Below are 133,692 nucleotides of genomic sequence, written 5' to 3' on the forward strand. Positions count from 1 at the left end.
GACAGTTGCAACGCTCAACATATTTTTGTACTCTGTCAAATCCGTATTTCATTTTGCAATGAAACTTTGGGTTATTGTAAATAAAGGATCGTTTTATTAAACTGAGGGTGCGTAATGACTCATTTGTATACAGGGTCGTCAAAAAAATATCATAAACTTGCCACTAAAAAAATAAAAAATTTCAAGTTTTTTTTAGTGGCAAGTTTATGATTTTTTTTGACGACCCTGTATACAAATAAAAGTAGAATATAAAAAATTAATAGGGTCACTCTTCTAGTAATTAAACATTTCCATATACTGCCAATGTGTAAACTTCATTACCTGACTGAATGGTATAATTAAAGTAAACAATAGATGCAAGACTTACAGATACAAGGCTCATATTAACTGAGGAAAAGAACAGGAGCTAAATTACAAAAATATCTTGTTTTTGGGGCTTTAGTAAAAATTGGTCAAATACTGGTTGTTGATCAATTTACTGGCTAAGTGACCCTACTTAAACCAAGATCTACAGAAAAAATCATTATTCAAGAACAAGTGTCTTGGTTTACCACGTTAATTCTGAAAGTGCTTAAAACAATTTGAAATTTTCTCTTTTTGTTTTTCCTTCCTAAACGATTTTGGACTAAGCACCACACCATGATCTGACCATTATGTTATTTAAGTTAGGCGAAGTAAACCAAGTTTCTCAACATAAAAAGTGGTCAGAGCTCTTATAATAAATCAAATTGGCAGTTTGTGATTGTTTAAGAAAAAGCCACATTTTTGACAAATCACAGACAAACAAACTAAACAAACTAAGCAGTCAATTAGCAAAATTCAAGAAACTAAAGGCCAATGCAAGATCCTTGCAAAAGTTTCCTTGATCCTGTTTTTCGGGTTACATCCATCAATCTCATAATAATAATAATAAATATCTTTATTTCAAAATTATGCAATTGTAAACATAAAGCGAAATAACGTTAAATTTCTGAAGGGCTGAAGGAGAAGACAAGAAAAGAAAGCAACTACACATTTACATACATTTCACTTAACTTACTTAATAAAGAAATATGATCACAAATTACACAGCAATATACTTACAACATACATCGTTTTATGTTGGAGCAAGATTCAGATAATCAGACACTGTTTAAGACTCTGTTTTCACCAAGAATGTATGGAGGAGTTTCCTGAACTGGTTGGTATGGCTTATTTGTTTAATACTCGGTGGTAATTTGTTAAAAAATCTTATACAATTATAATATGCTCCATGCTCATAGTATTGACCGTGTATTTTTTGGAGCATGTTCTTGAAATAAATGTTTGTGTGTAATAAAGAATAATATGCACTCCTGTATATACACTGCATGTACAGTAAGCAATCCGACCTCTCTGAATCTTCCTCGACATGACTCTCTTGGGTTTAATCCCAACATAATTCTTATTGCTCGCTTTTGACAAATAAAGACTTTGTTGATGTCAGAACATTGACCAAAAAACATAATTCCGTATCTAAGCTGGGATTCTAAATTTGCATAGTACATCATTTTCATAGTTGGCATCTTCACATATTTTGATACAATTCGAAAACTATAACATACTTTATGTAATTTTGTCACAACATAATCTACATGAGCATCCCATGACAATGTGTTATCCAGTATCATTCCAAGAAACTTAGTCGATTGTGTAATTTGAATTTTAACATTGTTAAGATTTATTGCCAGTGGAATGTCTAGATTTGACAAATTTGTCTGAAAAATTGTGACAGTTGTTTTATCAATCTCATGCCTGAAGAAGCTAACTAGCTGAAATACGTGAAGACTAGCTAATACTGTTTTACAATTTTTTGCTGAACACTGCGGACAACGTTCTGGAAGCTCCAAGTTTGGTCATTTTGTTGTTCAGTTCCAGACACTGCAAAATAATTTGTTTTTTTGTAGTCGAGTCGTATAAAGTACTTTGGACAACCATACGTTTTACTAACAAATGAAATCAAACAGATATTCATTCAATTTGACGGCGCTAACATTCCTTTTGAAAACCCCTATCGTTTTGTTTCAACGACTCACTCTACCAGAAAGATGACACAAAATCAGATTTGCCCCGTTACCATGGGAAACGGGGTGATTTTTTATTCGTAAGATTTACAACTCGACGAACGCCCTAATCAATAATAACAATTTTGTGGCCGGTAGTGCACAACAGGGGGCGCACCCTCGTTATGCATTCTTGACAGGGCGACCGTCTTGTCCAATTTGGCCCTGCAACAAAGATCAAGATCCACCTGATACGTCTTTTGTCTCGTTGTCAACGACTGTTTGACTTTTTTTTGGTTTTTGGTTAACTCTCAATTGAGTTGACCTGATTTGCTGAAGGCGGATCTGGAAAAATCGGATGCCCTAGTGCTTGTAAATGCTCCATAAAACTTATGTCCAGCTATCCCTTTCCTCCTAGGAATGTGTCCTTGTACTCTTTATACCTGTGGTCTGTTTAGCCGCGATCCCGTAGCGACATCAGTCCACTTTTTGTCGCCCGAATTCCTAATTAATTTGCTGTAATTTGCACCGCCGAAAAAGATTTTGACTCGGTTATTACCTGGCCGGAATTCATAATTTTTCCCGGGAATTTCGAACATGGCCGACCCAGTCGGGATCGCTCGTCTGGAATTCAGTGGGTCATGTCACCACCATTAGGTGGATGGACAAACTATGCAAACTAGAGAGGGTTGAACAACTCTCGCTTTTAACATTTCCAAATAAAAACCACCACTTTCACTGAAATGCAAGCCAAAACACTCCAGGCCATAATTAATAGAGACAACTCAAATTTATTTGTTGGGATATCAAAAAGAGTGATAATAAATGTCACGATTAAATGATTTAAGTGTGACTGCCGTTTCCCGTTTAATTGCCAATCTGGTGTTGAAAGACGGTGTCGTATATCAGTCTTGCATGGTTTTTTACTAAGAAATGAGCACTTGAGTATCTTGTTTTGGCTAATAAATATTAGAAGTACGTATGGCTAAATGTCATGTAGGCTTGTTGGTAGCAACAGAATGGTATGTTGCTTTTTTTTTTGTTAATAAAACTTTAGTTTATGATTTGCCTAACGAGCAGCGTTTGTGTAAATCTCAGCACAGTGGGTAGTTTGTGATTGGTTAAGAAAAAAGCAGTTTTGAACGTTTTTTTGAATCAACTAGACACCTGTGTTACCTTCCTAAAAGCTTCAGTACTTACGTACTTTTGCAGCTGTTTGACGCACCCCATTAACAAAAAACCCAATAAATATAGCATTCAGAATGTATTCAAGCATAAAGTATATAACATTTAGCATAAAATTTGCATAGTGCAATGGAAAATGCAAAATTCACGGAAGCAGTGTGGGCCCATCCGCGTATCAGGAAAGTACCCGCATAATTTCCTGGATTTGCATAGAATAGCGAACCGTTAAAATGTATGTCAAACGTACTATATAATCGGTTAGGTCGGGGTGAACAAATATACAGTTGCTTGTTCACAACAGAAAATTTCAAAAAATAGTTTAACTGAGAGGAGGTTCCTGCTGAATCCTGTAAACTAGAAAAAAGCCAATCAACAGTTTTGGACGACATAAAACTAGAAATCCCGACCACAATTACCGTAAAATTCTTTTTTTTTAGAGGAGATATATTGATGATGTTTTCACAATATATCCATTCGGTAATGATCATCTCAAACAATTTCTAACTCACATAAACTCAATAGAACCCACAATCAGATTTACAACAGAAACTGAACAAAATAACGAACTTCCATTCTTAGACATTCTAATCAAAAAAGACATAAACAAATTTGAAACAAAAGTATACAGAAAACCAACCCACACAAATAGATATTTAAACTACAAATCCAATCATCCAATAATGGTAAAAAAAGGTATTGTAAAAAGTTTATTTGATAGAGCCAAAATTATTTGCAATAATGAACAATTTAATAAAGAAAAATTATTCATTAAAAATGTTCTAAAAGAAACTGACTATCCTGAAACATTTATTCATAAATGTTTTAGGGATTTAGAACATCCAAAACAATCTGGAAATCAAAATCAAATTTTACCTTTTACTAACCTTTTTATTCCTTACATTCCAGGTATTTCTGACAAAATCAAACGAATAGCTAAAAAATATAACATCAGAAAAATATTTAGAACTCAAAAAACATTAAGATCACACGTAACTAAAACAAAACCTCACAATGAAAATGAATCTACAAGAAACGTGATATATAAAATTCCTTGCGAATGCAATCAATTTTATATTGGTGAAACCTCCAGACCTTTAAAAAAACGTATTAAAGAACACCAAAATTATTTAAGAACTGGAGACTTTCACAAATCTAACATATGCCAACACGCGTTTGATAATGATCATAGAGTCAAATGGAATGAATGTAGTATCATAGACAAAGAAACTTTTTCAAAAAGACTGAAAATAAAAGAAAGTGCATATATTAGATTAAACCATGACTTCTGTGTTGCTACATCCTCTATTAATATTGACCAAACTTGGTTAAATATTCTAGAGGAGGAGATAACACCTGGTCATATCAAACGAAACTGAAATTTCTTGTAATTTTGTTTTCATTATAAAACCCACCTTTCCTTTCACTACAACAATAGATAACCTTTCCTATTGGAATGACAAAAGTCAAAATTTATGTCAATTTTTATTGACCAAACCCTTCTCAGAGTTCCAAATTGAACATTATCAGGTTTTATATTTATTAAGTTGTTGTTTTCTGTGTTCTGCCGTTGTGTTCTTTCTTTTTTATATTCTCTGAAGACGGTGGTAGATTTTCCACCGAAACGTCAGCGTTTTTAGGTAACAAGACCGAGCCTAAGTCAGTGGTCTTGTGTTGGGACGACTAGGTTAATGTTATTTTCAACTTAGTTGAAAATAGTGCGAAATTCCATTTTCCCAACAAACCTTTTTTGTGTGAGACAAAAGACCCAATAAACAAAGAAAAAATGAGTAACTCGTCTCAACAAACATATAGAACATATCACCGTAAAATTCAAAAGGAAAAAGAGTTTACAGAGATTTTGAAACCCGGGACTTTCAAAGATGACACAGAAGCCAATAAAACATGAGTAAGTACAATTTTGAAAGTTTTGTTCTTCATCAGATTGTTGAATATATAATGTAGAACAAAAGATCGAACAAGTGAAACCGCCCGGATACCCCTATCTTTCTAGTACCGACAGATGCAAATGTCAGTTCGGTTCGTAACAAATCGAGAAGGAATGATTACCAGAAATAATAAATGATGATTATACTTTGGTAGATAAGAAAACGACGAGGTGAACCGCCGTCTGTCCGTGGCTGCGGCCGCGTCGGTACCTTTAGAACCCGAGGAATTCTTGTCTCACGCTACTTCGCACGTTGACGGAAGAGGTACTGTTCTGTCCTTCAACTATCGCCACTGATGAGAAATACAAATCACCGCGTCATGACGATTCAATTAGAGGCAGTACGTATTTTGTCGTTCCCAGGATTGTTTGATTGTATTGATGATGCCTCGGTGACGTCTCGTAATCAGCAATAATTAACGGACGAATTACACAAGCACAGGTGCCTTAATGTCTCCACTTTTTAACCGAAATAGAGTCAACACTATTTACTCAACAAACCAAAGTAATCCTAGTGAATCAAGGCAGAACGACATCCTAAAAATGTTAAGTGTGCAACGTTAAATGTTAAAGATTGTTTGTTTGCTCGCGGACTCTAGGAGCATTCCGAGTCTTTTATGTGTGTGACAGATTTATGTCAGGTTAATTTTAGGACTATTTGATTGCTATTTCTGGGACTAAAATTATGGTTGTAGTGGAGTAATTAATGAGCCATAAAAACGCCGATTCAGAAAATTACCAACAGCCTAAATGTTCTTCCAATCAGTGGCGTATTAAGTCACTATTGCACCACGGAAGCCTGACCAAAGACCTACTTTACCTACCTACAAGTACATGTAAAAAGATTAATATTTACGTAAAATAATAAGTTCTAGTAACATATTCTTTTATTATTTTAGAGAGAATTGCTAAAACTTGAAAGAAGCACACTCAACTATCAAAAGTCAATTAAAGTTTTGGTGCCTATACTATCAATCTGCCGCAAGAATTCAGATCTCCTTCTTCTTCTTCATAAACCGTAGTTTCTTCACTGCTGGAGATAGGTCTCTTCCAGGCATCTCTAGCCTGCGCTTTTTGTGTCCAGTTTCTGCCCACTGCGGCTTTAATATCGTCAGCCCATCACTTCATTGGCCTACCCAATTTTCGTTTATTTTCCCAGGGTCTCCATTTCAATACTCTAGATGTCCATCTACTGCTATCCATGCTGGCTATTCTCTCGGTTATATCCGTTATTCTGGTTCTTCTTCTAATCTCTTTGTTCCTCATATGATCTCTCAAACTGATTTACGCTGTTTTTTGTGAGGCTCATTGTTTCCAGCCCGTAAGTGTTTACTGGAAGTATGCAGCTATCGTACAGTTTCCTATTCAGGTTCATAGGGACATCCCTGTTCTTGAGCATAAACCCTAGTTTTAAGCCCAACTTTCATGGTATTTCTGATTTTTAAATTTCTTGAGAGGCATGGTGTAGTTGTTTAATCATAGTCTTCACGTGCATTGGGTCCTCCCTTATTAAAACCACGTCGTCCGCAAAACGCAGGTGGAATACTTCTTTTCACTGGAAATTATTAAGTTTACTAACCTGAAAAGTGTTCAGTAGTTATAAATACGCAGTTTAATTTACTTTACATAGCTAAAGATCTGCTGCAAAACCTTCTTCAAAATGCGTTTGATTTTACGGTCCTTCTGATACTTAATAAAGAAACAAAATATGTACTTTTATATGAAAAATTGTTTAAACTTTTTGACACTGCAGCTGGTTTTAGAGGCTCAGGATGACAACTTTAAGTTTTTTAAACTGCTTATCAGTGTGTCTATTTTGATTCTTGATCTACTCCAGAGTGATAATCCTCAATGCTTCAGTGCATCTTTGCTAAATTATAGTGATTGATTAGTAAATCTGCTTCAAACAATGTTTTGCTACTATATGTGGTTCTGAATCAAATCAATTGATCAAAATCTTCAAAGCTCTTAAAGTATCGTTTTTGTGCCTTGATCAACTTTTATAAGGTTTCAACTTTCAGATTATTGCGGGATTTCTACCAAAATGTGAAACATTTGATCTTCAAAAGGGTTTGTTTTTAATATCAATTTTAAACCTTTTCTAATTAATTTTTCTACTACTCTATACTATAGTCGAAGCAAAATTTGATCGTGAATTGACAACTTAAAGGCTAATTTTCAATTAGAAAAACTACTCATAATTTTTACGTTGCCCCGCCTTAGAATTGAGTATTTAATCATACTTATTATATCTTGCAACACTGTCAATTAGAGCAAATGATATGCTCTAACTGGCGTGCACAAAATTAGAGCCACTCGTGACAGATAATTGTTTTTATAGAGATGGGCTTACAGTATCGATATCTAACAACAATGACACTCCATAACATCGCAGGCAAGTGATATGTCACTTCATCCATTGCGAGTGCTCCTACATTAGTGTCGACAAGAAAATCGATACCAAAGTGCATCTCTACCAGTTATTAAGCCGGACACCATAAATTTATGGAGGGCCGTGGCAGCATTCGGAAAATGCAAAGTCACGTGATCGAAAACATCAGTCAATATAGTGGCCGGGAAGGAGGGGGTACAGTCAGAGTTTCATATGCCAATAAAACCGCATTATCCGTTTCGACAATGGTACAATAGCGCGCCCCCTGACTGTACCTACACACAACCATCGGCCCCGGTGTATAATGCCGGAGGAATAAAAGGGGCGTTACCATGGTAACTGGACTCCGCCAATCAGCGGTTTCATTACTTGGGCACACACAACGACCCAGGACGCCCGGAATAAAAATATGAGCTGCAGGCGATTCAGGGTGTATATTATGCTGGACAACTTTGGTCTCCTGAGTATATTTTGTTAAATGTTTGATAATTTTTCGTAACATTAGAAATTGGAATAAATTACGTGGCAGAATACAAAAAAATACATTGCTTGAATAATAAATTGTTTTCTAAACATGCAACTTCCTTGTTAAACGGTGTTAGATCCAGTAATTAAAAAATGTATGGACTAGAAGTGGAGAAATCAGTCACACAGTCTTAGATCTGACAATAGGAACGGCTAACGCACCAACAAAATGTCACAGCTGAGAAGTCTTTTTCATCCTGATTAATACATAATTTTCGAAGTTATGATGGTCAATTTTTTTAATAAGTACAGAATTTAGACCAATGAATAATTTTTTTTAATCAAAAGTGCTGCAAAATTATTATAAAATGCATAAACAAATTATAAATCTGTCAAAAATATTTGTGTCTACCTAATCTTGTTAAAGATCCATGCAGATAATAGTAATAATAATAATATACTATTTATTTAGCATAAAAAGCTACATGGAAAAAACATTAAAAATAAAAACAATTAAATCACACAAAGTTAAAATAGATAAAAATAAAATACAAACAGTAATTAATAATTCGACAAATAACCTATCCTAAAACATGTTTTCTAATTAGACCCTTAAAAACTTCCATACTATCACACTCTTTAATCACATTGGGTAACTTGTTGTATTCCTGTAATCCACCATACAAAATAGAATTGAACATTTAGCTGCTGTTACACTTATCACTCAATATAAAATCAAAACAGTTTCTCGTATTGTATTGGTGTACTTCTTTAAAAACTTTTATTCTATCGCAAATGTATGGCGGTATCATTGCATTTTTAATCTTAAATATAAAAACATAAACATCAAACATAATCCCTTGTTTAACAGATAAAATGTTCAAGACGTTGAGCATCGTCGATACAGGGTGTATCTGTTACACTTTAATATACCCCTCATAGCACGATTCTGCACGATTTGAATTTCGTCGGTTATAATAACAGTTTGGTGTGTAACGATAGTTGATTACCAATTCTTGCAATAAATCCAACTTTTTCAGATGTCTTGTCAACACAAAGTAATAGATCTTGTGGCTTGATGAAAGTCGAACTAACTATTCATATTACATTAGTTGTAAAAATCATGTAAAATTTTTCAGAAATGAATGAAATATCATTTTTCAGAATTTTGTTAAGTATCGTCCAACGATCGAGTGCATCAAATAGATGGATTCATAAAACCGCGTAATTTGCAATGCAATCACGCAAAATATTTATAGTTGTGCAGATATAGAGAGTTAAACGAAAAAAATCCGTCTTGACGACCATCTAAATCGGCAAAACCTGATTTTGAACGGCAACAATCTATACCAAGTACCTCAACCAAACCAAATATGGCGCAACATCTTTATGGTCTTTATTAAAAATCTGGTCGGTGCTCAGCACACACATAGCCTAAAATTAATTCAAAATGGCGTCTAATGGCGTTCAAAAGAGATCTTTGCTTCGCCCGACTCGTTGCAATTACACGAATGATTTGAGTTCTTGTGCCCCTTTTACAAACTTAACGCGTGTTTTTTTCTTATATAGGATGAAGTATAATGAGTTTTGCGTAACGCTTTGTTAGTTACAGAAAATGTTGATTAAACGGATGTGTGATCTGAACGCTGATGTTACTAGGATACTTTTTCTGGTTTTTGAATACCATGTGGGTTAGTAAGTTCAATTATTTTGTCTTTAATTAGTATGTGAAACAGGAGACAAAGACAAAAGGGGGGAATTTGGTTGAACAAAGTACAGTAAGATGTTTCAAGTTAGTTAATATGCAGGGCGTTTACCTTCACTTAGAAGTTAAAAGGAAAAAGCGAGAATCGAATTAGCAACTCGAGAAAATGTCTGTGCAAATTAGCAAGTGGTGGAGGCATTAGAATGTAATTATAAAGTCTGAAAACATATTTCTTTGAAATTCTTGATTGTACTTTTAAATTGCTAACATGCATACATGTTCAGGCAAATTCTTTAGCACGAAGGCGTCTCACCTTAAAAAAATGCTGTATAAGTCATTAAGAAAAATACAACAACAAAAACATCAAATTAAAGTGGCTTTTACAATTTGCTCTCTCATTTAACTCTAATTTATTGTACCCCTAGTTAAACATTCACTTTTCAATTTTAATTCTTCACTGATTCAGACCCTAATAACACAATCCCTATATTGAGCAGACCCTATAAAAGTATCAGCATAATCTTTTTATCGAATTTACGGCCCTTAGTAAAACGAATCGCATTCAGCATTCATTCTCTGGATATCAGCTCCTATAATACAAGTGCAGCTTGCAAACTGGGGGATGACTGACCCGTTTATTTGCAGACACCTGCTTTATTTGATTTTTAATTATGTGTGAAGTGAACGGACCAGGACGTTTTAATTGAAACAAGTGAACCCTCATGCTTTCTGTTCCTGCCATCCTCTCAACCCCCATCGTAAGTTAATATCCTATGATTTATACTCTTATTATACAAAAAAGCCTTACCCATACAGTTGTGCTGTTTTCACCACATCAAAATTTCTGGATAACCATTAACTTTATCAAGTAGTGATAGGAAAGACGTCCTCCAAGACATCTCACTTCAAGAATCCTTCCGCTTGTTTGACCAACCTGTACACATTCATAGAACTTACTTTTTCTACAAACACATTAAAAATACAACTTTTAACCCGCTACTGAACTATTAAAAATAGCGTTTTGATTACAAAAAGCACAAGTGTACGACTTGTCTAATTTTGAGTTTTGACAGCATTAGGTACTGATCTCAGACAAATTAGAGGCTTCGCTTCGTTCAGCCACCAAACTTTGTCATCGATCAGTGAAGCTTACTTACTGTTCTTGATGCTGAATATACTATTTAAAGCACTAGTGTTAAAGGTAATCGAATAACTAAATGCTATTTCGTACTATTGTTGAGATTCTATGGTAGTAGGTCTAACATGGCATTTCTTGCAGTCTCATCAATTTGCTCCATGGTACTTTCTTCTTCATTTTATGCTACAAAGTTGATATTAACACGTATTAAAAAGTATATTCACAAAAATCTTTTAAATTGGATGACAGCCTTCAAACAAATTTATCTTTGAGGGCAACAATAATCGTTAGGGAGTTATTGACAAATGGAACTGGTTTGACTGTTCACAGAAAATTTTCAAATATAATCATTGAAATTTTTAATGCTTTTCTAGAAGAAATATTGTATGGTATTCGTGTTAAAAGTGCTTTCTAAACTTTCACATGCATGTCTAAAAATGCACTTTTATCACTCATATCTTAAATAGCTATTATTGAATACACTGAATAGATTCACTTGCAAATATGCTTTTTAAATCCAACTTAACAATTTAGATAACTCTGGATAAGTGTTGTTTAGACTATGATACTTTGCATCTACTTGTAACATTCAAATCATCATCAACGAACCAACAGAACCAGATCAGAACCAAACGAAACCAAAAGCTCTGTTGAATTTTCAGTTTTGCTGGTCTCAAACAGAAACAAAGGGTTGAAAGCCCCAAAAATCACCTGCTCACCGCTAACGATCCCAGTTTTAGCTCCCGGAATGCTAGACACTTCTTTAAAAGCGACTAGTGTCAGGTATTTTAGGAATTGTTTTTAACAAGGCCACCCAGCTAGCCGGTTTGCTCTCTATCATCGGACCCTTATCTTTATTGCTGGTACCGAAGCTCCTAAAACCGATAAACTTAATATAGTGGATACTCTTTCAGGTTTAATTTGGTACCGTTCGGGATGCCGGCTTTTATGGGACACGGATCGACACAATTTTTAAATCAGGGTTCCACTTTTTTTTGGTTGGTTTGAGGACTAGCCAGTATATGATGGGGTCTTTCACTCAAAGAACAATATATAATGGGATAAGGTACAGTTCAATAACTAGTTGCCTGTTGTTTGTTTTTGTTAAGGCATAAGTAAATTAATGCAACAATAGCAATAAATTATCCGGTTTTACACAAAGCAGATACAAATCGACCTCCTGAAATTCTGGCGCCATTCGCAAACGGTTTGTTGGCAAAATTCTCTCTCGTATTTTAATTAAATAAGATTCCTCATTCGAACACACTGAAAAAGAGATAGCACGCACAGAATGCCACTTAAAATGTACAAAATTAGCAAGAAAATTGTTATAAACGATCGATTCAATTTTAAAATCACTTAAAAGGCAATCGTTTATATTATACGGATTCGCTCTGTGTGGCATCCGAAAAACTTTGCCACATAAAATATCGGATTTTTATTGATGTTTTGACGAAGTTAATATCTTTTTTAGAGGTTATTCCCGTTATCAAATCCAGATAATTCCCGTCGCTAATCGACTAAGTAAGTGAATCCGCCTGTTGGTCGTTTTATGGTAATCTGAAAATGAACGTTTTAAGCCAGATATGGGCACTAGCTGGGTTTATGATCGGCTTTGTGTTCACCCGCCCCGTGTAATATTGGCCAAAGTAATTATGCATTTTATAGAGGTATTAATATTTAAAGAGCCTCATACCTGCTGGGACGATAAAATGGGAAAACTTTCTTTTAATCATAATAAATTCCACTTATTACATTTTTTATGGATCAGTACTCATGTACCCAAGTTTGTTTGGTACAAACTACCGAATTGCATCTTTTTACTAGTGGATAAATTTAACAGAGAGTATATCTAAAGTTCGATCAGAATCGCTTTATATCAAAGCAGTCGGTTCCTTTACCTATAAAGGGTAATTAAGAGAAGTTTACTGCTTGGGAAACGACCGCCATAGTTATATGTGAGAACCAGGGTCGTACCAGCGTTTCGCCCAACTATTTTACGTACTTTATAGGATCGTAAAACTATACCTTATAAATGCATTACCCATTATTGCTTTAATAGCCATCAAACAACCAGTAAAAATTATTTCAGCTACTTCATATCAGATTTGTATTTAAGAGCATGCATAATTTTGTTCTTCCATTACCAAGTTATTAAGGGACAAAGGGTTTTAGTAAAAAGGTGAAGAATTATAGTTCTAGTTGAAATTTGGCAAAATTTCAAGAATTTTGTAAAAAAGTAAAGTAAAGTAACGTAAAAAAGCTTTCTATTAAAAATAGTGTGGCGTTGCCAAAATGTTACTATGTCAAGAAACTATAGGAAAACATTTGTGAATCCCTGTATTTGAGTCAAAATCCTTGATCATTCCAATAAATATGGATTTTTTTACATTTGAGAGTCACGTTGGTGGAACCAGTTTTAGTTAAGAAATTAGGATGTTTAGGAAGGAAAAATACAAACTTACTGTTTATGATTAATAGTAATTAGTAATTGAATCACTATGTACATTTATTGATTTTATTTTCAGGAACAATTTACACAAGGTTTTAGAGAACTGCCCATAGAGCCTCAAATCATCAGTCAATCATTACGTAGACCATTTTAAGAGCCCCAAGAGGACGTTGAAAAGTTTGAAGCTGACAAGTTTAGCTGTATATTTGGAAATGCTTTTGAAGGTGGATGCAGGCCAGAGCGATGAGAAAAGCTGGTAAAATAATTATACACTGTGCCCTAAATTTAAAAAAATAGTTGGTAATTTAGGCTGTAAATTTGTATAGGGAAGCAGGAAGAGATAATTTAAGTGATCGAGTATAAAAAACTCTTGTTCCAATATATTCTGGAGTATTTGTGTTCATGTTTTCAGTCCTAAAGAGGACCAATTTCATACTTTCTTAGAAAATACCGATAACATGTTTTTCGCTGAGCCGTAGAAAAAATTGTGCTGTCTTCTACGTGTACGATTTCCTTCTGTCATCTGTATTGGAATAAAAACTATAAGAACTATCTGTATATAAACTTATGATAATTTAGTGGTATTTTAATGTAATGAATAAACCACAGACCAACTTCAGCCTGATGAATAATAATTCACCGTCACAGATAAATAAATACATATTTATGTCCAGGAAAAAAATGGAATTTTCTTGATCGTCGATCGATTTCTTTAAAAATATGTGTGTGTGTGTCGACCTCGCAATCATGTTGTCAAATTGTAGGCAATGTTTGGGTGACAGGCTATCAGGCGGCGTTGAAATATTCACTGTTTAAAATTCAGTTTCGGCACAAAAGGGAGCCCAAAACGTCGGCAAATTCCCGTTTGGCGAATACGTAATGCGATTCCGTCGGTACTTGTTAGCTTTTTTCCGAGACAAAAGAAGAAAAGACGACCGCACCGCCATATAATTGAGTTCTTGAAATTGCAACAATCAGCCCTCGAAAAAATCCCGCTCGAACTTTGATTGTATATAAGATCGATGGACGTGCGCCGGTGGAAATTTGACAGATGACCTATTATACATAAATATGCTCGTATGATAGGAATTTTAATCAATTACCAACCTTTTATTTAATTATGTACCACTATCATATTTCAATATTATTTTTTTTCTTTCCTCAGTTAGTCAAGAGGATGCTTTAACCATTCTTTAACTAATTAGCAAAGCAAATGAGAAAAACTTTCTAGCATCCTACGAAAAAAAGCATCAGTTATCTTAAAATAGTGACCAATTACGCTAAAAGCTTATTGGAGTTGGGAAAAAACACATTCTTGCTAAACTTGACAACCGAAATACAGTAATTTAGGTAGCATCACATTCTCCTGCTGGCAATTCGAAAATTGCAAAGTCGAAAAAACCGCCCGGTTAGTAATTACAAACAAGAGCGGTAAAGTATATATGGTCGGATTCAATACGAATGGTTCCTTTTTCATTCAGGGCGCATCATTTTATTAAAACGATTACTCGGAACTTGAAGGAAAAAAGCTCAATTTCGCCACGGGCTTTGATAAAAATCTCGAAGAGGCCTCTCTTGCCGCTAGTAATGAGCTCTCTCTGGTTATATGATATACCGGCGGTCGCAAAAACGACCAACGAAACTCGAATAAAATTCTTGCACATAGAAAAAGAGACGGTACTGGCCGATGAGATGCTCATCGGTCATCAGTCTTGGTTTTATTATCAACATTTTAGAGATTTTCAAATTTATTGAGGCTTTTCAATCTTTCGGTGAAAGTGATTTGTGGGTTATTCTACAAAAAGAGTGAGGAATAAGTTATTGAAATTAGTTTCACCAAGTCATGACAAGAAGGTTTTAAGTAATTTTCTGCTTCACTCTGTTGGTGGAAAAACTCAAACTTTTCCAAGAACTATGCTGTGATTTGTGTGTTTGTTGTTATCAAACAGTCCAAGATGATTTTAAGTCTGAAAATGACAAAGAAACAGCAACACTTGGAGAGGAAAGGGAAAACGAATGATACAACTGATGGAAAGGTAAAAAGTGTCTTAAATGTCTTAAGATACAATGATAAAATAACTAAACATCATTGTTCACACAGTGTAATGATAAACTGTTTTTTTTTTTAAATTTAAAGAGAAACACTTGTTCGAATTTCATCCACACAAAAACAAAAAACTTTGAAGTACTAAAGCCGATTAACTAGCCCACTAGCCGAGCGTCAAAGGGCGAAGGGGCCTCAAAAAGGGTCGCAAAACTAATAACAAACATCTATTTGTCAAACATATTAGTTCTCGGGTGATGGCACTGTCAAGGGTTTCTGCATTATCTGGTGCTCCACCCTAATCCGATATAAATTGCAATGATAACCCTCCAAGCAATTTGATGTCCTAGTGGACTGCCATGGATCGCCTGCACCATGGATCTCTGTTAGGAACGTAAATTAAATGAAATTAACACCAAAAGACAACTCTAATGTCTGGTTAATAAAATTAAAGATAAAATAATACATTTTTTTATGGTAGACAGCTGAAAAAACCATCTCAATATTACTGAGAAAACTTTTGACTGTGTGTTGGTGCAGCTCAACTATAACAATATTCATCACCCATTTGAAATTCAAAGCATATTGAAAATCAAATGGGCGTGTAATATTCGAGAACTCTTATTGAAATAAACCCCCACGATTTTTGGAGTTCTAATATTACATTAAAAGAAAAGGGCGAGGGCGAGGGCGAACCAAGTACACGATTATTACCTACTAAGAGCGGTGATAAAATCGCCTCATTCAGAGAGAACATCTCCAACACTATAGAATATAAAGGAGATCAAGCCAAGAAGCTTGCATATATGTAAATATAATGGGTTTTCACTTCTCGAGGGGGCCTCCAAAAAAATAAAGAGCACCCGCGATAATGTCCCCATACATCTTTGGGGATGATTAAACAAGATTCAGCGCGAAACGTCGAGTAGGTAAATAGGAACATTCGGACTTTTTTTTTTAAATTTGTGTTTGTCAGATCTCACCTTATAAATTATTCAGCATTGTATCGCCGCGCTGGTAATAAATATCTGTTAACTTCTGTAATTTACGCTTGCCAAAAGAAAAATAAACAATGCTAAATGGGTGATTCTCGGTGCAAATGGTCAATGAAAACTTTTATTATTGTTAAAAATTTAATAGAACGTCCTTTCTTAATCAGACGAACGAAATTCCATTAATCGTTATCAATTGTGGTTTTATACTAGGTGCTGGTTGTTTTGAAGATCCAATGATTGTTTGATAATGTTAGCAGTATGTTGATAACATTACTGCTTGTTTGACTTCATGTGACCCACTGTCATTAAACATAAGCTCTCTATAATTACATTCTATTATACATGTGAGTTTTTCTTCTTCTTGTTCAAGAAGAAGTCCATGTCCAGCTCTCCAAGCCATATAGTAACACCTACCAAATGTAACACTTTATGTATCTCATTTTCATTCCGTATTTGTGAAGATGTGTTTGAATTTCATGAAAGCGTTGCGAGCGCTCTCTATACGACATCTTCTTTCCAGGTCAGATGTCCACTCTTCAGTGAGCCAAGGTATTTAAATTTGTTCACTCGCTCAATTGATAATCCGTCCTATGTTAGTCCCACATTTCTTAATATATCTGGTTGACGTGTAACAATCATGTATTTTGTTTTTTTGGCGTTTATTTTTAGGCCCATTCTCTTTATTACGTTGACAAGACACTGGAGGTCGCACATATTGTCAGCATTCAATACCGTGTCATCCGCGTAGCGAATGTTATTAATCCATGTTCCATTGACTTTAATACCCCCTCAACATTCGCAAGTGCTTCCTGTGAGTAGAAACCACAAATTTCTATTAACTTGTTTCTGAAATAGTGGTTTTCCAATGTTCTTAACAATAGTCTATTTTCTGAGAACTTACCAAACAGCGGGTTGAGCCAACTAACGTAATTTACGTTTTCGCGAAAGGCAAATAAAGAAGGCATAAATATACGCGATACGGTGGAGTCTTTTGTAAGGTACGATGTGAGCGGCACATTAGGTGCATATTAATATCCTGTTGGACATGGAAGGCTCCTGCAGGCGTGACTTATGGCCTTCTCAGCAGGATACGTACAGTGCGGCTGCTGTCGAAGTCAAAGCTGAGTGCCCTTTAGTAGTAATCAAGTTATCGCGACTTTAATGTTCTCTACTCGACCACTTATCTACCACTTTATGGAGTTTCTAAGAGAATTACTGCTAAATTTGGTTATATGATGCCTTTAAGTCGTTAATAAAAGAAGTAGTGATGGTTTTAAGGCTTTCAACTTTTTGACCAACTACTTTTTCAACACAAGAGTTTTGATCAGACTGCGACTACTACGCCCCCATTACAGCGGTAAAAGCAAAAGACATTAATTCCGTCTGACATATATTAAAATTCCTCGCCACCCTTACATGGGGTTTAATCATGGGCAAGTGGTCACCCCAACTAATAAATGTTCAAACAGTTTAATATGCTGTTGGGGAAGCCGCCGACTCTAGAATAAGAGGGGTCGATCATTCTTTGTGCTCTATACCCGAGATGACTTTTAATATTATCCTCCGAGGGTTATATATGCACGTAGTTCACCTTTATTGTTTTATTTGTTCGGCCGGATATTGATATGGGGATTAGAAGGCCCCGACGGAGAGAAATACCCCATAAATATACGTTGTCTCAATGTATATGGGTGCGAGCACATTTGTGTCACAAAAACATCACTTTAAATTGCTCGCTGTTATCTCTTTCAATATATTTTACAAGCTACGCCCATGTACAAGAGCCAAAGCTAAATCTGTGCTGCATAGTAAAGCTTTGTCGGCCCCAGAAGAAGAGAGCGGCGTTCCTTAAGCATTCCTGACAATCTTGGGAGTTTTTTTTGACTACCGTAAGAATTTCATTTCGATCATAGACAGTTTTAAGTCGGATATGTGAATGGAGGGGAGTTCTAACCTGGACTTATACCCATCATTGCTTTGGCATACATTATTGGAATCCTTATTGGATGTTCCGAAATTCCTAGTCTCGATTTAAGTGGGCTTTAAAGGATGTAGGTCACAAATGTTATGTTGTGATTAGTTTTCTCACTTTTGATTACTTAATTAGGATTTGCAACGCAACGGCATATTGAATACATATACTTCAGATTGAAAGTAGTAAAGGTATTTATTTACAGAAGAAGTTTTTGCAGAAGGCTCTCCAAACCAAAGCACAATACACAATAAACCCTACTGATTAAAAGACTGACTTAAGATACTTATGTATGACTACAAATTTATGAAAAAACAATATGTAGAACACCAGGAAAGCTTACAGTTAGGCTAGAAGTTTATAATTAGCAAACTCTTTAAACGAAGAAGAATACTCCTACAACAAGAGTGTGATAGTAGTAGTAACCGCTTTCGCCTAGGCGTCAAGAATATAAGAGTTATTGCAAATGTAAATATTTTTAAATTCAAATTTTTTTTTTACCAAGTGAATTACATAATTAATTTGATCCGTAGCAATGTAATGTGTTTATTAGTTTACGAGTAGGCAATTTGTTCATAAATCATATAAACATTAATTTACTCAATTTAAGTGAGTTTAAACGCACAGCATGTACTTTTTTTATAAAATTTTACTGTTATACATTCTAAACCAAATTTTAGATAAAAGTTGTAGCAATCAATCCACATACTTAATAAATACCTGTCTAGGTACAGTAGAGTAGTCAAGTCAGTAACTAAATCTTGAACGACAACATGTGGCGCTGCCTCTTTCTTACTGCAATGCTAGACAAAGATAGACATACTCCCAGACAACTATGACAGAATACCAACTGGAAAACGTCAAAACTTTGCGTCAATCACTGACATTATTTAAATTCTAACCTCAATCCTCAATTTATTAAATAAAAACAGAACAAATAAAAACACTTTAACTAAAGCCAATTAAGAACGTTTTTTTTTTGTTGCCCTTTAACACCATAAATAGTGGCACGTTTAGTTGGAAAGTTCCAATATTGTGGTGAGTCAAATTAGCCGTTGCCTTATGTGCCATAATTCGGGTGGTGTTGGGGTGAAATATGGAAGCAGGAGATTGGCGCCATACAATAATAACAGCACTACGGACCCGAAACAGGACAGAAACCGGTTGTTTCCAGGAATTAATAGCTCAGCGTAAGTGCTTACCAATTTAGTGCCTAAATAATTGTAACCAACTAGATTCATTTAGATAAGACAGTAGGAACTTCAGTTTCTGATAAGGGTGTTTTTTCCAGATAATAAAACCTTTGAAAGTGCGAACGCTTTACGGCATGAGAACCTCCAAATCTCCATACAAATTGAGAAACTCAAGGAGGAAAACACCACAACAAAACCAAGCAGTGCCAGAGGTAACTGTTCTTCACCCCCCTTTTGAAATTGATTATGGTTTAGTAATGAAATTCAGTTGTATAATCCATAACTAAAAATAATTTCATGTGATACAGTAATTTGGGGACATTCAATGTAAAGTTGACTTTATTAACCCAATATTTGTTTGTAGAAAACAAACTTTGCTAGACAATAATAATTTATCACATCAGTCATTATTTACAGTGTAAATTAAAAGCCCAATGTTCAATTAAATATTAAATGAGGATATTTCAGTTTTATATTGTAATATTGCGGTCATTAAGAAAGATTTAAATAAATATGTCCTCACTCAGAGTGGCAACTACAGTAATGTTACTAAAACATTTAGTTGAGTTTTACTTACTGGTTTAAAGAAATTTTTTTAACAGAATAATGCAACATGTGCATCATTTGCATATATTTCAGCATACTGGGTAATTTGTGATTGGTCAAAAAAAGCAGCAATCACAAACTACAAGCAATGCTGTGATTTACACAAATACTGCCTATGTGGACTTACCACTAGAATAAGAAACTTACTGTTGGTGTTTTCTACATTAAACCATATTACATTAATATTCACAAATCTTGAAACACAATTATAAAAACCACTTTGTACCTATATTTTCAAACTTACAAATTACAGAATCCAGACTGCAAGAAGACCTTCAAAATTTAAAACAAAAACTCTTAGTCCAAGCAGAAGAACTAACAGAATTGCACAGAAGAAAAGGTGAAAATGCTCAACAAATTATTGAACTCACCTCAAAATTGCAGGAGCGCGATAAGTTGATCGCGACCAAAGATTTCCAGTAAGTCAAGTTACAGGGGCGTTATGTCAGTTAATTAATGGGAATTAATAGTTTGGCAGAGTGTAATTCCAAAATTATCAGTTTGCAAGCAGAAATTGCCATGCTGACCCAGGCTAACAAAGAACTGAAATACCTGAATGATACTTTAAGGGATGAGTATAATACATCACAGTTAACTTGCAGTTCACTAGAGGAAAAGTTACGAAAAGTACAGGTAATGTGTTAAAACATGAGGTGTGTTTATTAAGACTGTTCTGAAGTATCAATTTTATTATTACAGGACGAAAACAGGCAATTGGTCGAACGACTCATAAAATACAAAGCGAAAGATGCGGATCGAATGAACGAAGAAAATGACAATTTTCTCAAGTGAGTTAACCCTTTGATTGCTGAAATGATGAATGTTCTTGAAAGGTTATACAGTATTGATTTTACAGAAAAAGATATGCAAAAATGCAAAAAGACCTGGAAGAAGCATGTCGAGATACAAAAGGGCTCTGCGGTGAGGAGTTGCAGGAAGGTTACGGCCCTTTGACGCAATCTTCTATGCCGGCGGGCGTTTTTGTGTCTTTCGTAAGTTTTTTTTCTTTTATCAAACCTTTGCACACCATAAAGTTTGGGATTAATTGATTGTTTACTTAGGACGCACACGAAGGTGAAGTAAACGCAGTAAAATGGAGTCCAGTTGATCGATTACTTGCTACTGGCGGTGCTGATCGTAAAGTTAAACTTTGGGACTTGTCAAAAGGTCAGTCTCATCCTGCATGAATTGTTTTTCTCTATTAATTTAAATCATTTTCACATATCTACTAACAAAAGAACAATTTACACCAATCAATAAAGGAATTTGTATAAAAATTGATTGCTTAAAAGTTAATCCTTGATGAGTCCTGTACTAATATAAACGAGTTTTAAAAGTGTTTGTCCCAAAAAGTGTATAATAGTACACTTGGAAGGACAACGGTAACTCTTTAAGCACCCAAGATCTTAAATTTGTATTTTTTACTGTTGTGTTAGTTCAGTGTTTGTTGTGGTTTTCTTGCAAAATTGATATCATTTGTTCAAAGGTTTGGTGTTTTTTATACTCAGGTTTGTTGAGTATATTTTAGAGTGTATGCTGATTTTTTATGTTTATTTTTTTCCGTTTGTACTTAACAGTATAGAGTGTTCTACTTATATTTTACAATGTCTGGAATAGTTTTTAATTTGTTTTAGGTGCATTCTAAATAAATCTGTTGTAAGTTTTGGTCTGTTTTAGTTAATCCAAATTTCTTTATCTCCATGTTAGTGTATTTTCTATTTATTCAAAGTGAAATAAGTGGCATGTGGAACTAATAAATTCGTATTGTTTGTCACACTGACGAATGTGTCAGTCAGTGTCTTCACTAGCCCTTTATCTCAAATTGTCTGTTGGCAAACATGTGAAGGAAAAGGTTTGTTTCTTAATTTCACATGACTCTACACAGCACCTAACATTTTTTTGAAAAATTGTATTCTTCGTTTTGAGCTATAATTATATCAAAATAGAATAAACACCAATCCTCACTATTAAATATGTGACGAATTTTAGGTGCTTACGAAAATAAAGGAATACTGGTGGGCAGCAATGCCGGTGTAATGGCTGTGGACTTTGACACTTCAGGTTCTTTGGTATTGGGTGCTTCCAACGATTACGCCACTCGGGTTTGGACAGTGGTGGACCAGAGATTAAGGGTAAGTAAAACTCACATTTTATAGAAAGAATAGTTATATTAATTTAGCAGTTTCAATTCGGTTACAAAAATTATGACATCATCACTTAAAAATTACGAGGGAGGGGATATAAGACATTTCCTACTATTTCGTTATTAATTTAAGTGTTAAGATACTTCAGAGACGACTAGCCTACGGGTAACTAGAACTGTCTAGAGACCTCTTGTAATCTAATTATTATAAAACAAAGCGTTACTAAAAACGCTTCGGATTACTTTCGGCTAGTTCCGTTCGGGTTCAAGGACAAGCTGACTTTTTAATTAAAATGACACATTACTAAAATCAAACACACATAACACATGCACACTATAGATCGTCCTTGGATCCTACACAGAAAGTCGTACTGAAGATCTGCCTTATTTACTAGTACGTTTAAGGCCCTAACTATTCACTTCTAGTTAACAAGAAAATTTAATTACCTTGTTAACTCGAGTAAAGACTTGAAGCCTAAATAAACAATTATTATTGTTTAAAGGTGTCATAATCACCTTGATGTAAATGTATCTAAACGTAAATATTGCATCGTTGTTTAAACTCAGATAAATATATAAAAATAGATTAAAATATGGTCGCGTCGAGACTGTTGGTTTGCAAAAATCGCACCTGAACGGCCATATTTGCAAACGTTAAGCAAGTCTATCGCGCAAGCTTTAAATCACATAAAAAACTACGCGTAAGGTAATTATGGAAAAAAATATTATTTGGTCCAATGTTACAGTTCTTTTCGAAATTATGATAAGCAGGGTTATGAATTTTAAAGCCAATAGCATTTGTTTAATATTGATGCTAGATTTGACTTTGATTTATATCTAAAATAAACGGTCACGTCGAGACTATTATTGTTTGCAAATGCACAGAGTGGTCACAAAGAGCGATTGACTTTAGAAACACACTCTGTTGTATACGTTATACAAAGTCTATCGCGCAAGCGTACAGTTATTCTACAAAACTACCTACTTAATGATAATAAATAAATGGTTATTCTAGTCGAATAAAAGATTGACCTTGTGGGTTTTGGTTAAAATGGCATAATCCAAGTTTTTGCTTGTTTATAAATGTGGACAAAGGTCACGTTATTTATCTATTTCTAGATTAATCTATATTGGTCGCGTCGAGACTTCCAAGTTGCAAAAATCGCACAAATTTAAAAAAAGACAGGAAGTCAATCGCGCAAGCACAACTTAATCTTACTGAGTACCGCCGTAAATTGGCGGCCATGTTTTAATTCTATAACCAAAGTTTATCATGTTTGGAATATAAGGGCATTTATTAGCGTGAAGTATATGCAGATGTTTTTTTGTTGTTTTTGTTTATGAACTCTCACTTGACAGTCTAGTTTTTTTCTTGGTATTAGAGATTTTTAGCTTTTATTAAAGAAGGCCCTCATATTCCACAAGTACCCAAAGAACTGTTTACACTGGACCGTCAAAAAGCCAACGGACACTTAAAGATAATTGTTAATTTTCAATCTAAAGTTAGCGATTGATTCGGTCGGGAGTCAATCGAGTGGCAGGTAAGAAGATTGGCGCGTTATTTAAGCATTAAACCGTTTTACATACACACATACAGGCGACATTCGTGGCCTTGCTACTCTAAAACCTACGCGATGGCGGATACCCGCTTTCGTACAATTTGCAAAGACTATCGGCATGGCTCACCCCGATTTGTGACGGAATGCTGATCGTGTCCTGGCATAATTTACTATTTTTTCGTCGTTGACAGGTGAAAGTCCAGGCGGCCACGAAAGCCATCTGGACGGCAAAGAACAAAATCCCAGCCACCATTAAACCGGCCATGTTAAGACATAAACCGTTTTCGCTGTCATCGTTTATGTAAACCGATTGGTTTTCCAATGTACTTCTGTTACCGTCTCTTTCGAATCCGAATTTGTCTGTAATCTGGATGGATTGTACTAGAAGAAGATCGTCTTTCAGTTGATCGGTGGATCGTCGTCTCCTTCTTCGTCCGTAAGACACTACAGAACGTAGTTCACCGTTTACTTCCTCTTTGTCACATTGAACAGGTTCGCACGTTGGCATGCATGGTGTTACTAGTGCCCTAAATTGCACTACTTCAGATGATGGGAACTTGAAAGCGTCGAAATGAGACAACAACACCTGAAAAAAAAAATGCAAATTGTAATGTATTTGTCAGTAAAAACATTCAAGACTATGGTGATAACTATTCTGTGGTCATGAGAATAACGTCTACTTACTTTTCCTGATTGGGCACTCTTGTAAATCGGTCCCATGATAAAATGATCGGTAGGACACCCATCCGAATCAATCAACACAATTTCACTCGAATCCACACCGTCCATAGCAACCAATTCCCTTACAAAGATTTCATAAGGACTGTTCTTGTCCAAAATTTCGAATTTGAGCGCCAAAGGATCACCAACTTCCGCTGATTGCATCATATCTTCACCATTACGGTTGGTAATCTTCATGGCCACGTTGGGTGAATCGACTACCACTTCCTCTGATAAAGCTGCAACCAAACCCCATTTATGTTAACACCTTTTTGTGTAACTCACAGTTGGTAATTGGTCAAAAAAAGTTGCTTTTATTGACGAATCACAAACTACCCACTATGCTAAGAAGCATAAAACTGTTTACCTGGAGTTATGTCGCCCTGAACACCCAAGTCAACTTCGTTAGTGACACTCTTGTTGGTCAAGTCGTATTGGCAAGTCACGGCCAATCCAAGATCGCTGCTAGTGACAATTTTGTCATGATGTTGGATAACCACGTCATTGACATATCTATTCAAAAACACGGTGAAAACTGTTGCTAATTTCCAACCAATGTGTGTTAATACCTCCCCAATCCGTTTTTCCTAACATTACACTCCAGATTATCATAAGCCATGCTGAGTTCGAAAGTCAAACTGTTGTTCACGTCCTTCACACACGAGTTTGGACTGCCCTTGGCGTAGATTTTACCATCAAACAATTTACTGGTTTGGATTCTGGCTATCATATCTCCTGATCTACAATCGATGCTGACGTTGTAACAAGAACTCAATTCGTAGGTGGCTGCTTCGGGAACGTCCAAATAAGGATCCTACAATCCAAATTTGTTTTTGGGGACAAAGTTATAAGGTTAGAAAGCTCCGTACTTGAATATCAGACAGAGTAGACCTAGAGTGGTGACTGAGCCTGCACACCATTTCACCTGTATCACCATAATCGTAGGAATGGCATCTGTAGGGTGAGTTCAGGCAAAGCTCTCTGCATTCGTCTACTGAACCCACATCCTGATATACTGAATCGACCTGAAATAACAATTTTTCTAGCAAAGTTATTTTTGAAACTAGAACAAACGTACGGTTTTTAGTATTCTGCCATTTAATTTCTTAAACTCGCACAATTTGGTTGGTTCTTCGATACAGTTATTTTCCATGTAGTCGAATCCGTCAGTTGGTAGGAAAGAGGTACTGCCAGCTAGAGTTAGACGATCCATGGTGGACAGTTCGCAATCACCCGTAGAATTGTTGTAGTTTGCAGATCTGTGAAAACCAATAAAATGTTAAATTTAAACATGAAAATCAATTACCAAGATACCCATCATATTTTCTGGAATGGTGAGAAAGGTCAAATGTTTACACTCCATAAACTTTTATGGAATTGCTTCTAACTTAAAAACACGTGTATCGGCAGAATGTTTAACCGGTTAACGATGACATTTTCATGTAATGATTAGTCAATAGAACGGCTAAAATACCGACCCTAACGATTATGGGTTTCGTTATTTACCGAAGAAATAAGGAAGGCGTTCCTACACAGTTTCCACTTTCAAGTTATTGAGCATTAAATATTCCTAGAATGTACCAGCCAATCCATAATTTGAATTCACTCACCGTAAGTATTATATTATAGCTTGCGACCAATAACTCGTTGATGTTATATGATTTCTATAAGGTATTTTATGAAAAAAGCACAGCTCAATTAAGCAATTCATTACACTGTAAGGAGTATAAGGTGGGATTTTCTCACACCTGAAGATTTATCTTTAATTCCTTGAGTGCCAAGTTAGGTGTTGAGAATTATGACCGGAGGAAATTGAAGTATAAATTAATTTCAGTACGCCCATTTCGACTCCTATGGTATGATCAAATTACTGGAAATGCTCACTTAAAAATGTATACTCATTCGGAGTTAAATTAATTAACTTTGACTTAAAATAACCCGGCTATATAAAACAAACTGAATTTTATCGACTAGTTTGACGAACAGTATGACGAGGAGAATTAGTTAATTATCGGCTCCGATACGTAAATGTAATTTGTTAATGGAATCCGAGTTCCATCTGCCTCGTTATTAAACAGTAAAAAACAAATTTTAATGAGAATCCAAGTTGAAAATCACTATAAAACCTCAAAGACGAAGCTCGACTGCAACGGAAGTCTTAATTAAAATAGCGTTTATAAGACATTCATGTCTATCTATAGAATCATGCCTGTAGTGCCAAGGCCATTTGCAATCGTTCTTTTTAACGTTTTAAGTTCCATCCTCGTCCTTCCAGTTAGTGACTTCCAATTACATTGAGGGTAATTACGGTCTTTTCTATTATTAATATGTTTTATGCCGTTTCGGCATCATGAAAACGTCCACTACTGTAATCTATTGCCACGTGAATCGCTTACGTTGTTTGTTCTACGATTATTTTCACATTCTACAACATTTCTTACATTAATCTATGTCGTTTTGTATACGAAGAAAACTCCTACCATTATGAATGTAACCACTAATGTTTGATTTTGTTTCTTAATTCAGGGGGGTTTAAAATTCATTTACAAGTGTGATATACATTGTTTGTTGGAAAAAATCAAGAAAACTTAGATGCGTTGATCGAGGTGTCCAGTGTAGACTTTGACGTGAAAATGGAATAGAAATTTCAGATATTGGGGTGTCAATGAGGACAAGGTTCAACTGTAACAAATCTTCTCCTCTTTAGCTGATCACCCCAAACTACAGTTTTCTTCTATGGTTGAAGAGAATTTTAGCGAGCTTTAAGTCTAGGCAACCAGATAGGTGAGCTACACCTTAACTATTCAAATTGAAATAAATTCAAACTGGAAACATGTTTTGACACTATCTACGTTTAGTTACACACTCAAGATGTAATAGTCTATATTGATCTTGTAAATTGACCAGTCTAATGAGATTTCCTAAGCGGGGTGCCGTTATGTATCGTCGTGCATCTGACCGTATTGGCAACGGCCGTTTCTGTCGCTCCCAGTCCGAAAACAAAGCGATAATGGGAATTTTTGTGTCGGGAATTTGTCGATAGCAATAGTTGGAATGAACAGCACCCGATGTTCGCGCATTGCATCTCATATGTTAGCGTTGGCCGAAAAAGGGAAACGGCACGCAATGAGACATACCCATATTTATGGACAGTTTTAAAGAGTACTTTGCCGTTCCGCGGGCATGTTGTTTGCACCTACAGACTCTAGAAATTTAAGAGGTCTTACAGTGAACTAGATTATAATTCTTGCAATCACCCTTATTAGGAACTTACGCGCCTATTTCACTCGCCTTAGTATTGCTATCTGGCTAATCCGTGGGATGTATACGCATTAACTTTCTATATAGCGGAAAAGCCGACCGTGGATTTTTCTTTCGCCCTAATTAGCCTTTTGTCTTTTTCATATCTCATTGTATATCACGTGACTAATTTTGTCGTTACTATTAGCTTTTTTTGTTTGTTTCAGGTGAGTTAACATTTCAACAGGAATTCGCGCAGTCATCTTTGCAATAAGCCGTTGGTTTCTTACATCCATCCTTTTGGTATGAAACATTCCAATTTTTTTAAAAACATTTTATTTGTCGTTAAAATAATTCTTACCTGCATGGGAATTCGGTCTCTCCTAAGCACAGTTCCAGACATTCCTGCCTGGATCCGACGATTTGGTGACTTTTCACGTAGTTGGTGAGACGGTAGTTCTGGACCCTGTCTATGCACCAGGCTCTTTCGCAAGGTTTCACTCCCAGACAGCTTTTTTGGGCGTAGATAGTGAAAACGGGGAATTGAGACTTGGTCAATGCACCTAGACAACAGACACATTTGTAGGTTAGAATATACCATATTTATGGTAAGTCAACATGTGCAGTATTTGCGTAGATCGCAGCACAGTGGGTAGTTTGTGATTTATTGACCAATCACAAACTACCAACAGTGTTCTAACCAGAGTCTGCCCATGTAGACTGGCCCTTACGTCGTTAAATCAAATTTATATTAATTGTGAGTGAGATAATTTCTATCTTTACTCTTCTCTCCGCTTAATTTTCTTGGTTTGATCTAACTATACTCTTAAAACACCATCAAATTTGTATATTACACTCAATTTTTCGATAAAATTAATCAAATGTAGTAGCCTGGCAATTAAAAAAAAATTTGAACTAGGTTAGTGGACCTTATTCATGTTGAATTAGTAATTTATAAGTATCTTAGTTCCTGGTTATTGCAGTAGTCAAGGTTATTAATCTGATTTAGGTGATACGAAGGGTGCTTTGCATAATCCGGTAATGATTACCCGTCGTCTTTTTTATATGGACAGTTAATAAGTTAACACTTATAAAATTACTCTTGGTAACCAAGACTTAATTAAATTTATATAAATAATTGAAGATCACCTAGGGTGTTCGACTTAATTAAAATGGTGAGACGAAATAAGTAGTTTAGGAAAACGGTAGGTAGCGCTCTACGGTCTTAGTATCCAATCAGATCAAGTGATTGGAGGTATTCGAGCGTACAAGTCATCTGTCCGGTAAATAAAAACAATGATCGCGGGAATAACAAATCGCCTATATTATACGCACTTAACTAGCGGCCAGTTTTAGTATTTGACATTCCGAGTGGATGCCAGAACGCGGTAGTCCCTGCAGAGAACTCGCTCGGCTAATTGCCTCTTGTCAAAGCTCCTTGTTATTATTAGAATAGCTTTGGTTGTTTAGAGGCTGCCTCGGTCACATTCTCTAATATGTTAACCGATAACGACCGTTTTGCTCTTGTTTTAGCAGTTTTAAATGTTTTCAGTCACTTTGCGTACTTGTCGTGACATTTAGTCGTGTACTGCTCCAAGTTACATCTCTATAACTGCTGAATGCAAAAGCATGTCAACTGTTGAAAATGACTGCTTCCAGAGAGCTGCTTTTTGTTATAATCATAAATAATTATAATATTTAACACTTTACTACAGCATATGATGGCTTGTTTATGTTTTAAATTTACTGGGTAGGTCTCACTTTACCGTTCTTCTTTAATGTTTGCGTTTATAAGGTGATAATTACGATGCTGGATGAGTTGGGGCGATGATCTCTCTGTTAGGATCAAGTGTTCAAGGTTTCATTTAATTGCCCTGATCGTTAGAGTTTGTGAATAATAACAGGAAAAAGGAAAGGTTTTCTTAAATCCAATTGACAGAATAGTTATAATCTAGCACCACAGGAAGATAATAATTTATTTAAACCAGGATTTCCTATCGGAACTAATATTAATCCTACTGAAAAGGAAACTGCAAGGAAAAGTGTTAACTAAGATTTTATATACATTGTTACTACTTCAGCCCTTTCTTGAGCCGACAAATCCGTTTATTTCATGGTCGAGACGATAAATATCTTCCTATTTATCGCTTCCATCGCACTTGTCTCGGCTTTACGTTAAAGCAAATAAAAAGGAAATTAGATTTAATTTAAAACGATTTACCTCCGATACTGATCAAATTATCGCGATGGATGACATTCCACATTAACTACTTTGTTGATCTCTTAACGTTTCAACGATTTCAGGTTGAATGTCAAAAATCGAATTTTTGATCCTGTTTCCATTAAAACCTGTAATCGAATCGTAAACCGTAAACTCGATTATCTGCGTAGGTTCTATTCTAGTTATTCGCGGAATTATTTCAAAGTATTCGATTGTAATTGAAAAATAAATCTATGTCCGACCACAAACTACTATGCTTATCATTAGAAAATGCTAGGTTGTGTTTGCGGTTACCGTAACAAATGTATACTCCTCTAGAATGTATGCACGCATTCTGTTTCTGCCTGTATTACTCAGGTTTTCCGCAGATACTGTATCTAGTCGTACCAAAAATTCAGCCTACTGACTTACCAGGTAAAACATCGGCGTTGGAGCCGAACAGCACACAAAGTCCAGTTTCATAGTTGACAGATTGACAGCTTTCGTTGCCTTGACAGGTTTCGAGGCAGTCGGTCAACATTAACGTTCCTGGTATCGAGTCTATGACGTTTCCGGGCGACGAAAATACGTATCCGGTTATTAATTCAAATCTGAAAAAGTCGTATACTGAATTATGATAATCAGTATACAAAGTTGTTTTTGGGACAGTAAAGAAAAGAGAAATATTTACAAAATCAATGAGCTACCTGTCATAACTGAGATGTGTCACTCTGCCGAAGCGGATATGACTTAATTAGACAAATAGTCTTAAAATACCAATCAGACGTCAATTTAGTACATGACTGGTAATCAAGACTGGAAACTGAATAAATCTATATTGATTTTTGGACTTTTTGTTAATAAAATGATGATTTGGTGTTGATGTATCATCTGATTGAGGCAAGGAGAAGACTCGGCAGGAAGCGGATGTCATGGCTTCACAACGTCAGACAGTGGACGGGAGTGAGGACAATAGAAGAACTAATCCATACAATACGGAAGAGGGAAGAGTGGACAAATGTGATCACGAATATCCATTAATGGATTGCAGCAGAAGAAGAAGTATGACCTGAGAAACATGAGTATAGTTTTGTTCTATTACTTAGACGTTTTCTGATTTTGTATTGATCGAAACTCACCCAATCATTTCAGGATCGCAATCGTCTAATGGTGAAGGTGGTGGTATCACCGATGGGAAAGTTTCTGGAACGTTTACGGGATGGGCATCGTTATTTTGCCTTCCCATGTTTTTTCCTTGAGATAATGTCAGCGACAAAACCAGCATCAGCAATAATGATTCCTTGTAGCTGCCCATGTTTCTTATAGTTTCTGGAAATATAATTTAATGTCAAAATTGAGTTCTTTGAACTTGCAGCCAAAAAGTTTTTTTCTGTGCAAGGAACTAACCAATCAATATCAAACTAGCCGATGATAATAATTATGACGCCGCAGACAATCTAATTTAGCGGAAATCAATAATACTAGTCTGGCATATTCTCGTCTATTAAATCCATCAACGAGCCTCATGAAACTCCTACCTTTGTTGTTGAGAACCGCTGCCGCAATCACTGAACAGATTTCCTTGATCGGTTAATAATACATTTCATTTTTTACTTTCATTATCTGAGTTTATTATTATCATTTAACGTACGCGGGAATTTTGATAAAGCAACAACGCATCTAATTGGTCCCACTCTGCAATTCGAGAAATGTTATTAGCCAATTAATAGAAGTAATTTAGTGCTTGTTAGATGTATGTGCGAAAATGTATGTGAAAAAAGGAGAAGCATTTAAAACCTTCAAAGGAATTTGTAAATTTTATATTCGATCCATTAAACTAAATTATCTCAGAATGTATAATTGCCTCTTGGTTTCCTCGTACGCAAGTAATTATCCTAGTTAATGATCATGCTTTAATTCTAACGCCGTAAACAGTTTCGGGGAAAATAAGCTATAAAATCATAAATTTCTACTCGACCGGTAGTTGAGTTTCATTAGACGACCACCTTATATGTCTGCCATTAAAATGACCAAAGTTGTCAAATGGGATCTGGTCTGACTGCACCATCTTCTACGCGGAAACCGTTCGTTGATCTGGATTTTCTTAAAAACACATTTTTGTTCGTTTTGTTATTGAGTCACCCGGTATTTCACTGTTGCTTACCGGTCGTAAGCAACAGCGTTGCATGCCATAGTCTCATTAATTATGCTAGGCCCGTAATAGGTCGAGGGATACTTGAAACGACATAATCTCGATTATGCCGGATTACGTACGGTCATGTACGAGGCATTTGTGTTAGAATTGAATGCGCATTGTAGTCACGATAGTGAGAACGGTATCAGCTTATAATTATTTATTAAGACCAGTACAATAAAGTCCCCTCGCAAGACGGAAGGCCAATTAGTTTAAGATTCACTTTGGTCGATTAGAAGTCCGTGGTAATCGGACTTAGTATTTTAATGATGGTCTAATGATCAAGAAATGTGTGACTTTCAAAGAGTTTCAACGAAAAAATCAATCTAGATTTGACGTTTTCTGTCCTGGTTTTTGACCGATCACAAACTACCTACTGTGCTGTGATTTACGTAAATACTACACATGAAACTAATTTGAATATAACATCAATGATACAGTGTTGTTTGTGTCTTGTAATCGATGGAAGAGAGCAAAAGAAATAGGTGGAAATACCGAGATAAATTAGGCGCCACAAAGTCCTGTCGTACAATGGCAACCCCAGGTTACAAACTACGATGAAAAGCAAAGAGATTTATACGAGCTGACTTCTTTAAATGTCAAAAGAATCATTAGTAGGCATTCTTACCGGTCAGTTGCATTCTGTTGTAAAAGTAAAAGTGCTAGTGAGTTATGCCGGTGTCGTCTGGCGCTATGCTTCGTTTATTGCTGCTTAGTGAACCGGGTAGGATATTTCCTTGTAACTTTTTTATAATTGCCGTAACCTTTAAACCGAGTAAATGCCCTAAATTAACGAAACATTTTCCAGCTAATTTGTCACATTTTTTTACTCGGTTACCACGATAAATTTCGTTAACTTTTACACTCTGAGACGTTTCCTGCCTAGTAAACATTCCGACAAGGCGCGTTACATCGCACAGAAAGGGAAACGATGAACCGATTATAACCTGCAGCGTTGATCATCCTCATTTCTTCATGTTTCATTTATATCGCCGCTCGGTCAACCAATGGATGACCTTTTACTGGCAAAGAAGCGCCATAGATCGCGAAAGAAAACCCATAGTTCAAACGTTATCCCGCTGTGAGGCAAATCACTTAAAAATAATTCATACCAACTTGAGTACCGATTCCGAACCGCGTTGACTATATCATTGGAACATTATTGTCGGCCAACCGTGGACAATAATGTCGTATCGTTTGTCTTTTGTTTCAATCTGATGTTGATCGAATCAAATCTAGGCAAAAACTTTTAATTTACGGAGCGTGTTTATCAATTTAGTGTCGGCTGTAGGCTAAAAGCACAATCAACAGTTACGGTCGGGATATTACCGACAGATAAAACAGTTCAAATCCGTAATAAAGGCCAAAATCAGCTCGAAGCCATCCGGAAAAGCGACACCAACTACTCTCTCTTTAAATGGAGAAACCGCGGAGATACTCGGACCGATTATACAATAAAGATCGGGACCGATTACCCCAACTTAGTAACTACCTTATAAACTATGCATGGCAATGGCCATCTGCCTATCAGCGATGGCGCCTTAGTTCACAGACCCGCCTAACTGTAATAATATTCAAAATAGGAGAAATTCAAGTTTTTTTTTAGGTCCATCCCGAGAATTTAGAATCTCACACAAATCTCTTGTGTAAATGTGACCGTTAGAAAGAATTTCATCGGTTTCATCTAACAGTCGTTTATTTGGTCCATAATATTACAGAACTACACCATTTACACATGTAGTTTAGAAAGCGTCAGTTGAATTTTAGAAACCATAAGATGGATTTAAAAAATATCACTTGTATTTCAGAAAAGGTACTTTCAATTTTAGAATAATAACTTTGATTTTTGAAATTGCACTTTGTATTTCAGATTAGTCACTTGTATTATAGAAAAGAGCAGTTGGATTTTAGACATGGTCATTTGTAATTTGGAAAATTAAAGTTGAGCAAAAAAAGTAAATAGTTTAAGGAATATTTTTAATAACATTGTGGTTTAGGCAGTTCAATGAAAAATCGATTTATCTCGAAAACCATTTATTTTATCGAAATAAAGGAAGACTACAATTTTTCGATAAAAATGTCAAGAGTATCCATTAATGGCGTTTACAGCTGAAAATAATGACAGCTATCAAAGTTTAAGCAAATTGTGTCTTAGGTCCAGTTAGTTTCTGCTTTTCAAAGACGAGATACCTGGTTTTCATGTCAAATAGAAGGTCTCTTTCGATAAAACATTAAACCCAATAATCATTACAATATACAAAGTCTTTCAAAAGTTACGGCCAAAAACGTTAATTGGAAGGCAGTTCTTTGGGGCTCAATATTTCCCTTAAGAATGACTTTAAAAAAAAATTATATGAACAAACCGTATTATTTTGACCTCCCCTGCATGCCCCCGAGAGATTGTCATATAGTTATGGGACACCCTGTATATTTTATATAAATTAATTCTCCCGATGGGCGGGTTTTTTTTTGCTTAAAGTGATATTAAAAAAAAACAATAAACTAATAACCACATAGAAACACAAAAAAATCTGAAATTGAAATAACGCGTTCTAAAATACAAGTGACGAATCTGAAATACAACTTACGTTTTCTAAAACCAAATTTACAATAATGAAATACTATAGTTATAGATTCTGAAATCCAACTTATATTTTTAAAATCCAAGTGATATTTTCTAAACTACATGTGTAAAAGTTAACCTAACCTCTGATCTCTACAATACATAAATACAATTTGGTCAAAAATTAGTTATTTGAACTCCAATCGGATGAGAGCTTGAAAAATACCACAAACGACATCTAAAAATTAGGACAACCCTAAATAAATTGCTACTTAATGATAATTCTGTGCACGGGCATAAGCAATTTTATTTTAACTGTAATTTTCTACTCTATACACATCTAATAACCTCCATCTGTTAGCTAGGAATGTATGGTACATCACGTAGACTGTCAAAACGAAATTAAAAGTGATTGAATAATCTTAGTAGTGTGTGCAGATGGAAACAGGAATTTAAATCGTTTTCTGATCGTTGTTGCAAAGGTAAAACGAATATTTTATTTTAATTTATTCTAGTTAATTATAATTTTCATATTTATTGGGATGGTTAGTTCCCACTTACAATTGCAGTTAGAATAATGGTGGAGGCCTGAATCAAAAAGCTTTAAGGTAACTTTACAGTTTTCGTAACGGGAGTGGTGCATTACCATTTTCATTTCAAAGGCGGAAGTCAGAACTGTTTCCCTTTTAAATCGGCACATATATGTATATGTTGGACAAGATTTATTGGTTTATAAACTGCCTAAGCTAATTCCGGGCATAACCCACTATTTGCTAGTCGCTGTTGTACGTTGCCCGCCAGATAAGTTTATTTATAGTGCGGCCGTTATTCTATTTTTCCACTTTTTGATCGCGCTGTAAAGTGCTTAAAATGGGCGCGGAATCTATCGTACCACTATCGATTTGATCGGCAACAAGTTGAAAAAAAAGTGCAAAACGCACGCATAATAATATTGTGCCTTGCTAACTCGCCTCACTACCTTGTGTTTGTAGCATGTCGTATAAATTCAATTGATCTGGTTAACCGCAGTTAGTCTAGATTCCCATTAATTGAAGTAACTAGGTATGTGGTTAATCAGTTTTATAGCTTGTTTCGGTAAAATTTATTTCCTAACGGTCTTCAAAAAAAAGTAACTGAAAATGTTGTTTTACGCACGCAACACGAGTATCTGGTTGTTTGTTACTGGTTAAACATAGAAATTATTTATTCACGTACAAAAGTGGAACAATTGTTTAGTTCTTTTTATTGCATAAAAAACACTCACTCTAACTTTCATAACTTCACCAAAAGTCAAGAGTTCTCTAGATCTGCTCCATTTCAATCCAATTAATCTAAAACCATGTATTGTGGTCTTTTTCTACAAAAATGTCGTTTAACCGTAATCAAGATCATTCAACAACATATTTTATTTAAGCTTAATAATAATTGCTGATAGCACAGAAACCTGATTTTATTTAACGAGTGTACACTATATTTTGCGTGTCCGGCTTGTATTTTTTTAAAATTTTATAGTAGGTAAATTACCCAGGCTGTTATTACGACCATAAGATTTTAATCAGACTAGTTGGCCGTAACATTGTCTTAAGTAAATTCGGTTTAATGAGGAGTTTCAGATCCATCAGGAAGTTATCATCAGACTTCGTACTGATCGGATCGATTCAGTTTTGAAAACATATCGATATTTTAATGGCGATCCGATCATTCCAGTAACTTTCCGATAATAAGATGATTGCATAGCCAGTCCAGCTCCAAACCATTCTCATGTCGTTCTTCCGTGTTCACCAGATAAGCTGTAATTTTGAAAGCACTTTTTGTGATGATTATACGATTTGCTGGCAAAAAATAAACATTTTCCACTCGGACCATTAGACGGACGCGTTTGTTTTGACAAACAGTTTTCGATGCTTCAGTTGGAAGTAGAAAGGCAAACAATGGGCTGGACACTAAAAGGTCGAAACCCTCTAGTCAAGTTGGTTCAGTTTGTTTATACTTTTTTACCAACAGCCACCAGGTCCTTGACAACCTAAGTATGTGTGTACTTCATTACTTGGAACTAGTTTGCAGGTTGACCAGCAGTTTCTCTATCAAAAATTATGAAAATTTTGTGTTTGATTAACTTTGTCTCAGGACGAAAACTTTGTTGTATTAATTGGGTCTTTGTAAAAGATCGTTAACATTATTTTTTTAGCTCTATTTTAGGAGTGTTTTCAAAATAGTCTAAAACTGAATGTAGACATTATAACTGATCTTTTTACTATTTGGGCTTAAGTCCATTTTATTATACTTTAGATGGTATGAACTGAGGAATGATGACCAAATTCGACAGGAAGTCGCGGTCAACATTTTTCTTCACTTCATCGAGGCACGCTCGACGTATAACTGAAGTCTTATACCAACAGACCGGTTGAATCAACAGAAATACGAGAAAATACTGTTCAGCAATGTCAGCAATTCAAATTTAATTACAACTAATTAATACTACGGCAGACTTGGTTGGATAAACGTTGCCCCGCACCGTTATGCAGACGGTTCATAAGTGGCTAATTAAGAGGCTTGCAGTATGGCCGATTTATCAGTTTCACTAATCCATGATATATTATTTGCAAAGATAAACGATTTAGAACCTTCCAATTAATAGTTGTATTAGGGCGTCAATTAGAAAAATGTTTTTCAAATAGTTTACTGCATTAAATCAGGATCAGAATTTATTAATTGAAATGAGTTTAATTGACTCAGGTAATTTTGCTGTTCAATCAGTCCAAAGTAGCCAGTGCTGAGGAAATTGTTCATGTGTGTCTATTGTAAATTAAAATGTTAGGAAAATGTATTAGATCTGTTTTTTTTTTTGAGGAAAAACGCTTTTACTCAGCGTCTAGTGTGTACCAAATCTGGTGTTTTGGAGAAAAAAAAATTCTCTACCATTTTAAAAATTAAATATCTCAACAATGAAACCTAAATTTGACTCTAAAATGAACTAAAATAAAACGCTATTAAAAATGCTGTAACACATTCACGGAACACCCTATATATGTTCATCTTGTTTTTATACAGGGTGTCCCGCGAGGTAAGGGACAAAATTTCACTATATTGATTTTGTACCAAAAACTACAATGGATCTCATCCACATTATTAAAAGGGCTAGACTATGCTTACAATGGGAAAATGGGCACTTTGAACAATTATTATAAATAGTTATTTTCCAAGAGGTATTAATTTTTTTTGTAAAAAAATATTTTTGTGAGGTTATTGTACTTTTCAACACAATAAAACTATAAAACTTAAAAAAATCATATCTTGGTAAGGAAGCATTTGCGGACCCATGTTCATAGAACATTTTCGACTCGAATTTACCTAAAGAACACGTAGTGAAATTTTGTCCCTTACCTCGCGGGACACGCTGTATATTATCAAACATACAGGGTGGTCCAGTTTTAAGTGTCAATAATTCACCATTTGATCCAATCAAAAAATAAGTTAACTTGCATTGTGTCATTTTTCTGAAAAACGTTTCCTAAGGAAGATACAGTCCTCCAAATTTCAATTTAAAAAATCGTTTTATAGTTTAAAACTGAACAAACAAGACTTGTGAAAGTCCAAATTTGTACTGAATAGTCTAAAAACTTTTTTGCTACTAGGAATGGTCTTATAATTCGCTTTCTCAGACTGCCATCCTGGTTGAGTGTCTGAAACTGGCATTCAAGAACTAAAAAAAGCCCGGAAATCAAGACAAAGATTGTATTGTGCATGAAACTCATTTTTTACTACTAAAAATAATATAAAAGTTGACTTTTAATGCTAGAACTGACTTTACTAGGACTAAAGAGAGTCCAAAAGTATATTTTCAAGACTTTAATTAGTGTACAACTCAATTTTCTGGACTGGACAACAAGTCTAGAAGTAAATGAAATTTTCGGACTATTTTATTTCTAAAAATTAGTTCTCAAGACTATTATATATTAGACTATTTTATTACTGAAAAAACTTGACTTTTGGAAATAGTCTTAAACTCGATTTTTCAGTCATAAAAAGCACTAAAAACAGTCTGAATTTCTTAGAGATGCTACAATTTATTGCACCTATGAGTGTAGAAGTCAATTTAATAGTGAAGAAGCTTGAAATAACATTTTCAAGACTATGGTCAGTGGACAAACTAGCTTTTAGGCCTGATAAGTCAAAAACTTTGTAAAGATAGTCTTGAAACTCGATTTGAGGCACTGAAAACAGCCTTAAAACACTAAAAACAGTCTAGTTTATTAAGAAATACCCGAATTTTTAGCACTGAGGTGTCTAGAAGTCGATTTAATAGTGACAAAGTTTAGAATGCCATTTTAAGTCTATGAAGAATGTAAAAATTGTTTTTTAAGTTTGCTATGTCTTGAAACTCGGTTTTCGAAGCACTAAAAATAGTCCAGAATTCGAAGAAAATGAAAAGCAAAGTAAAAAGCACGAAAAGTTCGTTTTCAAGACAATTTTCATAAATGTAATGTCAATGTCCTGCATCTAAGACTATTTTCAAGACTAAAATATTGAAATTTGTCTTCAAATTATGAAAACTTACTTCAAATGCAAATTTTAAGCTTCTGATGTCACTTTTCATTAATTCAGACACATTTTGGGGTTCAAGTCAATTTTTAAGGTTTACATGTATGAATTTGTAGTAACAAATTCTTGAAAAAGTAGTTTTTATGTCTACAAGTCAATTTTTAGTATTAAAGTCTCTCGATTTGCATGAAAACTGGTTACAAACACAATTTTTAAGCTTCTGAAATTTTTATCTTTTCTAATTCAATTTTCAAAACTAAAGTTTTTTTTAGTTTGTCTGAAAACTATGAAAACTGGCATTGTTAACACAGGATACATACTAATCCATTTAAATCAACTCGCACAAGCACAACCATAACAAACTTTTCCTATCCTACTACAATTAAAGGTTTATCACAATTTTTTGATTAACTTTTTTCTCTTAAACGTCACTTGGAGTGCTGGTACAATTACGAGCGCTAATAATACCTCACGAGTGTCGTAAAACACAAATTTCGCACCTTGTCTATGACGAGAACGGCCGTAAAAAACGTGTTTCACAGTGCCGAGACATTAACCGGGTGCAAGTGTCGGTTTTTCTGCACCACAATAATTATAGATCGTGGCAATTTTCACCATTTTGATACGGTTATGAGTGTGTGTCGGAAGCCGTAGAAGGCTGGAGGATATAGAGCCAATGCGGAACACAATTTTACGATTCGTTTTGCGGTAATTGAGGTTCAGATGCAATTTCCGCATTTTTTTTTGTTTGAGTAGCGATTAATAAAAAAAAATAAACCTGGTAAGTGGATACTTAAGTACCAGTAAACTTTCGAGTTAAAAGTAAGAGTAAGTTACGCTTAGTGTCGTCTAGAGCAGCGTATATTGTTGTTCGGTCAACCGTAGAATCGAAACAACATTGACCTTCCTATGTAAACAGCTGGAAGTGTGTTTTTATTTGTACCAGTGCTTGGATTAATGTAATATGTTTCTAGCTTATGACATAGATTAAGTATGGCAATTTTGCCTTTAAAAGCGTTTTTATTAATAATACTTTCCTGCAATTGAGTGAGCTATAAATATCTTCTATTTAATTACCTCAAGAAGTTATCACCTTCATATCTTAAAGCTCGTAAATCCTCCATAGGTTCTCCACGTCTGGATTGACGTTATTCCGAACGTATTTAGTATTATAATAATTCATAAATCTGGAATGCAAATTTAGATGGTATCTAGATAAAACGATGTGCGATTTTCTATTATTAAAGGTTTCTTTTCACGCCATTTACGATCGATTTATTGCTAAACGATATCGGGTAGGATTGCCCGTAAATTAATTTTTATTAACAGGAGCAATTGCTTTTTTTCTACATATAAATTGACTCTAGATTTTAATAATGAAAGCCGGTTTCAGTAACATAATTATCGGCAGTCAGGCGAAGGCGTCACTCAATGTTCTAAGGGTAGACACGCAATGTACCATTTTAGGAATTATCCCAGACTCGAGATCTAGTAAACCACAACATAATTGATTTACACAAAAAAAAAACGGAAAGCCTTGTTTTCTTCATTAAAACGTGGCAAATTGATAAACCTAAAGTACCAGAGCAAACTAAAAAGTCCACTTATCTGACGAAGGAGTAACCCGAATTATGGGTATGAAAGACGGGTATTGCGGTCATCATCATCATTAAAACAGCATAAACCAGCTGTGTGAACACATTAAAAAAGATAGAAGATTTTTTTACGCCTTGCAGCTGTTTTTTTACTTCATTTTGGAAAATCAGTAATGTACAGAATACAGGGTAATTGAAATGAATTGTTTTTCCTAAAACAGAGAACACACAGAAGCAAAAGTTCATGTTGAATTAAGTGTAACAACCACACTGAATATAAATTAAAAAAAAAACTATTTATGTCCAATATCTTCACGGTAGATTATCTAACTGTTACATAGTAATGCGGCAACTTATTGGCAATTTGTTCTGTTAAATTGGATTTGTGAATGATGTCCGTTCGTTTTCCTTTTTGGCTTCGAACTTCACTAGGCATTCTTCTGCCCTTGATTAGATTTTATTACGGCTGTCGTGTATGATTGAATTTTATCACTTCGCTGAAATGCAAAGCGTTTTTCGCGCCGTTGAGCGAACCACAAACGTTGATTGGTATGATTAGCCGCGTTCGTTTTGGTTTATTATTACCCCATCGAAAAAACTCTTCTTAAGTTGTTTTTAATTCCGACCGATAAAATGATTCAAAATGCGTTTTGTGGCGAAACGAGCCGTATTATTGACCAGCCCGATAGAAGCACATTTTCCGTTTCATCCGTGAAAATTACCAAGTTAGTGGTTACGGTTAGCAATTAAATTGTAGTTAATTATAAAGACAGCGATTTTCATTATGTAATTAGTTGGTTAACAAGCTTTTTGATTACCTTGAAATGATGTGCGTTACGGGCTTAGACATCCTCATCAAATGTCTATATGTGCTAGTCTAAGTAGTTTGTGATTGGTCAAAAAAATCCCACTTTACCTACTGTGTTAAGACTTGAGAAAGCATTGGCATAAATCATACAGTGGACAGTTTGTGATAGTCTAAAAAAGCAGCCTTCTGCTTACTGCTTTTTCTTGATCAATCACAGACTACCAACAGTGCTGTATTTACTGGACATATTACTTTGAGAACTAAATTAAAGCTGTTGCTTTTTGAACCATTGTGCTAGTCTACATGGCGATTGGATAAAGCTGTAAATCTTTCATACAGCCATTGATGAAAGACTGTTTAACTTAATTAGAGCCTGTGAACGTGGTGTATCATGAAAGATAATTTGAAAGTGACGAGTTGATAATTCCTTGTCTTAATTAACAGAAAACTGAGCATTTCCTGTCTGATGTGCGCTTTCACCAGGTAGAATAGAAGAAGATAAGATGGAAACTGCACATCAACATCCAATTATATCGGCGTAATTTCCCAGGAGGAAAAAGTGTTATCATTCAACTAACCCGGCGGTATAATGTATAGAATGGCTGATCGTATCAGAGTACGGCTATAACTTGTCATTTAAATAATACCGCTCTCGGAATAAGTCACTAGTAATGTGGGAAAGATGGAGCAGAAACTCTCTTTCGCTTCCGTGTTAATATAATATGTAATCCAGTTTTGCACATTTGGTTCACTTTTTCGCCCAACTGATCTAGTTAAAGCAAGTGTCACTACTAGTACTACTACATATTGTAGTTGCATCTCAGTGTCTAACTGTACCATTTTGCATCGGGGTCAAATCTGGCTTACGCAGTCAAACCGGTCCATATGTCGGACCAGGTCACTTGGACACAAATCCGCCGAATTGTTTATGGATATCACGAGTTGCGCTATGGGCATTATTCCCCGCTTAAATTGGTTTTAGTGCATTCCACCGCGTTGTACACCGTTATATCATGTAAGCGAATCGAGGGCGACAGGTTCTTTATTGTCTATTGTCTTGGATAATCTCACAAAAACCCTACTACGATCGAGCCAGCCTACCCACTTAAAATAGTAGGGTCCCCAACAATATTACGCTTCATAGATCGCCTGATTGATCGACCAAACTTATAAATGAACCTCTAATCATTACGAAACACCTTGTATGGTAAAGTGGTGATGGGTGTCTCATCTACGACGCGGAAACTGCTGGTAGCAGTATATTAAAATTGGACGACAAAAAGGCCTATGAATTTCCCCTTAAGGGACCTGGACACCGGTTTAATAACCCTGCCATAAATATATATATATGTTCCTTTTTTTCGTAAACATAACGGCTATTTTAAAGCGGATATCAACACTCTAGAATTTCATGAAGGGTTTTTCACAAGTTGGATAACTCTGTAGATGGCTGCACTCGAAATGAATTTCTTTCAGTACACTTGTTTTGTACAAAGGTCAGAAGATTCATTTATGTGTTCACGGAGAGAATTTTAAAAAGTTTCTCAATACAGTATAAATCATATCAACCTTATCGAAATTATTAACTTCTGGAAAGAATAATGGTTCTTTACAAAAGAATTAAGTAGAAAACCAATTTGCCTGTAAATCTCAGAGCTTAAGTAAAATAAGTAAAATATCTGTTCTGTATCACTAAAAAATACTTCTGTAAATTGTCAAATTTGAAGACTTTAAATAAAACAATCAAACGACAACAGACTAGCAAAAGAGAACATAGTCCTATGCCGTCTATTGAATTAATTTGGAGAGTTCAACAGTCAATTAGGCCAGTAACTTTTTTTTATATTTTGTAACATTGTGAGTTTTAAAAGTTATCCTGACTAAAGATTGCGTATTCAGTTTTTTGGTGTTTTAGTAAATCCTTTTTAAAGGACAACTTAGCATATTATATGGCCGTCTTTTCAAATAGTTCAATGTTATTCAGTTTAATGTTGGAATATTTTGGATATGCCTGAATTTTCTAAAAAGCGTTTTGTGTATACCCTGAAAGCCTTTAAACTACAGACCATATTTTAAACTAACTTTACATTTTTTAGTGTATTTATAGACTATATATTCGTATTATCTCATAGATTTCCCTTTCTATAACGTCTAGTATGGTAAAAATGTTAAGTGGATTGCGGTTCTGTTCCTATTTTATCAAGAGGCGCGCCTAGACCGAACCAATAACCAGCCATTCGATCATTTCGGTTTTTCTCAACTCGTACAGTTACGTAGTGCTAGTAGTAAACACGCTTTTTCCTTATCATTATTACTTCACGACGTTAACCGAGTGAATATTCGCGGTAGGACATAAACCACCACACACAGTAATCACTGTAGTAAACGGTACCTCGTGAATAAGCAGGCAGATGTTGGTTATATGATTTTGGGTGGAAATATTGTGAATATTTTATCGGCATTGCCATAATTACCATATTTTATTATTTACGGTGGTTCCTAATTAGATGGGAAGCGAGATGTGGTCTAACGGATCATGGAACGGGCAGTCTAGATTAGCATTCAATTAAAATATCTGATTTTTAAGGCGATCTAGAAAAAAGGTGAGACGTGTGATTGTTCGGCAAATTCTTTGTGACTGCTAATCAGATTAAAATGGTACCGTTGCGTCTCAAAGACGTATTGTGAATTGCCAGACAACCATATCGTATACGAATTTTGCGTGTTATTGTATTTTGAATTTACTGAGAATGTCTCCTGTCTGAGTTACTAATTTGTAGTTACATCGCATCCTGCCTGTTAAATACCAATTTGTAGGTACGAGTATATGCGGTTACCTTCAAGTACCGTTAAGTCAATTATCGGTCGAGCCGGGGCAAAATTAGTAAAGTCTTATCTTTTCCCCACCTTAAATTAAATGAAATAATACCCGTGAGTCTTAGCATTGTTGCTAGTGAATTATAGTTACTTTGTTACCAACCATTTATACGCTTTTGGTGGTAATGTAAATAATCTTTACATTAAAATTCAAACTTAATAATTGACGGACTGAATTTACGGTTGTTTCTCTGAATCCGATTTGTTTGCCTCCATACTTATGAGAACTAGGTCTTTTCCTTCTACCTTTATCGACTGTTGAATATGTTTTACATGTGATTTTTCTGCTTTACTTACGTATGCTGACTGGGTTTCCTGCTAAACGAGGTGAGATGGTTTTCATACCTGCAAAGATAGGATGTGAATTATTAGCTGCAAGTCGTGTAAATGTCTTTTTGCTTTCCTTCATTCATGTATACGATTGATCTATAAATTATCCAGGAGAAGTCAATTAATAACTAGTTAAATTTTCTTACAAATATGCAATACGTTTCTCATTCAGCCATTCAGAACATGTTATACATTTAATTTTAATTAACACTCGAAATGTAAATAAAACAATAAAAACCCACAGTTTAGTAAGGACGGATGAGCAAACGACGACTCTCATTCGTTAAGCCCATCATTACAAAAACTGTTGTTTCTAATTATCAGGTGGGTTTATGCTTTGCTTTATAATACTTGTTTGCGCTTGACGGTTCCTGTTTTATATTGTAATTTTATTGCGAGCGGTTTAATAAGGACAAACTAAATATAGACTTGATCCAACCTCGCGTTCATGTAGACCGAATTGCTCTATATTTCTTCTGGGACAAGAATAATACGACAAGATCTTTAGTGGATGACAGTGCAAATTTTATTGGTAAATACTAATAACGAACCGAAGATCTTATTAAATGCTTCGAATAACAATAGAAGAATGGGGCTACTGGAATGGTTCGCTATTTATTAGATGACAATTGAATTAATGGTAATCAGAAGAAAAAAACAGAAGCTGTTTCTTGTTAGTTGCTTCATTTAATCAAAAAAAGTAGATAGATAGTTTTTAGTTAAGAGAAGAGTTAATTCTAAACTCTTTTTATTAAAGTAGTAAAGTTATAATTTAAAAAGCATCCAGAGATTAGCCAACGGACATCATGAGCTATTTTATAGGGAAATTGGGACAAAATTAGGTTATACTCCCCGGTTAGTTCCTTATTTTAATTTTTTTTGTTTGGTAAAAAAATGGTTATTATGTGTAATTTAAGTGACTTTATTGGCAAAACCTTTCTTCTATGTCCATGATTTTTTCAATCTTCTCTTCTAAATAATTTTTTATTTTAGTGTCGTAGGAAAACACGTTGGTGTACGTAAACTACAAGAAACAGTTGATGATGATTAAGTTTGTTTTCCAATCTACAAGCCTTTAGTATTCTGTTTAGTTTTTTTGAGAATATTTTACCACATTTTCTAGGTTAGGGTTTTCTTTTCAGCCAGGAATATTTGAAAATCCTGGCTGAAAAGATCCTCCTAACAATTAAATGGTCAGAATTTAACAAAAGTGTTAAAGTAACACAATTTTGGTGTCAAGTTGGCATTATTGCCTGTTAAAACACAGCCACATTTTATACAGTAACTAAATGACTTTTATGGTCAGGTTAGTATACTAATGGGACCAACTGGGCTACATATCACTTAGATTCAAAACTAAATATGATTATAAAATGCTAAAAATATAAATTTGTGCTACAACCACGCTTTTAAAGTTAAATCTTGTATTGATTAAATTTTAAGCAATTACAAAGTTTTTATTACAAATTTGACGTTAAAATGCGAGTCAGTGTTCGTGAAAGTTATTCCTCACGTCACACTCATAAGCTTAATTGGAAGTTGAATTTTTTTTAAAGTGAAAAACAGGTTATTAAAGTAAATGAGTGTAATTAGATGGGGCATCCTGCAGAAAACGGGCGGTTTTTTTAAAAAATTTTACCGTGACAGGGGATGGATGATTTTAAAGCGTTATGCGTCCGGGTAAAAGATCAGTATCTCGGCCATTATTACCAGTCAATTTCATGCCGTTACGGTGATTATTTATGGAGCAATATTTGAAGGAAATGAATTCCCATATTTCCTGCTAACTAGGTGATTTGAAAAAAGAATTTCGAAGCGGCAACTGGAGACTGAAATATGATTTTCTAATGTTGGCAACGATTACCCATAATCACTCGGGCTTCTGTATCAATTTACTGTTAAAACTTTATGCTTGTGGAAAGTTATTATTATAGCTCACGGGGTATTTATTCAAATTAGGCTAGCACGGTCATCAGGAAGTCTGAAATTGGTAATTAACTAGCCGCAAAACATTTTATGAATTTAAAAAAAAAACAACGGAACGCAGAAACATCCGAAAATTGCCTGCAACGATACTTAAGAATGCATACACTAAATGAGATTTGACTTGATTCATTATTGTGTGAGGCCGCATTATCTGATGCGAATGGAACTATGTATTTCAGAATTGCTGGTTCACGGTACCACCTCGGGTTATTCGGCAGCCGTTCTAAGTGTCAGTTTAAAGACGGAAGTGTCGAACTAACAACACTACTACTGTTTATTGTTTCGGGTTACAGTTGCACTAGTTTTGCAATAGCATCGTTCAATCGAGAAATGAAAATCATATCAGGAAGTTGCGCTGATGATGGATTAACCGATCATCGGCGTTTACAGTGTGAGAACGGTTAATTTACATACTTATAAAATATTACATTCCTTAAAACTGAATTTCCATTACTACTTTTTGTGGCATTTAAGTCTAAATATTGACTTCTGGTATTTCTCAAGCTCAAGGCTGCATTCTATATCAAGTAGCAAATTTATATCGTCACCATAGACAGGAAATTTATCTAGCTAAATCTAGGATGCCTTTAACGATTCCTATTCTCGATTTTATCATTTCTCTCGATCAGTCCTATTCAAGTAGCTTTCTAGTTAGTTGTAGCATTTGCAGTGGCTCCAGTACTAAAGTGTTAAAGCTGAACCGTACATGGTCCTATTACATTGTGGGATTAAGGTGTAATGATCACATCAATTTGATATTGACCAGACTAATTACGACTAATGCCGGTTTGTAAATTAAGAGTGCGACTGTCAAATGGAATCGATACGTCGATTAGCAATAAAGGCATCTATACAGCTTATAGCGGTATTAAAATTATGTAGATTATCGTCTATAAATTTTCATATTCTGTTCAGAATCTATCCGGCTTACGTGTGGGAATATCGTTAAAACTCAGTCTCAGTTTATTTGTCATTAATAACGTATATGAATGGAGATGTGCACCAATTCACCATATTCAGTCACCTGACGTAAAAACCGTGAAGGATTTATGTTTTTGCCCTAAACGGTATTAACCTGACAGGAGAATTCGCATTTTTACACGCAAACTGGGCCTTTTATTTCCCTTAACTGTAAATCTTTGCGAAACCCATTAATTACTCAAAAAAATAAATCATACAAATAAACAGAGCCACGGGGCCAACTTATTTAACTGGGTTAGTAGGCTCAACTGTGGCGACATTGTCATCGTTTAAATAATTCCACCGCATACCTTTCCGCGACTTCGAATCTTCGATGTACCCGAGCAAGTGGTACCGCTGCTTCGAGAGATAATAATCATTAACAAAGTGGAAAATAGTGGTGAATTAGAAACCAGAAAGTCACGTTGCTCGCCATGTTAATTGAAACCATTTTAAAAATTGTGACAAGATCCAATTAATTTTTTTTTTTTTTTTGAAGAAGATTATTGGTATGTAAGTGTACATGTGCAGTATTTGAGTAAATCACAGCACAGTTGGTAGTTTGTGATTGGCCAAGCAAGCTGAAAACTGCTTTTCTTGACCAAATCACAAATGGTTGTACATGTTTATACATGGTTGAGTAACTATTTTTATACTCTTATACTATTTCATTTCTATATTCATATTTCATTTTTTTGCAGTTTTCAGATATACTAAACGATGATTTTTACGTGCTTCAACAAGACCATAAAAAATACTACCGAAAGGAGATAAACTCGCTGTTTTATCTCTTCATGTTTTGAGATATTGCAATTCAAAAATTGTGTTACTGACCTACAGGGTGGTCCAGTTTTAAATGTCAATAATTCACCAATCGATAGCCCATCAAAAGATAAGTTTACATGCATTATGTCATTTTCCTCAAGAATGCTTCCTAAGGAAGACACAGACTTCCAAAGTTCAATTTAAAAAGTCTTCACTGTCAGACAGTTTGAGTACTCGTTATGTGATGTGAATGACATGCTTCAAAATTGTTTAGATGCGTTGATATAGGGGGATAGTCTTTATTTTCTACGCTCACTGGAAATTATTCAAAATTGACACTGAAAATAATAAAAAATAGGTTTTTTGGACTAATGTTAATTTTTTAGACTATAAGTAGTGTAAAACTGATCATTCAATCAAACTTTCTTTTATTCAATTAAACACTGGTAACAGTACAAATTTTCGAACTAATTTAATTCTATAAATTAGTGTTCAAGACTAATATCGTAGCATTTCATGCCAAAATTGTTTACTTACATCAATGAGGAGTCTGAAACTTAACTTTTACTGTAAAAATTAGTTTAAAATTCGATATTTCAGTCTTAAAGCACAGTAAAGCGTCTAGAGGTCAATTTAATACTGACAAAGCGTGAAATGGCATGTTTAAGCCGATGGAAAATGTAAAAATAGCTTTTTTAGTCTGCTATGTCAACTTGGTGAAGATAACCCTAAAACTCGATTTTCCAAGCTGAAAGCAGTTTTAAAGCCCTTGCCTATGAAAAGCAAAGTAAAAAAAATTGAAAAGTAAGTCAATTTTCATAAATCTAATGTCAATATCCTGTATTTAAGACTATTTTCAAGACTAAAATATTGAAATGTATTTTCAAATTATGAAAACTTTTGATGTCACTTTTCATTGGTTCAGAGTCACTTTTTGGTGTCCAAGTCAATTCAAGGTTGAAATCAAAAAATTCAACCTTGAGTCAAAAATTTTAGATAAAGTAGTTTTTCATGGCTACAAGTCAATTTTCACTGCTAAAGTTTTTCAACTTATCTGAAAATTATAACGACTGACTAGACTCAATTGTCTAGGCTACAGTCTTTCAATTTGTCTGAAAACTATGAAAACTGGCTACAAAGACATGTTTTAAGTTGGGTTGGGTGGGTTTTAGGTCTTTGAACGTAATAACTCAATTATCTCGTTTTTAAGAATTTTATAAGAGATACTTATTTTGTCAAAGTGATCAAGTAAAGTAAAAAAAAATTGAATTTTTGAAAAAGATCCAGTGACGTAGAGAATAAGACCGACAAATGAAAACCATCTTTCTGTATTTACACCACTGGACAGTTTCGACAAACGTCATTAACATCACATAATGAGTATTAATTTCATATGTATTTGTTCTAAATTTGATTTTAAACTTTTATGGACTGTATTTTCCTTGGGAAGCATTTTTCAGGAAAATGACATAATGTATGTTAACTGATTTTTTGATGGGCTATCGAATGGTGAATTATTGACAATTAAAACTGGACCACCCTGTATAAATTGGTTCTTCTATTGAAAAAAAAAATGTATTTGTTTGGCTCTAATTTGGAACACTCTAGATAGTAAAGAACTATCTGGAAATAAAATACACTACAATTAAATATATCGGTTTGGAAATGTGGTAACCTTTTCTTACTACAATCAAAAGTAAGGTAAACTGAAGTGATAGAAGCACAATAATAAGTATTTTTGAACATGTAAATTTATTTTTCTTGTTAAATTAAACTGTTAATTAGAAAGATCAACCGAATGATTGGCACACAATGGCCGTTAATCATGCAGGCTGGTCGGTGTATTATTTCATAACAGAATCAATAACGGAAGAAGAGCTCCAAGACTGCGGTAATGTAAACCCACACGAAACTGTGCCCGGTATGGGTTATTAGAAGCAAGGTCAAGACCGTTTCTCGTATTCACCCACCGCAATCCACTCTTTAGAAGAAAATTAATTAAGTTTTGATCCGAAAGCTAAAGGTCAAGTAATTGGGTTATCCGTTTACGTGATGGTATTTTGCATATTTCGCCAGTTAAAATTTAAGTCACCAGCATCTGTTTCTCACGAATTGCATTAATATTGACGACACATATTGGAAATAGGGTCCGAGTGTATATTAAAACGATTAAAAGAATGGTTCTCGGACGCGTTATTCGCATATGAAATGAGACATTGACATAGTGCTCCAGATTTGAGAGTCAGATAAGCGGTAAATTTTGTTAAAATTCCGAAACGGTGTGAGCGCCATTTCACTTCATTTACAATGCAACTGTTTTCTTTTGGTCACATTTAAGTTCAGCAATTGATAACCAACCAATTAATCCACTTTTCTTGGTAATAAAATACTGAACTATTATCTGAAAGAGTTTTTCAATTAAACGGAAAATTCAAGGAGAATTTGCACCAAAATGAAAGTCCGACTCTATATCTTAAATTAAATCTTCAAAAACATAAATCAAATGATACTATACACCAACTTTCGGCAATTTGTAAAACTCATAATAAGCTTAACAACCCAGATCCAAATCGCTCTAAACACCGTAAAGTTAATACGGTAAAATTGCAGTCTTGTTAAAGGCGATGAAGAACACAAAAAGACACTGACAAATATAAATAGGCAAGTTTAAAGTGTGTAATGAGTAGCTAAGAGGTTCACTTCAATAGAAAATCTACTCTACCGAGTTGCAGGTGAAATATCGACGACCATTAACGATAATTTAAATTTAAATTGGAGCCTGCAGCTTCAGTTGCATTGAAAAATTGCCCCGAACTAATTTAAAGCATTTTTTTGATTATGCTTTCAGTTTCCTCCTCAAACTCTGACCTGGTTCCACTACGAATTTTTCAGTTAATAACAAATTGCCTCTTTCGCTTTACAAGCACTCAGGAAAAAAAGCATTTCATTGTCAATTATTTTTTTAACAATTTCTACACGCCATAACCGTACTTCGATGTGTGCGTCCAGTTAGATAGCGACAATTTGTAGGTTGAGAGCTGGCCGATCTATTTGCGGACTGAAAACACATTACCGAGTAATTTATGTCCTATATTTTGCCTGTCTATCCTATGTTTCCTTGTGTGTTATCTTGATCGAGGCTCGAACTGTGTTGTTGGTTATGGAACACTTTAATCAATCATACCGAATGAATTAGATTAGTTTTTTTTTTGTAGTTGTCTTGGCAATCTGCCACCATCAACTTAGATTTTTGATTTGGTCTCACCTGGAGAATTATGAGTATATTACTCACTAAGAAGAAAATATTGTTTTAATGAAGTGTCATAATAACTGAAAATTGTTTTAAACACATCAGTTCTTCTGCTTACATTGGCCTGCGCGTTTTCCGTACTTAAACCTACTGAATCTTTACTCTTAAACCGTAAAGACTTAACAGAAATGAAATAATATTTTGATTTGGCACTGTTAAATGTGTAATATCAGCCCTTCAAGGATTAAGTTTTGGAACTCTGTATATACTTTCTTTCAATGTCGACACAACCATCATCTCATAGTTTTATTATTAATTAAACTTCTAATTCTTTAAGAATCTTGTAAGAAACAATTAAACAGTCCATTATTCTACAGGGTGAAATATGAAGCCGAATGTAGAGCACTGATATTGTTAAGCCTAATATACTTCCTTTCTTTGACATGAGTAAAATTTTAGCTTTTCCGAGGTATTTCAAAAAGGATAAGATACACCTCTAATGCCCTTCTACTCTTACATAAAGTAACGAGTTGTTTCAAAATATAACTTAACTTTAACCAACAAAGAACAACTTATAGCAATTCCATATTTGCATAGATCCCAGCACAGTGGGTAGTTTGTAATTGATCAAATGAAGCTGCTTTTTTTGACCAATCACAAACTATTGCCCTGAAATTTATACAAATACTGCACTTCACTGACCAAATATGTTACTAACCTTTTTCTTAGACTTTCAAGCGGTTTGGTTATAATTTCCCGTAGACATTTACAGGCAATCCACTATTTCGTCACTTGACCGCAAATTTAAGTTAGTTAGGCAAAACGAGGTGAAACGGAAGTCGAGTGTCCAAGATATAAAACGCTCCGCACCGTGCATACAACTAAAACGAATTAATGAACACTTTGCAATAAGACCCATAACCAAGGACGGGTTCTTTTACCACGAAAGACATCGATGACGTGTTTACAGTTATCATCGAGTCGATTCCACTATTGGGCAAAGTGTCATCGGAGGCCGCGGCTGGAATTTTGCGGTCGGGTAAACAAACAATTTTGAACACCCCGTAGTTTTTTTTTTGCGGGTCAACAACACGATAATTTGTTGTTCCTTAACTGACCGAAACTGGAGCAACGAACGAATTTTTTTTCGATCGCCTCTCGATTAAACGAGTGAAACCGCAACAATGACCAAGTTTCTGGCTAAAGGTTAGATTTTCGCGATTTGGGTCAGACAAAGCTGCGAAAAAATCGCCGGTGTCTGTGTTAAAATGTCACAAGTTTAACAGATACCGTACTGTATGGGTATTTCACTCTGGGGCCTGTGTCACGACTCTGCACCGGCTATTTTTCGTCCCGTTTTACATTCAACGAATTTATGAACTCCGTTTTCGGTTCGTGTCGAATGTTTGTCCAATTTTTTCACCCAGTTTTCCACAATAACAACCACATAGGTTATTACCTTGAGGAGACACAGAAAATATCAAAATATTACTGTTTGATACAGTATAAACCAGGATAAATTGTTACTTGTGTGCAAGACAATTCTTCTTGAACTGTTTCAAGGTTTTAGAGGTCTATGGAATTTTTAAGAGATTCTTGACTATGTCAAGGTAAATCTACCTCTCTTTGGCCCTTTTTTAAACACTCAAATTCTCAAATAACAATTAAAAAATATTGGACAGGTTGAGAGGGTAGCAGTTTTTATCATTTTTGGAACGATTTCCTGCGAATTTAAATAGAAGAGCTACGATTTTTTGAAAAGTATACAAATTAAATTTTTGTCAAAAGTGCAATTTTAGACAATTTTTATTTTGCCCCATAAGGGTTCCAATGCACAGAAAAGGGCATATTTATATCAAAGAAGCGAGAGAGAAACTCCAAAAATGACATTAGAGTTCTTTGGGAGTTTTTAACATTTTTAGAAGGATTGTAGAGGCCTCTAGCATTTCCACAACAATTCTAGAAGTGGCTGGTAACTTTAAAAGCATCGTATGACTGTTAGGACCTCTAGGGTTTTATTTTGAACCAGTTTTTCTACACTTTATTAACTTTTTTCAGCAGTCCTCACTTCCAAACATATTAGAAAATTGATAGAACATTAGGATACCTAGGTTACCTGTCTTACGATTTTGAGCCTGGATTTACTTAAACCATGACAGAGTTGTGTAACTTATAGAAAAAATTCAAACTACATCAGATGGCGCTTTTGCCTCGTGTGACAAATTTTCAATTAACAGTTTGTCCGTGTTTGGTTCTGGCACCGTTTTAGCGTGCATAACTAATATTGGAATTTCATGTTTTATCATCGTAAAAATGAACGAAAACACTGAAGATTAGTTACAAGTTAATCTGTTTCGCTAAAGTGATACACAATCGATTAGACGGGAGGACGGTCGCGTCTTTTTCAAAAATCACTTACGTTACCGTTAGGTGGATATTACAGCATTTCACGGTAGTTAGGAATCGGTTCAGAAAAACGCTCTTTACACGTTATGCTGACTCTTAGATAAAATAAGGTTCACCGCGTAAAGGCCCGGAATCCGTGGAACCCGACAAACCGTGCCAAATTTGTCATTTACTGCAAAGGAACATTATTTCTTAGGTGTAATAATGCCTTTTTAGATGGTTTTACACGTTTCGAGCTGTTAGCTTCATTGATAATTGTTAACTGAAAATAACAAACTTCCTACACAACATATTGTATCCGAGTACAGATTTTTCGCAAAAAAATCAATTTACTTTTTGATTGCCGTGAAGTTGGCCGTTAGGCTTGCGTGTTGTCAATATTTTTATAGTTTTCAGAAAAAAAAGTTCAAATTCAATTCAACCATGTGAATTACACTATAATTTTTGGACTCGGTGTGCGTGTACTACAGAAGCGGTAACTGTAAATTAAAAAAGTTTTACGATATGCTCGCATGTCCGTGGAAATCTATTGGACAATTTTTTCTAGTGTAATTTTGAGCGAAAACAATTTGGAAAAGTGGGTCAACCGGTACGGATCAGATTCACAGTTGACTACAACTATGTTAAACTGTATGTAATAGATCGTAATACGCAAAGGAAGAGAAAAAAACGGCAATTTATTTTAATTGGTCATTGACAAGACTTGTGAATGACCAAATTGTCTTAGCTGGTTAAATGTTAGTTATGTTAAAAATTTTCTTTTTTTTAATGGTTTTTGGTATTTTTTCTCAGTCAAACAAGTGCTGTTAACTTTTCAATTTGAATGCATGTAACTAAGTTATCATATAAATTTGCGGAAACTTTATCCTTTCGTTAACATTCTAGCAACTAAATGTGCACATCATAAAACTTTGACCCTGTAACTTTAGTTCTGCGAAGGCATTTTCGCGAGAACTGTAATCTAGTAATCACAGCAGCTGCACGTAATTACTAATTTATGTTTCTGCATTTTCCTCAATTATGCCAAACTAAATTCGACAGAGTCCTGCTCTGTATTCAGTCAATCGGGGATTAATTCATGGGACGTTTAGACCGGATTGCAATTTTTTTGCTTCTTGATGGTTTCTGCTCGAAGTGTAACTCGGTGCACTGACAAATTTATGTCGTCAGGGTACCGCGAACGAGCTTTTCTTTAGGGAAGTGAACCAGATTTTGCTTGTTTTTTTTTTTGTCAACATATCTTAGAATGCTGTTTTTCAGTCCTAGTTCACAGCCCCTGAGTGGTAATTCAATTACAAGCGTTTCGAGCACGTTGCTGCGTGTTGTCGAGATGCCGAGGCAATAACTCTGTATCTTTATTAAATATCTACAAGAAGAAGCCAATGGGGGTCAAATCGGGTAACGTGCGAGCCCATTAACTCTGAGACCACCATGGCCGATGGAAAATGTTTATAGCGACACCCTACAGGTGCATCGGAAAATTAAAGTCCGAAGCAAGTGCAAAGTGATTTATTCGCCTGTTAACTGAACTATCTGAAAGTTGCCAATTTCCGCGATAATCGTAAAACGTTCCGCATTAGCTAAATGACTGATTGTTAAAGGCAGAACAATCCCAAAAAGTTTAATCTGTTAAGAAGAACGCGATCCGCGGAGCAACTTCGTTACTTTGTAAATGGGACATTTGTTTAAAATCGATTCGCATTTTTGCAATTCTCAGTTCCTTTTCTATACCTCATATATAACCTTAAATGATCGACTGATCCGGTCATTTATTCGTGCGTGCTATTTTTACAACCTTGATTTCTATTGTTCCAGGTAAGTGGGAAAAAGCGGCAGAACAGTCATTTGGACTTGGAACTGTCGTTCCCATCGTCGATTTGTAACCACATTCCTACTCGTGAGTTCCAAAATAGACAAACTATTGGTAAACACGTTTTGAGTTGCAATAATGTAAAAAAAAAAACAATGAATTTTGTGTGTTGTCCCAGAGAGTTTAACAGTCAACTAAGACGCTAACCTGCTACGTCTTAGCAGATTTTTATTCGACATTAGCATTCAAGGTTTACAACTTCAACTGAAGTGAAGGTATTTAAAAATTGACATAATGTGTCGGGACTTTTTATATAATTAACACATCAGCTTAGAAATGGCCGTTGAAAATTAACGCAACAATTATCAGGACAAAGACCTTCCTGGAATTGCAGCATATTTATCGATTGTCAAATATTTAAAGTGCTTTCGAAGCGGTTGCTAAAATTAGTACGCAAACACAGGTGGGCAAAAAAAACCTTTAGACAAATCCAAATAAGCGGGAAATGCGCAAGTGTATCGTTAATCAAAAGTAACAAAGTGGTATTGAAACATGGTACTTTATGGGATCGTGAACCCTGAGCCTGGGAAATAAATAAGTTTAACTCGGTTGGACACCTAATAAACAAAACCAGCACATCGTGGCCCCTTTAAAATATGTGCCGAACCGTTATTATCACATTATTATTATTAACTATTTCATGCTCTCGGCATGCGATGATTCATTGCTTATTCGATTCGACAATAATGTTATTGGTTGTTTATCGAGGGGGGGAAATATTTCTGCAGGGGAAAATTGCGGCCTGAACATCCTGTATTTCTTAATAATTATTACCTGTTCTACTTGATAAAATTATCATGTCACATAAATTTCAGTCTCCTTAGAAGTTTTTATGCGTTAAAGCATTTCTCGCTTGACTGACTAGTAAATTCTATTTATTTCGTATTGTACATACAAGGTGTTTCACGATAAATGTGTCATCGTAAATAAAAAAGCTACGGTTTTTCGAAAAGTATAAAAATTCAATTTTTGTCAAAAGTGCAATTTTAGCAAATTTTTATTTTGCTCCCTAAGGGTTCCAATGCACAGGAAAGGGCAAATTTATACCAAGGTACCTTAAATTAGGTGAAATAAGCACAAATTTTTCATTTTTCAAAAAAACTGAAAGAATAGGGGGGTATTTGAAGTGTTTTTTAAGTACTTTTTGAAATTTAATATCTCGGTAACATGAAGAACTAGAAAGGCACAAACACGTTTGTTAGCGTGCTTAATTTCAGCTAAATATTTCAAAACCAATTCTTCTATTATACTAACCTCGTGTTCTTTTTTACTCTCTTTTTTTAAATTTTTTAATAATATTTTCAATTTTTGCCACATTTCCCATTTTCAATTCTTCAACCTGTGGTATATTTTTCTTGCAACTTAGGTTAGGTATTTTTTCTTTGGTGGTCACACATAAAATCTTAACAAATAACTGCATTCTTGTTTTCAATTTTATTGGTAATTTCTTTAACTCGTTTCAGGCATACATAAATCATTCGGAAAGGTAATTTATCGAATGTAAACAGTTCGAATCACTCTCGAGAATCAAAAATGGCAATGGTCGAGTAAAAAACGTGCCGCGGTTAGTGTCGATCGGCAAAGAACCCGACAATAATGTAAACAACGCGCATTGAATTCTATTGTGCACGGTTCTAACGAACCCCGTTTCGCGACCATTCAAATATAAATTCAATAAGGTTCAGTTTAGTTATGTGCAACTTGGTACATGTGTATCTCACTTAGCTCTAATTCAAATTGTTAGCGGTTCTTTCCTCTTTTATTATATCGGACGCGATACTCTGCAAAACCTCTCAGCCCGTAGGTACCAGTACCAGCTGAAGTTTGTGAAATTAGCATTTACACGAAGTGAGAGCAATTTTCGATGCCATTTACTGTGTATTATCCACGTATCGTAATTGTATACACTCGCATGAATTCAACTCAGCATGTCACAAAAAAAGATTTTTTTTTCTATCCAAATATGGACCGTATAATGCTAAATTAAATTTAATTTGATGGTACCTGCCTCGTTACTTCACTCATTATTATTACATGACGAGAACCTGTCGATTTAATGACTATTCATAGTCGTGGATTCTAAAAAGTTATCAAATTACAATCCGTCAGGTTAAACTATCCATTAAATGATTATATCAAAACTATTAAAGAATGTTTATAAATTAAGCGCCAGTGTTACTGTTGTCACGACTAGTTGAAGAAAAACATGCATTTCCTTGAAATTATCTCATTGGTAAAAGCTTTAGGCGTTATATCGGAAAAATGGCACGTTAGGACTCAGACTTGGACATGCAACGCAAACAATTTGCCTTCGTATTCGAATGTATGCAAAACCATCCACACAGAGAACAATTTCAAGTACCCGAAGAACCAATTTACCTAATAGCACTATTTATTTCTTTATCGTTCGGCTTCTATCACGCCTCGTTTTCGATTTGTTCATGTTCAGTACAGAAAGAAGCCGCGCGTCATTCTTTTCAGCAAACATTTTTCTTTACTTTAGTTCGAAGATTATTTGCTCTCCGTATACGCGTCGTTTGGCAGTTAAAATACCATTTTACGGATGCCTGTTTGTACTAAAACCATGCTCGAATACCGACACGAATATCCAAGACATCTGTCATGAATCAACAAAATTCATATGAGCAAACTTAGTGTAGGTAGCAAATTTGTCACCGTAATGTGTGGTGTTTGGTATGTAAATCGAAAATGATTTTATTAAAAAATGTAACTACATAATATAACAGTTGTAAAGACCTTTATCAATTTTTATGGAGCGTTTAAGTAGCATTTAGAGGCTTCTGGCAATCTTAAATGATTTTTGCAAGTTTTGTGTAACACCGCCATAAGGTTTTATTTTAAAATAAAATATACAGAAGTACTGTACCCTACAATTTTGCTTGATTTTCAGTAGGTATAAACAATAACAAATAAATACAGGTTGCAAAGGTACGCGACTGATGAAATTTCGGAGACATCAACAGTCGATTAAGGCAATAACGCTTAAACCAAAAATAGTTATACTTGTCAAAATATCATTTTCCTACGATCAATAGAAATCTGCAAAACAGAATGATTAAAACTGACTTAAATTACTAACCATTAGACTTAATCACTCTGAAACCCCTTTATTTGTTAAACTCTATTGTTTTCATTACTTAATATCGTGAAATTATACGGTGGCAGTGAAGGTGTCAGGCCCTTCATGGTAATCACCGTACTTTTCCTTCTTTGTCACAATTTTGTTTGGCCTTAAGCTGGATAAATGCGTTTCTTAGCGTTTTGATCAGGATGTGTGTATAGTGAATTATAACGTCTAATGCGATTGCAGTTAGTTCGTGTAATCAGTAATCATACAAAATTAGTCCGGGTATATCAGAACATCATGAATTATTAATAGTGCAAGTTAAATTATAGTAATCATAATAATTAAAGAGACGAGTATGTGAAAAAGATTAAATTTATTCAACTAGTTTTATTTCGAGTCTCAGTATGGTTTTATAGAAATTTTGCAGTAAACAACCTTGTGGTTTCTAAGCCACAAACCGTTAGTAAAAAATAGCTTTTTAACTGTCAAACGGGGCTTAAATAGTTGTGTATGCATATGAATTTTTTTGGTATGCAAACGATTTATGTAAAGACAAGAATGTTTAGCATATTTTCAAACCTGTCCAACCAAACAGACTCTGAATAAAGGAAGAAGCAAGATATTTGGATTATATGTTTAAAACTTCATTGAAAAACATTTTTTAAGTTTTTAACTATTTTTGCAGAAATGGTCACGTGACCTTAACAAGACTGTTGCAAATTTCTAAAGGTCCCAAAGTTAATCTTTCTGAAAATTAAAGTTACTTTATATTTGTAAGTAAATTTAAAATTCGAAGTGTTTAATGAAACCGGTTTAAACATAAATTTATCGTAATGTGCTTATATCTGTCTAAAAATTCAATTTCAAGCTTGAATAATATTCGATCAGAATACAGTTTTGTAGTAAATCGTATAACGCTTAAAAAATGACGTTAGAAGCTTTTAAAGTTACAATTTCAGATTAAATCGATAAAAATATTTTCGTAACAATGCAATTTCATGCTTTCACAAGGTATCAATACTAGAACCAAATTTATTTGAAAGCTCGTTGACCAATATAACTGTGAAGAAGCAGCATTTAGGCCAGAAATTGCAAATATCAAGTCACTTAAATTTATTGTTGCTTCTTCACTAAATTTTTGTTAAACAATAAGGCCGTAAAGAATTAAATTTTGTGTCATTAAATTTAATAATTTTATCTTGTCAGTGCTTGGTTTGCTTATTTTTGTTTTCTTCTCAAATTCAATACAAAATGCTAAAACAACAATTTTTATCAATAAATATAATTCAGTGGTAACCAGTCTAATGTGATAATTTTTTTCCATATTAATTAAGCTTGTAATACTGACTGCTTTTTACACCTTTAAAAAGCACTGTTTTTCAATCTGACATAATAATTACAAATTTCTATACACTATAATTGTATATTTATGGTAACAGAACCATCAACTTAATAGGCTGATGCTACCAGGCATATCTTCAAGAAATACGGGTAGGCTTTAACGTGTCATAAATAGGTGCGAAAGACCATAAAGTAGTACCATTTACTACTTCCTGCTGTGATACACTTACCTTATTTAGCCGGGGTTCTGGATGGTTTCGGAGGGTAATTTCACCCCGGACGTCACTTGAAATGCTCGGGGACAGCTACCGCGCTGACAATTAACAGGTACTACCAAAAACTATTAAAGTCCATGCCTCGACCAAACCACTACTGGCACTAACAACAGTACTATCGTCAATGCAACGGCTCGCTGCCCTTGGCCTTGAAAAAAGTTCTGATGCAGAGAGAAGAGTACTACTTCGGCTTTGGTCTCACCACGATTACCGTCTCGCAAAGAATGTTAGACGCGAAGTCGGTACTCCTTATTTTCTTCGGTACTTCTTCGGTTGCAGGTTGTGGGTTCTTCGCGGAAGATGACCGGTGGTGGGGATAGAGCCTTTACGGTACGACATATTCGCGGACGGCCACATAGTCAATCTCGAAATAGAGTTCATTCTTTCATTTGACAGTCTAAAAAATAAAACCAGGAAACGCAGTCAACCACTACGTTATACTGCACTAAGCTGAAAATGATTATCAAATTCTTCCGGTCCTTCAAACTTACTAGGTTGATACTATTTTAAAACGGATTATAGCAGGCATACTAATCTACGACAGGTGAATATCGCTACCGGGTGGATGTGGAGCCTCGAAATGTTGCGTAAGCTGTGCAATTCAAGGGCGAAGGTTCCTCTTGTATGGTACTGGTACTACTTACGTAAGCATCGTTTTACGACCTCATTTTTTTAAACAGGAAGGTCGTAATAGCACTGTTGACAGGTTACACCTCCAGGATCCTCTCAGCAATTTATCACTACAGACTGTGGACAGTTTACGTCCACGGAATTCTCTGCAAAATTTAGGATCAAAAGTAACAGAAATTTGCATCTAGTGACTTTCCATTTAAACAAATTACATTCTTAACGTAACATCTTGACACGATAGCCTAACGAAAGTAATCCGTCTTGTCATTCCTTAATTGACTTTGCCACATTCCGCGTAATAATTCAGGAACACTTTCAATGTTTAATCTTTTCAGTCGTTTTGAGGTTTCTAGGTGGTACAGTTTTCAAGAATTTTCTAAAATGCTGTTTTGATCTGTGATAAGTGTGAATTTGCTTCTTTTTCAGCAGTGTTCGTAGTTGGTGATTTGTCAAGAAAAAGCAGCAAGCTAAAAGCTACTTTTTTTGACCAATCATGAAATGTTCATTGCTTTTCTCTGTAACTGTATAAAATTTTGTATTGTTTAATGAGGATTCCAAAAATGTGCTTAAAACAGTCATTTTTTCATTCCAAGTGGGTCTTACAGGCGATTTTGTCCCTGACTGTTCCTTTAAACTGTGTTTCTGTCAGTTCAAATTTTGCCACCGCTTTTCTTTTTGACAGTACCAAATTTTGTATTGTTTTTTCATGTTATTGGATAGGTAATTTGATGAGGATTTCAAAAATGTGCTTAAAACAGTAATTTTTTCACTCCGAGTGGATTTGACAAGCAGTTTTGTCACTGGCTGTCAAACCGTTCTCAAAAACTCCAAAATCACGGTTTAGAAAATTTTTATTGCAGCATTCGATACAAAACGTTTTTCTGAGATTTGTGACATTGGTCACGTGGTTGTCTAGCTAAATTATCCTTCAAAAACTACGTGATATTTGTCAAAACTGTCAAAATTTGCCTTGCAAGAATTCCAGTTTAACACAGTTTTCGAAACAAGACGTGTTTCTAAGATTTATGACAGTTATTTTGAAAATTGTCAGTAAATTACAAATTGTTTAAATAATAATATCTTACAAACATATTAAGTATTTGTCATAATTTAAACCGGAGATAAGAAAAGTGACAAAAAAAATGAGCTGAAAAGACTATTTTTTTTTAGAAAAAGTAGTACTTTTTCATAAAATGTTAAGATTGTTTGGTACTAGAATCACTTTGTCAGAAAACTTTTACTTCATTTATTTTATTATTGATTATTTCCTTCCTATCAATTTTGACCAATCGCTATCAAGGATTAGTATAACAAATGTAAATTTTAAGTGGAAAAATCACTTAACAACTGTCAACTTAGCTGTCAGCAGTTTTTCCGGAAAAAGATTCGAAAAAATTTCACAATCCTCACAGTAACATAAAGAATAGTGTTTTACCCTTTCTAGCTTGAAAGTTATTGTTCTTATTAGTTATTGTTCTTATTGTTAACTCAGGAAATAATCTTACCAAATATCCCTCGTGCATGTAATTTTTCCTGTGGAAAAATTCGAATACTCGTTTCTAAGTAATTTGTTTTAACAAATAGCATGGGCGAGAGTTTTTAAAAATCCTCCTATTTGTTAACAAATCCCCCTATTTGTTAACCAATTAATTAGAAACTCGTTTTTTCCAAATTTTTCCGGAAAAATTAAATGTACTAGGGATATTACCCCCGATAAAATTGGTAAATGTTTCTGTCACACTGAATTTTGCTTTTCCAATTTTACTTTACCTTACCGGTAAATTTACCCATTACTAGGTATTTCACCTACTCTGTATAACAACTTATTTTGTTTTTACAGAAAGCTATTTATGTTACACTTAAATTAAGCAATTACGAGTATAGACTTATATTGTAATGTCGAGGGTAGTGCATTTTTTGAAGCAGCACTTTAACCATATTAAATGACATCGAATTTTTTTGAAAGGTAATTCTAACGACACAAAAATTCGTATAGACATAGTTTGTGATTGGTCAAAAACATCTCGACCAATTGTCTGAGATTTACGTTACACACTTTAAACAAACTCCAGTTAATTTTTGCAAAATTCGAAAAGTTCCAAAAAAAAATTGGTAGCTAGTTAGTATGAAACAAAACGTGCTCCGGACACTGTTAAAGTGTCCGGCTAATTCATTACGATAATTATTATCGGGCATTTTTATCAAGGGGGCATCCAAACACTTTAATGAGCCTCGTTAAGAAAATATATTCATGTCGGCGCTAATGAATATAGGAAGAGAATTCTCGTTGCACAACCACCATGAATTGTTTAGCTATTTACATTAGTGTATCTCTTGAAGATCACTTGGCAGCTTAAAACGCGATGCAGTTTTGAGAAATTTCAGTTTTTTTTTTTAATGAAACAATAATATTTAATGAGGAATAACTGGAACTACCCCGCAAGTAACATAATAATTCTATTTTACCTCTTATTGTGTTTATGACAGTTATTGTTATGTAGAACACATAATCGGTACGATCGTGATTAAGTTTGAAAATTTGAATTTTTATTGCCCGTTTAAAAAGGTAGTAACTGCGCGTGAGAATTTACACGTCTAATCGAATAATTACTGCTCATTGCTAACTATGTAAGTACTTTTTACGACCCGTTCGTACTTAATGGGAATATCAAGTTTAATAACAAGCGTTAGATTGGGTTTTTGTTTTCACAACGCCAGCGAAATGAATTTTGTCATGATTAATGAACGGAAAAATGCTATATCCCACGCTAAACCAGCTTTAGACGAAAAGATATCTAGATTGTTTTAATTAAATTTATACAAGATACAGGTACAGCTACTGTACTTTTGATTAATTACGAGTAGGTGGCGTAACACGCAATAAACAAGAAAAGTGCTAATAAAACTGAACTGTCAGATTCACTCAATTTATAAAAAAAGTTAATCGTGAAGATGCTTAAAAAGTCGTTATTACCGGAATTTACAGAAAGTCATATAATCAGAAAGTCCTAAAAGGCAATAATACTCAAATTGCAAAACGTAATCACCGAGTTAATCTCTTACTCTGCAAAAACTGGTTAGACTTACGAGTACCTAATATTTAATAAGCTGGTTGAAGAAGTTGTTTGTTGCTAGTGGAAAACTGTACTGGAACTTTCATTACGTAATTCAAATCTAAGTAATTAGCGTCTAAACAATAAGCTGTTAGTTGTTGAATTCATTCATGAAACAACCAGAACACGCAATTGTAATATTACTTTTAGTGTTATTCGCCTCTTTCAGTTTCGTGTGAGCCCTGATTTTCCGGAAGAGATAAGTGGTGAACACAAGACGACTGCTCTTATTGTAATACGTATGTAGTTTCGGCTGATTTCTCGATTTTATCAGTGTTAATGCACTTAATTATATCCCTCTACCGTTATGAGATGTTTTAAACATTCAAAAAATTACTCTCAAGTGTTGTTTCCTGACCACTTTACTCCGCATCCGTGTGTAATGGGGGCGCAATATGTAATCGATTTCGTCACTCGACTTTGAGGCAAGCATTCGGTTTTGCTGCCGTTTGGCTACCTTCACCTTTCTTTCATGCGTTCATTACCAAGGCCGATCGAAGACCGTAGACTACTGCAGGTCCCCGAACCTGCAACCCGCACTATGCTGCCGGTACCATCACTTGGTACCGACTTCCCATCTGAAAATAGAAATTATTATATAATCTCTTCAGTGTTTTGATTCGATTTGCTAGTTTATCAGGTGGATGAAACTATGTGTAATCATCCACTACGATGAAAATGCTTTTATTTATATTATCAACCAGGTATGTAATAACGTTATGTGTAAACCAGGTGGAAAGATGAAAATTACCTGCTTTTACTTTCCACCCGGGTAATGTCAGAAAAAGCACTTTATGAAACGTTTCAGCTTAAAATATTAAAGACAGAATAGCACAATAATGACGTTGTCAAGATTGTAAACAAATCACCAGTCGTTTATTGTAGTTGAAGTCATAACTACTCGTACACCTATACTACCTTATTGTTAGAGACTATTAGCAGTCAATATTTCAACTGAATTATTTATTAAAAGTTTGATGGGATTTTGATAAATGGTTGAAAATGTATACGAACCACGGTAGAAATTTAATTTCTGTCTCGAAATAAAGAAATAAAACACTTTCCACCTGAGTATGTAATATACTATTTCTATTTCTTAAAAATGTATACTAGATGTTTCATTTTCCATGCCGAATTTTTATAACTTTTTTTTAAATTTAATATACATGGAAATATATCACATAAATTCCTACAGTCTGTTAGTGCGGACAACAACCATTTTTTACGGACAAGATAAGTTGTAATTGGTCTATTTCATATCTCACAGTTAAGATTAGATTGTTATTTTCTATGCGTTCAGCCAGTGGCAATTGCCCACTTATCCGTTCTCTAAACTCTCCAAAAGGGTATAATACTTGTATTTTGGTTCGTCGATTTTAATTATTTTGCAAATTTTTATTTTGTCCAAAGGACCTTATTTTAGGTAAAATAAACGCAAAAAAGCACTTTAAAATTTTTTATTTCTGGAAAAAATCGATGGATTGGGGGGGGGGGTTATTAGAGATCTTTTTTAACTACTTTTTGACATTCTCAATAGTCGAGATTTGGCTCATTTTGTAGTATTTTTATCCTTTTTCTAATGGCCATTTAGTGAAATTGATAGAGTGCAATATTGGTAAATTTGTATTTTGCCCTATAAGGGTGCCAATGCACAGCAAAGCATAATTTTCTCACGTTATCTTTTCAGAGAAAAGACGTAACCTGATTTTTCAGCGTTGAAAAAGACGTCAAACTAAATTGTTAAGGAATTAACTAATATCCCTGTAGGAGTAGAAAAAACACGTTTCTTGAATATTCGCTTATATAAAGTAATAAACTTCACCGCGTAGTGCGTTCATTTTGAGATGCCTTTAGGGGGCAGCAGTAAAAATCATGTTGCTTCCCTATTAAACGCCCAACAACCGTCCACGTCGAAAAAATCCCCCGGGACACACTAAACGCTGGCTCCTTTTATTTTTGTAATATGCAGATTGGACAAGGAGCAGTTGGCGCAGACAATTTAAGTAGGCTTGCATACATTTTAGAGCCGGATAATAGATGCAAATGTGTGAATTAGAGTTATACAGAATGAATTAAAATTCTGCATAGTTTGGGGCTGCGATGTAGGAGTCGTGATGAGAATTACTTCAAATTTAACTGTTTCCACGCCAGACTGACTGTGTCGACAACAGCGAAAAATTTTTCTACACACAACGGTTCCGAAGTGGCCATTCTACAACAACAACAACAAATGCGGATGCTCTCGACGATTAGCTTTGGTATTTCTGAACGATTTTCACCTAAACGATAATTTAACGCATGATAAAACTGAAATTTGGATTAAGACATATCGGAGCCACCGAGATTAACTTCCGAGAGGCTTTAACCATTATTCGCTACTCAATCAGGGCCTAAATCAATCATCAATGGAAGAGAGAGTTTCGATAATAATGTATGTACACAGCAGCCTTTTGCACACTTTAATAGTACAAAAAGGAAGTGACATAATAAAATTAATTGTCTCGTTAAACGGTTTAAGTGGATCTCGATATTAAAGTACACCGGGATCTTGATTGAAAATGGTTGATCTTTATTTCGAGACCGATGTTCCGTAATGTATAAAACAACTTCGATGTAGTTAGTGTGCCTGAAAAACTGTAATAAATATTAACAGTGGAAATATGGAACAAAGTCTCGATTAAATAACGGTACTCACAAAAATAGTGACAATAATACTATAGGCCAACTGTAAACGTTTTAAAATCCTCGACTTTAGTGCAAAAAATTAGAAGCCGTTTTTCTTTATCAAACACAAATTGAATTACACGCCCTGCATACAGCTTTCATTCCAAATATACCTTATTTTTCTAGATGTTTGATTTTATATTGGAAGATGATGAGACTATTAATGCATACTTGTGAAACACATGCCACATTCGTATTATTTGGCAACATTCTGAGTGCAACAACAAAGACTGATATGTTTTATTCACATTGACATTCAGAAAAGAAGAAACTAATTAACATAAAATCATATACAAATTGACAACACTTTGAATAAGGTTTTGAGAAAGCTAATTCACACAGTCTGCCTAGATTACAATATGATTTTACATTTTAACTAAAATATACCCAACCCAACATAAATTTACTTTTAATTTAAAAATTCTCAATTGACTTTAGTGGGATGTCAAATTTACAGATTATTCTTATTAGTACTTTTTCCATAATTGATCAATGTCGAAACCACTATCAGATATACTGAAAAATCCACAAGCCAACATTGAGGGAACAGATTACAGAACAATAATAATTGTGACATTTTTGACAGTTGATTATGAAAAATATGTTAGACATCACAGTTCTTTTTTTTAATTCAAGTTTTAAATGATGATTGTTCAGTGTATGTCACTATTATTAACTAAATATAATTAATTTCTGAAGTGAAGGCAACAAAAACGAACGAGAAATGCAAGTAAATTCCATTTTACTATAAATTGGTAATTTTTTTATGTCTCTAACAAAAAAGCCTATAGAAGTCGTTTTTCAGGAAAAACTCATTTAAGCAACAAAAATAGCTTCACAGTTATATGTTTCTCCAAAACATTTTTACCAACACTAAAAGTATTTACGAGGCAATGAATGTAGAAGAGTGTAAGGAAACCATAAGACTCAGACTGTGTTTTATTATGATTATATTGGTTGTTGTATTGTTGCAAGTATCATTTAGAATGAATGAAGTTTGTCATATTATCAATTAGGAAACGTAAAACTAAAGAATTAAGATTGAAACTGGACCTTGTGGCAACTATCATCCGGCATTGTCATAATTTTCTAAGATTAGCACATGTTTAGCTTTTATGTACGGCTCTGTAGCATTGCGATTTAACAACTTATCCGGCTGTACTGTCAAGTGCAATAAATCATCTATGCGTGCGAATGTTAAGCCGCGGCCGAATGTATATGGCCAAAACGAAAAGTCGATAGTTCGATGTATTTCGGATGCTTCCGGGTCATATGTCAGACAATTTGACGTTTACATGCCGATACGGAAAGCTCTGTAATATCTACCGAAGACCGAACAGAGTATCTGAACGTTTTTCGAAAAAATCGACCGATCTTTCACCAACGGTTTCATTGTTTCCTGGGTTATGTCTGGTCAAGTTAACAAACCGACAACAGTCATCATTGTTGACCGCGTCGGTTGACTTCTTAATGTTTGTAAGACATAAAACCTAAAAAGTTGACCATTTCCAACCTTCAAGGAAAAAAATGTCACTATGACTATGTGAGTCTAGTTGTGTATAAACCCACTCTAAATTTGTAATTTTTTGTCTTTAAAACAAAACATAACTAACCGCTTTAGATTCAACAACTAAGAACATTGATCATTCAATTAAAAATTCCTGGGAATCAGGTGACTTTTCTGTTCTCGATACAATCTAACTAAATCAATAGTGCCCTAGAATTGTTGGTAGAGACCAAACTGGTCAGAACAGTATAGATAAACAAAGTGTAGCCAAATAAGGTCGATCGAGCGTTTCTACAGAAAAAAGGAACCTTTCTTATATCGTTAATTATTAGTTAACGTATAAGGGACCCCACGGCTTTGATTTCTAATTGCAACTATCTTCAATTTTTTTCCCGGCAACTAATTGATCCAAATGACGTGCCTCGCCCTAGGGATTTAATAATAATAAATTAATGTCGGCCGTTTATAGTTGCATATCACGGTACATCTTACAATTCGTTTATGTGTGTCATTGTTTTAAAGTCGGTACACTATTTCCAGCAATTAACTTTATTTGGTTGTCATTTTTTTTCTTCACTCTCCCATCCATGACAAGAACATAATGAACTTGTCAGGGGCAATTCTCCTATCGGCCACGGTCTCCATATCGTGAGTAATGAAACATATATGTGTTTTGACAGATGACCAGAGCATTTCAATGACGGAAAGTAAAAAAGACGCACTGTTGTTGCTTCGGCTTTTTTTGCATCTTCATCTTCATGATTTACCGATGATTTACGACTTTGGATGGCTTATCTTCCAGGGTATCTCTTTAATCATTTCGATTGCAGCCTGCCAGACTGATCTTCCAAATGTACGTAACGTAAAAAAAATCTGCGCAGGGTGTTTCGGAATGCACTGAAAATCATTATAAACAATCATGACACAGCTCATTTCTGGTAAGTTGAATTGTTTTCCGGCAGACTTAAAGCGATCATAAATATGCAGTAATTATTTCAGCGTTGTCTTCTGTTAACTATAGGAGGTATCTGGAACTAATGTCGATGATGAGAAATTGTATTTAATTAGTACGCAGATCGATAGCCCGTTGCAATTATTTTATTTGGCAAAAGTTGATCGGTAATTTAAAACTAATACCGGTAATTACTAACGTGACTGATGACTTTTGAATACGTAATTCAGCGGATCTGGTATTAAACGAAGAAAGCTCAATTATTTAACCGACGACATGATTAGCTTAGTCTTAAAAATAAGTAATATAATATTTTACGTCTGTTGTAACTATTCAGTTTTCTTTCCTTACCGAGTAAACCCGTATTGTCCATTGGTCAATGGCTTACTACATCATACTGGCGGTCTTTTCAAAATGAGTATTTTCAAAAACTAAAAAATACGTGTACTATTTTTTGCTAGTTCTTATTAAATAAAAACAATCATGGAATACACCACAGTTGGTGAATTTTAAGGAACTGTCCTCCTACTGAGCGTCAAATATTGAAGCATCTTCAAAGCGGATAATATTCAGAAACTTTTCTTGTGATATACGGACAGTTTAAGGTTTGGTTTCATCGCAGATTAATTATAGGGATAATTAATATATGGTAGAAGATCCTCAACACATCTTATTCTATAACCGTGAAGGATTAATAATAATAACTGGAACGAGAATATTAAACGGCGGGCGCAAGACGTTGCATGACAGCTCGTCGGAATGGTGTAATTTATGAAGTTAACCGCTTAAGGGAAAAAATCTCGTGTGCAAAATTGCTTAGGCAGGAACGTCGTTCACCACAAGACTCCATGTTAGATATTAGCGGGAATAGAATTACCCGAGCACGAGTTTTTCCGATCCGATGTGCCATTATTATTCTTAATAATCATTTCGATAAGTGTTCGATACCGCCTTGTCTAGTTAGATTAATTTCCCTTTCTACGAGGCGCAATAGGGTACTATAACTTGCTAGTTACATCTTCCAATAATCATCATCTACGAGCCGACCTTAAAATAGCATTATAAAAGGCTCAAGGGACGGGCCGAGGCAGGAAATTAGAAAATTCATTGTCGAGACGTGCAGGATACTTATAACCCACACATCCGACACACATACGAATTTTTCTTGGGCCCATCTTTGGTCACGAGATAAGCAAGCACGCTGATTCCATATATTTTAAACCAATGAGGCGCTGAGAGATTGCCTAGCCTAAAGAGAAAAAGGAATTGTGTTCTGATAAATATGTATATTGGCCATTTTCCTTCCTAGAGTCGTATGTGCTCATTTGGAATTCTTTGCGTAGGCCGTATCGGGTTTCTAGTGCAAAGTTGGGTGTCCTTTACGCGTTTGATCAATCCTTGAAACGTTTTTCATTTGATAACTATTATCTTGAAGATGGTCATTACATAATGAAATGAATGTCAGTCATTGACAAGTGACAGTTGCCAACTGAATCTATTTAAGTATTTTAGCCTCTAAATAGCTATACAAATGTAGAACACAAAGAATTGTTTGATTCTGATAATTTGGTGGAATACTTTTATTAGTGAAAAAATGACACCAAAAGCACAACCTAACCAAACAAAAGCTAACCTAAACTAAGAAATAAAATATGTACGTACATTAAAGTTCACGTTCAACATTTGCATACATCTCAGCACAGTGGGTATTTTGTGCTACCCATGAAAAACTACAAACAGTGATGTAATTTACGCAAATACTATACAGGGTGCTGCATTTTCGATGGTTTTACGGAGTACAGAGAAAACGGTAATAGATAGAAAAAAAGTAGCATACGTGTTCTGATCTCTTTTTCTGAGCTGAGATGACTGGCGAAGAGTGGGCTGCGCAAACTTCTTTTGTTTCAAAGATACGGGGGGCTTTTGAAAATTGGTCATTTTGGAACCTCCTCTGTATTTCATTTGCTATTAAAGTTATCAAAAAAGGAAAAACGGTTTCCGGTAGAAGTTTTGACGTAGAATCCAATGGCGTAGTCAGTTTTTTTCTATTACGTTTAGTTTCTGACATATGACACTAAGTTATATTTTTTTAAATGGAACACCCTATATATTTTTAGTTCATTAAATTCTGTTGATTTTTACTTTTTCAACGGTGTATTAAAACATATAAGTTTGTAAACGTTAATCTTGGTTATTAGAAAAAAAGCGTTTCCTTAACAAAAAAGTGCTAAATAATATGTATAAAAATTCCCACAGTCGAAACAAAATTTGGCTATGTTCATATTAACATGTTACATGTCGTTTATAAACAGTTTTTTCAACTTCCACCTTAAAAATAGTAGAAAATAGAAATAGCCACTTTTCTTATTAAAGTGACGGTAGAACTGTTTGTAACTTAGATTTTTAATAAGATTTATTAAAAACATTTAATTTTCTGATGTGTTAGTTTATCTTATTTCCGATTTTGTTTGGTATTTTAGATATTGGCCTTTTTTAGCTTAGCAAAGGTCTTTTTTTAAAATAACAGAATTAACCTCTACAAACTTAAATGTTGTAATACACCGTTGAAAAGGTAAAAATCAACAGAATTAAATGACGTAAAAATATATAGGATGTTTCATTTAAAAAAATGTAACTTAATGTCATATGTCAGAAACTAAACAGAATAGAAAAAACTGACTACGCCATTGGATTCTACGTCAAAACTTCTACCGGGAACCATTCTTCCTTTTTTGATAACTTTAAGAGCAACTGAAATACAGAAGAGGTTCAAAAATTAACAATTTTCGAAAAGCCCTCGTATCTTTGAAACAAAAGAAGTTTGCGCCGCCCACTTTTCGCCAGTCACCTCAGCTCAGAAAAAGAGATCAGAACACGTATGCTACTTTTTTTCTATCTATTACCGTTTTCTCTGTACCCCGTAAAACCATCGAAAATGCAGCACCCTGTACATGTGGACTTACCATTAATTATAAATTACAAAAAAATACATTATCAAGCAAAAGTGAATCAATCCATTTATTCCTAAAATTCCCTTAAATATTTATTCTTTTTTAGTGGAGTGAATTAAATCAAAAACATTATTTTTGTTTTAGTTGAAGTGAAAGTTCAAAATCACTTTTGTCTGATAGCTCCTCAATAATTTAAGGACATAAATTGTAATTTAATGTTTGTTTTTTCTATCGCCCTCAATTCTCTAGTGACAATCTTTCCACTATATCGTTCCCAGCCCTGAGGTGATCACGGTTATTGTTATTACAATATTTGCCGATTATCATCTATTTGGGTTTCTATAACTTAAATGCCGCAATCCCATGACTTAACACGCGATATAGGTCATAAGTTTGAACCTTTTGTAATGTTTTCTAGTGCTACGCGCGTTAATTGACTCCAGATGACTACCGTCGATTTTCCTACCCCCTAAAAAAAAAAAGAAAAGCGAGACACATCTAAAGTGTTATATGCTAATGGTGGTAATGACTTTACACCTCTACAAATTCTCAGAATGTTCTGATTATAAATGCTAATTTAAAACAAGAGTTCCTAATAGCTGATTAGCTTTTAGTATAGGGAACGTTGCGTGGGTTGCAATACTTATTTTCTCGTTTCGTACTGCCCATGATAAGGGCAGTTTACCGGCAAATATATGTCCTAAGACTGTCTCTTGATTGTTTCCGTACCCGTTTTTTTTTAAGGGACCTCATTAATTGCGTAAAAATCTGATTTCGATTTTTTTTAGTCGAATATTAATTGTCTGAACATTTTCTGTAGTACCTATTAGCAAACATGTTTAAAAGTCAAAAACTGCGACAACTGAAAGTACTGTCAGTTGTTCTTCCGTCTTGTTGCACTACCACTCTTGTCTGAAACCATCCGATTATCGGCTTAGAAGATCTAAGCTACCGCCTGGCAGGCCAAACGGATTCCCTTGGCGACATCATCGAAGTTGCAGGCTTTCAAGGCAAATAATCGATCAAGAATTTAGTTGACGGTTGCATACAAGTCTAGCAGTTTCAAAGAAATGCATTATTCATACGCAAACGAAAAAGAGAGAAATGAATAGGAAAAGAGAAGAACCTGCTGGCCGGCTGCCGGATGATATGAAAGTCAACTCGTAATGACTGCGCGCCAACAACAGTTACCGAGGAAATTTTGACAATGCTATAATAGCAGTCCCTGGTGATGGCAGAAAAAAAACGAAACATAGTACCGTTATAGGGTCTTTGTATGAGTGTAATAATTGACTTTGAACATGTTGCACCAACGTATTTTAGTTTGAATTCATATCAGGCGTTCTGTATTTGTATTCACTAGGTTCTTTTGTTTTAGCATTAAACTTTTGTCCTTTATCTATGCACCACAATTCTTGTAAAGTCGTCAAATGTAGACGGTTTGAATTATTGCGGAAATGTACACAAAAAATGTTGTTAGTGTTCTTTGTTAGCTTATTAGTCCTAATGAATCTCAGATCGTCAATGAGTTATTTCAAATATTTTAATAATTTTTCTGACACCATATGTTAGCCCATGTAACACTTCCTGGATCACTGACGGGATTAACATAACGCCCGTTTGCGTGGTAAAAGCAACATGGCCATATATTTTTACCCGCAAGTAATCGAGTGTATTATCATTAGTCGGGTAATCTATTATGCAAATTTGTTGGCCGTTTGTTGTTCCATTTAAGTGATGCGAGAAGGCCTTCTGCATTGTGAACCTGTAATTTGCTCGCCACTGATAATATGTCATCCGCCTAAATTTTCATCTCCACCCTCGCAAACGATCACTGTTTGTAGTATGTTGATAAAGCTACTTTTTTTGACCAATCACAAACTACCAACTGTGCTGTGATTTAGGCAAATGCTGCTACCATTAATGGGTTAATTATTATGGCTGCCAGTTTTTTTTTTATTTTGGTTCCTATCAAATAACACTATTAAAAGCATTCTATAGGCACTTTAATTTAAAAAGAGCAATTTTACATCGTCAGCATCGCATCGTAAACATCACCGGTTATTAATTTGTTAACATCATATCTTTCATCTGAAATATGCGGCATGAATTATTTCCACGTCCAAGATGTTGTCCATTTAATCAGCCAGGTCCGGAATTTACGATTGTCCAAAAGCGCATAAAATCTGACAGGGACGACCATTATAATAATTTTCTAATGCTAATTCGTTTACTTATTGTGAAGAATGTGTTCAGTTTGGTTAAGAAACTTCTAAATGACAAAATGGTTACAGATAGAGGAAGATGATCATGTGCTATTTTTCTGGAGAAAATATTGGAGTAGAAAGTGACATTTTGGGTTTGTTTACTAACATCTTTCCAAACAACATCGCAATTTGCAAAAAAGTCACTTTTCAATTTATAAATATCCAAAAAAACTGAACAAAATAATCAATTCTGTTGTCATCTTTTACACTTCACTAATCACTTAGAAAAAAAACGAAAACAATGTAATAAACCAAAAGAAGAGCTAACCGAACACATTTATAATTCGAGTAATATCAAGTGTGGTTTTCGAGATATTTTGTCATTTTTTTTGTTTATCAGCTCTACTTCCTGTCGTTCATCAACAACAACTACAAGATCCAGGGACGTCATCATTGATTAATTATTCAGCATGGGGCGGGCGCTTATTACATATCAAATTTCTAATTTTCCATCTTAATGAAGAGCGCGCGAGTGAGAGAAAATAAGAATCATCCAAACTGATAAAACCTTTTCATCAAAATTGGCCATTCATCAAATACCCGTGCATGGTTGATTATACCTAGGCGCTTTGCGCTTGAGTGAGATGATTGCAGCTCGCCTTATTGACCAGATCTCAACTATTAATCTCGAGGATATTTTTAGACACCCGATAATTATTAGACGTGTATTATTTGTTTCCCACTTGACTATTTGACTTCAGGTGTTTGAAAGAGAAGATTAACGTGGCGGATAATCAATTAACGAGAGTGTCACTCGAGAATTGAATGATACTTCTGGCGAATAATCTTGGCTCTGCCGATTTCATGATAATTCAAATTTTGTTTTAGAAGAGTGTATCGACTTACAAATCACCAGCTGCGAACGTTTAACAATTAATTTTTTTGCTCGATGTTGGAATTTATATTATGCTGCAGGAGTATAGTCTAAAACGTCAAGAACCCAGACTTAATTGGAATTATGCAGAACGTTGCCGTAAAATATGCTTTACGATGGCGTTATTCGTGCTAATATGACAGGTAACGACCAAATGAGGAATCGTAAATTAATAAATATTTTACCCTTCAATTTTTTGTGGACTTAACGAAGTATACTTTGCATTATACACAGTATTTGATTGGTTAAAAAAGCAGCTTTCAGCTTGCTGCTTTTTTTGACCAATCAAAAACTACCACTGTTTTAGGATTATATATCTGGTATAACCTAAATTAATTAAGACAACCCAGCTCCTTTATTACCTCGTGCGTTGCAGTAGCACGGCAATAAAACAGCAGGGTGGCTGTGTTACTTTATTGTACAGCCTAATGCACGAAATTAGGCTCTTAATTTGTTGCGAACATTAAAACGGCCTGAATATCGCAAAATATTCAGAACTGGAATGTTGACGTTTTTTCTCACAACATTTTTACAGCCGGAACTTGATAAGTTCTCAAATTATTTCGGAATGGCGGTCATAAAAATGTCGCAGGACCACCGGTGCGAAAACGTTATCAGATACTAATTATCATTCTAAATCACGTGTATTTTTCGGAATTTTAATTTATTGACGGTTGTTATGTTCCGCTAGCCGAATTAAGTCTGGCTAAGTAGAATTTTTCGCACGTTTTTGGTTTCAACCTTTCTCTAAAAGCGAAAAAGAAAGGCACAACAGATGGTTATTCAATCAAATTTACATACAGCAGATGTGTGAACCGACTTTATTAGGTTAAACCCAAAATGCTACAAGATTTAGTAATTGATAATATTCACCTGAAGAAAGTAATGATTCTTCAACTCCCACTAGTAGCCATAACATTTTATTGCTCCAATCAATATCCAATTAATGCTCTTATTTACGAGTACCTTTGGTGGATGTTATTGCCCATAATAAAGTTGAAGTTGTTACTAGTAGTCATATTTTAGATTTCTTGCTTCGAACAATGTTGCCATATCGGAACCGATAATTAATCTGAGGATAAATAATCATAATTACTAACATAAACGATAATTTCGTGTAAACGTTTTCAAGTTCAGACGGTAAAATTAATTTGAAGTTTGCCGCTTAATTGACTGTTGATGTCTCTTAGATTTCAACAGTCGCGTACGGTCAAAGCGGTCCACTTACACAATAAATTTAGGCCACCCTGTATGTAATTATGGACTATTAATTTGACGTTTTATAACTTCCTTTTTGTCGTAAACTTGTTTGTATACATCATAATACTGCCACTGTTTATACTTTTAAGTGGTAGTTTAGAATAGCTTTTACGAGTTCTTAGAGTTTTTAAGGAGAAAGGTGAATTTCTCGGGCTTGTACTGGTTTGTTGATCAGGTAAAGCAATCAAAAACAACCTTAAAAGGCTCCATATTACCTACAGTAATGCACAATAATGAATATCTGCGATTGCGTTCCTAATGAATCGCGTTTCTAACAGAACAATGCGTATTTTAATAGCCTTAGGAGCAAACAAAGCCGGTATATCGGAGAATAATCGAAGATATTTCAGGAAAATGAAACTGGCAATTAAGCAAGAATGCCGCTAGATATTTGTCGTGATTGCATAATAAATTAGCTCGATGCCACTCTATAACTTCCTACAGTATTTATCAAAATGGGTGCCTATACTATAAAGGATGCACTGACCATGTGAAAGTTGCGCCATGCGAATATTGGAAGTCATCAATTTTCGTATTGATACAAACTACAATGTACGATATGGACAAAAAATTCTACTCAACCAGCTGGATTAGCTGACTTCAGGAAACGAAACGCAGAATTGACAGTAATGATGTCTATAATCACGTAAAATGGATTTGACTGTGTGATTTATGGACGACTGTAAAGTATGAGAAAACTTAAAAAGACCTAACCTAAGCAGAATTGGTGGTCGTCACAGAACTAATTGTCCATTAACACTCTGTTCTAATCAATTAGCGCGTTCAGACTGTACGGCTCGTAACGTCAATTGGACACTTACGGGTCATAAAGTATATACAAAGGCATTTCTGCCCTGTTGACCATATGTCCGTCAAAAAGTTACCAATGACTAAAAACGAATCTCTAACGGCCTCACCGCAAATATTAAATGTTAAAGCAAACGACGGATATGGCGCCCGCGTCTAGCACCTTTGTTTATTAGTGTAACGGCTTTTATACTATAGTCCAAAAGCAATTAAACTTACCACAAGAGTAATACATTTTTAGTCAGAATCTAGAACTGTTCCATAAATTATATAAAAGTTATAAAACTAAAGCTGTTTTTTAAACCACCTTATAAAATTTACTTGTTTGTATAAATTACTTTGGGGCGAAAGGTCGGTAAATAGGTTCAAATTAGGTTATGTAAAAACAGTTTTTAACGCAGTTTACCTATAAAATGATAAAAGTCCCAAAAATGTCGTTTAATCACCAGTAATCATAGTGATGTTTAGTCTAACCGTACAAGACTACTAGTTAGCATTATCAAAAACGATCCTTGATGGGAGTATAATGATTTTAACACAAATTACAATATAAAATGTGGCGTGTGAGAATTTTCAGAGGAGGATGTACATCATACGGCACTTTTATTCGTGAAATTTAGCATTTTTAACGGTAATCCACCTTAATTTCAGTTACGTAGCATAAGCAAAGATTACAGTAGAAGTCGGCGGTATATAAGTGCTATTTACTGAGATTATACTCACCTACTTATTAACGTTGTAATTCCGAGAGTCCATTAAGACTTTAGCGTAAATGTCGATATCGATATCGGCCAATTCCAAATTTGTAGCGATTGTTTGCCAATTTTCAACGTGCAGCATATCGGTTATTTCTCGAAGAGGCCATCATTAGGTCCGAATCAGAATATCTTTTGCTTTCTTCTCACGGTATATTTTACTGAATAGATTCGAATCGAATGTTTCGGCTGTATATTACTGTATTTTACTGTTATTAAATATGGTTCCTATCAAGAAGATCAGAAGCGCATTAGGTGTTTGCCTTTCGAACCAATGAAGGTGCTCTTTGTTTAACACAAGATTTAGTTATGTAAGAACGTTTGATGTCTATAAAGAATTTAATATGGCATCGGACATCGGTATGCTGCACACCAACTCGTCTATCGTATCATAACATATCAGAAGAGTGGTTACTTATGAAGATGATCAATCTAATAAGGAAAAAATCGAATGATTTAAAACTTGGTTGCAACGGAATGTCACGTTCTTGTTTTTTTTTTTTTCATTCAATTGGTCGTGGAATTTTTGTAGAAATGGATTTAGTTCTTGAGAAATATTACATTATTAATACCGAAATGATGATACTTTCAGGGTGAGTAGCAACTACCAAGAAATTCCCATAATCTCATGGTGGTTCTCAAATATAGTGTGACACTTCTATTATCAAATAAAAGGGAATTTATTGGGCGAGATTGTCAGGTCGAGACTGTTTTACATTTGAAGCGACCGCTGAAATCCATAAAGATATTCGAATCTTTAATTGACAATTCACGACGATTAGCCTGTGTTTACATTAGCAATCGGAAGACAATGTGGTTGTGTACGGTGAAATTTTTAGGGCTGTTGCCTTGGCATGGCCTATTCAATAAGTGACCAGCACGACCCGCATTAGCATAAATCGTGGCAATTCTCGAAAAAAGAAAAAACGGAAATAGAAACGCTAACTGTGTAGAAGAAACACGGCAATTCTTGCAGTGACGAAGTGCTGCTAAATCACTTTGAAGAAAAGGTATTTTGTTAATAGAGAGGTTTTAATTGGTGCTGATACGCTAGTAACAGAAATATGTTTTTCTGTTCAAAGAAGTCACGTTGTTGCCTGTGACGATTCGTTTCAGTAAAATACCACTTTGATTTAATTAACGCCTTTTTGATCCACCGTAAACAATAATAGACCATCTTGGTCGGGATGTGAGGATTAATTTTAATGAATTGTATTTTAATTGAGATTGCCACCACACGAAGATACAGCTTTCGGTGCTGTAGGGCAATCCGGACTTAACCGGTGTTTCCGACTTTAATAAACCGGGAATGGGTAATTTCAAATGGGTTATCATTTTCTCACACGGTATATGTGCGGCCTTTTTTCATCTCCGCAATTGTTGGTTCGGATTTGCATAATTTCTGAACGAGTTTCCAGCCATAATGTGGGCTTACCATTAGAATTAGCCGGTAAACTTAGACACAAAATAGCGGGAAAAATTATAGTTTACGATTCTTCTTTGATACCCATGTAATTGGTACTGGAATACGATCAAACTGTTATTTTGATTCATTACAGTCCAAATAGGCAAACATCTGTTTATCAGAAATCGCAACGATATTTGAAACTTTCAGTCGTTCTATCGATCGCTAAACATCTTAGAACTTGTGCTCGTACCTTTCTTTCCTCAACCGCAATAAAGTTTACGGAATGGATACTAATGTAGCGTGTTCTTCTATTATTCAGAAACTGTTATATTTTACCCTGTCCGTTGCCTTGTCCGTAACAATATTATGCACTGCATGCCATATAGATAGCCCGACATTCGAGAGTGTGTGAATATTAACCAAAAAAAATAATCGAATTTACGACTGTATGATTTTTAGGCACACCTTTAAAATGAAAGTGATATTAATAGTCGTAGAGAACGTTCTCACTTTTGATATTATCAGCTAAATGTGATGTGACAGTGAATAATTTCGTCTGCGCTACAAAGACAATACAATGATTAGTTTGAAGGATGTTTACCAGATAGTGATCTAAAATCCAGACGGTTTTACTTTTATAAAAAGGGATTTTCTAATTCATCATCAGAAGGTTTACTTATTTGACTTGTGCCATGTTTAATGCAGTGTGAAACTGAATGCAAAAAGGAGGGTGAAATTTCTATGATGAAACGCTCACGGCGTAACGTTACTACCGTTTCGTTTAGCGAGTATATTCAAGGATGACTGGCAAAGTCTATTCTTCCGAGTGACTATTGAAAAATTCCGTTGATAACGAAATTAAATTTTATTGAATTACCACAGTTGACCACAATTTCGAAACGGTAATTGAGCAAAAACTCGCACGTTTGCGATACCACTACGTGTTACGGTAAATAACCGCGTTAACAAAAGAATTCCTTCGGATGCTTTTAGTAACACCGTAGATTTAGTCCCGCCCGATATGATTGGCATGTCATATCTGATCGGCCTCGAGAAAAAGTTAACGAAAACGCCAAAAAACTTGGTAATATATTGGTTTCCTTTTGTCTCGGTAATAAATCTAATTTAGTTTCAATATTTTTTTCTGGAAGAAAACGATTCACTCAATTTTTCTCTACATGTTTTCACACCATAAAATTCGTATCGTATTCAAGAAAGTAATTCCATATTTCTAATGGGTTTTTAAATTAAGTGATACATAATGAATAATTTAAACGTTATCTGTCAGAACGATAATGTGCAGCATTGTTGATATAGTTTGTGATTGGTCAAGAAATTTGGTTTTTGGCTTCTAACGAGATAGATTTAAAATTAAACAATTTTTATAATATTTTTGTGGCTAAAAGCAAGCTATAGTGCTTTCATGAAGTTCAGAAGAGTGTTCACCAGTTCTGAATTCGATCTTGGCCTAAGGATTAGATTTGTAAAGTGCTATGTCTGGCTGGTATTACTGCATTGGATGAAGGGATGGCCGCTAAAGGCGTGCATTATGAACATGATTGAGGCATTCGAGATGTAAAGATTTCATGAACTGCACGAAGGACAAATGATGAAAAACCAATATACATAATACCAATTTCTACAGTTGATAATTGAGGGAAGGAGAGAGGAGTCGGCAGGAAGAGGATGTCATGGCTTCGCAACGTCAGACAGTGGACGGGACTAAAGAGAATAGAAGAACTAATCCATACAACACGGAATAGGGAAGAATGGACAAATGTGATCGCGAACATCCATTAGTGGATAGCAACAGAAGAAAAACAAAAAAAAAAAAATAAACAACCTGAAGTCTGGTATTGGCCTATTGGCACTAAATTTGTAAACAAATGTACACAGAAACCGAACACAGGGCACTTATCGCAACTACTTTATCAATACAAATGGAAATAATTAGGAATGTTCTATAAATCAAAGAAAATCTACTATCAATTAAACTTTGTTGTTTAAAATTTTAATTATTTAGTTTGTTTAATTGTAGTGTAGACTGTAAACTTGGAGTTTTTCTTCGATTTATATTTACTCCAGTGTCTTTGATTTGAGGAATGTTCTAGTCACAAAATTAATTTTGCAAGTAATCTAGTCGATTCAGAGAGGCGTTTCACAACATAGCAAATTTCCTGCCTACGTGGACTTTTTTTAGGTTTTCTGTCTTTTTCTCGCGCATGCAATTATTAATGTTTTTCTGTCAGTTACATGGTTTCCTTATGGCCAGTTTTAGTTTTAACCACACTTGTATAACATATAATATACCGTGTTTCAACACGGTTCCTGACATTGATTCATCCACCGCCCTCTGTACAAGAAAGCCTAGAATGTCACTTTTAATGGCGGCGTTAGCGGTTTTCGTTTTGTACACAAACCTATGCAGATTCAGTAGAAAATATTTATTTTTTTTATTTTTTCGTCTAGTTAATTAGAAGTTGTGAGTGAAAAATCAAAGAACGCTTCATTCCTGATCTAGATATGTATAGATATGGCTTTTTATACCCAATAAAGTCCAGCCAAAGCAAGTTTGGTTAGAACCCTTTGTTCTGGAAAGTACAACAAACTAATGTGAAAACTGCTCAATCAAAGAAAATTTGGAAATCCTTGAAGCTAGGTAAGCAAAACTGGTAAATGGGTTTTATATTATTACCAAGACCTTTCTTTTAAAATGTAAATGTGCCAATGGAACTTCTAAAAGCTGTCCTGTTTCTTCAGAGTAAACCTTTGTTGCCCTCAAAATGCAGGCGGCCTCAAAATGTAACTCACATACCTATGTATGTAAGAGGCAATAAGTTTACTGAATGAGAAAGCATATTGTACTTACCACTGAGTATTGTGTTGGAGTAAAATCATTCTAGTACAAAGCTTTCAACCACTGTTCGAGCAGGGTATTTTGGAAAGTAAAAGACTGACACATTTGGGCCTTTCACCAAATTGCTTTTACAATTTGGCAAACAACAAGTGGACGGCATATTGTAGAGGCAATAGAATTTAAGTTAAAAAACCAACAACAAATTATAGAACAAGGAAGGAACAATAACAATAGTGATAACACAATAAAATAAACACAAACTACACTTTCACTAGAACAATAAACATATAAACAACAATATATAATAGCAAACAAAAATTACTTTGGCAAGTAATCCCAAGTCTTGACTTTAAACCTTAAAAATTAATTTAATCATGGAAAAACTCAATTTCCACAATACAAACAAATGCAAACTGTCAACCACTATTTCGGCCATATTGGAATTTTTGGCATGCACCTTCTTGGCTTTCTTGTACAGAGGGCGGTGATTCATCAAATGTATCACCAAAAATGCACGGCCAGTTAAACTGTCAAACAATTTGGCATACGGCAATGTTGCCAGCTTGAAAACTGTAGTAACAATCTGCACTAGCGATCTCCTGAAACAAATTGAAATATTTTGATCAAACCTGGTTACAGCAGCCCTCTGGGCGTATAATTATTTCCTCTTCCTTCATATTACCGCCTTAATAATAGCCAAGCAATGCCGATGTGGTTCTACCACAATATTTTTCGTTCTTCTTTATTTCCTTTTGGCTGTTCTCTATACAACCTGATGGGTAATATAAATTAATTAACATAATAGTTTCGCTCATTTACCGATGCGGACGAGATTTCGACAGTCATTTTACCGGCAACATCCAGATGAGATCGTTTGGCTTAGTTGCCATATCAACAAACTGTATACACCAGTGTAGTTTTTTTTTAAACGTACTGTATTTTAATGCGTTCCCACAAGCGGCACTCAGGCAATGATAAATTTATATGCATAGTAGGAGGAAATGAAGTATGACGGTTTCTTGATTCCATTTCATGACAGAAAGCAATGATTGCTTTTAACAGATTAAACTCTCGTAATCAAGGCCGCTTGCAAATGAAAGCATTTTCTCATTTTTTTTTACTCCCTCTCTTGATTCGGTCACGTTTCGTAATCGTGCTAAGTATCGCAAAAGTCCATTCTGATCCATTAGTTTGTGATGCGGGTAATTTGTTTGGGTTGAAAATCATTAACTTTGCCTGCCAAAAATCCATCTTTGGAAATTTTACAAGCTTTACTAGAGCTGTTACTTTTTAATGATTAGCCTAAATTGATACCGTTACCCCTACACACGCAAAAAAAGAATTGGAAACTGTGAAAATTGACTTGAAAGGCTTAAAAACTATTGTCTTTTTTGTCTAAAGTCTTTAAAATTGACTTAGAAACAAACGAAGATAGGCTTAAAAGTCTTTGTAACCACTTTTCATAGTTTTCAGACAAATTGAAGGACCTTAGTCTTGAAAATTGACTTGGAAACAGTGAAAATTGACTTGAGAGGCTTAAAAATTGTCTTTGTAACCAGTTCTCATAGTTTTCAGACAAATTGAAAGACCTTAGTCTTGGAAACTGTGAAAATTGACTTGAGAGGCTTAAAAACTAAACAAAACTGTCTTTTTTGTCTAAAGTCTTGAAAATTGACTTAGAAACAATGAAAATAGACTGGAGAGGCTTAAAAATTGTCTTTGTAACCAGTTTTCAGACAAATTCAATTCAGTCCTAAAAATTGACTTAGAAACAATGAAAATAGACTGGAGAGGCTTAAAAATTGTCTTTGTAACCAGTTTTCAGACAAATTCAATTCAGTCCTAAAAATTGATTTTAGAAACAATGAAAATAGACTTGAGAGGCTTAAAAATTGTCTTTGTAACCAGTTTTCATAGTTTTCAGACAAATTCAACTCAATCCTGAAAATTGACTTAGAAACAATGACAATAGACTTGAAAAGCTTAAAAATTGTCTTTGTAACCAGTTTTCATAATTTTCAGACAAATTCAGAAGCACCTAGGGAATAATGGCTCTGATGTTTCTCATAAAACCCATGCAATGGGCGCTAACGGAGTGTCTCGAGTGTGTTATGCAAACAAAAACTGCATTAATTGTTAAACGGGTGTTCTCGAACTGACCATATGGACTTTTGAGGCCTTTTTTGACGTTTTAAGACTAGACGCAAACAGTCTAATCCTACTGATTTGGGAATTCAATATACCGCTAACATTACAGTGTATTTGATGTTGAGTAATTAGGGACAGAAATATTTATCCATCACTATCGCCATCGCGGTCTAATTTATAGTCGATACAATAAGGAAGAATGAACCAGGAATACCATTCCGAACGGATGCTTTATATTACGACTTAGTAGAACAACGTATGCAGGCTGCAAATTCTGTTCCTCAAAATTTATTTCTCTCTTGACAATAGGGCAAGAAATGCACCTTACACGGCCACATACAATGGGTGAGATAAGGATGAATAACGATATTCGCTGCTGTGAAAACATGAGAACATCGACAGCTGTGCATAGGCTCTCTCTTATTTTACTTTTAATTAAAGAGACTTCCAGGTCGCAAAAGAGATACTTACGCATACCTGGTTGGATGTATAAAGATATTATTTTTAAAGTTACGAGCCGGTACGCCCCTAACTAAACAGTACAAATCCTGTACCTGCTCCAATTAATGTAAATGGAATCCAACCAAAAATAGAGCAAAACCTCGTGTAGGGGTTTAATAACAGAATTATACCGGAAATATAAAGAGTGACCAAACACGCTTGTAACTACTGATTTATTGGTGTTTCAGCGACTATTTGCTTTACGACTTATCCAGCAGGGTAATGCTTCACATTTATATACAAATTGACTAGTTTAATTAATAGTCCATGCGACTCTATACAGCAAACTCGTGTACTCGGTTACATCTTTTGAGATAAGGCTATTACATATTTGAAGAAGACGGCAGTGCATAAGTTATAGCGGGAGATGTTTTTCTTTCGACACTGACTTTGCAACACATTACTAGCTTAGCTTTTAAAGAAACTTAAATGTTGTCCACTCTGATATCCCATTGACTCACATAACTCATTTATTCTAGCATACTTTAACGGGACATTCTGGCAAAGTGATGGCAGCCAAATTCTTGGGAGATGCCTCTAAAATCGTCACCGGAAGTCACGATCGCACTCTAAAAGTATGGGATTTAAAGAGCAGAGCCTGTAAGTGATCGTATTTAATCGGAAAAATTGCATAAACGACGTAATTTTTTAGGTATAGAAACCAAATTTGCGGGATCAAGTTGTAACGACCTGGTGACTGTGGACAATGCCGGTTCGACCATCATCAGCGGTCATTTCGATAAGAGCATCCGGTTTTGGGACTGTCGATCGGAAGTGAGTGCCAACAATATCCTTTTGAATGGGAAAGTAACGTCCTTAGATTTGGCTAGAGGTTAGTTGTCCAAAAATTTCATCTAGGAATTTTTGCCAGTAGTTTTGTATAGGAACCAAATACCTGCTAGCCTGTGTTAGGGATGATACCCTAAAACTAATCGATTTACGGATGAATCAAGTTGTAGAGTCTTTCAGGTGGGTCAAACATGTCCAGTGTCCCAAAAAAATCCTATCAAACATAAGAATCTTTTTGCAGTTGTGAAGGTTTCAAGGTTGGCTGCGATTGGTCTAGGGCAACCTTCAGTCCAGACGGCCAGTATATTGGGGTTGGATCTGCTGATGGTAGCGTCTTCATCTGGGGCGTCGCAACTGGAAAAGTCGAGTCCATTTTGAAGGAACATGGGTACATTTTAATGGTTTTTTAAACCCTGTGTACAAATAATACTTGTGGTATAAAGTGGACTTTACCACTGGTGCAGTCAAGTTACACTTACCACAATTATTAAAAACTATTACGTGTATAAGATGTATTAATAATGTAGATCAACCTCATTTGGACTGTTCTCCAGGTCAGCGATTACGGCAACAGCATGGCATCCTTACGGCAGTTTGTTAGCCAGCGTGGATCGAAGCAGGAGAGCGATAATATGGACAGGAGATATGTAAACGAGGCTTAACCACCTAAAAACATGGACCATCAGGCATTGAAACCTGCTAAAACTTGTTATTGTCTTTAAATCACGCGCTGTTACCCTCTCTATATTAAGTGATATTACCAAAATCTTTTTTGTGTTATTTGATATAATTGTTTTTATTGTATATGTATAAAGCTATCAAGAATGTATAAATTTTCTTCTTATTATAACAACATTTTTTTACAAATTGTTTCAGTTTATATTCTCCTTCACTACAACATCAATTTTTATTTTTGAAAAACCTAACCCTTAATGGTTTAACCTTGTAAATTTATCTGCTAGACATTGACTAAAAAAATTCTAATTAACAAAGTTGGTCACTGCCTACCAAAACTATAGTAACTTCAATCTACATCACTAATGAACAGGTACAACAGTCAATTACCATGATGATGGCCCGATCTAAACTTATTGTGATTTATGGCCGGCATGCAAGCTAAAAACCTAAGAAATATCTAGGACAACCATTAGTTGTTCTGTTAATGACTTACGCAACGATTATCTCCTGATTGGATCTTGTAATACCATAAAGAAGTGATGACCTCCAAGCTTGATTTATTCGCATAAATATCGAGCTTTGATTGGAAAAAATCATTATATTGTCTTGGTTAGGAGGCCGGTTAACTGTCCAAGTTGGTACTATACTTCTTCCGTAGTCCATCTACAGTTACAGCAAAAATTAATATGACTATACAACACAGTTGCCATCTACCTTCTAAAAGACCAACTATATAGTTGCCCATCCTAAAATTGCTGTATGGTATTGATCCAGTTTGAGGGTGTCGTCCTCCCTTTGCACGTTTATTTTATCCCTTTTCCAGTGTAGTAAATGTAATCAAAAATGCCTTCCCAACCAGAAAGTGGACTTCAACCTAACGAAGATCGTCCTCACATCCTCTACGTTAGTCCTGGACAGAACTTGTCCTGGCCGGAAAAGGATAGGAATATCAGTTACAACATTCCTTCAGGTAATATATGGCGTTTTATGCCTAACATTTTATTTACGCACCTTGTGTACGTGTACATACCAAACACACACTAAAAACACTTTTTTTCTAATATTACCGCAGTCTGCGATGAAATTTATTATCCGAGCGAAGGTCGTAAGTTTACCGAAGTTGTAAGGGCCATTTTTGATGTCTTTTTCTCAAATTCTACCGGAGGAGGTAATAAATTAAAAAACATCTGATTATTGATTTGAAAGACATCAAAAACACACAAAATACTTTGCATAACATGCAGTAGTTAGAATTTCATGCATTTTAAAGATTTGTTAGATTTTCCACCATTAATTACATACGTTTATTAGGTAAGAACGTTCAAAGAATATATAAAATAAGCAATTTTTGGTATAAAAATTATTCTTTTGACGTTATCTTTTTGGAAATGTGTAGTTTGGCTTTGATGTTGAACTAATTTGTAAATCTTAACATGCTTTCTAGACTCGTATTTTACTTGCTTGCTATTTCTATAGAATTTAAAAATTAAACGTTGCAATAAGTACAATTAAATTTTTCAAACTGCAAGTTCTTGTTACCGATGCATCCACTGCTTTATAAAGGTTGAAGCAATTAAGTGATTTTTAGGAACCTGGTGGCCATGGTGCGATTATTGGAAAGAACCCCAACACATCCTGTACCAACTGGCAAATGCCTGTTTCGTTTTAGCTTACTCTTCCACTTGTTCCAAAAGAGGAGTTCTATTTATGCATTGTTGGTTAATTTTGGGTAAGTAAAAGAATTACTTTCACAAGACAAGTTATATCTATCTCAAAACTAATTGATTTTTAGGTTTAATGCTGTTCTCAACTTGGGCATGGAATATTATCTGCGCTCCAGACGTTTTCACATGGAATTTTGCTTTTATGTTAATGAACATGGCTCAAGTCTTCCATATTATCTATCAATTAAGACCTGTCAAGTTTGATCCCGAATTGGAGGAAGTTTACCACAATTTGTTTGAACCATTCAAGGTCAGAATTACATTTTAATTATGCAAAAATGTTGTCAGCATTTGTGTAAATCTCAGCACAGTGGGTAGTTTGTGATTGATCAAAAAAAGAAGCTTTTCAGCTTTCTGCTTTTCTTTGACCATTCACAAACTACGAACAGAACCCAAATACTCTGAACTTATTACCATTATTAAGCCTCGAGTGTTGCACCCCTATTTTGTTATAGATGTCTAGGTTGCAATTTAAGAAAATGGTTGGTCCTGATTTTGCTCAAATTATGTCCTTGCACGCTGGAGAAGCTTATGCTGTCCAAAACTTGACCCGAACAGATCGGCTAGGGTTGTTATTGTCCGGAAAAGTACGTCCTCTGGTAACTTTTTTTCGATACTATTTTTTCCATTTTAGGTGAATGTACTCTCAGACAATCAGTTCTTACACCCCATACTTCCGTGCGAATTTTTGGATTCACCAGAATTCGAGTCCAGTCGCAGCACTGTAGACGATAAATTTAAGGTTGGTCTTAAGCATTATAAAATAGAAGAAACCCTCTAAAGAATGTGGTTTTTAAGGTGGCTATAGTAGCGGCAAGTTCTTGCCGTTACCTCTACTGGCAAAGATCAGCTTTAGAGTATCTGTTTGTTAAGGATACCTATATTGCCACTGTTTTAACCACCCTAATAGCCAGGGATATTACTACCAAACTATACGCGATGAACAGTAAAATTGTGACTGCTAAAGGATCGCACCTAGACATCCGGTTACCCAGTATCACTTCCTGTTTATCCTCTGGAGGAGAGTACAAAAGCCCTATCAGGACTAAGAAGGTCAATGGAGGTAATTTTTTGTCTCGCAGACTAAACTAGTCTTAATAATAATCATTTTTAGCTGTTTGCAACTCAACGGCCGAGTCTTTCTGCAACAAAAGTCAGAAAAATAAACAGAAACAGTACGATAAACTGAAAGAAAACTGCAACCAACCACAAAACTGTTACGTCAGTGAAATGGAGCCTTTAACTGAATTGCCTTCATCTGACGATTTAACGTCAAATGACGTGGAAAGTTGGTTGGAAACCAGCTCCAAGTATCACAGCTGTGAATTGGTTGACACCGACTGATGTTGGTTTCACAAGGGTGGGGAGTATGATGAATATGAAGGAAAATGGTCTTGTCTAGAATAGTGGCAACTCCCCATCCTGAATAAATCCAAACGCAGTATAAAATTGATAACTGTCTACATCTACGCTTTAGCTTTACTAACGTACACTGTAATTAAATGTGATATTTTACTGGAAAATGTGATCAAAATATAACAATTTATGTTTGTAGAAAATTTAGTTGTTTTCTGTCATGTGACTGACGTTTCCTAGATAAAAAAGCTGTTTTTCTTTACATACAAAAAATAAAAAAAGAAAAGCAATATATCAGAAAAATTTGCTTACTCTTTTAGGTATAAACATAGTAAATTTAAGATTTTACAAATATTTTATTGTACATCAATTATTGTTACAAATTATTATCATAAAGTGACATTATTATCAAAAGTTTTCGTTTAGGCGCTCCATGGACTTGAGTATTATAGTACTTTTTTTGGAGCACCCCGCACATTGCACACTCTCTAAAGTGTGCTTTCCCAATTTTTTAACTTAACAGATTACTTAATATAGACATTTGAATATAACTTTTACTATTTCCTAGTTTTAATACTGAAAATCATTATCAACAATAGTAGTATATAATATATTATATCAGAAATAATCACAAAAACTTGATATGTATCCGTGTAAGTATTGTAACTTCACATCACAGCTCAACTTCGATATGTTTTTGAGTTGTTTACCGAAATATTAAAGAATAGAAAATCTTGTAAATTGACATTGAAAATTACATTTTACACCTACAATAACGAAAATCACAGAAAATGTATTCTAAACTAGTCTTTTATACTGAGATCATACACATTAATGTAACATTTAGAAAATTGGTTGTTTTCAGAAAAAGGTCACAACATGTTAATTACAAAAGAGTTCTATTTTTTTGTTTCTATATGCTTTAATGCTACTTAATCTTGCTGGATTATATCCAGAAGCCAAAAACTAGGATATTGCTTATATTGTGTGAAAACCGGTTTTAACAACAGGGTGTCACAAATACGTATGTACGAGATATACAGAGATGGTTAAATTATGGCAAAATTGGGCAATTTGGAGTAATAATATGCAGTATTTTCAAAAAAATTACAATTACTTGTGGAAACTAGTTTTTATTACTTTGTTAACTTATTTTATTAGATAACTTAACGGCATATTGTTATACGCAATTTTGCCATAATTTAACTAACTCTGTACCTCTTACCGTTTTTGAAAGCCCCACACTTACACACGAACTTGTGACACCCTGTATTATTTTTTAAACTTGTCTTGGACAAGAGACAAACGCTGAAAACCTGAAACAGTGGTAAACTCTGCTAAAAAAAACCGTTAAAAAAGTTTTCTTTTTTTGTGATTCCACAAATCTCGAAAAAAACAAACTTTTTCGCCCTTCTATGATTCTAATAACCCACTTGAACCCCCTGGATATTTTTTTTACAGTAGAAACTTCATAACAGCCCTAATTTTCATAGAAATTTTGAAATTAATTTGTTTTTTATTCACCCTGTAAGACTCAATATTAGGATCAAACTTTAAATGGATTTCCATTGTTCCGCGTGTGTAACAGAACAAATATCGTTTTAGTTGTGACCAATGGTTTTTTTTAGTTTTAATTTTTTTTTTGCTTTTCCAATATTTTTTTCTTTTTTTTTTTTCCTTTTTTTACGTTTTTTTACTACCAACTAACATTTAGTGCCGCAGCTGAAAAAATATTGGCACATTATTATTGGAACGAATCTGACTTCAATGTAACCGGTAACACTTGATCCAACATTAATGTTGCTGCTAATTCTTCGTATGTTTTGGTTATAATAAGTTTGATGTGCCTGAAAGCGGCTATATCGTAGACCGAACGTGCTGTGTTGGTGAAATCAAAAGGTTCCTCAATGCATAAGTATTTCCATTGATTATAGCTGTTTTTAGGGGCTCTCACTCTTTTGCAGTCCTCGATTAAGACCGGTGCTCCTGTACGCACTGATATGGCATACTGACCAAAGTCAAAACTGCCATAATACCCAAAAAAACCTACTAGAGACAGTTAGATTTGTTTTTTTTTCTAATACAACAACTCACCAATAAACAATTCCCCAAGCGTCTGATTGTTTAGCGATTTAAAGTACTTTAATTCACTTACATCCTGATGCACGTCAGTAATGTGACTATTATCGATGTTAAAATAGTTGGGGCACAAATTGTGAAGACATGGCAGCACCGCCGGCGATACGCCACCTACAGTCACATCAACTAACAATCAACACCCTGTAATAACAACTCACATTGAAGATATTGAATCAGCATCAAGGTCCACGAATAGCTAGAAACGGTCAGGTTTTTCGCATCGTTGACCCGATTGGCCTGCGCCCATAACTTGACCATGATTACCAGAGGGCGTACGCGCCAATCGCAACGCCCGTAACTATATAATAAGTGCGTGTTGTAGATGCCCACTGAATTGTTGCAATTCAGGTCGATTTCAAAGCCGCTGGTCTCCTCGCGCAGCTTAAGAATGGGCACTTTCGCCAAAATTAGTTCAGAATGTATTACATGACCTGAAAATGACTGAAGGTGTCAGTTAATTGTGTCAGCGTCAGTACCAAGTTAACAATACTACAAACATACACTGTGTCCGTAAAGTCACGCATAAATTCTATTAAAAATTAGGGATTTGTATATGTATATGTGACCCAAAAATAAGTTACCACTGTCAACTTTATTTATTATTTTTTTTATTATTAAGTTAGGTTAGGTTAGGTTATACTTGGAATTCGATGCACAATCCAAAAATTAAATAAAAAATAGAGGTTTCCATTTGAAAAAATAAAGTTGAGAGTTGTAACTTGAATGAATTTATTATCAAAAAAATTGCAATAAAAAAATAAATATTGACGTGTCCCAGCGTTTTCCCCGAAAACAAATCCATGATTTTTTAGACAAACTTATGTAAAAGTACTTATGACATCAGTGAAACTTTACTATAATACTTACCGCCATTTGCACCGTCGAACTTCAAGGCTAGCTTAAGTTAAGCATGGTCCAGATTGTGATTGACTTTTTTTAACTGTATTCTACACAGTCTGAACCACACTTAACTTAAGCTTGGCTTATAAAGTACGACGGTGCAAATGGAGGTTAGTCCTTACTTTGTTTATTCCATAAATGTTCAACCAAAACATTATTTCCATCTTACCGTATTTCAAAAGATAATTTTTAATATGATGTAATTGGTGTACCGCATCTAGTCTATGATCCTCTGAGAAAGGTCGAAGCAATAAACACATATCTATATCACTGGAATCCAAACCAAATCCAGTCATAGTTGAACCAACAATGTATAACGCATAATGACGAACACATTTCTACAAGCAATTTCCGTACATTTTTGCATCATTACAACCAAAATTAGGACTCACTTTTATACATAAAAAGAAATCCCTCCACAATTCCACCTTTTTCTCATAAGTTTCGGTTTGCTGAACCTTTTTCGTGTAGACCCGGTATATTTCGTTGCTCAACTGATCATATAAACTACGGTTTAATAAACCTGGAGGGCTGGCAATAACTTGCAGTACTTCGGAATTTGACAACAATCTATGGGATACCAAACTATGTAGACAAATTAAAAAAAAAAACACTTTAAACTACACACAGTTAATAATTTATATTATTAATTGCAACACAGTGAGTACTTTCTGTCCCAGGAGAAGTGATGGAGTGTGGCATATTTTGTGGGTCTTGAGCGTTTTTTTCCGGTGATTTAATAAACTTTGCTTTTGTTGAGCCAGACATATTTTTTTAGTGCCGTTGTAGAGCAAATAAAAAAAAAACTTTTTTGTGTTACCCACAAATTAAGGAAAAGTTCATGGTGTTCAACTAGGAAGGGCAATTATTACGTCACTGCTACTAGCCCTGGGAAGGACTTTACTTTGTGATTGCTCAAACAAAAAACAGCTTGCTGTTTTGTCAGTTGGCTGCCTTTTGTTGAGTAATTAGTAATTACAAAGTATCAACAGTCTGAACTCTATAAAAGAAGCAAGCAAGCAAGTCACATTTGCACAACACACAAAATGTGGTGCAGACAAACTTTTGTCACACTGTATAGCAAAAATCTAGATAATTTCGACCTCAAAAGCTTTGCACTGAATTTTAATAATCACTTTTAACAACAAAACTCTAACCTATATGTGAGACCATGCAGCCTACGTGCTATAGGGTCTAAACCTCGGTCAAAACCATCCAATTTTCTCAAACAACTCTTCAGTTTCCTGTGCTGCTCTTTCTCTTTGTGATTGTCTTGTGACAAGACCATAGCAGAATTCTGATAGCCAGATCTTCAACATCAGATCAATTTCACTAATTAAATCATTTTCCTGTACATACTTACCTATTCTTGCATTGTACATAACTGGTGCTTCTATTATTGCCTCTCATGTTGCTTGTTTGTCGAGTTGTTTGTACATATTTTAACTGGCCAATTGGGTAATAATTGAAATTTTCATGGAAATTCAACATGTCTTCTGTTACTTGTGAGAAACACCCAAACATCACAGACTGGTTGTTGTACTGTGTTAAATGTGATTGACTCATATCTATTATAAAGCATTAGAACATGGTTAAAGGGTTGTAGTATACTTTTACCTTCATCAGCTTCATTTAAGGACATTTGTGACCCATTGTACTTTATTGCAGGAATATCATCTTCATATGGTGATATTGGACGATAAAATGAACAAATTTTTTTATCCCCTTGTTTAATATACTTATTGTCTTCTGTTTTCGACACAATATCCGACATTGAACTGCTTCTATGTTCATTTTTTAATTTACTATGTTCAACATGCTGTACTTTTGAATACCCTAAGTTATTACCAGATTTCTGTTCATTTTTAAATTTCTTTCTGCTTTCTGGGTGTGCAACAGTTCGGTCCATAGTATCTTGCGGGCTCGCAATTCAAAAATACCCCGAAATGTCTTTAGATCTGAACGTTAAATTAATTTAAATGGCAAATTTAAAGACTACTTAACATTTTATTTACCTGGCCCGAAATTTTGTAGTCAATGAGTGCCGATCGAGTTTCAGCACTTTACACGGTAATCGCACAAAAACTGAAGGCATTTTTATATCGGAATTTCAAACTACATGGCAATTTTATTGATAAAAAACACTTTAAAGTGCTTTAGTTAGAACAAAATAAACATTTTTTTTCGGTGGTGTGTTTAGAGTTGGTTGTCAGTATGTCAGTAGAATCAGGTGATACATTCGTTTCTACACTGGCCCATGTTGTTGCGAGTTATCACGTGATGCTTTAACTAATAGACCTAAAATCTGTCACGTGGGGCGTGCTGATCGGTGAATCAATACTAAAATGAGGTTAAAAGCATCGTGTAACCATTAAAATATACAATAGATCTGTATTTTTGGTGTTAAAATAATGAAATCTAAAATAATTAAGTTTAGTTTCATTTATGTTTTTATTCAGTTTGATTGTATTAGTTACAAATATTGATGTGTATGGTTTTTGACATTTTGACCTCTACCAAGGAAATTTTTGGGGTGCGTTCCGAAACAAATTAAACAAACTTGGGTTCAAAATAATTGTTCAATATATTTTTAATAGTAAATAGACTACGGCTACGCCACCAAAGATCATATTTTCAATGACAAGTATTACAAAATGTAGGATTAATGTGTGCTGGTTCATTGTACCAGTCTGGATCTCTATGAACACCACATCGTCTATAAAACGAGTCCTTGATGATTTGCTGTCTACCAAAACCAGTTTTCGGGATATTTCTGGTTTCGTGAAACAAATGCCAGCCGTATTCCCAGCTCGAACATTCAGGAAAATAAAATCTACAAAAAAGAAACATTGTTATACGATAAAAATTTGTTTGCTCTTATACCGATCTTCTGGCAATTCTTTCACTCTTTTGCTCAAATAATTAGTTCTGCCGTCCTTGTTAGTTCCAGTGTACAAAAGTTTTCTAACTGACGGATCTATTGGTTTCATCACGTCCTGGAGAGCACCATCAAATTCGGGTACCACGTCCGGGACTTTGATTCTAGGTTGCCTTCTCATATTTCGGAAAGCTGATACTCGATCCTGATACAAAACATATTATGCCATATTTGTTGATTTATGGTTGTTTCGTACTTGTTTTAATCCTTCGACGGCACTTTTTGGTACTGTTCTGGTAGGATCCTTATTGGCTATTTCGTTCAGTCTGGCCTCGTTTTTCCGGAACCATGAAGATCTTAAGGCGTCTTCTTTTTTGATCATACTAATCCAGTAGTCGCCAACGGCCACTCTTTCTGCCTTAGACATTGTTGGATACTTTAAAATTTAGTCGGTACAAGAAGACTAATCTGGCTAATAATTTGATTTAAAAAAATGCATGACATGCATGATAGTTCGTAGTTTGTGATTGGTCAAAAAAAGCAGGAAGCTGAAAGCTGTTTTTTGACCAATCACAAATTTCCGCCTGTATTGAGGCGCAAAATGTGTATATGTCCAGCTATTGGCCATTACCCTTAAAATGTCAATGTCACGTGAGCATTCAACCAATAAAAGCCAGCAATTTCCAATTTTCAGTTGGCAACCAGTTTGAAATTGCCTCTTCGAACAGACCTGTAGACTTTGCGCCAACATTGCAGTGCTAGATGGCGTTTAATGTTTTTTGTCATAATTAAAATATTTTTCAGTTGTTACTTTTGGTTATATTGCCTTGTCACAAAAATATTTTTTTTTAAATAAAATTTTCGTAAAATTCAACAACATGGTGAAGTTTAAAGAGCCTGAAAATAAGGACCTGCAACGTAAAAAGGAGGCGGAATTGAGCCAATTACACAAAAAGGTCGTCAGATGGTGGGAGAAGGAAAGCATCCAATATGCGTAAGTATTTTGCTAAAGAAAAGAACCGCTATTAAACAAAAATGGCGCTAATGACGAAACTTTTCATTATACTCAGCCATCATGTCCGGGATTAGTTTAGTTTGCTTTTGATGCAAAGTTTTAAACAAAGTTCGAAAAGAATAAAATGGTTTTGTAGTTAAAAGAGTGAAAACCTGGATTTTGTTATAAAATTTTAATAAAATGAGTTTTTTTCAAAAAAAAAGGAGATATTACAAGATTGAACGAAGGAAAGTTACACCATCAGGAAGACTCCATCCAACTGGTTTTCCATATTTCGTAATTAATTAAACCATCCATTATCTTCCTAATGTTATAGAAACGTTTACAACCCCACGACACCTTAAATCATGGAACTGACCTGATTTGGCTTGACCTGGTTAAGGCAAAATATGAACGTGATTAGATAATTTTTCCTATTAAAACCTTTTAACAAACTTTGCATACAGTCCGGTCCTGGGGGTAATTTTAAGAACGGCGCCCATAAAGTGGCGGAGCTCGTCACCACTAAAGCATGTTGTGCCCTTCGCGATATCACTTCAAGTCACGCTTCCATATCCTTCAAATCTTTAGTAAGGTGAATAACATTTTTGTAGATTTAACATACAACAAGTTAGAGCAAAAATTGAAAAATTGATGGGGACCAACTATGTGAGACTGACGGATCGGGATTACATGCAAAAATTACAAGAACGCATCTTGGAGGATTACGAGGATCAAATGAACAAAAGGATCAGAATGCGTGAAGTACTATTACTAAACACACTAGATAACAGCACAGTTTAAACTTTAATTTGTTGTCAGGAAGACGAAATGGAACGAGTAAAAAATTTAGTGTTGAATGGAAAAATCCCTCTGGATCAAGCTCCTCCAGAAATGGAACGACATCCCATTATGTTGATTGAGAAGCATTGTAATCGGCTGATTGCTGAACGAAGGGCTAAGGTAAGGGCATACAGTGAAAAGAGTGTTTATTAAAGTTTGTTTTTGCAGATTAAAATTTACAAAGTGAAAATTCCTACTTACCTATATTGGGACGACACTCCTGATCCACCTTCTGGACTGTCGATAGAATCGGGACACGTATTCAGAAAACAGGGAGAAAAACTGTGCCACCCTGTAGAGCGGCACCTAAAGCAAACCGAAGATGAAGACGTTGCAGCAGGTTATATGTTGCTTCAAGAAGATTACGATAAAATCAACTTTGAAAGCCCTTTGATTCGACAATTGATGAGTTGCGAGGTAAGTTTGATAGTCCATGTCGGTCAAGTTTAAAGCGAATTTTGATCAACAGAGTGTTGAAGACATGTACGAGTTGGCTGATGAAATAGTTGGAGAATTGAAGACCATAGATGATGCCAATAGGGTACAGTGCGACAACATTTCGGACACTTAGAGCATCACCTTTAAAAGCAATGAATTGAACTGGAGACTGTTTATTATTTCAGTATCAATTGCAACGAATCCCCAAATGCAGGAGAATAAATAAAAATTTACTTGAGGTAATTTGTCCCGGTGGCATATATATCTCTGTCCCTTTTCCCGGCACATATCAATAATGTATACTGTTCAGCTGGGCTGGACTCGAAGAAAACCCAAACTTCTCAATTTTTATGCAACGCCTTTTAATATTATAGTGGGCACATATCAAATTTTAATAAAGTCCACACAATGTCCAGTCTATATTCATTGATTCCTTGTACTAAACAAAAACACAAATTGTTTCTATAGTCACTAAATGGAGAAGGAGTCCTTGTATAGAGATTCAGTAATAAATTTCTATCAACATAATTTATTTAAACTGGACTGAACAATGATCATACATACAATAATTCCTCTTTTTTGTATTGTAACGCAAATGTTTGTATAGCGCCTGCAGCTGGTTTGAAGAAGGTTGAAAAGGGTTTGAAACCTAAAAATTTCTCTACCCAGCCTCGGTTAGCTAATAAAGCCTATTATTCCAAAGCATCAGAGCTGAAATTACCTTTTAAACAAATACAGGGCCAAACTAGTCTAATTCTTGTAAAGACGCCAGTCGGCAATTTCAAACACGGCCTTTTCGCAAATAATACAAGTAATTTAGCTTTCTTCTATTGACTTTAGACTGTCTTAATATTTACTTAATCAACTCTTGTTTAGACTACATTAAATTTAATTACTAGTTTTAGGATTAAAGCACACATTTTGGGAAATTTCCATGTGTATTCGACCCTCAAAGTTGACGCCCAGCAAGAGGGGGGGTTGACAAAAAAACCTGTCGGAACCCATAAAATCCGTGTAAGCTCTCGTTGATAAGTTAATTAAGGGAAGTCACACACATATATATCCCGGATTGATTAGATCTCTATAAGCTGTGTTACCCACCTACCTAACCGGATCCCATTCGCTCTAAATGATTACGGACCGAGATAGAGGCAAATCCCAACAATTTCGGCTTTGCAAAAACACATTCTTGGATGCGGTCTTTCCACAATAGCCATTATTAAACGCTAGGCAAGCAAGAAAATCGACTTAACCTTCGACAGTTGGTGAAATCTCCTTGTTAAATGAGATCGACAATCGGATATAGCGGTGGGAGTTTCCAAAAAAAGCAAACAAATGACCCTAAAGATTTCCGAGGGCGAACCAAGTCCATGATTAAATCTGCGTTTTCTAGAGAAACTACCTTCGAAGGCTTTTTTTCCAAACTTACCGCCTAATTTATAGGAACTTTATGGACATATGCTCAGAAAAAATAAAACCCTACTAATCGAATTTCGATTAAGTTGTCTGTTCACCAAATCAGATTATTTATAGGGAATAGTGGTAATTTCAATTTTTTGTCTTTTATTAGTCGTGCAATCGTTGAAATGGACATTGATAATCCAATTTTTGAACTTGCAATACTAAAACGGCCAGTTGATACCTGTCAAAACTGACACGTTATCATAAAAAATAGTTTATTTTCAACTGTATGTAATAACGTTATTTCTTATGTGTAAACCAGGTGGAAAGATGACAATTACCTCTTCTCACTTTCCACCCAGTTGAATATCAGTATGTTTTTTCTCATATCTGATTAAAGACAATAGCACAATAATGACTTTGTCAAGATTGTAAACAAATCCCCAGTCGTTTATTATAGTTGAAGTCATAACTATTCGTATCTATACTACCTATTGTTAGCTATCAATATTTCAACTGAATGATTTATTAAAAGTTTGATAAGATTCTGATGAATGGTTGAAAATAAAGTAGTATAAAAACCACGGTGGAAAATTTAATTTCTGTCTCGAAGAAAAATTACCTAATTTCTCGACAGAAATCAAACACTTTCCACCTGAGTATGTAATATACTATTATTGTTCATCAACTTCTATTTAAATTGATAGAGATCAAAAAGTCTAATAAACTTTATCGGATTGATTTTGTCTTTTATCGACGCAATACGCCCCTCACTTTTCTTCCCATTTCTCCCTGTTTCAAGGATGCATACTAACATAACTCACAGCGTTGGAGTAAATTTGAAACTATATCACAGAGACGAAGCGTAAATTGAAATGTTTGATTGCAATTTCAGGCCTACTTTTTGTAAAAAAATTGCGCTATCGGAAAAGCCAACAGAATGGCCAATTAGGTAAAGTAAGCAAAGGACAAAGAAGGGAGCACGCTAAGAGATGCAAACGTACATTAAGTTAATTGAACATTAGGTGAAATGAACATTTGGACCCCATTAGTAATGAGGAACGTGATTAATTAGTTGGTTCTGCTGTGTTCGAGGGAAAAGATTGTCTGCCACTTTAAAATATTAAGTCGCTGCAATAACGTTAATTGAATTAGAGTGATGCGTCCAAAATTAGTTTTCAAAGCTAAAAAAAAATGATTTTTGTTTTGGCTGCGTCGCGTTAACATTTCCTCGTTCACGTCATTTACCTAGAAAATCCGGGAAAATGGAGTTTAATGTATTTTAGGCGAGATAATGGAGATACATATATTTATTTTGGGAAAAAAATCCGCATTACTAATTAAAGTCGTTAACCCTGGACGCAAAATAGCTCCGGTCCCGGGGGCGAAAATCAATGGGTCTCATATTTAAATTGTTTAAAACTCTGACTGGAAAATTTATGCGGCCATTTAATGTCACCTTTTCAGCGTACGGGCGAGTGGAGGTACAATGTCCATCGAGATGGGACGTCGACGTAATTAACCTAATGCAGGAATGATGAATAATGGCAAAGGAAATATCATTGGCGCTCTGAAACGAAATCCTTGTTCGGTCGCGGCGCCCTCTATTATATAATAATAAGACATTACCTGGTAATTTATACAACAGACGAAAGGGGTGGCTTCGGGGGGCGTTTTGAATTAGAGCTAATTGCGTTCTTCTGTTTTTTGCCCTGGACGCTTTCGCAAAATATCGATATAGGGACGGTTTGCGCCCAAAACGAACAATACCCACCAATCAAAATTGATTTAGTTGAAAAACAGTGTATTCTGTAAAGTATTATATTAATTGTTTTAAAAGAGTGCATTGTTCAATGACACTATCACGTGATAATATATTGCTATTTGTAAGAGAATGATGATCCAAATGGAATAATCAATCCAATATGGCCACAAATGACAGAGTGTCGTATGACCAGAGGTGTTCAAGGATGATTGTAATAAACCGGTTTAACCTTCTCTTTAGACCACTGTGTATAGGACAAATCTTTCTTCTTCTAGAGTGGTTTTTGCTGGCCTACAAGCTGCGTTTGAGTATACGTTTTCCTCCATGGAGCGAACAGAGCGTTTTTGACGTCTTCTTCTTCTTCAGGTGCCGTCTCCGTTTCGAAGGTTGGCAATCATCAGGGCGATTCTTATTTTTGAGACCGCAGCTATAAATAGTTCGTTGTTATTGCAACCAAACCATTCTCTAAGGTTCTTCAGCCATGAATTACGTCTTCTCCCCACAGATCTCCTTCCTTCGATTTTTCCTTGCATAATAAGTTGCAATATTCGATACTTTTCCCCCCTCATGACATGTCCCATATATTGCAATTTTCTGGCCTTAATTGTCGTAATAACTTCTCTCTCCTTATTCATACGTCTCATCACTTCCACGTTGGTTATTCTGTCTACCCATGAAATCCGCAGTATTCTTCGGTATACCCACATCTCAAACGCTTCCAGTCTCCTCATTTCGGTTACCTTCAGCGTCCAGGCTCCCATAATACAGTACGGACAGCACATAGCATCTCATTAGTCGTATTTTCAGTTCCAGGTTTAGATCCCGACAGCAGAAAAGCCTTTTCATTTTTATAAATGTGCTTCTGGCCTGTTCGATTCTGATTCGTATTTCTTGTGAGCTGTCGTTGTTTTCATTAATGGTCGTGCCTAGGTATTTGTATTCTCTTACTCTCTCAATAGGTTGATTGTTTACGTATATCCTACGAATGTCCTGAGTTGTTTTTGTCATCAACATATATTTTGTTTTGTTTATGTTCAGTGATAGTCCATATTCTTCGCTTACCGTGACCATTCTATTAATTAGCGTCTGCAGATCTTCGTATGTTCCAGCCAGAATAACTGTATCGTCAGCCTACCTCAGATTATTTATTGTCATGCCGTTGATCTTAATGCCTATGTTCTGATCATCAAGTGCCCTATTTATTATGTCCTCCGAGTACAGATTAAAGAGGATTGGTGATAGTATACACCCTTGACGAACACCTCTCTGTATTTCTATTTCTTCTGATGTCATGACTTCTATTCGTACTACTGCTTTTTGACCATAGTATAAGTTTGATATTATTCTTATGTCTCTGAGGTCTATTCTTCTCTTTATTAATGTTTCTATGAGCAAGTCATGCCTCACTTTATCGAAAGCTTTATTGTAGTCTATAAAGCATGTATATATGTCTTGATTTATATCTAGGCATCTTTGTGACAGGACATTGAGTGAAACTAGCGCTTCCCTTGTTCCTAGGCCTTTACGGAATCCAAATTGTGTATCGCCGATGTCTATGTCTATTTTCCTGAATACTCTACCATGGACTACCTTCAGCAGGACTTTCAGTATGTGAGCCATCAAGCTAATGGTACGGTAGTCAGAGCACTGGTTGGCATTTTTCTTTTTTGGAAGAGTTATAAAAGTTGATAGCAACCAGTCATTTGGTATTATTCCTGTTCTATATATGGTATTGATTAATTCTACCAAAATATGAATCCGGTCTTCCTCTATCAGCTTAAGAATCTCCACTGGCAGTTGGTCCGGTCCGGTCCGGTTTTTGACGTCACAATGATGTAATTAGACAGTTGGTCAAATTACTGTTTTTCCAAATTACGTCATCGTGACCGTAAATGCGGCCAATGTGAATCACAAAGACGTAATTTGATAGTGAGAATTTGTTCACTCCATAAAGCATTAATGCAATAATTAGCATATGCTTAGAGTGATACAGATATTTTTATTTGCGAGTAATTAAAACACACACGAGTCCGGTAATAATTGGAGTTCTGAGCTTTTAATGCGAGACTGATTCCATCCAACTTGACAACCTTGATGGCTGGAAATGAGAACGTTAATTAACAACATAGATCGTGACTATAAACAAAGTGGAGTAATTCCGTCGACGCGACGGCGGTCTTTTAATTATGTAGACTATTGGGGGGGTGGCCATTAGTGCGAGCGTTAGAGCCATTGGGGCCCATAAGAGAATTCACTTTAAAGGACTTTCCAAAGGACCGACCACTTCCGCCAACCTCCCATCCCTATTACTGCCCATTTCATCACCAATTTTTTTTTTATGGGTGCCTCAAAAACCACCTGGTGGAAGAAATTAAGAAAATCAATCCTCATAAAACGTATGTTGGTACCAGTGAAAAAAAAAACGATTATTTAATATTCCGCGAGTTTCTCACAAATTTAACCGTTTCGAGTTGGGGTTGAGGAGGCACACGCGTGAAACAAAAAATGCAAATTTGCCCGCAAGTTTATTTAATAAGATTTTCCGCAAATATTCAGGCGAATATTTAAGTATTCAGGCGAGACAAGTGATTTCGGGGCGAATTAGATTTGCCACTCGCGAATTTATTGCATTTATGTGACGCGCGAACATTTTGTGGCTTTCGCCCGTAATCGGGTTTATTTAACAGACAAGAAACAAATTAGGGCTTGATCAGGGAACATTTAAGACGACACATCGGTAAGGGCGAGGGTGGGTTCGACAAGGGGCAAGAGGGGTGAATTTAAACATCAGCAATTTGAAGAGCGGGGTAAGTATAGTATTCTAACGAGCCTGATTGGATCTGCTTCAATCGGTTTAAATTGAACAGCGGAAGGGAGGAGAAAGCAGTTTATTTGCGAAGAGCCGAATGATTTTGAATGTCGAATTTGTAGGTATGGTTAAATTGATGTCCCTATTGTTTGCCAAAAATTACGGTCGCTTGTAAACCTTTACCATTTTACCTAAATCAATCTTTGTCTCGAAACCAAGTATACTTTACCTTATCAAGAAATACCACTGATCTATTTCAAAATACAAAACTCGATTATTCTTCATCAAACAAACTTTCAGATCTACATTTTTGCAGAAAATAAAATCTTTGAAAAATCAGTTTTCTTCATAATCTCTCTTACCTTTTCCAGAGGGCGTATTTAATTCGCAAATTTGTTCCTCGGAAAATTTAATCTTGCACATGCCGTAAAAACGGCGTAATAAAAGTAAAATAGCTCATTCGTGCGAAGAACCCGGATATTTTTGCTAGTGTGGTCACAAAATAAGTATAGGTGTCTGTTATATAAAACGTAACGTCTTTATGTAAGACTAGTAAGATTTTATCATGTTTTTATATTATTTTAGTAGTAGCCATTTAACTGTTTACTTAACTTTTTCAAACACACTCCAGGCAAATCAATCCTCGTATCATTTTGTGGTAAAAAAGTACTTGAGCAAAGTGCTCAGTATGTAATTCAGAGAAGCCATTTCAAAGTAATTCACACACTGTTTCTATTGTTAGTCTAAAAGCTTTAGTTACGATTGTTTTTAATAAAATTAGAAATCAATTTGTCCGGGCCATTATAAATTTTGATTACCACTTTCCAGTCTAATTTTAGCTTAATTTAAAGGTTAATTTTATCCTCTACGCCTAATTATCGTAATAACCAAATGTGTTACAACAAGCATTCTTGGCAAACTCGACTTTTGTATATTAAACCAGTATTTTATACCTCCACAATAATAACTCTCCAATCAATATTACCATCAGACTATTGAATTATAAATTATCAAATAATAATTGGTACAAGAGGGTTTTTGATGTGAACGACCGACTGTTTTCCAAGACTGGACACGCAACGTCCAACTGTTAAGTACAGTATTTAGCACTTTTTGCGTTTTCACTTATTCAGGACAATATTAATGAAGTACGGGACAGTTTCAAAAAATACGTAAATTTGAATTTTTTACTAAATTCAGTAAGGCCAGTAATTAAAGGTGATTTTAGTTGGATAGAATAGTAATAACAGTAAGTTATAAAACTCGTCCTAAACAGACCTATCACTGAGGTTTATGCAAATGCTGCACATAAAGACTTCCACTACAATAAGTTACAATTTATGACTATTTTTCCCTTGAAATCACTTGAGTGTACAACTTAATGAAGGATTAGTTCAATCCTCCTTAATTTGTGTTTGTTCCATTTCCTTATTCAAGGGAATTATAAAGCGGATTGTTGACTTTAAATTTAAAGTTTTCCCAAACTCCAGGCAGTTTCAATGCAAGAGACTCACATTAAAATCTAAATATACTAAGGAGGAAAAAAAAGCACTTTGTATTCAGTCAAATCAATTATTATTGCATTTCGGTAGATAGAACTTATTGACTTGAAAACCACATATTTTACAATTTTTGAGTTCGTAACTGGTTTTGAGGGCACGTTTGTCAACACTTAATATACACTAAAATACTCGAATTTGTCCATACTTTCGAGAGAAAAAAAACAGTTTGTATCACTATATAACAACCGATATGCTGGGAAGACCGAACCAAAAGAAAAAACATCCACCAGTGGCGTGGTTAGGCTTATTGCACGTTCTTGAACTGCATCATCGTTGTTTAACACTGGAGAACTGAAAAAGAAAACTAAATTAGTTCAGTTGCAACAAACTATAAGAAATTTTCTATTTAAACTAGAAAATTGCCTCTATAACACATAGGAAAAGTCATCGTTTGCCAATATTAGGTTTACATAAGGCGATTGCAAGAACCCCAGGTAAACCACTTTCAATTTTTTTTTTCGAGTAATTGAAATAGTTAATTTTTCGCATCAGTTGGGATTTACAATAAATGAAAACTCTGACCTGTTAACACAACAATTATCTGGTTATTATAATTATTATTATTAATTTTTTTAGAAAAGTGCCAGTTTAGTTGCCAAGCATAAATTGAACAATATGGTGACTGAAAATGTCCGTAGAATACTATATTCAGTTTTGTAAATAAAATATCAATTTGCCATAATCCACTTAAAAAAATCCTATATTTATATAAGTTTATACCGCGAAAATTTCTTTGATGTCCGTAGAGTAATTACATTTTGAATCAAAGAGAAAATGGTCGCCTCGCCCCAAGTACTTTACGCAGACAACCGATGCTTTAATTATACGGGATTAAATTTAATCCAAAATTAATTTAGTAAATTATATTACCCTCGCCAACATAACGGTCGGATTCCTCATAAATGGGAAGGCTGCAAAGGATGTTTACGGTGTTAATGTTTTAATTTAGTTTCGGCATTGTTCCGCCCCCACTCCTCCCCGCCCCTCTCATATACGCAAAGTTGTAACTTTTGTTGTTTGGGAGTTTTACTCACAAATTTCCTAATTAGTGAGAAAATGCTTAACATGCCAATGATAAAAGGAATGGATTGGAGAGAGTTCTCAACTTGTTTAATTTTAACCTATTAAGATGTTTGCCAGTTTGTCTGAATAAGAAAGATCGTCTCAGATTTTTACAATAGGACTGAAATCGCCTATCACTGATTTTCATTACAACGACAATTTCGACTTTACATAAGGTCAAAATTGTTAATTTAGCACAAGAAAGATTTTAAAGATCCAAATTGTCTGTACTACACTGACTTGGTTAGTTACCATCTCTACCATCAGACCCAGAAATGGGTATAACCTCAAAAAACAGAAATTCTTATTTGTGATGCTTACAAAATAATTTTGCAAGAAGAAAAAGGTTTAATCCTTTTTTAAAAGAACTAGATCAATAGAAGACATTATTCTGTTATTGAATGCAAGAAAACAGACGCTTTTATGGAAGAGGTACAATTGTGGAGAGAAAACAGAAAAAATCTGTTGAAAAATTTGAAGAAAAAAGTAATAGAAATACTAACTAAACAAGAAGATCAAATTGTTAATGAATTTTTCTAGTGTAAAAGTTCTTCTTATCCACCTGGGACGCTTAACAAAAGCACCTTCTTCACTTTCATCATCGAAAATTAAATTATAAGGTCCCAAACTGTCCTTTTTTTAGTATTTTTTCTCATTGAAGGACCAATCTGCATCTCTAACTATGCTTGTGAAAAAAAAGCTGAAAAAATTAAATTCTATTGTAATACACCTCAATACAGCTCTAACAGCGCCATGTTTCAATTTCGAACGCCTCAAACCCGGATCACTTCGTTAAAAATTAAAATCCACACCATTCACATTCAAAACCACACTGGCATAGTATACATATACATATTTCGGGATCGACGGGACAAGAGCAAGTAATTCCGGGTTTATTGTCACGAAGAAGATGAGCCGTTTGTTACCGGGACCTACGTTGTTGATTGCACAACATTAAACGACGATATAATACGTAAGGCCGGGACGTAATTAAAATAACTCAATAACGACCGAAGTTTGAAGTGAAAATAATTATGCCGCTTTCAGTGTTGACAAGCCGGATACTTTGGTGCAATTATCAACGAATTTCGTCGCGTAACCTTCACATTTTCAAACTAAATGATGGAATTTTCACCTCAATCACCATAAAGGGTATGTTATCAATATCTAACTTAAAGCTACAATAATACTTACATCACCGTTGGTTCTGGATTGTAAAGTCTTTTCAATCCCTACTTCTGCGAGGCCTTCCCACTTTTCCTTTCCGGACAGCTGGAGGTGGTGCAGAACTTTTGAGCAATTTGTGCCAGTCTTGTTCACATACTAAACTTCCCGACAACATGTAATACCTGCAACGTCACAACGTTTTGAGCCTGCTACGGGGCATCGTCACGACAGTACACACTCACCTATCACCAGTAATGAGGGGGGCCATGCACTTGCTGCACATGAAACATTTTATGTGGAAGATTTGAAGGGGGGCGGCGGCCGTGGCGGGATTGCTGCCGCCTCCGGTTCGCATCACAAATTCGTTGGCGGGAATCGCCTGGCCGCACGCCGAACATGCCCCCGAGCTGCCGAACAACCTGCGGGACCAACGAAAAAATCGAAACGTTAAATCTCCACCACTCGTTTTTTTTTCACACCCTAAGGATAGTCCACTAATGTTATTTTTTAAATTACTAGAATAAGTTGAAAAAGTAATCAAAGTTTCTGATGGCTTCTGGTTGGTTGCTAGATCATCTATTAACTTGTTAAACCCACAGATAAGTTCAGACTGTGACGTTTTTTTGTAGTGCATGGTATTGAACATTTACAGTCTAAAACTTTCAAAATGACTGGTTAGTACAATGAGCTTGAAACTTCTTTCTTCATCTATTTACCAAAAACTAAAAAAATTCATTCGGATACAAAAATCAAAAATTGAGGTGGGTTTTGGTAAAGAGAATTCTTGGTTCGTTATCTATAAACTAAAAGAAGAATCTATCCAATTAAATAGTCTCTCAACAGCGCTATCAGGCTCATAATGAAGTAATTTAAACAGAAATAAGATTATAAATTGAAAGACATTTTAAATTTGCATTTAAATCAGTATTCGTGTAATCAAGTTGAGGCGGCGATGTGCCTGACGCCGCCAGGGTTTTGGCGGGCGGGTAACAACCGTTACGAATATACTATCGCGTCAGAAGAGTGGTGAGGGCGGAAGGGTTGTTTTTACTTATAAATAGCTCATTACGAGTTTCCGGCTATTTTGGCTTAAAAGTTTCATTAATTAATAAACCAGCCTTTAAACAATTTTGAAACTGGTTAAGTTGCCAGTTGAGGCGTTACTCTAAATTACGATGATGAGCCTCTTGAATTTTAAATGAATTAAATTAGTAATTTTGACTGTACGTAAAAGTGAATTTCTAAAATATTTCACGTATAATTGGACCGAATAAAACTGGATAGGAAAATCCGGTAGGAAATTTGTAAAGAACTTTTAAACCAAAATACGAAAATGTTCGCGAGTATTTAAAAGAATATTCACACTACTGTGAATTACAGATTTCTATCGGGGATTATCCCCCGGTTAGATCACTTTAAAAACGACGCCTCCCCTACATTTTCCCGTCTAAACTGCCCTAATAAGATTATTTTATCTCCCTTCTGATAAAAATTACTGTAGATATAGAGGGACTGTGCGGTTTTCCCAATTCCCGCCATTATACCATTGAGATTAAATTGATAGTTACATTTAACAAGTGTAGAAAGTTTAGTAGATTTGACTGAAACACTTTAAAAGATTTTTTTTTTTAAAACCATCAAAATGACTAACTGCCAAAATTTAATAAGGTTTCTGATGGTAAGACCACATTTGAAGTATTTATTTACGTAAATCACAGTGGGTAGTTTGGGAATGGTCAAAAAAAGCAGTGAGCGGAAAGCTGCAAACGTGACTTCAAACAGTTCTATTGACATGTAAATCTAGATTTATAATGTTATGGTCATTATGGTCATTCCATTTCAAAGCTCAAATGTCTATAGGACACCAAAATTATACAAGTTTTAAGTTTTTGGTTGTCCAAGATCTGTTTAGGTCCTGTCAGCACAATTTAAGGGGGAGAGAGGAGCAAACGCACTTGTAAAGGCCATTATGAGAGGTCGAGAGGTTGTCCTTAGGAGGATTAGCTAATAAACGAAATTCCTGGTAAAAATTTGCTTGAAAGATTTGACAAATAACATATTTTAGCAAAATTCATCTCAGTTTGATGATTCATCTCGTGATGCAGTTTTCCTTGTATAACACCAACAAAATTTTATATCGCTTTGAGACTATTTTATACAGAAAGTCACACTAATCATGACGTCAATTGTGACGGTTATTAGTTAAACATTATGCACTATTGCCATTTTTAATAGCTGAAATCATTAATTATTTATGGCGTTTCTCGATTCGCAAGTTTAGTGCAAAACTACTGTATCTGTATCCTGCTCTATCAAATGTCATTGAAACAGTGTGGCAATACACTGGTTTTCATCAAAAACCCCATGTATTTCCATCTGACGTTAATTTTTTGATACTGAATGGTAAAAAATTTTGCTCTTGACGTATAATAGGTATACAGGTGTGGTAAATCCAAAACCGACCATAGGAAAACCGTGTAACGGACAGAGAAACGTAGATAATTGCATGCGCGGGACAAAGACAGAAAACGAAAAAAATATCAAGTAGGCCAAAATCCAATATCGTCAACAAAATTAATTTTTTTTGTTACTCTAATTGGTATTTTATTAAGTTTACTATTCAACAATAAAGTAGTGTGTTATGTTAGTGTACATTTGAGTAATCCCTGACACAACTCGCTTCAGAATAATCAAAGAACAAAATTAATTTTGTCGACGGTATTGGATTTTGGCAACAGCGCACTGAAAATATGGCCTACTTGATATTTTTTTCGTTTTCTGTCTTTGTCCCGCGCATTCAATTATCTACGTTTCTCTGTCCGTTACACGGTTTTCCTATGGTCGGTTTTGGATTTACCACACCTGTATAAAGCCTGTGCTTTGGTTGTGACGTCATTTTAGTTTACTTTTACTTTAGGTATATCTTCTAAATTAATTATTAGTTAATCCTTAACAATTTTCATTTTCCAACCCTAGTGCGAGGAAATCATACAGAAAAAATTAGGTTAGTTTACTAGTGTTCATTAGACTTATAGGAAAGGTGTGTATATGTGGGAGGGTTGGAAAAAAAAAGGGGGGATGTACTTAGCATTAATTAATTAAATTTGAACATGGAAAAGCGCGATGCGCACGTGGTGGCGGCTAAAAGTAATGGGTGTTGCTTTCACCAGGGACGAATTTGCATTTACGGGATTGTTAATGTAAAGTGGTTGCATTAATCAAGGTCTGCCGGCCGCAACGACAGGGTAGTTGGTCGACGATATTAAAGCGATTGTGCACCGTGCAGTAAGGGTGGAACTATAATATTTTATAGCCCGGAATTGTCTAACGAATCCGCTAAAATTCGAGCCTATTGTTAGGAAAAAATCATGTAAAATGCCGTTTAACTAAACGCTACATTCACCTGTTTTTCACAGTTACAACTTAAAGTAATGTGGTAACAAAAAAGTGGTTTTCTTCCAGCCACAACAATTATCATCAAAAGTAATTTCAACAATTCGAACCATTTCCGATTTTTTTTGTATAATGTGCGTGTTAATTTGCCCGCACGCAACGCCAACTTTGGAACGCAAAGCGAAGCAAATTAGGGTGAAACAGGTAATGCAAAGGGACAAGGGAGCATTTAGAATTAAACCTAATTAACTTTTTTTAATAAATTGTTCAAACATGGAACATGTTTAAATTAGTTTTTTTTTGTTAACATGCTAACGCAGCCTTGTTCGTAGTTTGTGATTGGTCAAAAAAAGCAGCAAGCTGAAAGCTGCTTTTTTGACCAATCACAGAGCAAAAATTTTTTTTCAATTTTAAAAACGTATTTCCAGATCCTTGGAATACCGAAGCAACCGGCGGCCAATTAGATCGAACTTATTTTTCCTTGAAATATAGAATTTATCCGAAATGTTCCCACAAAAGAGTCGTCTTGTCGCTATCGTTCCAAATATATGCAAACGGCGTTAGGCGGTAAGTGGGCATGTAATTGGCCCCCGCGCGGCGCGCTGCCTATATTGATTGGGGCCCGGGGCACGACGGGCGCCCAAATCCAGTTAGGCAGCGGTCCCGAGGCCCCACTTGCATTATTCGTCCGCCCAAGGGCATTTCTGGGAATACAAGAGGTCCGTATTCGACTATTATAAGGCCGTTTTACCTTACTTTTTTTCGGCTTTTAATTGATTCCGATCCGACTCGAAGGACCTAAGACCGACTCAACCTGGGTTGTCTTTTATTATACCAAAGTGTTTCCTTAATAAAACTTTTAAGAATGAGTACATTTACGTGGCGTATCTTGTCCCAATCGCAGAAATTTCAAATTTAAATATTTTGTTTTCATCGTTCAAAAGTCATGTGAACATTTCGCGCTGTCGTCTATTAAATTTAACGATATTAATGAAGCGAAAAGAGTTGGAGCCACGTTAATGAAAAGCATCTGCAAAAGCCAGATAGGGCCTAAAGTTACCCACTAGGATGGGATAGTAAACATTTACTGTCAAACATCCATCCAATTAGTGCGGAGTTTGGGATTTATTATGCGAGCATACTAATATAGACTCAGCAGTGTTTACCCGGCAAATGCTCCCGCCCTATAGAAAGCTGGCAGCGGTTCTCGAATAATTATTACGAGCCCAATTAATCTGGATACATATTGAAAAATGACCACATTAGGTTATGTTTTCCTTTTAATTTGGCTTTCCCAACTCCGGCCATGATGAAATCGCGTTCGGTTGGTGTAAGCTGTAAACCAATTCAATCAATTAGTGATTGACCTATTTGATCTAATCTTTGTTGCGGCTAAGATAATAAATTACCGGCTCGAAATTGCTTATCTAAAATAACTCAGTTATTTTGAACTATATACACCTAATTCTGATGAGGTTTTAATGTTAATTGAACTAAAATTGGCCGCAATCTAACCTAACATTCTGAGAAGGAATTACCACCCTACTTTAGTTTACAAGATCTAAAAGGTCGGAGATAACACAAATAAATCATAAAAACACCCAATTAAGATTGATTTACTCTCTAATTCTTTGCGTCTCAGATTCTAGACAGTTTTGAACCATAAAATTCCTTTCAATACCATTGGGAATAATAGGTAGGTACCACCTGGAGAATGGTTCGACTTGACCCAAAAGCACAAGTACCATTAACAAACCTAAATGCTAGTTTCTTTGTGTTTCTCAACGGTTTTTTTCGTTTTTCTCATATCCAACTAAAATTATACATGTCAAAAATGCTTGAAGATGCTATATGCTAATGTTTGATTACTTTGAAATTATTGTGTTGTTAAAGAATTACATACAAAACAACAGTTTTTTTCGTTTGAGAAGTACAAAGTACAAAAAGTTTGTTCTCTCAAAAGATTCCAAATATACAGGGTGATTCCAAAGTTGGTGCTTTCCTTTCACCTACGAATAGGGCTTCAAAAAATAAGTTTTTTTTTCCTTTGACGCTTTTTCGAAATATGAACAATAACGAAGATACAGGGTGTCAAAATTTTACTGAAAAAAAAACAAAATAAAGGTTATTCTTTATCATCAGACATAAACATAAACAAAAGATTTCAGCCGCCTTTGAACTAAGTTTTAATAATTTGACATTTTAAATTAAAACAGCATTTAATTTTAGGCACGCATTAAGACGGTTTTTATTTTTTTACTCGAAAGCGGTGCGTCGTAGCAAAAAATAATAAAAGGGGTTTTATTTTTAGAATTGAACAAGGAATTTAATAATAAATTTTATGTTAAAAAAAAAACTAGTAGGGTAATATTTTCTTTCGAAAATGTTTTAAAAAAAAAATGTTGTTTCTTGGAAAATTTCCTTTCACACCTACAAAATTTTGTTTAATTACTTCAAGTGGTTTGACCAAAATCATAAAATTTTTATTTTTTCAGTAAAACTTTGACACTCTGTATCTTCGTTATTGTTCATATTTCGAAAAAGCGTCAAAGGAAAGCACCAACTTTGGAATCACTCTGTATAAACTAGTTTAAGTTTTACTTATACCAAACAACCCTTTGCCTTACACAGACGAATTTCCTAAACTAAATTGATAGATGTTGAACATGTATTTAAAAAAAATCTGACTGTTATCTCGTGTTTTATAGAATTCACACTTAATTCACCTTTGGTGGGCTTTACAAAAAAACTCCCATGTAATTGTAATTTACGAACTATAAATCTTGTGGCAGATATATGGTGTGGGCGCATTCCTTGGTGTGTGTTACCTACATCTCTATTAGCCATGCTCATTTTATAGCAAATCAGTTAAGACTTGAGGTCAAAGCGCTCAATTCAAGAAAATGAGAACAAAAATCCGCTTACAACAGTAAAATTCAACATTTTTTAACAAGAAAGAATGACGGAGGGCGTAAAATTCGAAAACGATGAAGAGGTCGAAGGCATTTTACATAACTGGTTTTCGCGAGCAGCTGAAATCCACAACCAAGAAGTTATGCGTGTCTTATGGGTAGGTAATATTATTTATTGGCCTATTTTTTTCCGTCCACCTGAAAATCGAGCTTTATACGCAGTTTGACCTGAAAAGGTCAAACGTGGTACTGAAATCGTGATCGAACAGCATTTTTGCATAGCGTGCTTTAATTAATGTATTAAGCAGCATTGCGGTCTATTTAGAGCCATCTAATTTATTTTAGCATAAGTCCTCTACACGCGGGCTTTTATCGATCCGGCTCAACTATAGGAAAACACGACAAGACTGGACTCTGAGTTCTGGTTCGACCGAACTCAAGGATAAATTAGCTACTGAATAAATTCGGGGTTAAATGGGACCGTGTAAAGGGCCGTTCCATATTAATAGGCTGTATAAATATAATTAAAAAAGGGGGTGAATGAGCAAGAGAAAGAGGGAGGATGAAAGATGGCAAACTTGCCCCATGCGCAAAACGCAAATGCTGTAAACGAAATCACAAGATCCATTTGCTGAGCAACATGTCTGAAATAACGAGTTAAACAAACTTAGTATGACACATGTAGCTCAGAAACTTTCTTACTCCAAACAGTGGTTGCAATTATTAAATTAGTTGAACTGATTTGTGAGATGGTAAAGCACTACTATGCTATAGTTACCTCATATAATCCTGTTTGCATAGGATCATACCGCCTTTGGTAAAACACGAAGTTCCAATATCGGCCAACATGGCGCCACAACACGAACACTTTAAACAACTATTGTGCCAGAATCGGTCCAGTGCGTGCAATAGGAAACGTTCGATGATTTTTCCACCACAACCCGCACAAATTTTCACCGTATTGTTATTGTTACTGTTTTTTTCCGATATTGGGGTTCTGATGGTGGGATTGATGGTGAGATCCGTCCTGATTGGAGGTGACGCTGTTCGCGTTGTTGGTATAAGCAGGATGTTGCTGGATGTGATTGTGTCCGGGTCCATTCTGGATACCTAAAAAATAAGTTATATGAGACACCTGGTACAAATTGATTACTCATAGTCTGATGCGCTTTCTTCTTCAACTGGCCTCGATGACGTAACTCAACTTTAAATTTGATTGCTTTCATCCGAACAAAAATATCATAATGAAAACCAATCCAAACATGAATTATAGAACTGGTTGACACATTTGCCACTATTATCAAACACTAAAACGGCCATGATAACGACGATAATTATTTTTAATGATTCTTCTATCGGGGATTCAGTCACCGGTAAATTTTACTTCCTGTTATTAGTCTTCGCTGTGGAAAAATGGCCGGAGGGATTGAAGCATGAAATGAGCTAAAAAAAGCACAGTGGGTTAAAAGTGAACAAAGCGTGAACAATGTACGAGTTGTCCGAATAAACCTGGTTCTATTGTCTTTTTCTTACTTGAGTTCAAGACCAATAAAAAGTAATTTTTGGTCAGCCCATCAGTTTTTATAACAAACAAAATTAAAACGTCTTTATTTTCAATTTATTCGCGTTATGAAAAGTGAACAACTATAATTAGGTTTTCTTTACAAACTATAAATATGATATAGAAAAAAGAAAAACAACATACCAATTGATCCGATTGTATGACCATTCGGATGCATACCCCCATGGGAACCTGGACCACCTGGATGCGTGTGGAAATTATTGTTATCCGGCGATGGCGGATGTGGTGAGCTCATATCTCCAGGTGTTCCATAGGGATGGTAGTGCGGGTTCATTGAGGCTATGGCGCTGACTGCCAGCTTGATGAAAGAATGCGCTAACTCGAGCGCTGACTTACAAAAAGACGGGGCCCCACCACTTTTGTGCTTGTACGAATGTTGGTTCTAGCTAGAAAAAAAATAATACACTATTATAGTAATGCACTCACTGGAAACTGTGGAAAAAATCAACAAGTTGGCCAAAGGCAAAAATTTTTCATCCCTTCTCCTAAATTTAAGGTATTATATTTGACTTCTCATTGAATTTATAACGTTAAGGGGTGAAGTTTACCCTCCTGGATAAGGGTGGCTGGACGAAAATTGATCGTGTCGTCGATAAAACGCCTGCTAAAAATTTCTATAAATCTGTAAGATGGTAAATATGAACTTAACTTCAACCAGACACTTAAACATTCAAAACAAAAATACGCTATTAGTGTTGCACACTCGAAATCGTTTAGGAACAGCCTTTGAGAAACTATATCCGGATATTTTGGTGTGGGAAGCAGACACCGCACATTTATTTCTGTTGTAAATTGTTAAGTGCTGCGGCCTTGTAAACTGGACGAATGCCCTCGTTGCGGAACTAATCTCACAATTTTATTAAAGGCACGCCACTGACTTAGATATTAGTAATAATATAAATTAAAGCTGTCTCTAGACAACAAAATATGATTGACCGATTTTTCACCTATTAATTAAATAGCTTTAAAGGTGTGTGTGTGTTAAGTGTGTATGCAATTTTCTTGCTAGATTCTTTGTAAGAACAGGCAAAATTAAGTGAAAATCTTCACATTGAAGACTGTAACACGAATATCAGATTAACAATAAAACCGGTTTCCAGCACTTTTCAAGATTCCTCAAGACTGTAAGCGGCAGTTTTACAGTATTTTGTCACTAACCGAGTCTCGTTTTTATTCACCATAAATAATTAACGTGCAGCCCAATGTGACTAAAACGGAAACCATTGAATTGGAGCGGTCACAGCGATCAAAATCTATTAAGAGTCGAGTTAATGAAAGTAATGACGAATGGAACAAAAGAAAGGAAAAAAAGCGAAAATTATAATTTGTTTAGTGAAGTAGTAGTCCATAGTCACTCAGTGGACAATTTTGTTTGTGAATTTTAGGAAGGCCATTGAGTTTTGGTACTGAGGGATTAATTGGTGCAAATTTGTACTTATTGAAACCAAAAACTGAAAGGGAGGACTGTGTTAAATTGATTGTTGCCTTGAATTTTGTGATAAACTTATCAAGTGGTGACGAGGATAAGCGCTTAAACGAAGGAGAACCCTAAGAAGTCTAAGACTTTATTCTGATATTGAACAATATCCAAAACAACAACACAATTGCCTTTGTCGGCCTTAGTGACTATTAAACTATTATCCCTAAGCTTCCTACGTAACATAAACAAGTCTCTGAGGTTTGTATCAGCTGGCAAACTGGAAAACTGGATGGTTTTGTGAAATTTATTAGGACAAAGTAACACAGGATGAACGTTACCCTGTTGATCTTCTGGGATACCTTTTGAAATTACATTCTCAACATTAAGTCAGTAAGTAATCAAAGGATTGTGAGGAAGGAATTTGAACCCCAAGTTAAGTATATTGAGGTCTTGTTGTGACAACTGACATTGCGAGAGGTTGACTGTTCTGGGATGGAAAACAAAATGAGAATTAGGAGCAAGGCAAGTACCGAAGCTTACAGTCAAGTCCCTATTATTGAAAAGGGGTTAGTTACTCAGCTACCCCCTATAATTTCTTTGTTTTGTTTGTTTGTTAATTTGATGGTTAGGCCACCTTACAGGCGTTCCCATGATCCAACGTCTATAGAGACTGACAGCCACTTTCCTTATAGCTCAACAGATTATCTATTGCCAAATACGGGCCAGGGTGCGTATTCTTGAAATGAAGGAAGTGAGTTATCAAGAGAAAGTCTGAAGAATGTGACAGAAAACCGCCATTGTCAGTTTCTTCTGTCACATTCTATCAACACTTTTCTTGAGAATTCCGTTTCCTGGTTTCAAGAATTAAGGCCTTGGGTGTGTATTCTTGAAATGAGGAAAGAGAGTTATCAAGAGAAATGTCTGAAGAATGTGACAGAAAACCTCCATTGTCAGCTTCTTCTGTCACATTCTATCAACACTTCTCTTAAGATTTCCGTTCCCTGCTTTCAAGAATTAGGGCCCTGGAGACAGTGACAGTAAAGCAACTCTCTCACACTGACAATCTGTAATGACAAAAAAATGGTAACATTCTCAAGCCCTGTTTGCTTCATAATCTAAAATACCTAATTGGTTTTATAGGAATAATTTTCCGCCCTCGAACGAGGGAAAATCGCGTCAGGATATGCGTATTAGGAGTTTTATTATTTTTTGCAGGCGAGTGAATTACGGACGGTAATTATATTTCACGAAGGGGAAGTCTAATTAGTTTTTAAAATTGCCCCGGATCGATACTAAAAAGGAGAGCGAACAAATTGGATACTTATTTATTTTACACCTGAAATTAACTGGCGGCTAATTTGATTTTCTGGAAATCGGCAAAAATTGCTTTCTTTCCAGAAAATGGAATCCTGCATGTGTGTGTGCGCGCGCGATTATTAATTTCGTTTTTCGACCGTCCCACGTAAATTGAATTCGATTTAAATGAATTATTTACCAACGTTCGTTTTTTTTTATGAATATATATTGTGTTGATTAAATTATTAATACAAAAACCGTATTCAGTTTTAGTGACTTAATTTACTGAATTATTAAAGACCTTACAGGTATAGTTTATTAAATCGAACAAATATTATTTTCAGAATTCCTGAATTTTAACGTATTGAATAAAGATGAAAGAATAATTAATTTCAAATTATTGACCAAAATTTGTTAAAATAATAAAACTTTTGGTTGAGCTGCAGGTCTGCATTGAGCTTCTTTATTTTCTTCCATAAATCTTCGGTAGCTGAGGTTTATACAAACAGCGGTGGTAGAGAAAGCAATTGAAGGCTACATGGTTCACAATTTTTCTTCCTTTGTTTATCTGTTTTAGTGTCATCTCAGTAAAGTTAATATCAGGAAAGTTCTTCATTACAAGCATGCCAATGCTCATTTCCCTCATTATAGCCTCTTTATTTATATTTGCTAAAATAACAAGTTTGTGTACCACATAGAAAGATCAACTTTACCTATTTTACACTTATTTTGCTTAGTGCTTAAATCTCAGCTTCATTAACACAAACCGGTCTTTTTTAAGGAAAATTAAGGTCAACCATTTTTTAGCAAGATCTATCTGTTTTCATACAATTTTTCTTGTGTAAATTCGTTTCATGTTTGTAAAGTTCGTTGCCTGGTTTGATTTACTGTATTAAGCACATAAAGGTAAAGATAAGAAACTTGAAATTAACAAAGTACTTTTAGTAGTCGGACATTTTGATCCTATAAGGGAACCCCGTGAAGAACCTTTCTCCTAAAAGAAAATCGACCAATATTATTAAGTATTTAGGTTGCTGAATGCCGGCACTTAGAACATTGAAAATGGAACATGGGACGACGACTCATTCAAGCTCGAAATACATAAGAGCGAGAAAGAACATTTCTACCTGCGCCATGTGCTGTGTTGCCAAATTTATCAATGTGAAATAATTGGTATTAGTGAATTCCTTTAAAATTAAAAAGATTAATAAAAAATGTATGTCCTGTACAGTGTTATATCATATTTGTTTTTAAAAAGTTTGATTTTTACAAACTCAATACAGTTTTGGACTAATGTACTTATTTTAGAGCTGAGTTCTGTCAATTGCTATTATCATGAGTGTATAGTAACAACTAACTCGATAATCCGCTTTTCGTTGCTATAAATTGTGGAAAATCAGTAAAAATACAGAATAATCCGTAGATTCGGCAAACCTGGTGATTTAACACAGTGCAGTTTGATGGCAATGGGAACCCAGGTGGGGTAAAGGTGGTCGGGAGACTTTGCCTTTACTACCTGGGCCAAGGGAGATTGGAATGGTTTCTTGACCTGAAGAATTTCGAATTTAAAAGTGCCAGACATGTGTATCATTTTGTATACAAACTTTACCAAAATTACAGATTCCATTGTCAGAGGTTGTAAGGGGCTAATTAAATAGATTAGTTATACGACCAACATACCTAAGGTTAGGTCAACCCTTAAGAAACGCCCCAACTTACTCTTAGTGGCCACAATTAAGCCTAAATATGACTATAAAGGGGATTATTTCACGAGAAACTCCCAAAAAGACACACAACTAATATAAACCTGTGTAAAATGTTTTATAACAAATCATTTTTGTACAGTCATTAATTATAATTTTGGTGTGGCTGTGGTGGCCGCCGACAAAAAAATACCCAAATCTTTAATGAAATAATAGGATTTTAATTGGTTTAGCACGAAAAACGTGTTATTGTTTATTGCATTTCGGCTGTGATTGAAAGTCGAAGTTGTTAAAGGTAATACTTTCACTTCCTAATTAACGTAATTTATCGGTCTGCAACCAATAACCGAGTCCCTTGAAAAATTATCTCTAGCGTGTTCGATTTAATTATCGGCCAATACCGAGAGGCATAATTTTGTACAAGAGAAAAATTACAAAATTAATGATGCCCCCCTCTGAGCTTTAGAAATAATTATGTGGCAACAGTTAATAGCTCCAAATATCATGGAGTATCGAGTTAAAGTTAGCTGTGCAAAGGAGCTTAAACAAAGTTTATTGTGGAAATGTAGTATCGTAGGCCAGGGCCGGAACACAACCCAAATATTTAGCAATAAAACAATAAAATTCCTGGTGTTGAGCCAGTTCGGTTCTCTAATTTATGACCGAGGGTAAGTCAGCCCTTTACCAGGATCCTAAAAGCTTCCACTCCTATTATTACATCCACCAGGTTTTCGAGGATGTAAGAATAAGTGATTTTTTGTGGTAAAACTAAGCTAGAAAAGCGACATTTCTGCAGGAAAATTAGGAGAGAGATAACTTTGTGACTAAAAAAGTTTTGTAATTGCAGGTCGTACGCAGTTAAAGAAACACTATGGGTGACAGTTAAGATTTTTGAGAAGGCACTTAGCAATTTTCTAGGTGCTAAAGAAATGGCAGCTTTTCACAAACGTGTTAAGTACCTTATAATTAATTGTTATTAAGTTATTTTTTAGATTGAAGACCAAACAGAACTTATTTTCTTTTCTACGCTAAATGTGAGAATTTACGAGCCTCTTATGTTTGGATATTTTCCAAAGAAAACGATGAAATTTTTTAAATTACTGGCTTTAAGATGGGCTAAAAGAGCACCAATAAAAGGAGTAGGTAATAGAAGTGTGAATTATTAATTATAATTACAACATGTAATGTAATGTAATACATCATGAAAGTACAGAATGTCCGAGGGGTAAACCGCTGGGGCATTATGGTGTACAAACTTTAGGCAGTACTGAAGGTACATTGGTATTTTGAAAACTATTAGGTAATAGAATTGGAAACGTCTAAAATATATTATAAAAAAATCCATAAAATAATTTTTTCGATACATCTACCATTCAATTTTAAACATAAAGTTTGGTAATTTCAATGAATTCCCTTGGAATACATTATGAGTTTTGTAATTTTACTTTTAAAAATTTTCATGTTCTCTAGCGACAAAACCATACTCCTAACCCATCAACTTTTATACGTCAATAGAAAGCTTATTTCATTGGCTATACATTGACATATAAAAGTTTATACAAAGTGTGGAAAATAAGCTAGTTATTGACGATTTAACGAAAGAATGCACCCAAAAAGAATGAAAAAATTAAGTCAATTTTGACACCCTCTAGCGGCCGAACTGTCTAACCTATCCATTTAAATTGAGAGACTGTTAGAAAGCTTTTTGCATTGGCTATCCATTGACGTATAAAACACTACTAAAAATGGTGCAAATAAACAAGTTATTGGAGATTGAACAAAAGGATGCACGAAAGAAGTCATAAAAAAAATAGTCAACTTTGACGCTCTCTAGCGGTCTAACCTATCAATCCATGTTTTGGAACTTTTTAGAAAGGTCATTCCATTGGCTCTCCATTGACGTATAAAACTCCAGCAAAAATAGTGCAATTAAGCGGGTTTTAGAATATTAAACAAAAGAATACATAAAAAAAAATTGGTCAAAGTTGACGCCCTCTAGTGGCTAAACGGTACCACTAACCAACCGACTTTTCTACGTCAATGGAAAGCTCATTTCATTGGCTATCCATCGACATATAAAAGTATATACAAAGTGTTAGAAATACGCGTGTTATTTACGTTTTACGATGTAATGCATAGAAATTTCTTGAAAAACCGATTTTGCAAATGACAATTTTCGTAAGGGTCAAATTTGCCTGAAACACTACCACTATTCCAATGGGTTTTGCGTTATGTTGGCCACTTAGTGCAAGCGAAAATCGACTTTAATGATTTTATTTCTTCAGTTTTGCTACGGCTCTAAATTTGACCCTCACGATGCTAGTATGTGCCAAATATCAGGGCCGCACCTAACCCAATAAAAAAAAACCTTAAAGAAAAACGTTTAATTAGTTTTGGAGCCCTCTGGCGGCCAAACGAAGCACCCTATCAACACAAACGGCCATATTTTTGGAAAGCCCATTATATTTTCTATTCATTGACATATAAAAGTCTATACAAAGAGTTGCAAATAAACGAGTTGTTTGACAATAAAGACAGTTTTGACTGAATTTGACAGCTCCTACTTTAACCTTCAATAACTCGATTATTTTGAGAGTTACAGGGTGGTTCAATGTATCAATTTAAAGAATACATGTTTCAAATAAGTGACCTAATACAAACTTACCTTAATTTTGAACACAGAATCAGACAAAGTTATAAGAATAAGGAATGTTCAATTTGAAAAAATTTTTTAGAACTTGTATAACACGACAAAATACAAAAACCAAGAAAAAAACGTTTTCTGATATGCATAAATTAAAATTATTGTTTTGGAGACTAAAAATATTGTCTAGAATATGACGTAGAATCTAAAAATGCAATAATATACAAGGTGTCCCATTTAAACTAAGCAGCAGTTGATATTTACTTCCGGTTAAATCGTTGCACGCATATTTTCTTATTAAGAAAGACTCTCCAGTCGTGGTAATTCAAAAAATTTGTGAGTATTGTTAGGTTAAGTTAGTTATTGGGAGTTATTAGGAATTACTGGGCATTACAAGGATTTAGTGGACATTATTGGTATATTAGGTATTAGTGTACAAAATTGTACTCAGCGGTTTACCCCTCGAGAATGTCTAAGTTGTTTTGTTACTAATACTACATTTTTAGTCTTCCATCATTCCACTAAATTAGATCTGGCACTTTAACAGCAAATTTTATTCTAAAATTGATAGAACTTTACTAATGCATCCATTTTTTTTAAACCAGCTATTTGTAAGTTTCAAAATTCGATTAAGTTTAACACGAGAGTTACATTAAGCCACTCCGCCATTAAACTGATGGAAATCTTGCTATAGAACTATAATATTAATCGAGTAATATATGTTCATTTTGGCTATTTTTTCAGTTCAAAATATTTATGGTTCAGACTTAAAACGCCCTAAAACCCCAAACGAATTTCATAGTCGTTTAATAACGCCTTTTCATTCCTTTTTAATTAAAGGCGCTTGTCCTGCATTTATGTAACTCGAAGTGGTCTAACCGGTTGGAACGATTCAAAAAACGTATCTAGAGAGACCGATATATTTATGAAGGAAGTGCAGGAAATTTAAATTATTTTCAACCTCTCTGAGGGATTTATTGTGTTAATTGATGTAATACATCAAGCTAACAATATTTACAATAATAGACAAAAAACTTCTAGAACATTTCCTACCTATACAGTCAAATTTTATCAGGCAAAATATAGTTAAAATTATAAATTATGTGGACATTGCTAATTAGACCTATACAAATTAGTCTATTTCCATAATACGGGCTGTCACTTTAATAACGACTCATTCAGTCGCCAAAAAGGAAATTCAACACTAAAAATAACTCGAGTCAAAGTTGGATATAGGGATAACGAACACTTGAGTCACACTTGGGGTCCAGGTTTCGCTAATTTAGGGGAATAAAACGTCTCCTTTCCATTTTTGGATGAATTAAGAGAGGAGAGGGGAGTTAACTTGAGCTCTCCGGGGAGTAAAATCGAATTTACGTTGCCCCTACCCGTCAATCTTTATACCCTGACAGTCACCACAAATAGTTAGTCCATTAAAATGACCTCTAATGTTTTTTCATGTTGTATTATCTTGAAGTGAAATCTCAAAGTGGTGGTTCGATGACCTCGTTTGATCATCTGATAATATGCTAATGATTATAATTACTAACTCCTAATTAATTTTCCAAAAAAAACTGACACAGTATTAATGGAGAATTTGAAAAACTTTAATATCGACGTATAAATACAAATACAAACACAAGTTTGCGGCCAGTGGAGTGAAAATTTTTCTGGAAACACGTTATTATAAAGCATTTCCTCGGGCGCGATCTATTTTTAAATTTTGTGGCATGGAAATTTATTACACAATAATTCCGAATTTTACTGTGTCTGAGGAGCAAATATTTATAACTGAGGCAGTTAATTATAGATTTTAATTAACTAGCTTCGTCAATTCACTAGGAAAACTGAAGAAGTGTGAAAATGTTACCTTGAATTCCACTTTCATCCTAATTGGTTTTCTCTCTCTCTAATTCTCAATGTCATTACCATGTATTCCATTATAATTCATTTTTTAATGAAGTATATAATGAATCTTATTAAGGTCGACGTATCTTAAATTTCTCTTTAGAGTGACAGTGGTTTCCAGTCAAGAGAGAGATTTTTTTACACTAAATTCATAAAAAGGGGGCCTTATTTGATGTATAGACAATTTGCTTTTTGTTGATGAAGACCTATCCAGAGGGCCGTAATACTGAAATAAATTGTAAGGGCCAGAAAATACGACCTTTTTTATTGTCGATCGGTTTTTCTTCTGGCACAACGTATACTTTTACTGCATTTTCAGGCTGGCCAAATAAGAAATTACCAAAAAAAGAAATAAGTCGCAATGTATTTGGATAATGGTCAACCTTTTTATGTGTACAAGATATGATATTATTTTTTCTGTTCTACAACTGTCAAAAAGTTTCGTTAAAAGGGAAATATGACATGTGACAGAAAATAGGTCCGTATAACGGGATAAACCACCGCCCTCTATACTAGAAATCCTAAAATGTCACTTTTTTGTTTTATACACAAACGTATGCATTCGTTTTCACGCTCCATGGACCGAGCAGAGCTTTTTTGACGTCACAATGACGTAATTTGACAGTTGTTGTTGCTAAATTACGTCATCGTGACATTAAAAACGCTCTTCTCGCTCCATAGGGCTTGAAAACGAATGGGGCCGCAGTAAAAAATATATTTTTTTTAATTGTTTCGTGTAGTTGATTGCAAGTTGTGAGTGAAAAATCAAAAAAAGGTTCATTCCTGATCCAGATATGTATAGATAGAGCTTTTTTATACACAATCAAGTCCAGCCTAAACAAATTGGTTAGAACATTTGTCCTGGAAAGTACAACACAAAGCAAACTAGTTTAAACACTGTTCAATGTAAGAAAATCTGTAAATCCTTGAAACTACGTAAGCAAAATTGGTAAATGGTTCTTATGTTATTACCAAGAACATTCATTCAAAATTATTTTTGTTACTCTCACATTGAAGGATGCTTTAAAATGTAACTCACATACCTGTGCATGTAACAAGTACCTAATAAATTTACTGTACTAGAAAGCACTTGTACCTACCATTGAGTATAGTGTTGGAGTAAAATCATCCCACTTCAAAGTGTCTTACGCAAATAACCTCAAGTTTTGATTTTGAACCGTAAAAATGCATCTAATCCTCAAAAAACTCAATTTCCACAATACAAACAAACGCAAACTGTCACCACTATTTCCGCCATATTGGAATTTTTGACAAACACCTTCTAATAGACTTTCTAGTATAGTAGGCGGTGGATAAACCCAACAAATCGAATTAAGCTAATTTTTGGCGCATATTTTAAGGAATTTCAGTGGCACCAAACAACATAACATTCCGCTCACTCTAATTAAATAAAACCTTTTGCAAAAATTTACATTTCAAGTTTACACCAATCAGGTTAGCCTTAATCCGGTTGACAATTGACATTTAAATTATTCCAGGACGGTTTGCAGAGCCATCTGGATTGATTCGCCAAAGGTATGCGAACGGGTTCAGCAAAAAGGTTAAGCGCTTATTAAACTGGCATTTCCGCCACAAGACAAAGTGGTACTGAACGATTTATGGGTACCTTGGATTGAATAATTGTCGAGAAACGAGTAGTCCTTGAAACATTGTTTTATTTAATTCCTCACTGTGCATAATCACTTTGGTAATTATTATAATGAAACTGTTGTAGTTTTTTTTTTCTTCGTCCTTCGTCAGTTGTTACCTCGATGTTAATTAAACTTGAAGCGGTTTCAACCCTTCTCCAGGTAACCAGTGACGTCATATAATGTCTTGTTCATGTCGATATTCAGTCTAGATTGTGTTTTCTTAGTATTTTGTGTTGCAATTGCATTGGCAAATTTTTTTTCATACACAACACTAAAATACTCCTACTAATTAGAGAAGGATGACATCAGTTTAACAAGGGTAACTAACGAGACAGAGCTACATTGTCCTCATGGAAGGAAGGAACTAGGGAATAACAGTGAAACGTGACACGTATCCTTCTAATTGTGGGTCCAATTATTATTAATTGCTCCCCATGTAAATTGGATAAGAAAAAGGAAACGCCCTATTAACATTTGTCATTAAAATGGTGATTATTTCTAGGATAGTAACAGAAAAGCAAATGGAAAATATGCGGCTTAAAATAGGACATAAATTGTGTTTCAATTGCCAGCATTATTGTTATAAAAACTTTGACAAATTGACTAAAAAAACCTCGAAAAAAACTCTTTTTACAACTGATTAAATTTGAACAAATTAAAATGCATAGGAGCGCATATAACAATGGGCAATTAAAAGCAACCCGTCTTACTAATTATCCATTTCCTGCTGGATTTTATCATTCAGTTTATCATACGAAACTTGAAATTGGTTTAAGTTTCTCCTTTTGTTTAGGGTATTTTTATGGAATTCAAAACAAAAGTTGTTACTAATTTTCGTTTTTTTTTTAACTAGTTATATAGGTAATATTGTATATTTATTTTTGAATTAATCCCCGACGATTAATAATTGGTCCGGCAATTAGAGGGCTACGTGCTGCATTCCCAATCGCATTCTCCAACCCACGCGATTGTGCGCCATTTCCTCTTCCACACGTCTTCTCTCTTTTTCTCTCTCTCTTTTCCATCCTTTGGACTTCTTCAACATACTTGCTGTCCTTGTTGCACGTGTAACCGGTTTGGAACATCTAGATGACGATGATCCTCATAAATTATAATGATAACCCAAATCTTGATACCGATTGTGGTTTCCATATACTTGAGATTTTTTTGTTGTTATTTTCGAAATACATACATCATTTTCGTTTTACTTCTTACTGTCAATGTGATGGTTGGGTCAGAAATTAACTCTATATTATCATCGTAATTGCAAAGTTTTGTGAATTTTTGGCGTATAAACATGGTTCTTTAGGGCATCCTAAATCATTGACCTTCGCAATTGCACTCACTGGTAATAATGCAAATAAATGCCCATTTACAATAGACAATTAAATGAGTCCCCTGAAATATGGAAGCGTGTAAAACAGGTTTTCGTTGTATAGTGTCTATTGAAATTATTTGAATATAGTGCTAATTACGACCAATTAGGTGTACATTATGGAGCCATTGGACTTCCGGATTAGTCTTTAAAAATTATAGCACAGCCTCTGGTTAAACTTTGTTTATTAAAAAACAATTCAGTAAAAATGTTTGCTTTATTGAAAAATAGAGTTTGTGGGTTTTAAATAAAAGTAGAATTAATTTCAAATCGCCTGTCTAATTTTATAGACAATAGGGCAAACAAATGCCCTTACTGTACTACAATGGGCAATTAAATGAATCCCTAAAACATGAAAGTCAGTAAAATGGGCCGTATTGTAATTGCCACTTCAATAGGGGACTTATTATCAATTAGAGCTTTATTATGTTCATACTTGAATGTCGATTTTCCCCGTTTTGTGGATCCAATCCACATATTTTGTGGATTTTCAACCTTAATTAGACAAAAAGTTGATGTTTTATAAGACGAGTTTTAAAAAAATTGGCATTATGTTCAGTAGACATGTGCAGTATTTGCGTAAATTACAGAATTGTGTCTAGTTCGTGATTAGTCAAAAAAGCTGAAAGCTGCTTTTTTTGACCAATCACAAACTACCCACTGTATTGAAATTTACCCAAATGCTGCACATGTAAACTTTGTATAATGGTTAAAGAAAGATGGCGTTCTTCTGATATTTGATAATTGCTTACATTCTAAACAAAGGTCTTAGTCTGAGTGTGTGATAATAATGGTTGTTTTTTTTTTACTTATATCTTTTTATGTAATACAAGTTACATATTAATCATCATTAAAATAAAGAAATTTTTGATTGAGATTTTCTCTCTAGTGATGGAAAGTAGTTTTACTCACCGCTCTGTCAAAAGCTTTACCATGGCAACCGGACCCAAACAATCACTAGTCGAGAAACGTCACGGTGATTATCTGGACGTGTTAAAGGTTAAACGTGTCATTGTTAGTGTTGTGTATAAAACTAAATGGTTAGTAATATAACAAAATGAATGGAACGTACTTGTGTGAGGAGTAAAACCTCGGTAACAAAAGTCGTAAACGAATTGTACAACTCCTAACTACTGCACTGGCTTCGAACCGTGTTGAAAACTACTCACATCACTGACCCGACTGGCTTACTACACACAATCACTAAAATTCATCTTTGTCGAGAAGACCGAACACACTGCGAGGACTAAGCGAGAGTGTGGTGGTGTTTTTTTTTTCTCTGTTACGAAAAGTGCGAGCCAAACACTAAAAATTAAAAACGCATTTCGAGCGTGCTTCATAAAACCAGCAAACGTAGGACGCCAGACAAAATACTCATTTGAAAAGCAGCAGAGAGACCGTCTAACCAGTTCCGAGCGTTAACGAACTCACTCGTGACGAAAAGTAAAAGCTCCGACACACAACCAACCGAAGCTGTTGGTCTACTACTGAAAACTGAAACTGAACTGAACGAAACCGAACTACACTATACGAAACGAACGAGGAGAACAGCCAAAAGCGAGCTTCGAGCTTTCGAGGGAGAGTTATATTGAAAAGCAATTTGTGAATTGTTCAAGTAGACTAGACGAGGCTTCTCTCTCTCTACCCTTAGAGAGCGGCGCAAGGGTGAGTTTAGCGGTGGGGTCTAATCGTATAATTGCGTCCATTAATGAATTATGAGAAATGTATTGTTATCGATTTCGCAGTACTTCTCCATCTAAATTGCACGGACTATACACTTAGAGAAAACTAAATAATACAGACAGTGGTTTCAACAGATGCAGCGTTCCAAACAAAGAAAAATAACAGCAAAAGTACCTAACACCATCACAATGTTCAATTCAGGTAAAAGACCCTTACCTAGGATCACACTGAACAAATACCGTCATTTCATTATTTTTGAAACCCTATGGATAGTAAATTACGACAGAAATCTAGTGGATTGAGGTCTGGAGGTCATGGGGGCCAATCAGTCTACTTAATTGTGTAATAGCCTCTATTGTAACTGAGAATGTTCTCCTCTGTGGTAATTTCCCTACACCGACTTAAAAAAGAGAGACAATCTTAGTATGTAGTAACCATTTAAGCTGCATAAACTAATTCGAAGCCTTTGAGGTATCTAAAACATACATACTAAGTAAGTGACAAAAATTGAGCACACTATTTAGAAGTCTTAACAAAAAGTGGACACGACGCTGTACACTATCAAATAATAGTAAAATAAGATAAATTGGGTAATCTTAAATGTTTATTTTATTAATAATGACAAAGAAAAAGTAATATTTTAAAGAAAAAAAATCAAAGGCGGGTGATTGTGGAGATTTATTATTTTATAACAAACAACAGGTTTTAGCTCTCTGAACTGACACAATGGGCGTGGTCTTTCTAATAGTAATTATATAGGATAGCATGACACGGAGTGTAGAACAATAGAACGAAACAGCCAAAAAAAAACAACAATCCTCAACTGACAATTAGTGACTTTGATGGTCTCTGGCAAAGTTGGTAAGTCACTTTAACCGAACATTTATTCGATGAAGAGTCCACGTCACAATGAAGTCGAAGAGGACGGAAAAATGTTGTTCCAGAGTAGAATTTTGCAGGGCTTAATAACACACGCCCTCTTTAAAATAAATTAAAGCCCCTATTAATTTCCCTTCCCTTTGTGGCCGCTCGTTTTCATGAAGCGGCAATACTTGCAAAAATCGATGCGGCGCTCGCCGGCTCCACTAATTACAAACGCCGTTTCTAATTAACGATATATAGGAAATTGTTCTGCAATACCTTGAAGTGGCAGCTCCGATGCGAGCCCATGATGCATTTAATTAACAGATTACTAATTAAGTTGATCGAGTAATTTCATAACAGAAAATGTACCTTTAAATTTGGAGCGGGATATTGTTCGGGGTGGATTATATTACGTTACGTAATCAGCTTCAAAACGAACGACCAACTTAATTAGTTGTAGTTTTTTGCATTCGTATTAACGTTACTTGTCTACAGAGTCTGCTGCTATCGCCCATATCATTTGGCTTTTAGTTTAAGTCGCTACAAGTCCAGGAATTTTTCCTTTCGGGAAGTTCCCAGAGTTGCATTAATTGGCGTCCCCTGTACTGGAAAAAGGATGCCCCCGCTGACGGAGGGGCTCTTCTGGCGCTCTTGTCCTCCATTTCTTCTTTCTTCGTCAGCTCGTCCATCTTTGATGGAGGAGTTAGGGTCAGATGAGTGGGGAATGATTTTCCTTCTTTTGCGTAGGCAAAGCGGGGGAAAGTGCCAGGAGTGCAGTAAGAGCCCAGTTAGCACCGGGTTAACTGCGGAATGGTTCTACCCAGATTTTGAGAACAAAATTCTAGCCACCCGTGGGGAAGGTCTCTGGGAAAGTTGCGGTCCTCATCTTATAAACCATTTAACGCCGCCAATATTCTTTGGCAGGGAATGCGGCCTCAGATATAGATGGCTCTCAAGCAAGACTACTGCTTTTTACCCTCCCATCCCAGGAAGTCGCTACAAGTCCAGGAATTTTTCCTTTCGGGAAGTTCCCAGAGTTGCATCGGCATCCTCTGTCCTGGGAAAAGAATGCCCCCGTTGACGGAGGGGCTCTTCTGGCGCTCTTCTTGTCCTCCATTTCTTCTTTCTTCGTGAGCTCGTCCATCTCTGGTGGTCCTGGCAAACTATAAGATGTCTTAAACAGCCGGCTTTCGTCCGAGTTAGTGGGTACCATTTACTATTACCAAAGAACCTTATTACTAACTACTTATTACTACCCTAACTATATACCGAATAAATCTTTCAATTTTTGTTCCAATTTATGTATAATTCAAATAGTTATTTGCTTTGGATCTATAACATAGTAATTGTACCACTTATCATCTAATTTGATAGTGTTGCAAAGCGAGACTACCATTTCCTGATAGATAAGATAACCAGGGACCGTAACCAAAAGCAAACACCGTATATTGTTATTTACTTTTGCTATTTCTGACAGTTTGTGAGAAGTTTTCTTCTAGTATTTTAAACACTATTATTACTCTCGTTTCCACATAAATCACATCTAAACGTACTTTAAACTGATAGCAGGCGACTTTGATTAACTTCAAGGCGATGTATTTTAATCCGACACAGTATTTTTCCTTATCAGATACGATAATGTGTTGCCAATAAATTAATAACGCAGCAGTAATGATGCCAGTAATTGAAATATAGTTGCACGCAAAACGTTTTTTTAATCATCACATTTTTTGTAGTAACAGACTTTTTTGATTGTAGTTAAATAATAAAACTCCAGGTGAATTTGTTTGAGAAGCTCATAGGCTCTTCCAGACGGAATGATAACTCTCATCCGGCGTATTTCATCATCACGCGTATTTGTTCCCAGATATAAAAGCTAAATCAACAAGAGGAATCGACAATATTGTGGCTTCCACTTTCAAGTTTCGAATGCTTCGCTTTTGTTTAAAGCAAAATTCTCCATTGTATTATATTTAATTAAGTTAGAGATAATTAGGTACAGGTCTAATTAGTGCCTACTTTTCCAGAACAAGCATTTTTGTTATGTCATTTCCTTGCCGTTACCTGGAGGATTCATTAAGGAGCTCAAAGTTACTGTGCGACTTTTAATTATTGCTAAATGAGAACAGTTTGAAACTCAAATTAGAAAGGAAATGTAGGGATTCTAAATGGGTAACTTTAACGAAAGGCAGAATTGTGTTATTCTTGTTCGAGTTAATTGAAGCTAAGACTAATGAAATGGAGGTAATGTAGTTGTATTATTAAAGGAGGGGAATTAGATTAGGTTACTTTGCTCGACGCAAGTAATTAATTAGTTATTTTTGAGGCCGCCCAATTAATTCCGAATATAATGTTACTTTTATGTTGTTGTCGACATTTTAGCGATGATCATTACTCCTTGTCCCGAAAGACAGTCAATTAAATGCGATTGTGCAATCAAACTCTAATTAGTTCAAAGTTTACACAATCCCCACACAGACACACATATATTTAGTATGCTCGAAGCTTCAGGGACTGATTGATCCCCATTTTAATTAACAAAAGCACTTTATAAAAGTTCCACATCATCTAAATAATCTAAGCTTGGCGTTGGCGTAGTAAAATAAATGGAAACAACGCTTGTATATGTAAGCCTTATTAAATTAATTTGACTAACTTTTCCTGCGAGTCGCTTGCCAGATGAACCTAATTAGTTAGCGAAACGTCCAAAACACATCTCATATGAATGATGAAAGACAACAGATTACGAAAGCCAGCCTCCTTAATTACTAATTAAAATTAAGGTCTAATAAATGGAAGGCAGCGCGGGTCCCTGGTAAATTAACTTTTGAATATCAAGATTGGTGGTATTGATTAAATTCAGGCCACCGGCCAAAGTCATGATGAGCAATCCAGTCAAAGTGGTTTTAATAATTAAAAAAAATTTCATAAACATTTCACAAATCAAACATTTGTACTAACAGTTACAGTGCCACTTATTTGCACTTAACCTATGCAAGAAAATTTTTAAAAAACTTAAAAAGAAAGAAAACTAAATCTAAAATGTACAATACAATCTCACTAGAGGTTTGTTTTAAAAACATACGTCCGCCTGGCTCACCCTCGACAAATCTAATATCAATTATCAGCACCTGCTCCACGTTTCGAAATTATTATAAGGGGTGGCCGCCTTTATT

At 35.0% G+C, this 133,692-nt stretch overlaps 7 protein-coding genes and 4 long non-coding RNA genes across 22 annotated transcripts; 4 read left to right on the top strand and 7 right to left on the bottom strand.

The window, feature by feature from the left end:
• Window positions 1–4,647: 4,647 nt before the first annotated feature.
• On the top strand, window positions 4,648–13,682 carry LOC145733763 (uncharacterized). Of its 7 annotated transcripts, XR_014179272.1 has the most exons (7): window positions 4,650–5,112; window positions 5,169–5,243; window positions 5,307–5,492; window positions 11,514–11,714; window positions 11,766–11,917; window positions 13,380–13,559; window positions 13,613–13,682. It is a non-coding gene; the product is annotated as an uncharacterized LOC145733763 (long non-coding RNA). The 7 variants fall into 7 exon arrangements; XR_014179271.1 differs by having other exon boundaries at window positions 4,651–5,112; window positions 13,380–13,682; XR_014179267.1 differs by lacking the exons at window positions 11,514–11,714; window positions 11,766–11,917; window positions 13,380–13,559; window positions 13,613–13,682 and adding exons at window positions 6,051–7,221; window positions 7,493–8,121 and having other exon boundaries at window positions 4,648–5,112; window positions 5,307–5,987.
• A 5,517-nt stretch (window positions 13,683–19,199) lies between these two features.
• On the top strand, window positions 19,200–87,235 carry Atg16 (Autophagy-related 16). Of its 2 annotated transcripts, none has more exons than XM_081987458.1 (13): window positions 19,200–19,504; window positions 19,606–19,719; window positions 20,367–20,532; window positions 20,584–20,746; window positions 20,813–20,901; window positions 20,970–21,105; window positions 21,175–21,280; window positions 22,103–22,245; window positions 86,059–86,179; window positions 86,232–86,411; window positions 86,464–86,548; window positions 86,610–86,756; window positions 86,896–87,235. In XM_081987458.1, the coding sequence occupies exons 1-13, from the start codon at window positions 19,411–19,413 to the stop codon at window positions 87,017–87,019; spliced, it is 1,668 nt and encodes a 555-aa protein (XP_081843584.1). In that variant the 5' UTR covers window positions 19,200–19,410; the 3' UTR covers window positions 87,020–87,235. The 2 variants fall into 2 exon arrangements, with proteins under 2 accessions (XP_081843584.1, XP_081843585.1); XM_081987459.1 differs by having other exon boundaries at window positions 19,202–19,504; window positions 86,923–87,235.
• Window positions 22,262–61,062, bottom strand: LOC145734215 (uncharacterized). Of its 3 annotated transcripts, XM_081987452.1 has the most exons (11): window positions 60,781–61,062; window positions 44,852–44,899; window positions 31,115–31,304; window positions 30,408–30,586; window positions 28,137–28,338; window positions 25,614–25,794; window positions 25,405–25,560; window positions 25,105–25,349; window positions 24,903–25,048; window positions 24,500–24,774; window positions 22,262–24,401 (listed from the first exon to the last, which is right to left on the bottom strand). In XM_081987452.1, the coding sequence occupies exons 2-11, from the start codon at window positions 44,895–44,897 to the stop codon at window positions 23,877–23,879; spliced, it is 2,145 nt and encodes a 714-aa protein (XP_081843578.1). In that variant the 5' UTR covers window positions 44,898–44,899; window positions 60,781–61,062; the 3' UTR covers window positions 22,262–23,876. The 3 variants fall into 3 exon arrangements, with proteins under 3 accessions (XP_081843578.1, XP_081843580.1, XP_081843581.1); XM_081987454.1 differs by lacking the exon at window positions 44,852–44,899 and having other exon boundaries at window positions 60,781–61,061; XM_081987455.1 differs by lacking the exons at window positions 44,852–44,899; window positions 60,781–61,062 and adding an exon at window positions 52,564–52,745.
• LOC145734223 (uncharacterized) lies at window positions 82,512–82,816 on the bottom strand. Its single transcript, XR_014179382.1, has 2 exons — window positions 82,621–82,816; window positions 82,512–82,590 (listed from the first exon to the last, which is right to left on the bottom strand). It is a non-coding gene; the product is annotated as an uncharacterized LOC145734223 (long non-coding RNA).
• On the bottom strand, window positions 86,645–87,900 carry LOC145734222 (uncharacterized). Its single transcript, XR_014179381.1, has 3 exons — window positions 87,761–87,900; window positions 86,848–87,709; window positions 86,645–86,781 (listed from the first exon to the last, which is right to left on the bottom strand). It is a non-coding gene; the product is annotated as an uncharacterized LOC145734222 (long non-coding RNA).
• On the top strand, window positions 87,875–90,329 carry LOC145734219 (popeye domain-containing protein 3-like). Of its 2 annotated transcripts, XM_081987460.1 has the most exons (8): window positions 87,877–88,016; window positions 88,119–88,214; window positions 88,635–88,775; window positions 88,839–89,020; window positions 89,226–89,357; window positions 89,405–89,512; window positions 89,569–89,833; window positions 89,885–90,329. In XM_081987460.1, exons 1-8 carry the CDS (start codon window positions 87,890–87,892, stop codon window positions 90,112–90,114), a joined length of 1,281 nt encoding a protein of 426 aa, XP_081843586.1. In that variant the 5' UTR covers window positions 87,877–87,889; the 3' UTR covers window positions 90,115–90,329. The 2 variants fall into 2 exon arrangements, with proteins under 2 accessions (XP_081843587.1, XP_081843586.1); XM_081987461.1 differs by lacking the exon at window positions 88,119–88,214 and having other exon boundaries at window positions 87,875–88,016.
• A 133-nt stretch (window positions 90,330–90,462) lies between these two features.
• Window positions 90,463–95,358, bottom strand: LOC145734216 (poly(A) RNA polymerase gld-2 homolog A-like). 2 transcript variants are annotated; one of them, XM_081987456.1, is made up of 9 exons: window positions 95,181–95,356; window positions 94,783–95,123; window positions 94,529–94,733; window positions 94,323–94,475; window positions 93,558–93,735; window positions 93,335–93,503; window positions 92,424–92,696; window positions 92,221–92,376; window positions 90,463–92,172 (listed from the first exon to the last, which is right to left on the bottom strand). In XM_081987456.1, exons 2-9 carry the CDS (start codon window positions 95,072–95,074, stop codon window positions 91,871–91,873), a joined length of 1,728 nt encoding a protein of 575 aa, XP_081843582.1. In that variant the 5' UTR covers window positions 95,075–95,123; window positions 95,181–95,356; the 3' UTR covers window positions 90,463–91,870. The 2 variants fall into 2 exon arrangements, with proteins under 2 accessions (XP_081843582.1, XP_081843583.1); XM_081987457.1 differs by lacking the exon at window positions 94,323–94,475 and having other exon boundaries at window positions 95,181–95,358.
• Window positions 95,359–95,730: 372 nt separating this feature from the next.
• On the bottom strand, window positions 95,731–96,560 carry LOC145734221 (protein SPMIP1). Its single transcript, XM_081987464.1, has 3 exons — window positions 96,300–96,560; window positions 96,049–96,248; window positions 95,731–95,998 (listed from the first exon to the last, which is right to left on the bottom strand). Exons 1-3 carry the CDS (start codon window positions 96,468–96,470, stop codon window positions 95,800–95,802), a joined length of 570 nt encoding a protein of 189 aa, XP_081843590.1. The 5' UTR covers window positions 96,471–96,560; the 3' UTR covers window positions 95,731–95,799.
• Window positions 96,561–96,841: 281 nt separating this feature from the next.
• On the top strand, window positions 96,842–98,561 carry LOC145734220 (uncharacterized). Its single transcript, XM_081987463.1, has 5 exons — window positions 96,842–97,037; window positions 97,652–97,802; window positions 97,860–98,000; window positions 98,049–98,297; window positions 98,350–98,561. The coding sequence occupies exons 1-5, from the start codon at window positions 96,922–96,924 to the stop codon at window positions 98,449–98,451; spliced, it is 759 nt and encodes a 252-aa protein (XP_081843589.1). The 5' UTR covers window positions 96,842–96,921; the 3' UTR covers window positions 98,452–98,561.
• A 7,284-nt stretch (window positions 98,562–105,845) lies between these two features.
• On the bottom strand, window positions 105,846–116,643 carry LOC145733479 (uncharacterized). The gene is given in 7 exon segments (XM_081986326.1): window positions 105,846–106,146; window positions 108,112–108,266; window positions 108,327–108,503; window positions 115,168–115,380; window positions 115,382–115,499; window positions 116,095–116,353; window positions 116,621–116,643. Coding segments are annotated over 6 exon segments (912 nt in total). The 5' UTR covers window positions 116,642–116,643; the 3' UTR covers window positions 105,846–106,146; window positions 108,112–108,142.
• Window positions 116,644–127,415: 10,772 nt separating this feature from the next.
• LOC145733480 (uncharacterized) lies at window positions 127,416–129,287 on the bottom strand. Its single transcript, XR_014179219.1, has 3 exons — window positions 129,042–129,287; window positions 128,882–128,953; window positions 127,416–127,679 (listed from the first exon to the last, which is right to left on the bottom strand). It is a non-coding gene; the product is annotated as an uncharacterized LOC145733480 (long non-coding RNA).
• Window positions 129,288–133,692: the final 4,405 nt, after the last annotated feature.

This window comes from Ips typographus, linkage group LG9, assembly GCF_016097725.1.
Source record: "Ips typographus isolate SLU linkage group LG9, UJ_Ityp_2.0, whole genome shotgun sequence".
NCBI classification, from domain to species: Eukaryota; Metazoa; Arthropoda; class Insecta; order Coleoptera; family Curculionidae; genus Ips; species Ips typographus.

Excerpts from the sequence above, each read along its gene's own strand:
- LOC145734221 (XM_081987464.1), bottom strand. The coding sequence starts at position 96,470 with ATGTCTAAGGCAGAAAGAGTGGCCGTTGGCGACTACTGGATTAGTATG. Across the intron at positions 96,249-96,299 it reads CCGTCGAAGGATTAAAACAA|GATCGAGTATCAGCTTTCCG; the intron begins GTACGAAACAAC and ends GTTTTGTATCAG. Across the intron at positions 95,999-96,048 it reads AAAGAATTGCCAGAAGATCG|ATTTTATTTTCCTGAATGTT; the intron begins GTATAAGAGCAA and ends TCTTTTTTGTAG.
- LOC145734215 (XM_081987452.1), bottom strand. The coding sequence starts at position 44,897 with ATGAAAACCATCTCACCTCGTTTAGCAGGAAACCCAGTCAGCATAC. Across the intron at positions 25,795-28,136 it reads GAGACCGAATTCCCATGCAG|ATCTGCAAACTACAACAATT; the intron begins GTAAGAATTATT and ends TGGTTTTCACAG. Across the intron at positions 25,350-25,404 it reads CTACTCTGTCTGATATTCAA|GATCCTTATTTGGACGTTCC; the intron begins GTACGGAGCTTT and ends TTTGGATTGTAG.
- LOC145734219 (XM_081987460.1), top strand. The coding sequence starts at position 87,890 with ATGCCTTCCCAACCAGAAAGTGGACTTCAACCTAACGAAGATCGTCCT. Across the intron at positions 89,358-89,404 it reads GGTTGTTATTGTCCGGAAAA|GTGAATGTACTCTCAGACAA; the intron begins GTACGTCCTCTG and ends TTTCCATTTTAG. Across the intron at positions 89,513-89,568 it reads CTGTAGACGATAAATTTAAG|GTGGCTATAGTAGCGGCAAG; the intron begins GTTGGTCTTAAG and ends GTGGTTTTTAAG.
- LOC145734220 (XM_081987463.1), top strand. The coding sequence starts at position 96,922 with ATGGTGAAGTTTAAAGAGCCTGAAAATAAGGACCTGCAACGTAAAAAG. Across the intron at positions 97,803-97,859 it reads AAAGGATCAGAATGCGTGAA|GAAGACGAAATGGAACGAGT; the intron begins GTACTATTACTA and ends ATTTGTTGTCAG. Across the intron at positions 98,001-98,048 it reads TTGCTGAACGAAGGGCTAAG|ATTAAAATTTACAAAGTGAA; the intron begins GTAAGGGCATAC and ends TTGTTTTTGCAG.
- LOC145734216 (XM_081987456.1), bottom strand. The coding sequence starts at position 95,074 with ATGGACCGAACTGTTGCACACCCAGAAAGCAGAAAGAAATTTAAAAAT. Across the intron at positions 93,736-94,322 it reads CTGCATGGTCTCACATATAG|ATTGTTGTCAAATTCCGAAG; the intron begins GTTAGAGTTTTG and ends GGTATCCCATAG. Across the intron at positions 92,377-92,423 it reads GCTGATTCAATATCTTCAAT|GTGGCGTATCGCCGGCGGTG; the intron begins GTGAGTTGTTAT and ends ATGTGACTGTAG.
- Atg16 (XM_081987458.1), top strand. The coding sequence starts at position 19,411 with ATGGAAGCAGGAGATTGGCGCCATACAATAATAACAGCACTACGGACC. Across the intron at positions 22,246-86,058 it reads TGGTGGACCAGAGATTAAGG|CATACTTTAACGGGACATTC; the intron begins GTAAGTAAAACT and ends CATTTATTCTAG. Across the intron at positions 86,412-86,463 it reads GTCCTTAGATTTGGCTAGAG|GAACCAAATACCTGCTAGCC; the intron begins GTTAGTTGTCCA and ends AGTTTTGTATAG.